Source organism: Pinus tabuliformis, chromosome 4_1 (assembly GCF_031772625.1).
Source record: "Pinus tabuliformis cultivar Carrire ecotype Pingquan chromosome 4_1, CPIR1, whole genome shotgun sequence".
NCBI lineage: Eukaryota > Viridiplantae > Streptophyta > Pinopsida > Pinales > Pinaceae > Pinus > Pinus tabuliformis.
Window position 1 is genome coordinate 66,308,942 of NC_142303.1, and position 144,179 is coordinate 66,453,120.

Consider the following 144,179-nt stretch of genomic DNA (forward strand, 5'->3'; position numbering starts at 1 on the left):
ACATTTCTCTTTACAAATCATATTCGCATGGTGAAGAGATTTTATTTCACCACACTTTACTTTCTGGTCTTATGCAATGGAATGGATTTTTATTGGAACCATGGAAACCCTAATGACCTAATGGGACCTTGAATGACCAGACTCCATGTTGACTTGGCTGACATAAAGACATGATGAAATGATATTTTATGATTGATGTATGTCATGTAGGACATGAAGGTGGGCTAACAAGTATTGATTTTTGAGGGAGAGTGAGGTTTAATTAACTAGGGTTACCATCAGTGAGTAAATGTTTGAATGAGGACCTAGGTGGAATGAAACAAAAAAATCAGAATTTGACCCTAATATGATATGAAAATAGGAGTTTTGATAACTGGTGACAGTATGAAAATACTGACTCTAACAGGCTTGACCCTCTCTATTATTCTCAAAAGTGTCAATACATCAGTTTAGAATGCTCAAACAACTTTGAAACTTATTCCAATGGCTCCAGAAGGGCCAAAAATGCTTGTCTAGCATCTTTCTACTCCTGCTTTGGTCAAAAAATGAAGAATTTATGAGACTCCCTAGCTCTTGCACTATTCGCTCTACAAATTCCCCCAAATCTGGCACTAGCCCTATAAATATATGCTGAATTGTCCTAACTAGGCACTAAATTTAGGAGATTCTAGGTGAATTTGTATGCACATTAATTTGTCCAGTAAATGCTAAATTCTGAAAATTAGGGCCACGTGCCCAGGACTAAGGCCAACGGTCTACCCATGCTCGCCAAGCCCCCATTCCGCTCTACTAGTGGTCATGTTGGGTGGCACGTGCCCAAGGGTTAGCCCTCGTGGCTGGCTTTTTTCTGTGATGGCACCAAACATAATGTTTAAATAAATTCTACATACCATATATAATAAGAACTAATCATATGACATATTGGCAATGGCTTGGACTTGGAGTTTGAAGGTCACGGGTTCAACCCCGTCCACTACTTCTCATACCTTAACCCGATTTTTGGTGGCCCTCGGGCTAACACGTGGCAGCGTGTTGTTGGCCATCAACCAACAGACCAAAAAGTGCCACCTAGGGAGCTGCCACTTGTCATCACACAATTTCCCAAAGGTCAAACAGTCACATGCACAGACATCCTACCACGTATGCATGCCCAGTCAGCATTATGTCAGCAATACAGACTCTTAACTGGGCTACCTGATATATTTTTTTAAAATTCGCTTATTTATAAAAACAAACAATTTTTTTTTTTGGGATCATATGGAGTTTGTTTTGTGCAAAACGAGTTGCACGAGATTAAGGATGATGAGCACTACACGGTCATTCAGGTTCCACACCAATCTGGAAACTTTTGACTTTAAGCAAAGTTTTGAGCATCAGAGCATTCCTCCCCACTAGAAGCTTTTGGACCCCAAAAGATCACTTTCAGTTGTTCAATAGGTGATGGTATAGTTCCCTCACCTTTCCAATCTCGATCCATTTGGCCTTCGAAGGATTTGTTCCTTTGAGACCCACACAAAGGTAATCCACATTCCCTCGTTTTGAAGGCCTTGTTTTTATATTTAGAATGGTGTCTTGTTGTAGTTCATGAAGGTATTTAGGAGGGAAATCTTCAATGGATGGAATTTGAACATTCTCTTCTTGATCTTCAATCAAAGGAGGCTCGTACAAACTTAAGTTCTCAACATTAACAACATCATAAATTTCCATATATGAAGGCAAATCCAACCTGAAGGCATTTTCACCAATCTTTTGCAGAATTCGTAATGGACCATATCAAATTGGTTTCAAATTTTTACCTTCTCCTCGGAGCCTCTCTTTTTTAATGTGAATCCAAACTTCATCACCAACTTGTAACTTGTGATCTACACGATGCTTGTCCTGCCTTGCTTTGTACTTGCCTTGGCTCCTTTCAAGCTGATCTTGAACTGTTTGAGGCACCATTTGGAATTGTTCAATGAACGTCTTGGCTTTATCCATGTCATCATCAATAGCAACATCCTTCTTACCAAGATAGTACAAAGCATTATGATACAAATGGTAATCAAATTCCCCTACTTGGTTCTCTTGACTCAAGCTTAAATGTACATTTTGAAAGTATGCATTTTGCTGATCATAACTTTCATGCAAAACAAAATTATGCTGGATTAAATTAGTTGCACTAACAATAGGAGTAGAAATCATATCATCAACCTTGTTTTATATTCCTTTCTTATACCCGATGACCAAGTGGAATTGTTGTAAGGATCCCATGCATTGAAAATGCCTTGATTGTTGCAACTTTGTCACTGCACCATTCAAAATTTATGAATGACATGAAATGGTCTTACAATATAGCCTGAGGACTCTGCCATGGCATATTCACTTGTAAGTGCATGAGATGAATCGATATTTTCTTTGAAGACATCAAATTCCTTTTGTTGCTTGCCTCCCCACTGGAATACCTCTTCCACACTAATAAATGCATGAAAATAAGCTGTGATAGAGGGAAAGTTAGCAATAAAATTTCTCCCATATTGGAATGCTCCCAAAAAACTTTGTTAGGTCCCTATACTACTAGTGTGAACCCTTATTGTTATTAGTGCAACCTGCTTATTGTATTATTGTGCCCATATAGTCCCCATGTTGTTATTATTATGCCACACAGAAGCCCACTATTGTTATTGTTGTGCCCCTACTATATTATTGTTATGTAGCCTCTGATTGTATTGGGAATCCTTAGACTACTATATATAGAAAGGAGGTATTGGCATTTATATCATCAAAGAATTGTTCATTTGTGTAATGTAAAGGAGTTTTCCCGCTCAAAGAGGTTGATTTTTAAGTCATTGATCAATATTTTCTATCTTTTTGTGAGTTGATTTCATAACATTTGGTATCAGAGCTTTGAATTCTAGGGGTTTATTGCTCCAAACATGTCATCGTGGAATGTTCGGTATAAATTTTACTGTACGAAGTTTCAGAAGCTAAAAAAAACCATTTGAGCCGAAATCGTCTTGAACCTCAGGTCTAAAATTTCAGATCTTGTTTCGCTATATTTGTGGACATATGATCTAAGGAAGTGAGAGTTCTTGCAAGCTCCAAAATTCCATCATAAACAGGTCATTATGGAATTTTCGCTATACTATTTTTCTACAAATGTTCAAACTATGAAATTAAAACCTGTTTGAGCTAAAATCACGATGAAGGGTAGACATAAACTTCATATTTTTTTCACTATATTTTTGGAGATAGTTTCCAAGACATTTAGGGTTTTTGTAGGCTCCCAAATTATATCCCAAACAGGTGACCTCGAGAAAATCGTCATAACTTTCTCTTTGAGCATCAGATTGAAATTTCCTAAAACGTTACAGAAAGAGGACGACCTCTAGTTTTCTATGTATCGATTTCAGGTCCTAACATCTAAACAGTGACAGGTGGCACTTTGTACAAGTTCACTCTACTGAACTAGTCTATAATTAGGTCATCGTGGGAGATTTAGTATAACTCTTTCTTGGAGAATCCAATCCTAATTAGAATTTCAGGATTGGAAATAGGACTTAGAGGGCTAGTGCAAGATGCAATTTTAGACCTTGGAGAGTCAAAATTATAGAGATACAACAGATTCAATATTGAGCTCCTACAAAGTGAAAAAACGTGTGTAGTTTTTTTAATGTTTTGCATAAGTTTGGTTGAAAAATTAGTTTGAAGGAATTCAAAGGGTATGGAAGCTAGGATGGATGGTATAGAAGAAAAAGTTAAAGGCATCATGGAAAATTTAAAGACATATTTGAAAATTTTGCTACAAGAAATGCTTACTAATGGCGAAAGGGTAGTAAAGGAAACCCATGATGAGAATAAAAGAAATGCTAATCGTGATTTCATAGAATCTAACGTTGGATTGAAGACCCGGCATGTTCCACATATTGATATGAGGAAGCTTTATGGCAAGGATCCTGTAGCATGGATACTACAGATGAAGCAATATTTCGATCTCCATAGTGTGCAAAAGACACAAAAGGTACGCATTGAAACTTTATATTTTGAACCAAATCAGTTTGTATGGTATCAATGGCTTTGTTCTCGTAAACAATTTGTCACTTGGGCAATTTTTACGGAAGAAATGATAGTACATTATGAAGATAAAAAAAGCAACACCTATCTTAACCAATTGAAAAATCTCAAACAAAAGGGTTCAATGATGGAGCACATTGAGGACTTCCAAAAATTGAATATAAGGGTAAAACATATTCCATAGGAGCATAGGTTTTATGTGTTCATAGGGAATTTAAAGGATAACATCGAGCATGAGGTTCACCTTTGGGAACCTCATTCATTGGAGAAGGAATTCAGGTTGACAAGAGAAATGGAAAGAAAAATTATGGAAAAAGGAAGCCTACCACTCACAACTATAAATATGGAAGCGTTGTTTCTCCTAACCTTTCACCACCTACAAGGTTGACACCACAACAATTGGAAGAAAAAAGAGAAAAAGGGCTTTGTTACAATTGTGATAGAAAATACAGTATAGGTCATAAGTATGTTGAGAAGAAATTAATTTACACAGAAAGGGAAGACGAGCAAGAAAATGAACAAGAAATACCAAAAGAAGAAGATATACACTAGGAACTAATCCCAGAGAAAGAAGAAATGAACCTGACCATATCTTGTAATGCATTGACAAGAATTACCACCCCTCAAACTCTCAAGATATAAGGGCATATCAAGAAGAAAAATGTAATTTATTGTTGATTGATTCGGGTAGTACCCATAATTTTATTCATTGTAAGATAGACAAGGAATTGAATTGCTTCCTATATCCAACACCAGAGTGTCAAGTAATGGTTGCAAATGGAGGAACCATAAATTGATCTAGAAAGTGAAATAATATCAATCTATCTATGGGAGAATATGTCTTGAATATTCCAATGCTTTCCATCCAATGGGTGGTGCAAATGTTGTACAAGTAGTCCAATGGCTACAATCTTTGGGTACGATAACTTTTAATTTTCAAGAATTTTTCTTGAATTTTTTTTGGGAAGGAAAGGAATTTGAATTAAGGGGTATCAAAGGGAAACTAGGAAAGATAATAATCTCTAACAACATGACAAATCTTCTAAAGAAAGAAAAATAGGGTGTAATTGCACAATTATCTTCACTAGAGGTTGCCACATCGAAATCATCTATTTCTCCAGATCTCCAAAAAAATTTGGGCAATCATTCCAAGGTATTTGATACTCCAAAACGCTTCCCACCTATTCATGATCATGATCACACTATTCAATTGAGTCCAGGAAGTGTCCCCCTAAACATTAGGCCTTACAAATATCCATATGCCCAAAAGAGTAAAATTGAATGTATGGTTGCAAAAATGCTAGAGGTTGGTATAATTCAATGTAGTCAAAGTTCTTTCTCTACTTCGGTGGTATTGGTACATAAGAAGGACAGATCATGGTGCACGTGTCTAGATTATAGGGAGCTCAATAAGCTTACTATTAAAGATAAATTTCCCATTCCTGTCATTGATGAATTATTGGATAAATTGCATGGAGCAATTTACTTCACCAAGTTGGATCTTCCTTCTAGATATCATCAAATATGAATGAGTATTGAAGACATTTCAAAAACAACATTTAGAACTCATGAGGGTCATTATGAATTTTTGGTCATGCCTTTTGGCCTTACCAATGCACCTTCTACATTTGAAGGTTTGATGAATTTCATTTTCAAACCCTTCCTTAGAAAAATTGTGTTAGTATTTTTTGATGATATACTAATCTACAATAAGTCTTGGAAGGATCATGTTCAACATATTGACAGGGTGCTCAAACTATTAGATGAGAAACAATTATATGCAAAAATCTCTGAATGTTTCTTTGGAGTACAAGAGGTGGAACATTTGGGTACTCAGTTAGCTCATAGCTCATCTTATCTTCATTTCTTTGTATCTAATAAACAGATAAAATGGGTCAAGTGGTTGCATCTGGCCGAATGGTGGTATAACACTTCCTTCCATACTACAGAAATAATGATCCCATTTATGGCACTTTATGGATATCATCCACCATCCATCACATCATCATTAAAAGAAAATTATAACGTTCAAGTAGTGGAATTTCACATCAAGCATCAACAATAAGTTCTCAAACTCTTAAAGGATAACCTCACTTTGGCACATAATAGAATGAAACAATAGGTAGATCAACATCACATCGAAAGAAGTTTTGATGTGGGTGATTGGGTATTTATACGACTACAACCATACAGAAAAATTTCCCACAAGCAACATAATAAGGATAATAAATTATCACCAAAGAATTATGGTCCGTACAAGGTGTTACAAGAGATTGGTGCTATGGCATACAAATTGGAGGTTCCTGCATCTTCCTGAGTGCACCAAGTTTTCCATGTTTCATGCTTAAAGAAGGTTATAGGTGAAAAGATCCAAGTTCAGACAATATTTCCAGAACTTGACAAGGAAGGAAAAATCATATTGGAACGAGAAGTAGTCACAAAAACAAGAAATCGACAGCTACGAAATCGATAAAGTTTAGAGTATCTCATCAAGTGGAAGAACTTACCCACGGAAGATTCCACATGTGAGGATGAGAATTTCATACGGAAACATACAGAACTACTCAAGTGTTGAGGACAATAATTTTTGAAGGAGAGGGGAATATTAGGTCCCTATACTAATAGTGTAACCCCTTATTGTTATTCGTGCAACTCCTTATTGTATTATTGTGCCCATATAGTCCCCATGTTGTTATTATTATGCCCCATAGAAGCCCACTACTGTTATTATTGTGCTCCTACAATATTATTTTTATGTAGGCTCTGATTTTATTGGGACCCCTTAGACTCCTATGTATACAAAGGAGATCTTTTCATTTGTATCATCGAATAATTGCTTATTTGTGTAATTTAAAGGAGGTTTCCCCCTTGAAGAGCCTAATTTTTAAGTTGTTGATCTATCTTTTCTATCTTTTTGTGAGTCGGTTTCATAAAAAACTTCCTGCTCTAGTGACTGTCTTGGGCATTGGCCAATTCATTATGGCATCAACCTTGGAGGGTTCTATCTTTAGCTCACCTCCTACAACAATATTCCTCAACCACACCAAAGACGTTTTACTGAATTCACACTTTGACATCTTTAAAAACAATTGTTCTTTCTTCAAGACATCAAGTACTTTTCTCACCTGCATGACATGTTCATTAGGAGATTTACTGAAAATTAATATGTCATCTATGTAGATTATAACAAAATCATCAATAAATGGCCTCAACACATCATTCATCACATGCATGAAGGTAGAAAGAGCATTACATAAAGCAAAATGCATAAATAGCCATTCAAACAAACCTTGTTTTGTCTTAAATGTTGTCTTCCAAATGCTTCTTTAGAAATTATAATTTGATGGTAGCCACTCCTTAATTCCAACTTAGTAAAATACTTTGCATCTTTCAATTAATCAAGTAAATCATCTACTCTAGGTAGTGGGTAATGGTTCTTTAACATAATCTTGTTTTTTGCATGGAAGTCCACACACATGAACCATGTTTCATCCTTATTTGGGACCAAAACAATAGCTGACCCACATGGTAAATAACTTGGCTCGATGATCCCCTTATCCAACAACTCTTGAATTTTCTTTTTAATTTCTGCACTTTCCATCATTGGCATCTCGTACATGCCAATGTTATGAAGAGGACAATATTGCTACAATTTTATTTCATGTTGGATTCCTCTCTTGGGAGGCAATCCTTTTGGTTCTTGAAATATCTCATCATATTGGTTAACAACATCAACCAATTCAGATTTCAAGCTTGAGTCACAACTTTTAAAGGCTTCATTATCAATATCATTTTTGGGTTTGATCATTAGAAGCACAAAATTCTTGCTAGAATTCACAAGTCTTTTCATCTTCCCCGTATTTACAAGTGAAAGATTTAGTTTCTTGCTATGGGTTGTTATAATGTATTCTACTCCATATTTGAACAAATAGTATTTGTTTTCATGTCTATGGAAGATAACTTTTTGGTCATAGAGATACAGGCTGCCCAAAACTATACCACATATGTCTAATGGCAGAACATTAGTTTCCACTTCATCTATCAAAATTTGTAGTAATCACGAATTTCAGTGTACATTTTCTAGTCACTTGCAATTGTGCATTGCCATACACACATACTAATGTACATGGCTTATGATGTGGAATGGTTTCCCAGCTTAAAATTTTGACAATGCTTTTAGAGATGAGATTGGCTTGAGAGGGAAAAAATATGATTTGAAATTCAATAATGTTTTTGGGATTGCAACTTGAGCTAGGGTTGGATTTGGAGCTAGGGTTTTGAATTAGGGTACCAAGGGGGAAGCGCAGGGGGGAGTGCCACTCCCTCCTACAGTCAGGTAGTTACAGAGGGAAACAAGGACGTGGGAAAGAAGCATTTCAAAAAACCTCTGAAGAAGGTATCAGAGGCAAGAAGCAAGGGAACATTAGGAAGAAACGGACTTCAGGATCAAGGAGGGGATCAACAGGAAAAAAGTGAGGAAAAGGAGAATGGAGGCAGCAATGAGAAACCCACTTCCACAAAGCCTAATGGGGTCTGCAAACACAAGTCAAGCATTATTCCATAGGTCATATTGAGAAATCTAGCAATACAAGTGCATAGGGATCATATGAAGGAACATGCAATCATATGTAAATTCATGGGGTTATGGCCAACAGAGAGGGCATTACATGTCTAGATTAGGAGCCATTGGAAACCAAAGGGGGAAATACAACTACATCTGGGTTCTAAGTGCTTCTTTATTGTGGTGTTCACAAGCCTAGAGGACAAATATAGAGTGTTTGAAGGGGGGCCTTATTTCTATGATGCAGCAGGACTCTACATGCGGCCACGGATGATAAACTTTGTTCCAGAACGAGAGACTTTCACATCGGTATTGGTGTGGATCATACTATACTCCCTTCCTCTAGATTATTGCCTACTAGAATCTCTAAAAACAATAGGCAACAAGCTGGGGAATTTTTTAAAGATCTCAGAGGCAACTCTGAAATGAAAATACACATCCTTCGCCCGAATATGTTTAGATATGAACTTATTTGGGGCCCTTCCAGAAGAAATAATTTTAGAAGTGTATGATGAAGAATGGGTGCAGACTATGGACTATGAGCATATCCCATTTAGGTGCCGCAAATGCCATGAACATGGCCATCTATTCAAAGATTGCCCAACAATCAATATGGAAGGTAATGGGAAAACTACTATGGATAGAGATCAAGAGGGTTTCACCAAGGTTGGGGGCAAAGGGAAAGGGGGTAAATGTCCACAAAAGAAGTTAAATGAGGATAGACATGCAAGACACAATAGTTTCAAGATCCTAGAGGAAGAAGAGAGGAACAAGGATATAGTCCAGAACATGGAGAACATAACTGAGGAATAGGAAAAGGTAGCTGACATGGAGGTTATCACAGTAAACAACTAGCAAAAGGATGATCTACTAAGTTGTATGGAAATCAATAGGGACTATGATATGACTCCAAGTGAAGCAGGAACAGAGGACCATAAACTACAAGAGGTTCTAGAGAGGGAAAATCTAGATCTAGAGAAATTTCTAGAACAAGGGAAGAAAATAGGAGTGGACTCTCTACCAAAAGAGGATTATGACAGAGTACAACAGCTCTTTCTATGGAGATCACAATTGAAGGGAGTTGGAGTCAAAAGAAATCATGAAATCCAGGAGCCTAGTGGGTTCAAATTGATGGAGAACATACAGGCACAATCTCCAAATAACTCAGGTAGGAAAAGAGGAAGAAAGAGACCAAATGAGCTACTGAACGAACGTGGAAAACTATTTTTCAACTCAGGTAAGATGAAAGATCTCACCAGCTACTCCTTTACTAATCTTTCTTAATGAAGCACACAACCTGGAATATTAGGGGCATAGGAAATAGAAGGAAACAAAGAAATCTCTGTAGCAGAATGAAAGAATAAAAACCAAATATGATTTTTATTCTGGAGACAAAATGCTCGATGGATAGGATAAGAGAAATTCATACTAAGTGGTTAATCAAGTATGAGTATCTCGAGGTTAAGGCAAATAACTCGGCGGGAGGGATTCTCACGCTGCGGGATCCACAAAAATTTGGAATGCTGGATGCTGAAGCATCCAAGAACTATCTTTCGATGGTATGTCAACGTGTAGATGATAAAGAGATATACATGATTACAAACATTTATGGACCACAAAAGTAAGTAGACAAACTCAAGCTTCTCATCTCCCTAGAGGATCTAAGAGCAAGGCATCACAATATGCCCTAGATTTTTGCAGGAGATTTCAACATGATAAGATCTCTTTTAGAGAAAAAAGGAGGCATTAGACAGCTATGCAGAGACTCCATTGCCTTCAAGAGCTTCCTTATGAACATGGGGCTAGTGGACACTAAAACAATAAATGGGACCTTCACATGGAACAATAAGAGGGGAGGGGCTTCTCAAGTTGCTTCCAAACTTGATAGATTTATTACTTTAGAGGACCTCCTTCTCACAAGCCCTACCATAACAGCTTCCATTCTTCCCTTTGGAGGTTTGGATCATTGGCCTATATAGCTGGAAGCCACCTTTATGGGCACACCAAGAAATAGACCTTTCAGGTTTGAAAATGCTTGGCTCTCTCACCCTAAATTCACCAGCAACATTGATAAATGGTGGAGAGAGGATTTGAACATTCAAATAACTAAAATGTTCATGCTCCAATAGAAACTTAAACATATCAAATCCAGACTTAAAGTTTGGAACAAAAAGGAATTTGGCGATATCTTCAAAGCCAAAAGAGAAGTTGAGCAAAAGCTCTAGGAGATCAATCACATCAACATCACAGATGGCTTCATCGAAGAGCAGCAAAAGTTAAATGACACTTTGCAGGAAGAATGGGAAGATCAATGCTTGCAAGAGGAAATTTTATGAAGGCAGAAATCAAGGATACAATGGATTATAGAGGGAGAAAGAGATACAAATTCTTTCATAAATCTACTATGGGTCACAAGGCACACAATAGAATCACAAAGATCAAATATTCTCAAGGGATTGAGCTTGTCTCTCACAATGATATGGAATCAGTCCTTGTACAATACTTCCTCAATATTGCAAAGGAGCCACTGGAGGATAGATCCAGGTTCATTGACCATTTCACTCAGTATATCCCTCAGTTGGTCACCAGAGAGGACAACCACAATCTTAATAGGCCAATGTCGAAAGAGGAGGTCAGTGAAGTGGTTAATCAAATGAAAAATGGAAAAGCACCAGGCTCGGATGAATTCAATGTAGACTTCTTCAAATCTTGATCGGAAACAGTCAAACAAAATATCCTCGAGGTTGTGGAAGACTCAATAAAATCCAAAAAGGTTCTGAAGGCTCTTAATGCTTCCTTCATAGCTTTGATCCCAAAACAGGAAAATGCCATGACTCCTGATGGTTTTCATCCTATAGCCTTATGTAATGTGGTGTATAAAATTATTTCCAAAGTGATAGCCAATAGACTTAAGCCCCTTCTACCATCTCTAATCTCGGAGGAGCAAACAGGCTATGTGGAAGGAAGACAAATCCTCAACAATATCATCCAAGCTCATGAGGTGGTACATTCTCTCAAAAACAACAAATAGGCTGGTATGATCATTTAGTTGGACCTAGATGAAGCCTATGATAATCTAAGTTGGTCTTACATAAGAGAAATCCTAAGAGCCTATGGCTTTGACCAAAATTAGATAAGATGGGTTATGGCACTAGTCACCACGACTAGTTTTTCCATACTGCTTAATGGAGCTCCATCAAGAACCTTCACACCCTCCAGAGGACTTAGACAGGGAGATTCGCTCTCACCATTCCTCTTCATTCTCATGATGGAAGGCTAGGTAGAGCAATCAAAATGGCAAATGCTGAAGGATGAATTCAGGGCATCAAACTCACCTTGGATGGAGCGGCAAACAAACATCAACGATTTGTGGATGATACAGTGTTGTAGGGCATACCCACAGTCAGGGAATCCAGAGTAATCAAAAATATCTTAAATGACTTTGTTATGGCAGCAGGCACAAAGGTAAGCCTCAACAAGTCCAAAGTCTTTTTCTTTAACACTAATATTTCTATTCAGAGAAACATTACCAAAATTCTAAGGTTTCAAAGGGAACAACTTCCTTCCAAATCTTGGCATACCTCTTACTGACAAACCTCTAAGCAAGAAAGTGTGGGAGCCAATATTAAATAAACTTCAGGACAAGGTCAAAAATGGTCTTGTAGGTCACTAAATTTGGCAAGGCACCTTGTGCTCACACAGGCGGTCTTGCAGGCCATTCCCATCTTCATGTTTTCAGCTCTTCCTACTCCTCAAGGCATTAAGTAGTAGATAAGGATAATACGAAGGGAATTTTTGTGGGGCAGAGGGAAGATAAAAAGAAGTGCACATTAGTAGCCTAGTACAATATTTTCAAGCCCAAAATCCATGGTGGCTTGGGGCTTCATGATCCTGAGACTCTTAGTAGAGTTTTGGGAGAAAACATCTGTTGAAGATTGATCCAGGAGTCGACTACTCCCTGGGCTAAGCTTTGGAAACAAAAATATGCCAAGCATTGGTAGGAGAAGGATCACATTAGAATGTCAAGACAACTCAAGGGCTCCCATATTTGGAACCTTTCTTGGGAAAATAAAAGTATTTTTCAGCAACACTATTTCTGGGAGATCCGAGCAGGGAACTTAGCACAATTTGGGAGGACAATTAGCAACAGGAACCCAACCTTTATAAGGAGGAATTAACAGCTCTCAAGAGTGACACAAATAAAAATGGGCTACTTTTGGTAAAAGACTTCTGGGACAAGGAAAGGAATAATGGAAAATGGAGGAACTGGAAGAATCTAGGATACAATGCTGGGAGTCCTCTGAAGGCCCGGGCAGGTGCTCTCACCCAGGATCTAGAGCATAGAGGGATTTTGGTTTCCTCCTCACCTGGCCAACTAAGATGGGGGAAGAACACTGAAGACAACTTTAACATAAAAGAGTCTAAACAGGAAGTTACAGGATTTAACTATTTGAATCCTGATCAAGTCTGGAAGAAACTATGGTAGACCCCCCACTAGATGAAAATAAAGTTATTCATCTTCCTAGTGCATCAAAGGAAGATTTTAACTTGGGAGACTCTCTTAAAGAAAGGCCTCATTGGTCCTTCTAAATGTTACCTTTGTGGCTCAGATGAGAAGACAATGGAACACTTTCTCAACCTCTGTCCTTTCACATCCAATGAGTGGGACTGGGTGGCCTCGATCTTTATAAAAACTGATAGGGATAGACTCAGTATATCCAACACTTTGAAGAACTGGAGGAAGAACTTCTCAGGGGAATGATATTCTTAACAAAGCCTAGATTCTGGTTCCAAGCTTTTTCATCTAGAATGTTTTGAAAGAGCGCAACAGTCGGATCTTCAAAAGAAAAACAAGAAAGCCCAACAAATTCTAAGGCAGCTCGAAGATACAGTAAGAGTCTTGTTGAGGACACCTCATAAGGATCCTCCTCTGCCCCAAGAGATGAGTATTATACTTTAGTTGGGTCTCTAGTCCATAAGCCCACAGGGAAAAATAAAGAGAGTGAGCCAAATAAATACAAAAGTTAACATGTGGAAGCCTCCTCCTTCTGGTTTCTTAAAGGTTAATATCGATGGAGCATCTAAGGGCAACCTAGGATTAGCTGGGTTTGGGGGTGCCATAAGAGATGATGAGGGGAAAATAAAGAAGATATTCTATGGCCACTTGAGGAAGGCTACTAACAACGTGGCAGAGCTTATAGCATTAAAGAAATGCTTGGAAATGCTAGTGGATTCAAATTCACATAATGTTATCATTAGAGCAGATTTGGAACTGGTCATTAGAGCAGCCAATAAAATATGCAATGGAAATTTTCCAGATAAAGTGGCAAAGCATTGGAAGCCTTTGTAGGTCTTTCACCATATCTACTCCCTCCTACAAACCCTAAAAACTATTAGATTTTTCCATGTGAAAATGAATGCTAACATGTTAGCGGATCGTTTGGCGAACGAAGGAGTCACCAATAGGGAAAGGGATTATCAGCATGCTTGGGAATTATTACCTCCAGGAAAACTGTGGGAGGATTGTCTTTGTTAGGTGAAAATAGATATGGAGCTATGGATTAATAGGTTGGGTTGAAGGGGTTCAGGAGAGAGGCGGGGGGATGAAGATCCCTAAAACTGTATGCCCTTTTTGGTTTTGGCTGCAATCCAAAGCTCTATTTTCTTTCAGTTGGATGTCAAAAGGAATAGCTCGGGAAGTACCATAGATTTGGTCATCCATTTTTGTACTGCTTAGCTAATGTTTTACATAGATTATGGAAGGAAGGCTCAAGAACTACCCGACAGAATGGAATAACGGTCTACGCGTAGCGAAAAGAGCGTGCATGCTTTTCTAGGTGATGAGCAATCAGAAAACCACAAGTAGTATATCAGGCAGGGTCCAAGTGGTTCCTAGTTTTTTGAGGTTGGCCCCCGATTCCACTCTTCATGCGACACATTGTAGCGTGGAGGTGAGAGAAAATGGCTCTCATTAGGTGGTTAACCCTCACGCAACTTATCCACCCGATATCTATGAAGACTGTCAAATCCAAGTCGGATGATCAACGGTGGAAATTTGTTCATGTTAGTTGGTTTGGTGTTTCAGACCCGAAAAAGTTTAAAAAGTTGGGCCTTAAGTTTTCATTGAGTCCATAAGAAAGTTTTAAAAGTGGTTTATTTTTGGCATTCTTGTGGACCCTCAGAGGGTCGTTTGTGGTAATTTTGTGGTGCTCAGTTTTGCAGGCCTCGGTTCTTTTCATGTATGTCAGTATGACTAGAGGGTCGATTGCCAAAGTGTTTGGTCGGATCTCTCCAGTTGTCTTGTTCAAGATTCTCATGGTTTTGGGTGCAGGGTTCGGTTTTGCCTGCCCTGCTGTCTGTTGAACTTTCACAGAGTAGGTGTGGCTACTTGTAAATTATGTACTATTGGTTAGATTAATAGAAGGTCCTTCTCTTACTTGATAAAAAAAAAAAGGAGATTGGCTTGAGAGCAACTATAAAAAAGAGTATCAATTTTGCTATGTTTTGATATTACCCTTATGTGAAAACGTTCTATCCTCTTGTTTGCATTTGGGGTTTCATTGTGTAAATTTGAAGTACTAGTGCTAGCAATGGATTCTTTTCCTTTCATACCCCATGGCTATAATTTTAGTTTCCTCACCCAAATAGGATCCCAAATCATGTTGAGTGGTTGCAGCTCTCTTTTGTTTTCCCTTGTTGTTGAATTTCTTTGGTTTCATCTTAGGATGAAGCTTCCAATAATAAGCTTCATTGTGACCCTCTTTGGAACAATGTTTTCATGTTATTTTCTCTCCTTCCTTCTTAATCAATGCATTTTTCTTTCCTTTCCCTTTGAAACCCTTTTATTTTCCTTTAACATTAAATGGATTTTTACTACCCTCTTCTGGAGTATTCTTCCTCTTGCCTCAAGATGAGTGGCTTGCACAGAAACCTCATCTAAATTATTGGCATTGAACATAAGGATAGTATTCCTAAGGTAACTGTGTAAACCCCCTATATACTTCAGCAACGTGTCTTGCGATTGAAATATATGCCTAACATTAGAGACCTTCTTCTCAATTCTTGGGTGTAATCTTGCACATTTTGACCTTTAAGTTGTTTAAATTTTTTCCAATTCATGATTTCTTTATGCATATATGGTAGAGGGTAAAATTTTCTTTTGATTGTAGCAATGAAATCAGAGCAAGAGATTGTGATCTTACCATGTTCTTTTATCTCTTCTTGCGTCTTGGTTTCCCACCATACTAGTGTTTCACCCTCTAGTCTCAAGGAAGCTAGACGAATCTTTATCTCATCATATTGAAGGTTTTGAATTCTACAATAGACGTCCAGCTGATGAACCCAATTTCCAAGCTTCTCCACATTCACTTCACCATTATACATGGGCAATTCAAATTTAACATCAAGAGTTAACATGGGTGTTTTACCAATTCCTTTTGAGGTATGTTGATGAGTATGATTAAGGGTTGTATTAGTGGAAGACGGTGAAGATCCATGTGAAGATGAAGATGAAGATGATGGTTGATAGGGTGGAGGTTTACCTCCATTTCCATTACCTCCTCCTCTTGAAGAACCTTCTCCTTTTGGAGGCTTGGAACTTTCACCTTGCAGTCTTGTATTCCTCTCTTCATAGAGGACTTTTACCATCTCTATCATGTCAAAGAAATCATTCCTACGAAAATTCTCATCCTCTGTCATATTTGTAGGCTCTCCTTCATGTGGCATGCTTACTAAAGCTTTAACTGCAATTTGAGGTAGAATTGGTGGTGGGGGTTGTGGCAGTCTTACACTCCTTCTCCTTGACCCAACTTCATGACCTTTAACCAGCTTCCCTTCTCTCTTGAAGTTCAACCTTGTAAGCATCACATTCACCTGCAAACAGTTAAATCCTCCTTGCACAAAGAAAACCAATAGCTATAATACCAAACTTGATATGAATGGGAAAATTAGTTTTTTTGTGCTAAATTCCTCCTTAGAATATGTAAAAGTGCTTAAGGATTCATAAGGTTAATTGCAAGTTTTAACAAGAGTTTTTGAGTGTTTTTTTATGTAAATTTCATGTAGAAATTAACATAAATAAATGACTAAAACATTAACATATAACATACATGAACATCACCAAAACAATATCACAATAGCACATGGTGAAGAAGTTCACCCTACCTGGGCTATGTCGCCTTGGTATAATTTTCAATGGCTTGGCCCTCTCTATTATGCTCAAAAGTGTGAATATATTAGTTTACAGTGTTGAAACAACTCTGAATCTTGTTCCAATGGCTCTAGAATTCCCAAAAATGCCTATCTAGCCTCTTTCTGCTCCTAATTTGGTAAAAAAATGAAGAGGTTATGAGCTTCCCTATCTCTTGCACTATTCGGTTTACAAATTCCCCCAAATCTGGCATTGTTCCTACAACTACACCTCGAATTGTGCTACCTGGGCGCCAAACTCATGGGATTCTAGGCGAATTTGTAGCCACGTTAATTCGTCCAGTAAGGCCTTTATTTCCATAAATTAGGGCCACATGGGGGGCCACTTTCCCAGGGGTAAGGCCAACGGCCCACCCCTACTGGCTAGGCCCCCACTCTCCTCTGCTGGTGGTCATGGTTGGTGGAACATGCCTAAGGGATAGCCCCCATGGCCAAAACTTTTCCTGGACAGTGCTAAACTTAACGCTTGAATACATTCAACATAACATATATAATAAGAACTAATCGTATGATGTATTAGCAATGGTTTGGACTTGGAGTTTGGAGTTCGCGGGTTCGACCCCCACCCACTGTTGCTCGAACCTTAACTTCATTTTTGGTGGCCCTCAGGCTACCACATGGTGGATCTTGGTTATGCCGTAGAACAACCTGTGGCTGGCCACCAACCAACCAACCAAAACATGCCACCTAGGCACCTGCCACTTGTCATCACACAATTCGTCGAAGTTCAAACAGTCACATGCACAGTCATCCTATGACATAGGCATGCCCAGTTAGTGCCATATCAGTAGTATAGAATTCTCATTGGGCTGCCTACATATTTGTTTTTTAAATTTGTCTGTTTAGGAAAATGAACAAAACATGTTTTCTGGTAGCATACGGAGTCCGTTTCGCGTGAAATGAGTCGCACCGGCTTCATGATGAGGAGAACTACGTGGTCGTTTAGGTTTTACATCGATCCAAAAACTTTTTATTTTGACCAAATTTTTTAGCACCTGATCAAATAATGTTTCAGAGTTGTGTACAGAGATTGAAGATCAATTTGGATAGTGTATGTGGAGATAATTGGTCTCTCAATTGGAGTGTGAAATTGTGGTTGCATGAGTGTGGTTATTTGTTGTTGATTTTGTTTATGCAACAAATTTTTTATTTTTGAAGCATATTTTCTTGTAGCATGATTGTTTGTACTTGGAGTAGGGGCTTCAAGCTAAATGCATGTTGATTATCTATTGTAGGAGTAGGTTCTCTAAGCTGGTTGTGACTAACATTTCTCATTTAAGTCAAGAGGTGGGTGCTCCATTTCTCGAGGTGGATAGTTGTAATGGGAATGAGAATATTTTGTGGCAATAGATAATAAAGAAGAAGCAAAAAACAGTTTAGTGGTTTTTTTTTCCCTAGAGAGGGATTTTCCAGGGGGGTTTCTCCAGCTAAAATCCAAGTGTCTAGATGTGATGATTGTTTGTGTTTTTCATGTGCATGATCATGTTATATATTTCTAAAGTGTAACTTTGAATAAGTTTTATTTGCATAAATAATGTTTGTATTTACATAATAATTATTCAACCCCCCCCTTCTCAATATTATTTTTTTCGAATAATTTTTATCAAAGTTGACTCCTTTACTTACAACTTGACCATTGAAAGGAAAGTTTAAGAAGGGAAAACGGTTGGCCATGATTTGAAGGTTCCATTTTTTTATGGTGAGAACTATAATCTGTGGAAGATGAGAATGGAAGGGCATCTCATGAGTTCAGGCCTTGATCTTTTTTCTACTATGGTGACTGGATATGTTGTTCAGGATGTTCTTCCTTCAAACCCTAATGGAAAGAAGATTTAAATAATGCCAAATCTAGAAATGTTATTATTGCAACACTTAGTGAGAATGAGCTAAAAAAAGTAATGCATTATAAATCAGGGGGAGAAGTTTGGGACCATCTTGAGAGTAACTATGAAGGTGATAAGAAGGTAAAGAAATCAAAGCTCCAAACCTATAGGATGAGGTTTGAGAGTTTGAAAATGATGGAAGATGAAACTATTGTAGAATATTTCTGAAGGGTTGAAGCAGTAACCAATTTGATCAAGAGAATAAATGAAAAATTTGAAGATGAAGTCATTATTCAGAAAAATATTGAGGTCTTTACCAGCAAGATTTAATCCAATGGTTCTTGCTATTAAAGAGCTGTCCGATTTGAGAAATCTTACTATGGAGAAATTACCTGGAATTATTACAGCTTAAGAGATGCACATTGTAGAAGAGAAATTTGAGTTTAGAGACGCTGCATTCATGGCCTCCAAGAAGGTCAAGGCTATTAGAAAAAAGATAAAGAAAATTCCAAAGAAAATCAAGGAAGAGGAAGAGTATTCTAACAGCGAATCCAATGAAGAATTTGCTCAGTTTGATAATAATTTAAAGAGAGGATTTGGAAATTGTAAAAGAAAACTTCCTTTCTAGTGTTTCGAATGTGGAAAAGTTGGACACTTTGTTGCAAAATTTCCACACAAAATAAGTGAAAAGGAGGAAAGGAGGAAGGAGATGAAGAGAAAGGATAAAACTTAGAAATTTCAAAAAGCTAAAGCTCAAAAGTGAACGAGTTACTACTCCAAAGAACAAAGTTATATTTCACATGAGAGAAGTGAGAAATATTCATCGTAAGAAGAAGAGAACAATGAATTTGTTCTTATGGATTTTGAATCCAAATATGAATCATATCTTGAGGATGGAGAGATTGAGTATGAAGGTGAGCTCATTACTACACTTGATGAGCTAAGAAAAGCTAGAAAGAATAATAAACCTCCTTTGGTTGATAATTCTTTGAAGGCCCAGTCCAATGAGCTTGATAAATTCAAAGAAAATTTGTTACAACAAATTATGGTTCAACAAAATAATATGGCTGAGTTGGAGAAAGAAAATGAATATTTGAATCAGAATATTGTTGGAGCTCCTATTCATGAACCCATGAAGAAGACATCATTTTCTTAAAGAGAGAATTGGAATAAGAAAAAATGAAATAAAATGTGCTCACCAATCAGCTAGAAGAATTGAAAGAAAACGGTCACAAACTTGAGGAAGAAATTGTTGCATTAAGGGCCAATATAACAAAAGCAAAAACTAAAGCATGTCTAAATAAAATAATTTTCAAGGGATCTGAAACCTTATAAAGTATTCTCAACATGAAAAGGTCGTCGGAGGAAAAAAATGGTTTGGGGTTCAAGCCTCCTCTACAAAATGTCAAATATCAACCAAGTGCGAGTTATGCAGATGCTTTGAAAGGAAAAGATAATGAAGAAAATATTGCAACATCTAGCAAGAATATGAAGAAGAATGAAGCTGAAATCAAATCAACAGAAAATCAACAAGTAAAGAAAGAAAGGTCCTCAAATTTCACTCCTCCATCATTGCAACAAAAGTTTAGGTATCCTACACTATTTTATTGTTATTGTTTTGTGTGTAATAATTTTGGACACAAAGCCATAAATTGTAGGTTGAATATGTTTCCTAGAATAAATGTTGATAGATGAAGAGTTTCTCAAGCACCAAATATTTTACATGCTAATGCAAATAATTATTTTTCTCCACTAATGGATGAGATCAAGTGTTTTAGATGCAATAGCTTTGGTCACAAAGCTAGTGAGTGTAGATCTAGCTTTCCAAAATCTTTCATGTAGCGCACTCAAGAGAAATTCAATCAGTAGAAAGTTGAGAAAAAATGGAAGAAAAAGGTTGAAACTTTTGACCTTTCTTTGATAGCTCATAATCAGCATGAGAAATGACTAATTGATAGTGGTTGAAAATTATAGATTTGAGGCTTCTGCGATTTTCATTTTGTGTAGTGTTGTCTTCCAGATTCATCGCATTCATGATTTTATTGTATCGACGTTTCAAACCAACCTCTGTGGTTCATCATCAAGATCAGATTGATGAACCTCAGAGGTTAGTTCGAAACGTCAATACAATAAAATCATGAGTGTGATGAATCTGGAAGACAACACTACACGTAATTGATAATGGTTTCTCCAAGCACATGACCAGTGATAAGAGAAAATTCTTGTAGCTAAAAGAGTATGAAAAATGAAATTTTAGTTTTGGTAATGATGCAACAACTCCCATCAAAGGAAAAGGAACAGTTAGATTGCACAAGAAGAACAAATCTCAAAATGTGCTTTATGTAGATGGATTGAAGCACAATCTCCTCAGTGTGAGGCAGATGTGTGATAATGGGCATGAGGTGACTTTCAGATGTAAAGAGTGTGAGATAAAAAAATTTAAATCAAGAAATTTGGTGGAAAAGGCCATTAGAAGTGACAACAACATGTATATTTGTTATGACACTAAACACAGTGGCTACTTGAGAAAAATAGAAGAATCTTGGGTATGGCATAGAAGATTGGGTCATGTTAATTTTTTTAATCTAGTCAATATTAGCAATATTGGAGCAATTAGAGGGCTGCCAAGGTTGGCTAAATCGCATAGCACAATATGAAAGTCATGCCAATTTGAAAAACAAAAAAGAGTTAACTTCAGATCCAAGGATTTCACTACAAGTAGAACATTGGAGCTAGTGCATGGAAATGAGTGTGGTCCTACAAGGAAGGAAAGTCCAAGAGGTGAGAGATATTTCATATTATTTGTTGATGAATTCAATAGAGCCACATGGATTATGCTCATGAAAAAACATCAGAAACTTAAACCAAATTTAAGTATTTTAACACGCTTGTGGAAAATGAAGTTGAATTAAAGATAAAGTATCTTATATTTGATAGAGGACGTGAGTTCAGATCCAAGGAATTTGATGATTTATGTGAGGAGCATGGGATCAAGAGACAATACTCCATAGATAGAACACCAAAACAAAATGGTGTAGTGGAGAGGGAAAACATGTTGGTCCAAGATATGGCACAAGCTATGCTAGATGAAGTTGGTGTTTTATATTTGGCCAATATAGTCCTTCTTAGGCCTAATAGTGACAAAAATTCATATGAGTTGTGGAAAGGAAAACCAAAAAAAGTTGACCACTTCAAAATATTTGGAAGCAAATGCTACTTCAAGAGGACAGAAGACAAGATTGGCAAGTTCAAACCAAGAGCTAATGAAGGTATATTCCTTCCTTCAAGAGAAAGGGGTACAAGTGCAAAAACATGAGAAAAAAAAAGGTAATTGAAGGTCTTAATATTGTTGTTGATGAACATTTTCCTAAATATAATGATACCAAATATGTTGCAGCTGATCCTGATTTCAAAGAATATGAGGACCAAGAAATTTCTAAAAAGGATGAAGAAGAGGAAGAAGAGAGAAAGACCTTCAATAAAAAGAAGGCTCCAGCAAGTCACATCCAAAAGAAGCACCCAGAAAGTCAAATTATTGGAAGCAAAGCGCTTGGAGTGCAAACAACGAGAAATTTGTTGGATAGCTTCAATCAAGCACATTATGCATTGATGTCTCAAATAGAAACGACAAATTTCAATGAGGCTAGAGAATATCAAAATAGGGTGAAGGAAATGTATGAAGAGTTTGATCATATTGAAAAGAGCAATACATTCGAGCTTGTGCCAAGGCCAAATGACAAAAACATCATTGGAACCAAGTGGGTGCTCAAGAACAAGCTAAATGAAGAAGGAAATGTGTTAAGGAACAAAGCAAGACTTGTGTGCAAATGGTACACTAAAGTAGAAGGTATTGATTTTGATGAAACTTTTGCACCTGTAGCTAGATTAGATGCAATAAGAATGTTTTTTGCCTTTTCATGTTTCAAGAAAATGAAATTTTATAAAATGGATGTTAAATCAGCTTTCTTTAATGGTGATCTAGAAGAGGAAGTTTATGTAGAGCATCCTGAAGGTTTTTTATTGGGTGATGACCAAAATCAAGTGTGCAAGTGGAAAAAATCCCTTTATGGCTAGAAACAAGCTCCAACGGCATGGTATGAAAAGCTAGAAAAACATATACAATAGAAAGGCTTCAAAAAGGGATCCATGGACAATAATTTATATATCAAATTAGTCTCAATTTTGCGGCTGTTTTAAAAATGGCAGTGACTACGAAATTTTCTACGAAATTTTCCTGCAAAATATATCTTCAAAACGAAAGTGTTGATACTGGAATAATGATTTTTTTTTTTAGGGTCAATTTTCATACTTTTTAAACAATGCTAATAAAACCAATTTTTTATGTCTCAAACAAAGTTAAATTTTAAGGAAAAACACATTAATGTTTCTGGTAGAATATCATTTTTCTTTCCTAAGTATAAATTTAACATGTTTTCAACCACAAAACTAAAAAAACATGACATTATGAACAAATTATATCACTGAATGAATTCAAAAGTCTTTATTTGTACACTGAATAAAACAGACATTATATCTCTAATTTGATATTGCATTGTAGATATTTAAACAATAAAATTTATCATACTTAAGACATAATCCAACAACATAAAAATGCTTCATAACTTCTCATTTAACAAAATATGGAAAACATTAATTTTATTTGAAGATATGATGCATACATCAGTTATATAAACTATCTTAAACAATTATTCAAAATCACTCATATTTTCTTGCACACCATCAGAATTCACATCTTCAGATAAGTGACTGGATGCTGATGAAGATGTTCCATATTCTTCTCTGTCATCAACTAGTGCCCCATCTGAGTCCACATGCATGCCCAAGATTCCAGGTTTCAAAAGTCTTCTAGATCTACGACTGGTTTCATCAGAGTCCCATGTCAACACTGTTCCTTCTGGTAACAAACTTTTCAGAATCTTTGTCGTCTTGAAGCGAAGAGTTCCTCTCTTTGTTAAATTGAAGTCATAAACAAGTATGTCAACATCCTTCAATTGTAATATGTCTGTGCGGCGGCGATTTATATTTGTACCCTTTCTTTTTCTTTTTCCACCATTTTTTTTGTCAACTACCATCTCTGGCTTATACACACCATTGAATGGGTGTGTATTTGTGGCATACCAATGTAATTCAACACCTGTAACATCCTCATTTTCTGTAAAGAGCTTTATAACTTTAGCAACCCAAAATGGATAGCCATTGGGATCTCCATCTACTAGCACTGCAATCATGCAACCCTCCTTAATATCCTGTACTGAACCCCTATAAAGGTCTTCCATGGCTTCACGTTGTGCACGAGATCTTCTGGAACCTATATACATCTCTCTTTCCTCTGCCTGTGAAGAATTAATAATACCTTGAGATTGTTGCTATTCAACAATTTTTACTTCCTCATGTTCATTCGACACATTTTGTGGCCAAATAAATGGATTTTTCAAAGGTATATCTTCATTTATTGTTGTCGAAATGAGATCACTTTGATTATTGAAAAACGACTCCCACCAAACTGAATCAGCAATGTCAAAGTACTCATATGTATATCTAATACATTTTTTAATTTCTTCCAGGCAATCAGAATAATTTATAGCCCTGTTCTGTCTACGTGCATTCTGAACTTCACCAACTGAATGTAATAACAATATTTTTGATGCAAATATTGGATGATCTGGAATGAACTTCAAAAATTGCAATCCTGATGACGGTGCCCACTCTGTAGTAGTTGAATACTTCTTGCCCCATATTAGTGTTTTCCCATCATTTTTTTTGATACGAAATTGATGTTGGAAGCTAATGTCATTAAGTTGTTCAATGCATTTCCCCTCACCATATGATCCCAGAATAAACCTTCGCATGTCAACAGTTTCTTCCAACACTTCAAAAGCAGGCTTTGGAATGTATGATTTCTTAATACATTCAATTAGTGATGGCAAGCTCCCAACTTCCTTCCTCCTCAATGTGACTGAAAAACGACTGAACATCTGATCAATATGGTCATGAGTGTGCCCAACAAGAAGGAAACCAACCTTTACCTTTTGAAAATTTCTCAATTCAACAAGCATGTTCAGATACCCAAAAACAACCTGATTTTTGTTTTCACGGCAAGTGTTGTCCAATTGTAGATACAAAACTTCAGGAAGATTACCAGACCAATGAGAAATCACATCATGAATTATGGATATGGTCAGATTTGCATCATTATGAACATTTGGAGCTGTGAAGTACACCCTTGGCAACATTTTCCCATGGAAGACCATACAACCGACCAAGTGAAACTGAATAAAATTTTCCTCTTGTAGATTTTTGGGTGTGCGAACAAAATGTGGTAAAAGTGTTTTCTTCTGGTCCATACCATCAATTATCAAACCCAAATATTTATTTGGATTATCATAACACTTCTTTCGATGCTTGTACAACTTCTTCCTTTCATTTGTTTGTTGTTCGCGATGCTCCTGAAGTTCTTTGACAATTAAATCTACACAACATAAAAGAAATTCATTAAGAAATATGTTTTCATACTTGATGGCTATACAATTTTAAAAGTAAAAGTTATGAACACTTACCTCTTTCTGAGCCTTCACATTTGTCCCTTTTTTATTTAAGAGAAGCACATGTACTGCAAATCCCCATCCTTGTCTTCTTAGGAATACGAACATTATTGAATTTTTTCTTCCATATCTTCACAAAATATTGATATGTAATAAAGTGGCCCTGTCCCTCAGCACTTTCTGCATATTCTTTGTATAAGTTGTAGATTTCTCGTCTTGAAAAATTATCTGGAATATGTATTGTCTCTCTATTTGGCATACACTCTCCATGCTTTGAAAAGAAATCTTTCATCCATGACATTGCAGTATTTGATAATGGTCCAAACTGTCTTTTATAACGTACTTCTGAATAAAATGTCGGATCCTTTTCCAAATTTTCTTGAATTCTCGAGAGACGAAAATTCCCAAGTGAATGAAACATTTTGAAAGCTTTTCTACACAATAAAAAATTCCTAATATGATAATCATAACCTGACAATGTAGATTGCATGCAGCCAACTAAATATGAGTTTTGCATGCTTTTATTCATTGACAAATATCTCTTCCTGCTTTCTAATGCAAATGTGAAATCCATACGTTTCAAGCAATTCTTTTGGCAACATTCACTTGAAATGAGAGCACCGATAGAACTTCTTCTCGTCCGATATTCTGCTCTACCCCTTGTATAACTAGAATAGCTTGCATTGATACGAAAAGGTCTGCTCCTACTCCTCGATACAATATTTCTTGGCAACATCTTCATCATTGGATCATCATTTTTATAAGGATTTTCATCATCATTAAGAGGAATGTTATCCACACTATGATCAGCTCTAATTTTCAAATTTTGACTGAGAGGATACCCTTCATCTTCCCCTTCTTCAGTGCTACTATCATAGTCCTTAGAATTCAGACTAAATGGAAAATCTGACTCGATGTTTAATGGAGATTCTTCCTCATGTACATTGTCAGTGCTACTCTCATAGTCCATAGAATTAGGAATATGTTGAAAATGTGGTTGTTTACTTATTGAAGATGCTACATCCTGTCCTTTGTCACTGCTACCTTTATACTGATTAGAATTATGAATAACTGCATCATCCTGTTCTTCATCACTGCTGCTCTCATAGTCCTTAGAATCAGGACTAAGAGGACATTGTGATACTCCAATGTTTTGAAAATCATCATCCCGCGCTTCATCACCGCTGCTCTCATAGTCCTTAGAATCAGGACTAAGAGGACATTGTGATACTCCAATGTTTTGAAAATCATTATCCCGCGCTTCATCACCGCTGCTCTCATAGTCCTTAGAATCAGGACTAAGAGGACATTGTGATACTCCAGTGTTTTGAAAATCATCATCCCGCGCTTCATCACCGCTGCTCTCATAGTCCTTAGAATTAGGACTAAGAGGACATTGTGATACTCCAATCTTTTGAAAATCATCATCCCGTGCTTCATCACCGTTGCTCTCATAGTCCTTAGAATCAGGACTAACTGGACATTGTGACACTCCATACTTTTGAAATTCATCGTCATGCTCTTCATCACCACTGCTCTCATAGTCCTTAGAATCAAGACTAAGAGGACATTGTGATACTCCAATCTTTTGAAAATCATCATCCCGCGCTTCATCACCACTGCTCTCATAGTCCTTAGAATCAGGACTAACTGGATACTGTGACACTCCATACTTTTGAAATTCATCATCATGCTCTTCATCACTGCTGCTCTCATAGTCCTTAGAATTAGGACTAAGTGGACACTTTGACACTCCATTTTTTTGAAATTCATTATCACATTCATCATCACTGCTGCTCTCATAGTCCTTAGAATTAGGACTAAGTGGACACTTTGACACTCCATTATTTTGAAATTCGCCATAATGCACGTCAAAACTGCTGCTCTCATAGTCTTCAGAATTAGGACTAAGTGGACATCGTGACCCTCCATTCTTTTGAACTTCACCATCACACTCTTCAAAACTACTACTCTCATAGTCCTTAGAATTAGGACTAAGTGGACATTGTGACACCCCATTCTTTTGAACTTCACCATCATGCTCCTCATCACCGCTGCTTTCATAGTCCTTAGAATTTGGACTAAGTGGAATCTGTGACTCTTTATTAATTTGAAATTCTCCATCCCCTCTTTCATCAGTGCTGCTCTCGTAGTCTTTAGAATCGGGACTAAGTGGAAGAATTGACTTTCTATTCATAGTGGAAGAATTCCCGCTATATTCATCAATATGAATAGAGTTGTTACGTGATGAAGATGTTGATGGTGTATAAACCGAAACTTCACCATCAGAGCAATCCATCATTTTCAAATAGAAAATGTTGAATGATACAAATGGAGTCTCCTAAGAATATTATATAGCTTAAAGAATGAAATATTCCCTCCAAAAATTTTCGCGAAAATATTTCCCTCCAAAAGTTTGTTAGATTTATTTACCTTTATTATTTTATTCTACAATTGATTGAAAAACGTAAACTAAATTTTTTTTATGAAATAAATCACTAAAATTCAAATTGTAAATCACAACTTGTACATTAATTATTCTAATAGTTAAAGTATATAATATTTACTTAACAATTTATTTTTTTTTAATTTTTATAATATATTCTCAAACAAATTAATCCCACATTCAATCCGTTGTAAAACAACTCTACAATATTCGCTCTATAATAATGTAAAACAAACTATCCCACATTAATCGTATGGAAAAACATCTTCATAATTTCACTTATATAATAAATTTCACTATCACTACTACTCGCCTCACATCTAGGTTTTCTGAAGTCCCTTGAAAGACTCGTGAATTTGTGGAGCAACGATATTGCTATCAATAATATATACAACGAAGAATTGTCGCAATTGAAAGGTAAGTTCAATTATTTTTTCGAAATTTTCATATTAAATTACTTTAATGAAGAATATTTTTTTTTTAAATTAAAAAATTTTCCAAGCCAAATTTTAATATTGCTATCTACCCCACCCCGCCCGCCACACCTCCCCCCTTCTCCAACCCCTGCCCCCCCCCCCCCATATTTTTTTTTTTTAAATTAAAAAATTTTCGAAGCCCACCCCACCCCGGGCCCACCCGGAACCCGCCCCCACCCCGGCCCCCCTACCCATCCCACCCGCCCCTCCCCCCTTCCCGGCCCAACCCCGCCCGCCCCTCCCCCTCCCCGGCACCCCCGCCCACCCCGCCCCCACCCGGTGCACGGCCCAACCCCGCCCGCCCCTCCCCCTCCCCGGCACCCCCGCCCACCCCTCCCCCACCCGGCACACGACCCACCCGGCGCACCGCCCCACCTCGCCCGCCCCTCCCCCTCCCCTGCCCCCTCCCCGACACCCCCGCCCGCCCCTCCTCCACCTGGCGCACGGCCCACCCTGCGCCCGCCCCCGCCCCGGCCCACCGAGCCGCCCCACCCTCCGCCCCCTCCCCCCCCGGCCGGGCCGCCCCACCGCCCTCCCCCTCCCCCTCCCCCTCCCCCCCCCCCGGGCCGGGCCGGCCACCCCCGCCCGGGCCGCCCCCTCCCCCTCCCTCCCTTGCCCGGCCAACCTCGCCCGGGCCGCCCCACCCCCCTCCCTCCCCCTCCCCCCGCCGGCCCCCCCCGCCCGGGCCGCCCCACCCCCCTCCCCCGCCCGGCCCCCCCGCCCGGGCGGCCCCACCCCTCGGGTGACCCTGTGCGGGTGGAGGGGGCGGGCGATGTGGGCGGCGGGGCCGGGGAGGGGGCGCGGGAGGGGGAGGGGCGGGCGGGGTGGGGCGGGGCCGGGGAGGGGGCGCGGGAGGGGTGGGGCGGCCCGGGTGGGGGGGCCGGGCGGGGGAGGGGGGTGGGGCGGCCCGGGCGGGGGTGGCCGGGCGGGGGAGTGGGGTGGGGCAGCCCGGGCGGGGGAGGGTGGTGGGGAGGCCCGGGCGGGGGTGGCCGGGCGGGGGAGGGAGGGGGAGGGGGAGGGGGGTGGGGCGGCCTGGGCGGGGGGCCGAGGGGTGGAGGGAGGGGGAGCGGGGTGGGGCGGCCCGGGTGGTGGGGGGCGACCCTGGTGGTGGGGGCCGGCCCGGCCGGGGGAGGGAGGGGGAGGGGGAGGGGGGTGTGGCGGCCTGGGCGGGGGTGGCCGGGGGCGAGGGGTGGGGTGGCCCGGTCGGGGTAGGGAGGGGAAGGGAAGGGGGAGGGGGGTGGGGCGGCTGGGGGGGGCTGGCCCGGCCGGGGGAGGGAGGGGGAGGGGGAGGGGGCGGGTGGGGCGGCCCGGCTGGGGGAGGGAGGGGGAAGGGAAGGGGGCGGCCTGGCCGGGGGAGGGAGGGGAAGGGAAGGGGGATGGGGAGGGGGCAGGTGGGGGGGGCCGGCCAGGCCGGGGTAGGGCGGGGCCGAGGGGGGTGGGGCAGCCCGCCGGGGGAGGGAGGGGAAGGGAAGGGGGTGGGGGGTGGGGCGGCCCGGGCGGGGGGCCCGGGGGTGGGCTGGGGGGTGGTTCGGGGGAGGGGAAGGGAAATTTTGATTATACAAATAAAAATTTTATGGTATATTTTTGTTGTTAATTTAAGTTAATATGTTTTTTTATTTACTAATTTATGTGTTTTTTTTTTTAGGAAAATGGCATCAAGGAAAATTTCTGTGAATCTTTCTGGACCAAGGAGTCTTAAAGGTGTATCTTCAAAAAACATTGGTGAACGAACTCCACCGGAGCTCATACCTACAAATATTTCAAGTGCTTTAAGTGATAAGAAGCTAATCTCAGATTGGAAAAGTTCAAAAGAGGTGAAATTTCCATCAAGAGCCTGGTATGTGAAAGAAAGAGAGAGCACAACTATGAATATATATCTATACATTGATACACGCAATAATAATGAAAATTTGGAGGTGATGGGAAAAGTCATAGATATGTGTTCGGTACCAAACACTGAAGTTGTTTACGTACTTACAAAAGCTGCCAAGTCACATGAAAGGATTAAATACTGACTATCATATTCATTATATGACAGGAGAGAGGTATCTACAAAGTTGTGTAAACAAATCGTAAATGATATGACACAAAACATGGTAAGTATTGTTATTTGTATTTTTATTTTGCGTTTTGAAAATGTCTCGCTATATTTTTTAACTTTGTTTATATTAACATATGATATTTTGTTTGGCAGAATTTTGTTGAAAGCTGTTCAATTATGTTGGGAGGCATTCATTTCATAGAGCATGATATCAAGAATGTTGTCAGCCATTTTTACTCAGTGTCAGAAGAAGATATGCAAAACATGGAAAATGTAGTAATTGATGATGCTACAAAACTACATCCAAAGAATCAGAAAAAAAGGCCTCTGGTGGATAAATCTAGCAAGGGTAAACAAGTTACTTTTGAGGACGATGAAGTTGAAATTGACAATGAAGCATATGTTGCCATTATTGAAGATGACATTGAAATTGCGGAAGGTCGTAAAAGACCAAAAGTAACAATGCCCAAGAATAGATCTCTTGAGAATGTTAAGACGAAAAAAGGTAGAGTTGAAGATCTTGAAGTAGTCATTACCAGCAGTCAAGAACCTAGTGAAACTTCAAAATAAAGCAGAGAAATCATTACACCAGGAGATGATTTAGGTGATGGCATTATCAAAACAAAACAAAATGCCATTCGACAGAATTTGACAAAGAGAAACTTAATTGATGGTGGTCGTACATTTCAGTTAAATGTCAGACAAACCTATAAGGCAAGTGAAGGACAATGCCAATATCAAGTCAGAAAGCCACATCATCTGCATGTTCACAACTTGAAGACATTGATGAGGTACAATCCATATGCTCATGTGGTTAGTTATGTGCTTCTTGTTGATCCACTTCAAGTTCCCAACAAAGAAGCATTTGATAAGTCAAAATGTTTTGAATACAATTATTATGTGCTTGGGGGGAACCATTCTGTTGAAGCTCAAAGACAATTGATGGAGGAATATCCTAATAACCCACGTTTTGAAACAATGAAATGTATCATTTATGCTGGTTTAAATGAAACAGAAGCAAAGTTAGTGGAATGGGATCATAATTCAAATAATGAATATAGGATGTCTATGACTTTGATCCAAAAGGCTAGATTTATTCATAGTGAATTCCTAGAAAAATGTGGTGGGGATAAGATCAATATTACTACAGATTTCCGAAAGGAATGTTGTATGGAAATAGGCTATCAAATTGAAGATAAAGGCAATTCAAAAAGTGGAAAAGACAACAGATCTAGCGATTTATTCAGAGGTGTTGATAACATTTTCCAATTGGCATTTAGAACTGGAGATATTTGGAATTTGATTGATGACATTTTTAGCATGTGGGAAGACATTCGCATTAAAAACCAGAGGGTCAGAAAGTCTAAGCCATTGATATGTAGCAACAATAAACCAGCGCCTGAACTGAAGCAACTTCCAAACGATATGACCATCACGCCTTGGAGGGCGATGCAAGGAGTGAAAGATGAAAAAATTGTCAAAACAATATTATCTCGTGTGAAGTCGGGGGAATTATCATTGGAAGAAATGTCTGAAGAATTTCAAAAGTAAGTTTGTTGAATTATTTTTACTTATTTCCAGGATTATAGTTATCTTTTAAATAAAACATGTTGTTATTGGTAGTATTTGTTATACATATCATTATATTAACTTTTTCTTACTTTATCTATGCAGTCACAAAGTTTACATGAAAATTCAGGAACAAATGGTTAAATTGTTGAATGAAGATATTTGGGATGATGTTGTACGCAACTATCCAGATTCAAGTTCTACATCAACATTGAAAGCTTTTTATCTTGCATTTAAAAAGGTAACTTGATTTATACATTCAGTTTTAATCATCTGTGTACTATTTTTAATTTAAAACTTACACATACATTTGTTTGTTTGGTAAAAGATGAAGAAAGAAGATAATGGAGCACCAAACAGTTTCAAGACTTTTATTGAAAAAATAAAGATTGAAAGACTGAGAAAGCAATGTATTAAGAATGTTGAACTTGATCCAACTCTTAATCATTTCATTTGGAATGGGCTAGACACTATTCAATATCAAGTAATACAAGGCGACTGTGAAGACATTGCGAAACTCGTACCAAAAAGGGATTATGCCCTGGTTATTGCAGATATTCCCCATGGTTTCAATATTCCAAACATTTGCTATGATATTGACCCTTATACTTATCAAGCTTTTAATAAAGTGGTGGCGGGATTTAAGGAAGTGACGTCATCACCATTATGGAGATTTGTGACATTTCATTTAGACACACAATTGGCAATGTTATTGTCAAGCTTAAAGGGGAAAACCAATTCAAGGATGCAGCTTACATGGTAAGATGTTTAAAGGTATATTTGATTAATGTTGAAAAATTAATTTATGTACAAGTTAATTGAACTTTTACTATTTTATGTTACAGGCAAAAGTCAAATCTTCTTGACAATGAAGATCAACAATTTATAAATGACTGTGAGTTCATTCATATTGATAGTTGGGCAAAAGATGATAGCCATATGTCTATGAGTTTTAATCGGGTGGAAAAAAAGAGTCATGGCCAAATACTGACTTATGATGTTGTTGTGAGAAAACTAACATATGAAGACAAAGAAATGAAAGGAGAGATAGTTAACATTTATCAGAAACCACAATTATTGATTAACTATCTTATAGACATATGTTCAAATGAAGGAGATTGGGTTCTGGATTTATTTTCTGGCTCAGGTACATTTTGCCACATGGAATTGAATTTCAATATGTTCTTTTTTTTAATTAATATTTCATTGTACTAATTTACTTCATTATTTTTTCGTGCTTGATAATTAGGTACAACACTAGCATGCTGCCTTCAAAAAGGAAGAAATTGCATTGCAATTGAGAAAGATCCATTACAATGCAATTTCATTCAGCAAAGAATTAATGCTCTTCAATTTCTTCCAGATGCAATACAAGAAATTGGGTTGAAGAAAGGGGACTTTAGTGAATCACGTGTGGCAAAAAAGGCAAAGGAACCCCAACCACCATTACATGGAATGTATGGAAACACATATATTGGGGGATTTGCAGACATGAAAGACCCATTAGAAGAGGAAAATGAGCAAAATGAGCAAAATGAAACAGAAAATATTGTGGAAGAGGACAATGATGAAACTCTAGAGGACGAAGAGTTTGGATTACGTGACATTGTTGATTAAATTTAAGTTATGCTTGTAACTCAAGCTTTGCAATGTTTTGACTTTGACATTTTATGAGAAGAATAAACACTCAATTAGGGTTGTTATACGTTCAATATTGGTAATATGTGATTTTTGCATTGATTTTTCAGTTAATCATTATTTTTTGAAAAAAGAGTAGTTATTATTATCTTTTTGACATGAAATTCATAAAAAAAACTATTATTTGACCATTTTTAGTTAATATTTTTGTATAAAAATTGTGATTTTGACATGTTAATTCTAGCAAAAAAATATCAAAACGTTTAGTTTTTTTGTTATATTTATGTTAAAAATGGTTATTTTTTATGTCCATTGTTAAAAAATGATGTTTTTTAGAAACAATTATTTCATGTGGATTGAAAAATTAATTAAGGATGTCTAAATATGTAGATTATCTAAAATTCAAACTATCGACTTTCTAATTTAAAAACGCAAAACAATAAAAACCCCACTAAAAAAAAAAAAAAAAATTAAGATAGAGAACAAGAAAATATGAATACAATGACGACTTCAAAAACTATCAAATTTAGAAAATAATTTTTTACATTTCACACACTAGAAAATTTAAAGTCAAAAAATAGGTCTTTTAAAAAAAGGGTGTGATGCAGAATACTCACTTTTTAAAATCAGGATGAAAATCACTACCATTCACTACCATTCTAAAACTTAATGCACATGAAAAAAATTAAAGTTCCAAAAACCATGTTCTTAAAAAAACATGTGTATTCTGCATCAACACTTTTGAAAATCGGGTCATTTTTTTGCCACCTCTACAAAACGGGTAACAATATCAGTTCCCGTTTCAAAGTTTACATTGTTAATGTTTTAGATTTGTCTGTGGAGATTGAAGATCAATTAAGAGAGTGTGTGTGGATATAATTGTTCTCTCATTTGGAGTGTGTTGGCTTGAGGGGGCCTGACCAAGGTTCAACTTTAATTACCCAAACAAATCCCTACACTACTGACCCTTTTGGCATTAGCCCGCAGAGCGTAGACTAAAGTCTCACCCGAGGCATTATGGGGGGATGTTGAAACCAAGTTTCTGCACCCTGAGATGGTTGTGATGTCGTTTGATTTCTTCTATCCTTTCCTTCGTGCAGGTGGCTTCACTCTAGAGCTTGCAAGACAAACCCTCTATTCTGGCCTTCAATACCTTCACGAAAGTATATGATCGACCTTCCCGCAGCCCTCACCTATGGCTTAGATACTTTCGCATTGTTATGGCAGTGTGCCGTGTAGATTCCTCAATTATTCTAAGTGATTTTCTTATCTCGTCAAATACTTTAAGTTAACACTATGTAAGTAAATATTCGTAACTGCGTTCAATTATTCAATGTAATCAAATTCATTCATGCATCATACAAGCATAGTAAAGGAAATTCATGCATAAAATATCCAAAAACATCAATAGAACAAATACACAGAAATTGCAGAATAACTCCTTTTATTAATATCTTCCAAGTGTTATAGACTCTCTCCACCCTACACACATAGTTGCAGAGGTCCCTGCACTTAGCTGCGGACTTCTATGCTAGGCATCTGCGCACTCAGCTGTAGAGCCTCTATCTATGCTATGACCCAAGACTTAGACATCTTCTTCAGAGCTATCACTCTATTACATGATCTGCCATTCTATTCCTCCCTAAAATACTTAGAGCTTAGCTCCTTTGATACAATCCCCTAGTCCGTGGACCACGCGTAATCTCTTACAACTGACTTTACTTTACAAAACTAAGGGTAGACTACCCTTTTTGACACATACACCTTCCCGTTCTGCGATCAAAAAATGCAGAGTCTTTTAGAATTATATTACTAAAATCGACTTAAACATGGGCTTTTAGCCCCAAAACTACCCTTGGGGGATCCTGCTCCCAATGGGCCCCCAACAAAAACATCAAGACTTGCCCTCGAGTCACTCAATAGGCACAAAGATATTTTCACGAAGCCCATCCAGCTCGAACATGATGACTGCAACTTCGGCTGTGCACTGAGATGCTGCCTACTTCGCATCTTCGACTGTCTTCTTGGTTACTACCCTTGCACTATCAGCCTGAAGTTTTTGTTGTGTCTCTTGTAGAGTCACAAGCTTCCTTTCAATGTTTCCTGTGATTGCATAAGCTTCCTCCAGCCATAGCTTTATTCACACCTTCAACACTGCTTCCTTGTGCAGTGCTCATCCACTTGTTCCGTCGGCTGCTTGGCTTCCTACAACTTGACTAACCTCTATGTCAGTGCGACAGTTTGTGTTGTGCCCTTATCTTCGTCATATCACTATTGGAGTTCATGCACTTCCGTCTCTAGCCTCTGGATGTTTGGGTCCTCCTGCAAGCTCGTTAAGACCTCAAACAATTGCTCGAATAGTTGTGTAGAGTCTGTTACTGCACTCTCCACCACCGCGCCTGCTTCTGTGATAGCGGCTGCTCACTGTTCCTTTAACTTTGGTGGTGTTGAAGGCTGGGCCCTCAACTGGAGCTCTGTAATCTGTAAGTTCAGTTCCAACTGAACTTATGCCATCTTTGTCCAAGTGTTGCACACCCTTGTGGCCAATTTTCAGATGTGGATCTCAATCGGATCCTCCTCTGGGATGGGCAACTCTGGGACCATCCTGCATGCCTCCTCCACGACCTGCATGATCTTCTTGCTATGGTTGGTCACCTTGGCCTTAGCGACGATGGAAGAATTTCTCTATAGGGCTATTTGTTTGTTGTTTATCCTTTGTTCGTTGATCACCTAGAGGGCACAGTGCTCATGGACCCTCAACTCTGAAATTACTCCATCTTGCAAGAGGTGAAGTGCTTCACGTGGAAGCACCTGTAGGCTCAGTCCAACTCCTTTCAAGGCGTTGATAGTGGACTTTTCAACCTCATTTTCCATGGTGAGTGCTCCATCTGGTAGCACTAGTGCACTGGAAGCCTTCGTGCGCAGCATATCAGTAGCCTCTGATGTGCTGAAAGCCAGGCTGGTGGAGAACGTACTAGCATGCAATGCGTGGTTTGACAACTCCTATAGCCTGGTCTACATGGACCTTAAAGCACTTGCTACTACTTCTCAAATTGCTGGAGGGCTTCTGCGGTGACATCTCTCACTGTGTCATCGAGTCATATAAGCCACCCTCCGTCAATGTGATAGGGTCCAGCGAGGTCTTGGTTGCTTTAGATTTCTTTCTGGACCCTCCCTTCTCCATCTCTCTCGGGTAGTTAACATGGGTGGATGTCACCTGAGAGTCCGCGTCATGATTCTCTGTGTCCTCCTCTTCGGTCTCAAGTGAAGGCGACCGCTCACCTTTGTGAGAGCCCCACTCTATGCCACCTGTCTGTTTTCCTGCCTCCTTTCCTACCTGTTCTGCCTAGGCCTTCTCAATGGCCTCCTGCTTCATGTTTTCGACTAGCTGTGCCATCTTTAGCTTGGCATCTTTCTTCTTCTTTTGTGCAGCAAACTTGATTCCACCAACTTCGAAGTCTGTGGTAGTGCGCCACTTCGCCGGCCATTTATCAAGCATCGCATCAATGGCATCATATGTGGCCAAGTACAACAAATCGTACGACTTCTGCATAGGGTCCCTTCGTGCCCTGATTCATATTCGATGGAAATTAGCTTTAAACTTTGCATAGCTCTATAGGTTAGCATATACTGTGGGTGACAATCGCAGCTTGTGATTGATGGCCATCCTGATATTCATTTCCATCAAGATCCAGAATATCTTGCTGTTCCAAACTCGCTTTGCCTACTTGGTCGCCCACTGCGAAGCATACTTCGCTACTTCAGGAAGGTCTGGTGTGTTCGAGGGGAATTGGCTCTCCTCTGGCAGCTCCGATGTTACCAACACGATCAATAGTAAGAGCCACCTCAGTGGAAGGTCTTGCTTTGCTCTTGCGCTTTGCGATAGTTCGTCAGGAACCCTCCGCGAAGGTAGTTTGACTAGTTAAACTGGACTCCTTCCACCCACTATTGTCTGAGTGCGACGACAGGCATCGAAACCTCATTAGCGTGGCACTTCCGCATCTCCTTCCCTACAAGGATCTATGTTTCCACCTTCACAGTAGGGTCGCAGATGCTGGAGATAGCATACCCACCTGGCTTCTTGACCAACTTGAATTTCTCCTTCATTGACTCTATGAGCACCTCCTTGCCACCCTTGCCACCAAATAACATAGCTAGATTTCCGCCTGTATACGGCATGCGTGTTATTCAGTGGAATAACATATATGTGATGGGTATCGGCTCCTCCAGCTACAGACACCCATCATGCACCAATCATAACAGCTTCTTGATGAGCAAACTATCATCGGGGTGTGGTTATAGTGCAGCACCCAGAGCGGGTTCAACAATCCTGCCTTCTCTAACCCATTGAGCCACCTCTGTGGCTCCAACGCAGTCATTCCTTTATTTGTATCTATGATATGGTGCATTAGCTGCTTAGTCGCCAAGTGCAGGAACTTCTCATGGTCTGCCAAGTCCCAGTCTTTAAACTTTAGTATGGGCACTCAGGCCAAGTGTGGACCATCAGAAGTAATTTCATCAGTAGCAGAGGGGTTTTTAGGGTAGTCTTACTCTCATTAATTTCCTTTAGGACCTTAAACTTAGGCTTGCGCGGAGGGACATACTCTGAAAACCGTGTAATGGGGTCCACACACTGGGTTTCAACCTCCTTTACTTCCACTCCCACTTCCTCAACATCCATTAATATGTCTTCGATATCATCCTCCTCTGCTTCTAGGCTTATAGCCTTGCCTTTCTCCTATGCAGTGGGCTTTTGTGGGATTTTCCTTGGCAAGGCGCACATTGCTATGGTAGGTTGTTTAACCTTTTTGTCCTTCACGATTTCCTTAGTCGTGGTTGGCTTTGGTCTTGGCATTCTCTAGGATTTAGGGACCTCTGCCAATACTTCGGCCACTTCCAGGGCCACTATCTCTAAAGCAATTACTTTGGCTCCATATCGATCTCCTGCACATTCTCCGTGGCTGCCACTTCTTCGGTGTTCATAGCTTATGTGCATGGTGATATGACACTATTCACTAGTTCCTATGTCTCCTTTGACAATTGTTCGAATGTCGTACTCGCTACCAAATCTTGAAATAATTCACAGCTCATGTACACTTGAGAGTGCAACAACTCAATTCCGAAAATGCCAAGTGTTTTTCACTGGACAACCACTTGTAATTTATAGCGAATTTTGAATTCAAATCCAACTGTTCCCGCTAAAATTGGTTCAGTAATGCCGTATTGGCGGCATATTTTCAAGGGTATAAGCCATAAATTTCCTCTTAAATTCTAGCCACCTACTCCATTTGGCCTCACTTATGTCGTCGTTTCATGAATAGTGACTGTAACAGTCACTTTCCAGTGGACCTGCACGATTTCTCCCTAGGTAGCTTAGCTCCCTTTGCATTGTCGCGGACCTAGTGACATGTCCTTGCTTCAAACCATCTTCCAATCACACAGCTTCCCCACCCAGGTGCTCTAGTTTATAGCCCTGCACCTCCTTTCAGCTACCTAGAGAACTAAGACTATGCTACCCTTATTTAGTCAAATGGCTGGACCGTCGGTGTATGGCTTCAGGCGACTACCATTCATCTTCCCCGTGAAGGGCTCTCCATTCAATTTTACCAGTTGTACCTCTCCTGTATTGGTAATATCCTTAATAACATAAGGCCCTAACTAGTGCATCCAGAACTTCCCTGGAAATTTATCAAACTAAATATCATATAGCAAAACTAGGTCATTTACCTTAAATGAATGCAGCTTAATGTGTCGATCATGTCATGCCTTTTCCCGTTGCTTCTGGACCTGCTAGTGAAATCCTACTAAAGATCTTTATTCCTTCAATTCATCCAGCTATGTGAGCCTCTCCTTTAGAGCTCGACGATCCGTCATACCTGTGAGCGCGACTATGTGTAGGCTGGGCACAATATACTCCATAGGCATCACCACTTCCACACCATAGACAAGCCTAAAAGGGATTTGTCTAGTCAGCTTCTTGCATGTCATTCGATAAGCCCACAATACTGTAGGTATGCGCAAGTCCCAATCACTTCATTGAGCATTGTAAACCTTGGTCAACATGTTTTTGAGCACTTTGTTGAATGCCTCCACTGTCCCGTTAGCAAGTGGGTGATAAGGTGTGCTCTTCTGGTGATAAACCTAAAATTCCTCCATTAGTGCGCTGATCGTCTTATTCAGGAAGTGCATATCATGATCACTCATCAAGATCATTGGACATCCAAATCATGATAGTACATGCTCAAATAGGAACTTCGTGGCCATCACGCCCGTGCAATCTTTCACTGGCTATGCTTCTGCCCAACGAGTCAAATACTTCGTCGCAGTGATAATGTACCTTGCTCTTTTCTTCCCTTGTGGCTGAATGGGTCCTACAAAATCTATCGCCCACTTCTCAAAGGGTTGCAACATCATTTGTGGATTCAAAGGCATTTCATCCCTCCACGATGTCCTGCCCTTTCTTTGACATACATCACATGCCTTGCAACATGCTTTTGAATCCTGATGAAGGCTTGGCCACCACAACCCTGCACGTAGAATCTTCTACGCGGTTACTTTTCCTGCATAATGTCCTCTTGCAGTGCCCCCATGAGCATCTACGACGATGCTACTTCTCTCAAACTCAGGTACATACCATCGCAATATCTCATCAGTACCCGTTTTGTATAGATGCCTAGCAATGATAGAGAAATTTGCTACATGCACCACTAATTCCTTCTTTTTTTGGACAGTGTATCCTTTCGACATAGTTATTGTTGTTAGGAAGTGTATTATATCCTCAAAATGACCATACACAATGCGCACTACAAATAGTTGTGCATAAGGCAATCCTTCTTCCAAGTTAGTAGGTTCCTCCCCTGTTTCTATGCACAACAAATGGTCTGGTCCCATTTTCAATTGTCCAGGATTCATAACCACTTCAAAATCATACTCTTGGAACAATAAGAGACACCTATATATTCTCCCCCCCAACACAGGCTTATTGACCAAGTACTTCAGCACAGACTGATCCATATGAATCTTAAAATTGCCTCCTAGCAAGTAGTTCCTATACTTCTAGAGTGCATACACCATAGCTAGTCCTTAGTGCTCGGTGGTGGAATAATTCTTCTCTACTTTAGATAATCTTCGGCTTGCGAATGCGATAGGATGATCAAAGACTTCTCTGCTAGCCTGTATCAGTACTACTCCCAGTGCTATACATGACATGTCGACATGTACATGAAACTCTTTCTTCTAGTCCAGGAAGACTAGAAGCAGTGTGGTAATCATCTTTTCTTTCAGTATATCCAAGCTCTTCTTATAGCCATGGTTCTAGCAGAATGTGACATCATTCTTCAACAATTTTTCCATAGGCGTGGTGATCTGGGCATAGCATTGATAAACTTTCTGTAATATCCCTTATGTCACAGAGTAGCATGGAGTTGTTTCACACTCCTCAGTGCTTCCAAGTTCAATATTACCACAATCTTCACGGTGTCTACCATCAGTCCTTGTTTGCAAACCACATGCCCCAATAGGTTCCCAAAAGGAATGCAAAACAGACACTTCTTGAGATTGAGCACAATTTGGTATCTTCGAAGAGTATCCAGCATCAAGCACAAGCCCAAATATAGTCCAGTCATCAAAATATACCTCAAGGAACTTATGAATAAATTCCTTGAATGTCTCAAACAACCACGCACAGAAATATTGTCAGTGCAATCTTCAATCCAAATGGCATTACAGTGTATTGAAAACAACCCCACTAGGTCACGAAGGTTGTCTTGCTCCTATCCTCCGATGCGATTTTGATTTGGTGGTACCCATAAAACCCATCAATGAAGGAATATGCTTCCTAGTCACCTACATTGTCCAACACTTCCTCTGTGAATGGAGTTGGGAAAGGATCATGCACACAAATGTCATTCAGTTTTCTGAGATCCACGCATATCCTTATCTCATCCTTCTACTTCGTCTCTTGCACCACCATTGGGCTTACCCAATCAGATTCTTCCACAGGCACAATGATGCTTGCTGTGAGCATCTTGTCGAGCTCTAAGCAGAACTTCTCCTTATATTTTGGATTTAGATGGTAAGGACTTTGCTTAACTGGCTTTGCGATGGGTTTTAGCATGATCTTCATCATTCCTAGGTCCCGGATTTTTCCTTTCAGATCCGTAAACTTGGTAGGAAATAAGTCCTAGTATTCACGGAGCAATTCAGTGACCTTATCCACCATCGCATGATCCCAGTAGTCTCCAATCTTCATGAATTTGGGTTTTGCCTCCATACCATTGTTCACTTGTTTTGTTTTCAATGGCGCAGTTACATCAAGGTTCTCAATCTGCAGTCCTTGAACCTCGCGGTGGCCTTTTGCTTCTAGAATGTTAATCATCCACGGATCCTCATCCTCTTCTTTAGTAGATATATTATAACATTCTAGCGCGTGACTCAGTAGCCCATTCAGGTTGAATCAGGTTTAAAGGATTCTGCAATATCCTGAAGATTGTTGCTTTTACTTCTTATAGCACTTCATCAATACTATCAAAACCGTCCTCAAAACTGAATTTCATCATGAATCCTTCATGCAGGATATCCCATTCACCTGTCCCATGGCAGAGCTCTATTTCTATATACCAATTCATTGGGATAACATCCAGGGTATGAAACAACATGTGCACCCTCTCAGGTTGGGGCTTTTCTCCATAAGCCTGCGTCCATTTGGCCAGATGTGAGCGTAGATCATTCTGCCCATCATACTTGTCTGTCAGTCACATCTTAGGCTTCCCAAATCATGTATCAACATCCTCCGACATTCACACGAATCATGAAATCTTCCCTTGTGCGTACCCCACCATCTTGTGGGCGTCGCGCGCAGTGCCCAGTCGAAGGCCTAGAAGCGCTAGTTTTCTAGTACCTCCCTTTCAAATGCATCCAAAAGGATATCTATCTCATTTAAACCATCATAAGTAGGGAGATTTCTTACCTCTAATGACACACAGTGCAACGACCCAGTCATCTTGTTGCAATTCAATGTAGTTGCTTCATGTAACCGATTATGCCAACATTTTGTTTCTTCGTCGGAGTCCAAAGCACAGGAACTGTTGTGATTCCACATAATCCATCCATCTGCGATGGGATTTACTGAATATTGGTCTCACGATGTTATCTTATAGATACAGTCTAGGTCATCATCACTCTCATAATCACAGACAAGTTCAGTATAACGTGATCCTTCAGCAAGATCGAGGGGTACTATTACGCGTAGCGATTTCTTCTCAAACATCATATTCTGCTTCTTCAGATTGATTACCCCATTCATATCAGTAGCCCAGTCAATTAACAACAACAAACGATAGGGATTGCTATCATCCACTATATCTATTACTTCAAAATCAGCTAGCATGCTTGCTCCCTCAATATCTACAGTCACCCCCTGCAACTGCCCCATGGGGATGATTTTCTATTGATTCGATATCCTTTGCTGAATCAAAGACCATTGCAATGGAGGTCTCCCCATTTACTGCAAAGTCTGTTTTGGTAGGAAATTCACATCCGACCCTAGGTCTAAGATGACCTGATCCATTTCATATTCTCCTATCTGTGCGGTCAGTCTCATCTCTCGTCTCGTCCTTATTTTATGGTTGCCAATATTTCGTACTACATGCGGCTCACCTAGCACAGTTCCAGCGAATCTATTGATGAGTTCTTATAACCCTTTCATAGCCTTACTGTTGTGTAGTAATGTAATACAAGTTTCGAGGAAAGTCTTGAACATAGAGAGGTCCATCTCCAGCTCAGATCCTTGCTTCCTGAGGTGGAGGCCTCAATGAAGCTCTTATTAGCTTCCATGAAGGCTTCACGAGTGAACTCCAAATTGAACTCAACCTCCTTTGTCGGGGCTTTGCAAACTCATGTACTATCTTCTGGCTATTTCCCCTTAACATCTCTTGTTGCGATTCCACTTCTGAGCAATATATTTACGTTTGGATCTTCCTTGAGCGGCTCAGACCTCATCATCTGCAGGTTCTAAGTCGGCAGAGCTGGTAGCGCCCCTTTTTCACATATCCTAGCTATCACCGTAGGACAGTCTTTCATTTCATGATCAAACAGTGTTTAATACTTTCATGAGGGACGTGTTAGATTAGTGCAATCGTGGGCATAGTGTCCTGGTCCTCCTTAATTTTAGAAAATGAACTATCCTCAACCTCTACTAGGTCATCCTCTGCCTTGGCCTCTTCTGCACCCCTGAAATCCTATCTACGCCATTCTTGTGTTCTAGTCTAGGGGTTGCATTTTGGCCTGAACCCTATAGGCAAGAGTTCTATCCATCATCAGTTCATAGCTTCTGCAAGTATGCTCATCATGCCCTACTGACCCACAAAAGTTGCAGAGCAACTATTGTGGTGCTTGTACATACTTCTATAACAGGTGACAGTTATATGTGGCATGTTTTTTGGCTACTTGACAGATAGCGCACCATAATGCAGGCCCTGCGCTAGGTCCTGCTTGAGCTTCTAGTCTTAAAGGCATCAGTCCTCCTCCTGCAATGTAATTTGCAAGGACTGGGCAGTGGTCTTTTTCATGACCTTGACTCTTACATTTAAAGCACTATATCTCCTCACGTACCTCTAGTCTAACAGTTCTGTCCTGCTTCAGAATTTGCATTTCAAGGCACAGATTCTTGAGCTGTGCATGGATCAGCTGAACTCCTAGATTAGGATCTTGTATCAGAGTTTCATGTAGTCTCATGGAAATCTATAAGGCCTCTACATAAGTTTTTATCTTCTGCTATGACAATGCACTCCATAAGTGTGGTAGTACTAAAGCCACAAACCACTCACAGTGCTGTCCATCTGTCAAATTCATGTTGGCTTCATGGATTGTACATTTCAACCTTTGATCTAGTTCCCAAGGCATCTCACCTGGTTGCATCGCGATCTCTTTGAATTCCATATTCAACTGCACCTTAGATTTAGGCCTACTAAATTCCTTATTTAATGCTGCCTCGATGTCTGCTACTCCATCACTTGGGTTATCATTAGAGTACTTAATATACTATGTTAGCGCACGATATTGCAAAGAACTAACTAGTTTCGCCTTCTTTATATGATCATCTGTAACACCTTGAGCTTCCCATATAGCTCTCACAATGAAGCATAATTGGTCTAGGTCCTCATTTCCCAAGCCTTTGAACAAAGTAAACTTTACTGTATTTTCCATATTGAACCACGGTGGAGGTGGAGGTGGTATGGGTGAAGTTGGAGGTGAGGGTAATGAGGTTGGAGGGGGTGTGGGCAAAGGTAGTATTTGCAGGAATCCTTATCTTATTAACTGAATACCACTTCGCGGAGAAACCTTCACTATCCCTTCTTCATTACTTTGCAGAGGTGAAATCAAAGGGCTATACTCCAAACCCTTTTCTCCTTCGTTTCTATAAGTTTTTCCACTTTGCGTAGTCCTGAACATCAAGGTGGTTGCATAACCCATTTTTTGCACAGCAACATTTTAACCCAAGTATTCAAATATTTTATGTACTTACCTCACGATACTTTGAAAAAATGTCACTTTGCCTCGTTATAGCTTCCTGAGGTGTCGACCTCGAATTCAGTCACAAATCCTCCTATGACATGATCGAGCTAATGATCGATAGTGCAGGTGATCTTATCCTCTGATGCTTCCAACCTTCGCACTAGCTCCGGGGTCCACATAATAGGACCATCAATTTTCCACCTTGCTTGGCTATTTTCTAGCTTCACAATCCACTCGTATAGCTCAATAGGGAAGGAGCAAAAAAAGATCTCGTGGATCTATGTATATAGGTATCTATCCAACCAATGTTCCTTTATCATTAGCAAGTTTCTATTCTCCTGCACCGCGAATTCATTGATCTTCCTATCCAACCAGTCTCTGATCTCCTTCTTAGTTGGATTCCAGTGATACGACATCACACATCTCTTATGGAGATTCTGGTCCCAGCAACGGAACCATTTGTTGGCTCGAGGGGGCCTGACCTAGGTTCAGCTTTAATTAGCCAAACAAATCCCTACACTACTGGCCTTTTTGGCCTTAGCCCACGGAGCATAGACCAAAGTCTCACCTGAGGTAGTATGAGGGGATGTTGGAACCAAGTTTCCATACCCTGAGATGGTTGTGATGTCGTTTGATTTCTTCTATCCTTGCCTTCGCGCATGTGGCTTCAATCTAGGGCTTGCAAGACAAACCCTCTATTCTGGCCTTCAATACCTTTGCGAAAGTATACGATCGACCTTCGTGCAGCCCTCACCTATGGCTCAGGTACTTTTGCACTGTTATGGCAGCATGCCATGTAGATTCCTCAATTATTCTAAGTGATTTTGTTATCACATCAAATACTTAAAGTTAACACCGTGTAAGCAGATATTCGTAATTGCGTTCAATTATTCAATGTAATCGCATTCATATGTGCATCATATAAGAATAATAAAGGAAATTCATACATAAAATATCCAAACACATCAATAGAAAAAAGACACAGAAATTGCAGAATAACTCCTTTTATTAATATCTTCCAAGTGTTATAGACTTTTTCCACCCTGCATACTGCAGTGGTCCACACACTCAGCTGTGGAATTCTACCCTAAGCCTATGCACACTCAGCTATAGAGCCTCTATCTACGCTACGACCCAAGACTTAGAATTCTTCTTCAGAGCTATCACTCTATTACATGATTTGTCATTCTATTCCTCCCTAAAATACTTAGAGCTTAGCTCTTTTTATACAATCCCATGGTCCGCGAACCATGCGTAGATCTCTTACTTTACTTTACCGGCCTAAGGCCAGACTACCCTTTTTGACACATACACCTTCGCACTATATAACCACAAAATGTGGAGTCTTTTAGAATTATATTACAAAACTGACTTAAACATGGGCTTTAGCCCCAAAACTGCCCTAAGGGGATCCCGCTCCCAACACAGTGTGCAACTGTGGTTGCATGAGTTTACTTATTTGTTGTTAATTTTATTCATGTAGTAGTGTTTTCAATTCTTAATCATATTTTTCTTGTAGCAGAATTGTTTATATGTGGAGTGGGGGCTTCAAGCTAAGTGCATGTTGATTCTGTATTGTAGGAGTAGGTGCTAGAAGTTGGTTGTGGCCAACATTTCTCACTTCAGTCAAGGGGTGGGTTCTCCAGTGCTAGTGGTGGCCGACTAATGTAATGTAAATGAGAATATTTCGAAGAACTAGATAATAAATAAGAAACAAAAAATATTTCGGTGGTTTTTTTCCATGAAGGGGGTTTTTTCCACCTAAAATCCAAATGTCTACATGTGATGATTTTTTTTGTTTTTCATGTGCATGATCTTGTTATATCTTTTTGAAGTGTATTTCTAAATTAGTTTTATTAGTAGAAATATTTTTTATATTTTCGTAATATTGATTCACCCCTTCCCCCCTCTTGGTATTACTTTTGTATAATACCGATTTGAATTTTTCTCTAGAGGAATGTATTTCTTTGTCTTCTTTTGGAGAAAACTTGTTATTCATTAGATCCATTTTCATTTCTAGTAGGGATGTACATGGATAGATTCGAATAATGAAGTTTTGTGTCATTTTTAGCTTCTAAATATTTGTTTTATTCATAGTAATTTGAATATCCCTGGCCTTGGCCATCCTAGGAGCCTTAGAGCTCTCTTGTACGATTTATTTATTTCCTTTGAATGTATTTTTCACTTGCATCTCTTATTCCTGCATTGACTATTCATGCTTCTTTTGTTGTAGGTCATACTAGTTAAATGATTGATGTGGGTTGTTTTGTATCTTATTTATAGATTCGTAAGAATCATTCATCCTTATAATAGCTTTGAAAATTCATATTTGTCATTGAGCTACTTGGATTGATTTACTAGTTTACAAATCTAGAATTTATGGAAGTCTCTTGTAGCAAAATAGTACTAATTTTATGCTATTTTTTAGTACATGTTAGCAAGAATATTTTGAGTTGATTCAACTTGTATTGAGTCCTAAAAACATAGAATTCAATAAATAAATTACCCCATAGCATTTTCACTTTGTCAGGTTAGGCATTTGATAGGTTAACTAGCTCACTAATTCTTAAATTTCCGGTTTTTAGAGTAGTAATTTTCTTCTATTTTTTACAACATGTTAACAGGGGTATTTTTGAGTGATTCCACTTGGAATGGAATTGTAGGAAAGCCTACTTAATAAAAAAAATCCATCTCATTTTCATTTGATTTTCTTGGTAATTCGATAAGTTATCTTACTTATGTAGCAATCCTCACATGTAGCAATTTGTTTTTGAGGTTTTCCTTGTCTAGATTCATTCCAAATTCATAGTAGAAGTATATTTATAGCCTATGAAGGCTTTGAGGCCACTTTGTTTGAGTTGAGGCTTGGTTAGTCTACCATTTAGCTCTTATATTTCTTTATTCTTGCATATTGATTTATGCAATTAGTCTAGATTCATTTTTCACAATTTACTTTATGAAAAGAGTGATTTATTTTTTGCAAGAGTACTCTAGGACTTTGCTTTCCTACAAAATAGAATAGGTCTCCTTTAAATTTCATTTCCTTTCTAGCAATATACATTATATTTTATTAGTTGTCATTATGCTTTACATTTTTTGTAAATAGAATAGATTTCCTTCCTGCCATTTACTTTCCAAGTTTTTCTTATTGTGATCTACCTTGTGCAACTTAGTCTTGGCGGCTTACCTAGATCTTTTTTCATTTCCTTATTTCACTTGAATCAAATGAAGTCAGACTAGGAGGAGGAAGGTGTCTCCTGCACATAGAGTGTTGACCCCTCTTAAGTTTTATGCACCCTAAGTTGATAATTTAAGTTGATAGTCTTAAGAGAACTTGCAACATTCTTGTTGCAATACTAGGGCTCATCACAACCTCACTAGCTGAATTAGTCAACTTCACTACAATGAAGTGAGCTACCTTGCTCAACTTGTCAACACCAACCACGATGTTATCATTTTGTCTCATTGTTGTCGATAATCCTGTAAGGAATTCCATGGAAATTACCTCACATTTCCATTTTGACATCGAAATAGGCTGCAAAAATCTAGCTAGATGTTTGAATTCAGCTTTCACCTGCTGAAAGTCCAAGCACCTTGCAACAAACTCAACCATGTCTTTCTTTAAATTCAACCAATAGTAAAACTCTTTGATAGTTGTCAAATTATTTTGGTATCTTGGGTGGCCTTAATATGAATTGAAATGAAACTCTCTTAAGATAAGCTTTTTCAGCGCGTTGTTATGTAACACATAAATCTTTCTCCTAACTATGACCAAACCATATACTTTGAGGTGATACTCCTCATCCTTATCACCTTCACCCTATTTTTGTAAAACCTTATTCAACTGCTGATACCTCTCATCATGCTACCCTACATGTAAGATCCTCTCCCATAAATCTGTCCAATAAGAGCTCACAACTGAAATATGATTCACCTGCACTCTCCTACTGAGTGCATCTGCCTGTCTAATCTCTTTTCTCTTTATGTACATGATCTCAAAGTCAAACTCATGGAGCACATCCAACCATCTAACTTGTGTGGAATTTGGATTGGGTCATTCAAACATATACCTCAATCCACTATGATCTCTCATCAGAACAAACCTCTTTCTAAGGAGATAATGTCTCCACATATTGAATTCATGAATGATAACTTATAATTCAAGATCATGAGTAACATATTTTTGTTCGTTCTCACTCACCTTCCTTGATTCATAGAAAATGACCTATCCTTCCTACACTAGGACTCCACCTATTCCTTCCTTACAAGCATATATGCAAACCATAGTGTCCTTATCAGGATCTAAAATTCTCAGCACTGGAGCATTTGTAAGTAAATGCCTCAACTAGTCAAAACTAGTTTCACACTCCTCAGTCCATTCAAACTTCTTCACTTTCCTCTGTTAATATGTAATAATACAACCAATCTTAGAGAAATTACTAATGAACCACCTGTAATAACCTTCTAGTCCCATGAATGATCTAACCTCATCCAGATCCCTAAGAGTTGTCCACTCCATGATAACTTTAATCTTTTCCAATTCCAATGTTATCCCTTCCTTGGAAACAACATGTCCCAAGTAATGAATCTAAGTTTGAAAGAAAATGCACTTAATGAGCTTGGCATACAACTGATTCTCCCTCAACAACCTCAACACCACTACTAGATGCTATGCATGCTCCTCCTCATTCTTTGAATATAAAAAAAGGTAATCAACAAAGACTATCACAAACTTATCTAGGTAAGGGTAAAACACACTATTCATCAAACACATGAAGGTGGCTCGGGCATTGGTACGACCAAAAGGATCACCACAAACTCATAGTGCCCATACCTTTTACCAAATGTAGTCTTGTATATGTATTTTTCTCTAATTCACACCTGATGATATCTTGATCTTAGATAAATCTTCAAAAGCACTTCAGTTCCCTTCAACTAATCAAACAAGTCATCAATCTCTAACTATGGATACCTTGTTTTGATGGCCACCTTGTTCAAATTTTTGTAATCAATGCACAATTTGAGTGTACAGTCCTTCTTATTTAAAAACAACACTGGTGCACCCCAAGGAAACAAAGTTGGCGTAATATATCCTTTATCAAGTATCTCCTTAAGATCCAACATCAATTCCACCAATTTCAAAGTACTCATCATGTACGGTGCCTTAGATGCGAGTGCTGCTCCTAACATAAAGTCAATATAAAAACACACCTCTCTATGAGGAGGAAACTTTGGAATCTCTGCAGGAAACACATCCTGAAATTGCTAGAAGACAAGATACCTCTTTAGGACTTCATAATCCTAATCCTCTTTCCCTTTGTCACTGGAAATATGAATTGCAAAAAATACACATCGCTTCCCGCAACTGCAATTTTCCTACATATATGTAACCATTGTCACTGATGTAGGTTCATTATTTCCTTACAATATTCTCCTTTCCCCATCATCATCCGAACATTCAATGGCCTTGCCAGAGAAGTCTATCTTAGTCCTGTGAATGAATAGCCAATCCTCCCCAAAACCATGCTATATGAACCCAAAGGAAGAACATTTAGATGTGTTGATGTAGGTGTTTGGTAATTTAACTGATCTTAAATTACTGACATGAATTATCAACCAGGACTAGCAAATTGATGAAGTGTAAGTGCACTGTATGTTCTAGAAGTATTTTCTTATTCACACAAACTCTGATTTAAATTGAGTTATCGAAATATACATTCTAAATTAAATTAAGTTATTGAAATGCACATGAGAAAATTAGTTCTTCCTACAAAATAATATTATATCTACAATGATGATCATACTCTCTCCTTTCAAACAAAAATATTGCTACTTATAAGATTCCATACTTTACTTTAAAATAGAAATCAATCCCACACTTTACATAAATGAAAATCAATCAATACTTTTCTTAAATGAAATTCACACTCTATTGTGCAAATGAAAACTACTCTTACTGAAGAAATCTCATGTCTAAAGAAAATCACACATATACATGAATGAAAATCACACTTGCATGAAAAATGAAATGAAACAAACTTCTTCTTAAAACACACTCACACTTACTTGAATTAAAGATCACACATGCTTGAATTTAACAACTAATTCTGCAAATTAATCTATTGTCTAAGATGAAACTTTATGTGAAACTAGATCTCTACCGCTGACCTTTATCCATGTGAATTCAAAATTTGAATAGTAGGAATGATTAGCATAATAATTTTAACTTAACTCTGAAAGAAAATTGAAAACATGAATAATCGATCAAATAATAAAAAATCTATGAGAATATAAGGCTAATAGCTAACTATTAAAAACAAATCAAGAATCGTTTATGTCTTGAGGGGGTGTTCCATGAGAAGGAGAGAGTCATTATGTTATTTATCAAGCACTTTAACCATGCATTGAGGAAATGAAACGATTCTTTTATAAATAGAATAGTAAAAACAAAGTTTAAATCTCTCTATTGCATCCTTACTTAACAACCTATTCATTTCTGCTGAGAGACATATTTATAGAGCCCATGGCAATAAATTTCTTAGAGCTATACACCTAATCCCTATCAACGGAAACCAAATTTAACTTGGAAAGATAATATTTCATAATTCGTTGATGATTTTCTATTATCAAAGAAAATAATGAGGCACGGATCTCATTTTCGCTCACCTGTTGCCAATTACAGAGGTTGACTTTTCCTTTGACTGCATTTCTAGGACACATTTACATTGATCTAGTTCATGAGAATAGGAGGAAACTATTGATTGCATCAATTTCCACCTATCCATATATTTCACTTCCCAGCTCGCACCTTGGAACTTGTCAAACCATAGACTTGGCTACAAAACCATTGCAATTGGGTAGTTGAAGTAAACATTAAACTAAATAATAAAGAACATTATCAATTTATGAAATACAAGACAATTGTATACCTTCCATGTCATAATCTCTCTAACTTGATGCCCATTGTGTGATTAGGAAGGTAAAAATGAAACAGATAGAGTGAAAAAGAGTATAAAAAAGAAGCAATTGTTAGGCTCAACATTCTCCCACACTGAGGTCATTGCATGTCATCATGCAAAATTTCAAAACTGATTAACCCTTCCTGTTACTGAACTCCCACAAATACTTGAGCTAAAACATTTAGATTTGTCTTCTTTTCCTTCTTCTTAGTCACTTCCATTCATGGTTTCGTCGTCAGAATCTTATACTTAAGACTTATGACTTTTCTCTTAAGGGATTTGTGATTTTATTTTAGCTTCTTATTCTTATTACCATAGAGCAAGATGTAAGAGAATATTGTCATTTTTGGTCCTCTATATTTCATTCTGCACTTTCAATGTTTCATGTTCTTGTTCTTAAGTGCCTGTTTAGTGTCTCCAATTCAAAAACTTCCTATTTGAGAGTATTTATAATTGGAGGTCCTTTTGGAATATTAGAATGAATTTTTTTTCTTGATTTGAAGAGGATGAAATGTCCTTTTATGTATCCATTTTATCTAAAGATTCTATATAGTCATATATCTCATGTTAGACTGGGTCAATTTCAGGTTTTCTTCTTACTGTATTAGCAATTGGTGATAGAACTGGTGATGAAGCTGTAGGCGAAATAATTGGTGATGGAGTATTTAGCCCTTATTCTTATTCCAGATTGACAAACTCTATGGATGGTCGAGACGATTCCTTCATTGTTTTGTTGAGTCTTTCTCCTCCTAATAATGGATGAGGTTTTAGTAAGAGGAATTTGTTTTTGAACATTTCTTTGTTTAGTCCTTGCTTGCTCTATTTCCTCTGTTATTCTTCTAGATACACTTTCTTCCTTATCACTGGTTTTTTCTCTTATAACATTCTTCTTTTTAATATTTTCTAATACATCAACGAGGGGAATTTCATCTTCTGAGGGCTACTCTTGTTGTAGAGGTAGGTCATCTTTAGGGTTTAGAAATAAATTTCTTCTACTTCTCTTTATTTTGTTGTTGCAGGGTTCCTCCTGTTCTACTTCTTTAGAATGGCTTCTGATTAAGAAACTTTCCCAATCATCTCCTATATTTTTAGGCTGGCTTCAATTAAGATTTTTATCAGGTTGTGATGAAACATGGTATTTTCAATACAATGTATTTTTATCTAAGTATTACCTATCATTTTCTTCGGACCATTGAGTAAGAAATAAGGCAAATTAATTTCATTACCCTTAAGTAAATGCATCATCAAGCATATATGAAACAAAAACATATTGTTGAATCTACCTTCACAAGTAATAAATTTTTGAACGACTAATAGTGAATTCCTCCATTTTCTTTTAAGAGTTGTACTTGGGATGCCTTTCTTAAAGACTAAAGTGTCCATACCTGGGGAGAATGTCTTCCATTCACCTCCTTCAATTCATCTGTTTTCAAACTATCTTTCACCAACCCTAGGTATCCCAGTTAGTTTTGCCACGAAATATTTTGTTACTACCATTTTCACATCTCCAATTTCTACCTCAACTCTGTCAAATTCTCGGGAAAAGGACTTTGTTACTTGTTTGTCATAGTCATTATTTTTTTCTAAAAATTCCAACCATTATGCTTGTTGTAACATTTTTTTGACTTGTGGATAACCCTCCATGAATTTCTTCTCATAATTAGCGAAGACTCAACCTACAAAATCTTGTTCTAACAAGGTTATGGAGCGAAAATTGTTTTGTAAAACTAAGTATAGATGAGAGTGAATTGTTAATGGAAATGAGTGAAAAGGCTTTCGGGAAAACATACTATGAAATGAGGGTGGAATTATCAAGGTTTATGGAGTGGAGTATCTACACAATGATGAACGATGAATGGCCTTATGACCAACTTCGTTGATAGGAAATAGTATTTTTAATTAAAATTGAAGTTGAATAGTAATGATTACTTAAAATGGCGGTGGTAACATCTATTTTATTTCATAATCTAATGTTTCTTACCTTTATTACTTAATCTAATATTTACATACCTTTGGATGTATAATTATAATGCTTTTATTGGCCTCTGTAGATTGTCCTTGGATGCCTTCAATTACAAGCTTGATCATTTTCTTACGCCAGATCTTCAATTGTCCCAATTGGTCCCTATCAGTCTCAGCTGTAGAAGTTTGTTAAATTTGTAGATTCTCAACAATTCTGCAGCTAATTATTTTGAAAAGAAAAAGAGGGTTACCAAAAAAATTGTATTAGAGCAGTGTTTGAAAAGAAAATCTAGGGTGCCAAGAGTACTTGGTTTTCTTCCTAATTTTTTTTTATAAACATGCCAACAATGCTGGTTTTCATGTTTATACCAGTTTATTTATTTATTTTATATCTTTTCTAAGAGAAAAAAACCTTTGTGAATCAAGTTGGAGAGGAATGGAAATTCTTCATAACCACCTTCAAATCAATATTGTCTTGTAGATTTTTAACAAATTCTTCCCTTGTTAATGGTTTATGATAAATTCTCAATTAATGACCATTTACAAGGAAGGTCACTTTTTCTTCATCAATGGCTCTAATCCTGACTGCACCATTATCAAAGATAGTTTCAATCTAATAAGGCCCAAGCCAATGAGTTTGCAATTTCCCTTGAAATCCTTTAAATTTTGAGTCAAAAAGTAATTCCCAATCTCCTCGCTAAAATTTCCTTTCTTTTATGAATTTGTCATTCCACTTGGATCCTTGTTGTTGAACTATGTTGGTTCTTTGAATAACATCATGTCTCATCTCATCTAGTTCATTCCGTTTCTCTATTCTTTGTTTCTATGATTCAGATAGATCAAGACCCAATTTAATTATTGTCTTGAAGGTCTTTACCTAAAACTCAATAGGAAATAAGACTTGCTTCCCATAAACAAGTTCATAGGGAGTGTTGGTACTATTTTATTGCCATTCTTTTCTTCTAAAAATCCATCATTCATCTATCATTTTCTCCCATAAACCCCTCATAGTCCATTGAAATTGATCAATTAAGCATTATAATTGTTATTTTATATTAAATTTAATTTGTGTATTTTTATGTTAAAAATTAGAAATTTTCAACAAAATTACGGGATGTCATGACTTCATGTAATTGGTTTATGTTGTGACACGTGGCATGGCAGGAAAATCAAAATCGAGGATAGGGACGTGATCGTAGATGTACATACATGGTGAAAGATCTATTCAGCATCGCATCTGGAGCTCCTGGATACATGGTCAATGATGGTCAAACCTAGCCTTTTTGGTCATAAAAGCAGCAATCCAAAGTTACCTAAACTGATTTCATTTTGTTTTAGAAATCAGTTAAGATTAGAAAAAAACAAAAATCGCCTTTTTGATTGTAAAATTAGAAACATCTGCGTGATAATGTATGTACATTCAGTTGCAAATAGGACTGCGTGATAAGAGACATTAAGCATATCATATTGTTACCAGAACTTTGTTCTTGCATGTAATTGATTTCTAGACTTTAATCACAGGCAGTGTTTCATCATTCCAGTGTTTTATGTGTTAACGATTTCAACATCTGAAGTTTTCTAAGTGTACCATCAATGCGTGGACGGGCCCTACGTGGGGACTGGTATACTTTTATTTCATTTTCATAGCATTTAGACTTTAGATCTGAATAGTATTTGATGCCATTTCTTTGCTTGTGAATTAAGTAATTCGATTAGAAGTTCTTGCGAAGTGTTATTCATGGTGATAGCTTGAAACTTCAATTGCTAAATTATTGAACAAGATCTTGTAAAAGATTTAATGGAGCACTGAATTTCGAAGTATCTCTGTGGACTATGTTTTCATGCATTTAAGTCTTAGCATGCTTAAAAGAGTTTTTGGTTTTCATGAATGCTTAGTGTGTTCGTTGGAAAGAGTTTTTTTGAATGATCTCCTTGTAAGAGGATTGAAGACTCAAACTAGTAGCACGCTATGTTTTTAGAATAGTTAATTAAATTAGATAATCTGAGTGTTTAAAGTGTGAAAGGAAACATATTCCAATCTCTTGTAAAAGAGTGTTGTAGCATGTCACAATAGACACTTATCTAGGTAGATGAGATCCTTTTAGGTCTAAAAATTGTAGACACGTGCCTCTAAGTTTATCTACCTTGGTTGACATTAAATTTAGTCTAATCTAGACCCCTGGATTGGTCACTACATTTTGGCACCGTTGCCAGGGAGGCGCATCTAGAGGATTTCTAAAAACAAAATATAAAAAAAATAAAATAAACAAAAACAAACAAAAACATAGATTTAATTTTAATTCATCATTTTAGAAGTCATGTTTACTTATGTCTAGATCTAGAGATGATAAAGGTAGATTCATAAAAAACCCCCATCCAAAAACTAACCTACCATTAGGAGCAGACCCTTTAGGAAAACTTGAACACACAACACTAGCTGGGAAAGTCACCATACAAACACTAGAGGATAAACAGAAATCAGGGCAAAAACTCACACTCATTGAGAGGTAAATTTTATTAGCACACGAATCACAAAAGAAACATCTCCCTGAATCCTCTATAAAAAGAGAAAGTAGCACAGTAACTCAACAATCTCTCTTTGAACTTCTCTTTGAAACAAGTGACACTGAACAAGAAATTAAATCAACAGAGGAACCTATCAAAATGGTTGAGGAAGGAGATGGATCAGCAAGAGGACCACAAAATCAAGGTCGAAGAGAGGAGGAAGAGTCAACCTTTAAATTTCCTATTCAAGAACCAGAAGAAGATGGGGAAATAAAAATGAAAAATATACCTCCATCTGTGCTGCCAAACATTTATGGCATGGCTTTAGAAGACCCAAATTCATTCTTGTTTGAGTTTGACATAGTATGTCGAACATATGGTTACAAAGATGATGCCCATAGGCTTAGACTCTTCCCAGCGACATTAAAAGCATCAGCATTAAGATGGTTCATGGGACTTGGTGAACATGCAATAATTGATTGGGATGGCATGAGAAGAATATTCCTAAAGAAATACCAACCTTATTGCAGATCGAAAGATTCTAAAGATGATATCTTTAGGATGAATCAACAAGAGGAAGAAAATTTAGAGGAGTATTTGGAACGATTTGTTTACAATTTGCAAAAGTCAAAACATAGGACTATATATCTTGATTTGATTCGAGAAATATTTTTTAAGGGAATTCGAGAAGAATACTTAGATGATCTTAATTTGATGGGCAAAGGTGATATTTCCACTTTACCTTTCGAAGAAATTGCTGATTTATGTGAAAAGTATTCAAGGAGAAAAGCTAGATATGGAAAAAGAGCTCTATCATCTAAAGCCACAAAATCTGCTTCAGCAAGTGTCACAAGGGCTGAAATAGGAAACCTGTTAGAAGAATTCAAAATAGATCTATTAAGTACCTTAGGAACTCAAATTGACACTCTAAAAGCCAAGAAAAGACAAGAAGAGGAAGATCAAATAATGGCTGTCTTTTGTCCAAAGTGCCGGAAGAAACATGCCTTGAAAGACTGCCCATTAGAAAACATTCAAGTTTGTGCCTTTTGTACTGAAAATCATGATATATTTCATTGCTCTAAAGTGAAGATTTTGCAGAATTTTAATGTGGAAGCAGCTAATACAGATATGGAGAATGTGTATTTCATGGGCGCTAAGAGACCGTGGCAACCTAGACCTCCACCTCCAGGTATGTTTCCAAACCAAAATTTGCAATTTCCTGCACAAGATCAGATGTATGCTCAGAATTCTTGGAATGTGCCCATGCCATGGCAACACCAAAATTACCCACAGCAACAATGGGGACAATTTCAGTAGTACTCTCAACAATATCAACCATATCCTCAACCATACCAACAGTATTCTCAGCCATATCGACAGTATCATCAGCCACATTCGCAATATCCTCAAACATATCAGCAATATCCTCAGCACCAAGTTGTTTATCAACCCCAAAAAACTCAACAAGCATTGCCTGCTCCTCCACCAATAAATCCACCCCACTTACAACTCCCATCTAACCAACAACCTCCTAGACCCACTCAGGTTCCTGCTTAGCTTGTACCAAATCCAAATAACAAAGTAGAGAGACCAGCCTATAATGTAGATGAGGGACCATCATATCCCACATTACCTTTACAAAATATCAATCTGAGGTCTGGTAAGGTACTTTGGAAAGAACCTCCAATAGCTGAAAAACAAGAAGAAAACGAAGAAAATGAAAATGAAACTCCAACTCAAAAGAAACAAAATGATGACATCAAAAATAAACAAATGCAACCGTTGCATCCACCACCTTTTCCAGAACGATTGGTCCAAGAAAAACTTCCCATGTATATACCATAGTTTGATGTTTTAGATGAGCTAAAGAATGTCTATATAAAAACTCCACTATTGCAAGCCATAAAAGACATTCCCATATATACTAAAGCAATCAAAGAACTGTGCCTCAAGAAACCTACTAGGAAAAGAATTGATCCACAAACTATTCATGTTATTGGACATTTAGCTAGCCTTATGACAAACACCATTTCAATGGAAAAGTATGTTGATCCTAGTATTCCTAGGGTCACTACAATAATTAACAACATACATATTCCAAACAACTTAATTGATCTTGGGGCCACAATAAATGTGATGAATCTTGAAACAATGAAGACATTACAACTCACAAACTTGCAGTGCACAACAATTTCTAGAACTAGCTGATAGGTCTAAAGTGATTCCTAAAGGGATTTTGGAGGACATAATTGTCTCACTGGACTCCTGGGAGTATCCAGTGGACTTTTTAGTTCTTCAGCCAAAATCTAATTTAGGAGGACACCCTATCATCCTTGGTAGACCATGGTTAGAAACTGTTGATGCATTCATAGGATGTAGATCTGTAATATGATCATTTCACAAGGAACTGAATGAAAACAACTCACTCTTTACCCATCAGCACAATCACCAGTAGTAGCACACAATTTATGGCTTGATGATAAATACAATGACAAGGAAGAAGTTCAATATGTTTTCAGCATCAATCAAATCTATGATTTTCAAGAACATAATAATGATGATTTGGTAGAATTGTTCCTTTCTCAACCTGATATTTCTGAAGAATTAAGAAATGAACAATACCATGTTGCAGATGAACTTTTGGCACAGAATTTTCAGGAAACATGCACCATTCAATCTTTGCAAACAACATTTCAGAACATTTTTCCCATTCAATCTATCACAAACACACAGAGCAAGACCATAGAGATTAGTCCAGGAAAAAATTTCAATATTAGCACTCACCTAGAATCATCTCAGGAGGAAAAATTGATCCAATTATTGAGAAAATACCAGAGAGCATTTGCTTGGGACTACACCGATATGCACAGAATTCACCGTGAAACATGCACTCACCATATTTACACGGATAGTAATAGCAAACCAGTGAGGCAACCGCAAAGAAGAATTAATCCTATGCTTTAGGATATTGTTAGGGATGAATTACAAAAACTATTGAAAGTCAATTTTATTTATCCTATCTCTGACAGTCAATGGGTATCCCCATTGGTAGTAGTGCCCAAGAAAAATGGAAAGTGGAGAATTTGTGTTGATTACAGACAATTGAACAGATCAACCCTCAAAGATTATTTCCCACTACCATTTATTGACCAAGTTCTAGACACATTAGCTGGGAAATCATCATTCTCTTTTCTTGATGGTTTCAGTGGCTATAATCAGATCAGGATAGTCTTAGAGGACCAGGACAAAACCACTTTTACTTGTCCCTGGGGCACTTATGCCTATAATGTTTTACCATTTGGACTTTGAAATGCTCCAGCTACATTTCAGAGCGCTGTATTAGCTATTTTTGTTGATTTAGTTCATTACTGTGTTGAAGTTTACATGGATGATTTTTCAGTGTATGGTAATTCATTTAACCATGCATTAGAGAATCTTGAAAAAGTTTTGAAGAGATGTATTGAAGCTAATCTGTCCCTGAGCAATGAAAAGTGTTTTATGATGTTAAATGAAGGGATAGTATTAGGAAACTATATTTCTTCTCAAGGTATTAAAGTTGATCCATCAAAAATCCAGATCATTGTCAATTTGCCAATTCCGGAGACTCAAAAAGAGGTAAGAAGTTTCCTTGGGTATACAAGCTATTATAGAAGGTTTACTGAACATTTTCTCAAAATAGCTTCACCTCTATTTAACCTTCTAGCAAAAGATACACCTTTCAACTGGAATGAGAATTGTCAGCAAGCTTTTGAAACACCCAAAGAAAAGTTATCAACCACACCAGCCTTAAAAGGACCTAACTGGACCCTACCATTTCACATCTTCACATATGCATCTGATACTCCGGTAGGTGCCTCATTAGGCCAAAAAGAAGAGTCTTTCAATTATGCCATCTATTTCATTAGCAAAAATCTAACACCTGCAGAATTAAACTACACAGTCACTGAAAAAGAAATGCTTGCCATCATACATGCTGTGAATAAATTCCGACATTATATCATTGGTTATGAGCTTTTATACATACTGATCACTCTGCCATTAAGTATTTAATGAATAAACCAATCACTAATGGCAGAGTTACTAGATGGTTGTTACTATTACAGGAATTTAATATTACAGTGTTAGATAGACCAGGTAAGGAGAATTAGGTGGCAGATTTTCTTTCTAGACTGCAAAATTCAGGTGAGGTTGTTCCGGTTGAAGATTCTTTTCCAGATGAAAATTTATTTGCAATTTCAATTGTGAATCCTTTGTATGTTGACTTAGCCAATTATTTATCCACAGGAAGAACACCTCCATATTTTACTCCAAAGGAAAAGAAGAGGGTGATCAAGCAAAGTGCTAGATACTCATGGGTTAATGGTGATTTATTTTACACTGGTTATGATATGATTATTAGACGATGTGTAAGAAATGATGAAATCATTTCTATTTTAAAATCTTTCCATGATGAACAATGTGGTGGGCATTTTGCAGCCAAAAGAACCGCATTCAAGATTCTCAGTCTTGGATACTATTAGCCATCTATTTTTAAGGATTCCAAGAAATATGTGAAAAGTTTTGATAGTTGTCAAAGAATGGGCAGACCAACAGCTACAGATGAAATGCCACTTCAGCTCAAGTACATTTAGAGCCATTTGAAAAATGGGCTCTAGATTTTATAGGACCCATCAATCCAACTTCAAAAGGTAAAAAGTACATCCTAGTATGCACTGATTACGTGACAAAATGGGCTGAAGACAAAGCACTAGTCCAGGAAATTGAACAAAAAGTGGTAAACTTCCTTTTTGAAAATTTTTTTGTAAGGTATGGAGTACCAAGGGAGATGGTGACGGATCAAGGTACTCAGTTTACCTCAAATCTAGTAAAATACACCACAGAAAAATATAAAATTAAGCACAGGAAAAGTACACCTTACCATCCACAGGCCAATGGCCAGGTGGATTCTACCAATAAAACATTGGAAGAAATTATCACTAAGACAGTAGCAATGAACAGAAAGAATTGGAAAGAGAAGCTCAAAGATGCACTCTGGGCTTACAGAATCACGTGGAAAAACACTACAGGATTTACACCATATCAGTTGGTGTATGGAAAAGAGGTAATGATTCCTATTGAATTTCAAATACATACTTATAATATGGTTGCAGATTTAGGAATTGATCTCAATGAAGCACAAAAAGAGAGAATTATGCAATTAAACCAATTAGATGAAATGAGGCAGTAATCCTAATGCAGAAACAAAGGAAGCAGTGGCATGATGCACACATCAAAAAGAAACAGTTCAAAGAAGGAGACTGGGCTTTACTGTTTGACTCTAAATTCAGAGATCATAAAGACAAATTTACCACACATTGGATGGGCCCATATGAAATAGTTCAAGTCTATGAAATGGACCAATCAAGCTTACTACCATTGATGGAGAAGGCAACACCTTTCTTGTCAATGGCCATCGGTAGAAACTCTATCATAAGCCCATCAGTAAGGAGGATTTTATTCACACTGTATCTCAGCAAAGGGAGGTTGAGATATTGCAGCCTTCAGCGGTGATATCTCTACCTTAGTTCATTCAACTTCATTTAAAAAAAAAAAATAGATAAAAAAAAATAAAAATAAAAAAAAAAATAAAAACAATAATGGTTTAGATGTGAAAACCAGACTCTGGCACACTCTAACCCAGAATTCTTACTAGAAAACCATTCATTTGGCTGGTAAGAATTCCTTGTTCTTCTTGTTTACTGTTTTGTTCATCACTTCAATAATGACTTGAGGACAAGTCAGAGCTTCAGTGGGGGAGAAGAATCAGAAGAATCATCATTTTGTTTTCCCTATCTCATCTCCTCATTTGAAAATCTTCAAAGAATTTGTTTCAGTACTTCAGTATTTCAATAAAAGAGTTTTTTTTGTTTTTTGTTCTAATCAGAAGGACCTGTTCAAGCAATATGCAGTGGGACCTATTCAGAATTCCCTATCTCATCTCCTCATTTGTAAATCTTCAAAGAATTTGTTTCAGTACTTCAGTATTTCAATAAAAGAGTTGTTTTTGTTTTTTGTTCTAATCAGAGGGACCTGTTCAAGCAATATGAAGTGGGCCCTGTTCAGAAGACTATGTTACCAGTACCAATATTAGAGAGACCTGTTCAACAAATATCAGAGGGACCTGTTAAAGACTGCATTCAAGATACAACAGGCTAATTCAACAAAGTTTTCAAAGGTTGCTTATCATCAAGGCTACATCAACAACAAGGATAAAAGAAGCTGCACAAACATAGTTCTTCAGAGTTCTTTAGAGTTCTTCAGATTTTAAAGGGACCTGTTATATTCAATCTCATTTTAAAGGGACCTGTTTTGGCCAGTGAAGACCAGTCATATTTGGACAGTGAAGATCAGTCCTACCTGTGCACGCCAAATCAGCCATTGTCAACTAACAAGTGTAATGTATTGGTGAAATTTTTAATTTTAACATTTAAAATTCTTGAATTATTTTAGTGTTAAAAATGATGATTATGATTGCTTGTTATCAATTTCAAAAACCCCTATACCCATTACCCTTGTAACATTCCTAACTACTCAACTCTACTATCATTTCCCATCACACTTTAGCCTATTGCCATATTCCTACTATGATTTTCAAACCTTTTCTTACACCACTCTTCAAACCTTGTCATCAACTCCTCATTTTTAAATCGGCCATCAAACCTTGTCATCGATCCATCATTTTTCAATCGGCCGAGTACCAACACGTAGTAGACAAGTGGTAAACCAATGGAGAGACAAGTGGTAAACCATTGGAAAGACAAGTGTTAAATGATTTCGTTCATTTTGAATGTGGGAGTTATAAAACAGTCCTTTGACCCAAGTCAGCTCATGAAACATATATCCGTTATCATCACTACAGCACTCTTTATATCTATATGGTGTTCTCATGATTGTACCTATGCAAATCAGTACCGCTCCTTTGTCTTTATGATGTGAATGTGCCTTCAGCTCTACATTATCATTATAGCAATTGGGTGAAGGTCGGCTGTTAAGTTTTCACTTTATAACACTCTCAGCTCATAAAAGTGTGTTACCATGTGAGTGTTTAAACTCTGAGTTTTCAAAGAGGCCGAGCATTACCATGTGAGTGTTTAAACTCTGAGTTTTCAAAGAGGCCGAGATAGCAGGCGCTACAAAGGGAGAGCATAGCACAGGCTTACCACAAGTTTCTACCGCCGCCCAAGCAATTAAAGAAGGAAACCCTGAGAATCGAGGGCGTTACCAGGTCGGCTAAGTGGAACGCAAGAAAAGAGGTAACACATTGAAAAACCCTGATTGAATTGCTAAGCATAAACAAAAGGGTTAGAACAGAATTTTTTTTTTTTTAAATGACCAATAGAGCAGAGCCTGAAACATTTGATAGTTCACAATATCATGATGACTGTGTCACGATTTTAAGGGAAAAACACTGGTTACCCTTTCTAGAGAAATTCAATGGAAACAATGAAGAAGTGACAAAGCAGTTTGCATTCACATTCAATGGAGAGAAAGCATTAATAGGAAACTTCTCTTTTAGAATTTCAAAGGATACCATAGCACAAACATTGGGAATCAGTCCAGAAGGGGAAAAGTATTTCAAGACCAAATAGTTTAAGGAAAAATCATGGACTCAGTTTATGTCTAGGTCAAGGGTTTCCTCTGTCAATTGGAAAATGGGTGTTCCCAGAAGTTGCCTAATTCACCCTTGGGACAAAATGGTATACATTATTCAGAAATTTGTTACATGTGAAGGGTGTTATAGTATAGTGTACCTATATCACATCAAAATTTTGTTGCACTTAAAAGGTCAACGCACCATCAGTTTACCTTACTTCCTCTTACATAGTTTGACTAAAATAGCGAAGAACATTTAGAAATGAAATGGTAATGAAGATAAGAGTTTATGTCATTTTGGGTTTATCAAAATTCTAATTGAATTTGAGTTGCAGAGGAGAGGAAAAACATGGAAGGAATTTTTAATTGCCAATCAAATTAAAGAATATGAACAGGAACATCAGAAAGAACACACCGAGTGTATGATTGATATTGATGAGGAAATCCCTGAGCATAAGTCAAGCAATGTTCCTCAACCCAGCCGTGGTGTAAGGACAAGGAAGATGAGGCAAGAAACTGCCAAGAAAATTGAACAAGACAAAATCTTCACTACTTATACAAGAAGATCAAGAAGAATACAAAAGAACCGAACACAAGATGATCAACTGGAGTCAAATGAAAATGCACCAATGGACATTGAAAGCAGTGCTCATTCATAGCCAGAACAGGAAGAAGAAATGGAAATCGAGAGTAGCAAGGGAGAAAGGAAAGAGCCAGTACCTACAAACAAGAAACAGAGAAGGTTAGAGAAACAAATTGAAGAGCTAAAAGAGAAATTGATGGAAGCAAACATGTTGGAGAGGGTCATAAATAAGGAAAATGAAATGCTGAGAGCTCAGAGTAAGAAGATTCAGTAGAAAAATGAGAAACTGAAGAAGCAAATCAAAGAACTTAAGGCTGATCAAACTGAAACGTGCAAATGGGCAACAAAATGGTACACTAAAAAAAAATCTCTCAAAGAAAAATATAAGAAACTGAAACATGAGCTCCAAGTTCAGAAGAATGCCCAAGTTTAGAGGAGTATAGATGTCTTGCTACAAACGGCAGAGGCACAAGCAGGAACAGAATATAAAGGGAGCACATCAGGAGCACATTAGGATTAGCATGAGGACATGCTAAATCATTGAGCTTGGGGGAGATGTTGGTACTATTTTATTGCCATTCTTTTCTTCTAAATATCCATCATTCATCTATCATTTTCTCCCATAAACCTCTCATAGTCCATTGAAATTGATCAATTAAGCATTATAATTGTTATTTTACATTAGATTTAATTTGTGGATTTTTATGTTAAAAATTAGAAATTTTCAACAAAATTACGGGATGTCATGACTTCCTATAATTGGTTTATGTTGTGACATGTGGCATGGCAGGAAAATCAAAACCAAGGATAGGGACGTGATCACAGATGTACATACATGGTGAAATATCTATTCAACATCGCATCTAGAGCTCCTGGATACATGGTCAATGCTGGTCAAACCCAGCCTTTTTGGTCATAAAAGCAGCAAAAAGCCAGAGTTACCTAAACTGATTTCATTTTGTTTTGGAAATCAGTTTGGATTAGAAAAAAAACAAAAATCGCCTTTTTGATTGTAAAAGCAGAAAAATTTGCATGATAATGTATGTACATTCGATTGCAAATAGGGCTGCATGATAAGAGACATTAAGCGTATCATATTGTATTGTATTGTTACCAAAACTCTGTTCTTGCATGTAATTGATTTCCAGACTTTAATCACAGGAAATGTTTCATCATTCCAGTGTTTTATGTGTTAACGATTTCAACATCTGAAGTTTTCTAAGTGTACCATCAACGCGTGGACGGGCCCTACGTGGGGACTAGTATACTTTTATTTCATTTTCATAGCATTTAGACTTCAGATCTGAATAGTGTTTGATGTCATTTCTTTGCTTGTGAATTAATTAATTCGATTAGAAGTTCTTGCGAAGTGTTATTCATGGTGATAGCTTGAAACTTCAATTGCTAAATTATTGAACAAGATCTTGTAAAAGATTTAATGGAGCACTGAATTTCGAAGTATCTCTGTGGACTCTGTTTTCATGCATTTAAGTCCTAGTATGCTTAAAAGAGTTTTTGGTTTTCATGAATGCTTAGTGTGTTCATTGGAAAGAGTTTTTTTGAATGATCTCCTTGTAAGAGGATTGAAAACTCAGACTAGTAACACGCTGCGTTTTTAGAACAGTTAATTAAATTAGATAATCTAAGTGTTTAAAGTGTGAAAGGAAACATATTCCAATCTCTTGTAAAAGAGTATTGTAGCCTGTCACAATAGACACTTATCTAGGTAGATGAGATCCTTTTAGGTCTATGGATTGTAGACACGTGCCTCTAAGTTTACCTACCTTGGTTGACATTAAATTTAGTCTAATCTAGACCCCTGGATTGATCACTAGAGGGAGTATGTCATCTAGTATTTCTCCACGTGGTATGATATACCCATAAAGCTTTTGGAAGATTTTCTGCCCAGTCCCTTCTATGCAGATGCAGGATCTTGGTAAGAATTGCTTCAATTACTTTATTGGTGGATTCCACCTGTCTATTTTCTTGTGGATGATATAGAATGGAATTTCAATGTTTTATTTCATATTCCTCCATTATCTTCTATACAAACTTAGATGTAAATTGAGTACCTTGATCTGTCACAATTTCCCTTAGGACACCAAAACAAGTAAAGATATCCTAAAAAGGAAATGAAACTACAACATTTTCAACAACAAAATAAAGTGCTTTAGATTCCACCCATTTTGTAACATAATTAGTGAAAACAAGAATCTACCTTTTTTGCTTCAATGATGGATTAATTGGACCAACAAAATCCAGAGCCCATTTCTCAAAAGGTTCAATGGGTACCTTAGGTCATAGAGGCATTTCATATGAAGGAACATGTTTCTCCATTCTTTGACAACTATCATATCTCTTAACATATTCTTTGGCATCCTTAAAAATGGAAGTCCAATAATATCCTAAGAGAAGGAATTTGTAGGCAATTATTTTATCAGCGAAGTGTTCTCCACATGGTTAATGATGACAAGAATTTAATATCTCTTGTAATTCATCTTCTCTCACACATCTTCGAATGATCAAATTTGGCCATGTTTTGATAATTCTCCATTTATCCATGAGTAATACGTAGTAATTTGAATTACCTTTCTTTCCTCTCGAGGAGACAAATATAGTGGTAACTTCCCTATAGCCAAATAATTAACAATATCTGCAAACCAACGATATTTGATAGATACTGCAAAAATATATTCGTCAGGAAAATTATATTCTAGAGGTACATCATTATTATCATTTTGAATACTAGATAGAAAGTCAACAACTATATTTTTTTTTCTAGGTCGTTCCAAAGCAGTAATATTGAATTCTTGTAACAACAATAACCATCTTTTAATTCTTCCATTACTGATTTTTTTATTCATTAAATACCTAATTGTAGAATGATTCGTATGTATAAATATTTCATAACCAGTGATGTAATGTCTAAATTTATTAATGGTGTTATCACTTAAGAAAAATTTCAAAATTCTGAGCATCAGTTTGATTTCAAAAGATTGGTGTTAGTCTTGGTCTGGTCTTTCCATGGTTGTTTTAGAGTCTAAGATTTTGAATAGAGTCTTGTTGGTATGGTCAAATAGGGTCAATACTCTATTCTTGCCTATCACTGGTCCCTCATCACACATAAATTCCATATGTCAAACTTGTTTCAAGGTTCTTATGCGCTACAAAACTGTCTAGGAGTTTTCGTAGCGCAAAACCCAGTCTAGGTGTTTTTGTAGCGCAAAACCCAGAATTTGCACTGGCTGCGCTACGAAATCGGGGATTCGTGTAGATCCATGGCAAATCTCATCTAGTTGTCAAATCTATCAGAATCAGTTAATCTTACATCATCAATTGTCAGCCCATACACATTACCTATCACATTCAACCGCTTATTCTCATCATTAGGTTCGTTAGGTGTCTTGGTACGCTCAAGTTACAAGTTTCAAAAAGGAGCCAAGTATTTACAGCTATGATTATGTTTGGGTTCATGCATGAGAAGAAAATTGACAAGCATTCAATTAGAATTCTTTGAAGATCAAGCGAGGAAGCTTTCCTTATCCATTTCAAGCGAGGCAGTGATCGAGATTGAGACAGTGCAAGCTTTTTCAAATCTTCACTTTGCTGGAATTCCATGGAGGGGTCTATAGAAAGAAGAGATCATAGGTTAGGAAGGTGTCTGAGGAATGAACCTTAAGGCTTAGATATCATCCTAAAGAACAATGAAGTTGAACAAGCCTTCAAACAACTTGGTTGTTGGAAATTTTGTGAAAAACTTCAAGGAGGCCGTATGCAAGTCACCAGAGAATTTTCTTTAAATTTCACAGGATTGAATTCCAAAGTTGGGGTGCTTGAATTGCCAACCTCTCCAGAGGTTATATCTATAGTCACTCAAAATTCCAAGGGGATAGAAGAGGTGGTTTAAAAGTTTCAAGTTTGATATGACTCCCTACAAGGAATTCTTGAAGCCAGAGTTCATTGATTCAAACTTAAACAAGTTAGTGCCCAAGAGTTTTGTCAAAGATTCATATGCCAATTTACTCACCTACATACAGAGATACTTCACCTGCGAGGGGAGGTATCATAAGGTGTATTCTTATCACTTCAAGCTTCTGCTTCATTTCACTTGAAAGATATCTCTTGATTTGCCTTTCTATTTGTTTCGTAGCCTAGGAAAAATGTGTGACAAGCTTCAGTTGAAGAAGGAAGCCTGTGAGACCTTGTTGTTTCATCACAGCTTAGTCAAATTGATCGTTTTGCATGAGCTCCAGAAAATACATGAGTGGTCCATGTTCATGTTTATGTCTGGCTTCAAGAACGAATCTGGCCTCAGCCCTTAGGCTACGAAGATTTCTCCACCATCAGTTAGTCATCGTACAGAAACGAGATCAAGGGGATTCATGAAATTGAAAGCTAGGAAACAGTTAAAGGAGCCCACAAGACCACTAGTAATCGAAGACACGCCCCAACAGTCACAAAAAGGGACAATAAGAATATGAAATCGCATAATATAATATATATATTCATCCACATTTATATCTCCATTCAGCATTCTCCGAACACACCGATGAGTCCAGCTACTTGTTCTAGAGGAAAGGACAGACAACTTAGATCAAAGAGGTGGTACAAGTGCAATCTACAGGTGAAACAGTCCAGAGAAGAGTAACCAGGAGCCAGTTAGCTAAAGATAAAGGCAAGACAGTGGTTACTGAGGGAAGCCTGGTTTCAAAAGGAAGTTTGAATGATTTTCTTCAAGCTATTGACATTTAAGAATCTCCTCTGGTTCGAGCAGACTTCATAGAAACAGGTAAATACAAAACCAAAAAGGCCAAAACCTCTAAAAAGCTCAAATTTGATGATCAGGTTTCTAAATTTGTTTTTAAGCCAAGAAGACCTATGACAAGGCGTTCAAAAGAGATACAAGAGGCACTGCCAGAAGCAAGTGAAACAAGGGAGGTAACAAAATATTATGGAGGACCTATGGTTGCATCAGAAACATCATCACAACTGCATAAAAATGACATAGGTAAGGCAATCATCTCTCAACAAGAGGAATGTAGTTTTGAAGAGTTGAAGAGAAAATTGAATTTGGCAAATCTTGAAATTGCCAAACTGAGAAAAACCTCAAGGAAACATGCAATAAAGGAAGCTTATTTCAATAAAATGGAGGCTTTTTGGGAAGATAAAACGATTTCAATACCCGAAGTGGTCAATTGTCATGCTCAATACTACACCTGGATAGTCCTTGCAATAAAAGAAGCAAGATACATCAAAAAGGTCAATGCAAGACTAAGAGCTGGAATCAGAATTATGAAGAGGCAAATCGAAGATCTAAAGACACAACTAAGCCAGCATGAAGGACATTCTTAGCTAAGAGAAATCACACAGCATGTAAGGCTAAGTCCTAAATTTTGATAGATTACCTTTTAAAGTTTACCTTAAATAATGGTGTCTATGTTTTCAGTTTTGAACAACTTCATGGTAGATGGAGAGGCCATTTCAAGGAAAAGAAAGATCAAGAGAGTTAAATTTTGGCCTCAAACTTTGTTTTTGAAATTACACAGCAGTTTCATAGCGCGCTTTGAAACTGTTGTAGTTGCATATTATGATTTGGTGGACCAATTTTGAGATATAAAAGGAAATATTTTTGAAGAGGAGTTTCTGAAAAGGAGCATTTACAAAGTGTAAGCATCCAGCAAAGGAAAATCAAGTGAAGGAAGGACATCTATGAACTCTAAGCTATATGTTATATAAGTGGTCATTATTTCATAGCTAGTATTGTTCATGAGGCTTCAAGCAACATTAAAGAAGTTTTGTTTTACCATGTGTATATGGGCAAAGTCTGTAGTGTATGGAAAACAAGATAATCCAATGCATTTTTATGTAACTAAGAAGAACAACAAGGATAATTGATTTCAGAGATCCTTGTGGATTCTGAAAGCAGAAAAACAAGAGCAACTTCCTAATTTCTAGGAACAGTAAAGGGATGAGGCATCAGGGGCCAGCAAGGAGTGTAAAACCTCCACCAAAGCTAAACTAAAGAAGGCCATTTCTCAGAGAACGATTTTGGATTGTAATAAATGCTACTACCAATATGATGAGGATTTATACTCCTAATTGTTTTAGGTCTCTAGAACTGCCAGTTAGGAGTCAGTTACATTTAATAGTTAGTCTTAAGTGTCAATAGGTGTCATAGTAGGAAGAATTTGAATTTCCCTCATGCTGGAGGAGGAATCTCAGTTATGTAAAGAGCTCTATATATAGGAGAAAATCTAATGTACAAAGGGTTGGAAATTTTTCAAAGAACACTCATATTGTGCTTTTGTGTAAGACTGTGTTTTAATGTAATACAGTGATTTGGCATTGCTCCTCAGGATTTAGAAAGAGTTCAATGTTTAAATTGTCCTATGGTTGTCTTCATTTCATTGCTTGCAGTAGTATGAATGCATGATTACTTAGAACTCATTGGCTATGCTCTAACGTCCTTCATGTATTTGTAGACTGTGTCTTCCTACATATTTCTGATGTATTACTGATATGTTGAACTCTAGATGCCCTGACTTCCATGTAAAGTTAATATTATTGTCATACTGAAGCATTTCTTGACTCCATAAGCCCAATGGATGTTTATTGATCATGTTCAACCATTCATATTTTTCACTTGTTTCATAGAGTTAGCCATCTAATCTTTATCAAAATCTTTAACCTAGTGAGAGAGCCCTCTCAGGTTGAGGAGGCTAAGCCTCAGCCAAAAGATGGTTTGATAGAGTTACAAAAGGTCTTCCTAGTTAATAGCTTATCAGGGTTATGTTTTGTGATAACAAATGGCATGGACAACAACTAAAAGCTCATTTTCTATTACAGTATAATTTAACTCTACAGGGGTCAAATTTTTACTAGTATTGTAAATGGCATAAGGGGTTAAATCATTTTGTCCTAGTACAACTCCTAAAGTTGTATCTAAAGTATCAATTGGAATGCGAAAATGTAGTTTCCAGTTTGGTCCTCTTAGAATGGGTGCTTCAGAAATATTTTATTTCAATGTTTCAAAATATTTTTGACAAATAGAATTCAGAATGAATTCACAATCTTTTGTGAGAAATTTGAAGTGGAGAAGCAATTTTTGTAAAGTTTTCTATGAATTTTCTATAGTAACCAGTAAAACTAAGAAAACTTCTAACATCTCTTTGACAAGTTGGAATTGATAATTTAGAAATAACTTCTACTTTAGATGTATCCACTCTAATTCCATTCCCTGAAATATGGTGTCCTAAAACACTTCCCTCAGTAAACATCATAAAACATTTTTCATGGCTTAATGAGATATTTGCTTCCTTACATCTAATGAGAACCTTTTCCAAAATTTTAAGAGCTTCTTCAAAGGAATTTCTATAGACAGTAAAATAATCCATATAAGCTTCCACACAATCATGAATTAGATCAGAGAAAATACCCAAAACTTCCCTTTGGAATGTTGTAGGTGCATTACATAACCCAAAAGGAAGTACTCGATAGGCATAGGTTCCCCATGGACAAGTAAAAATGGTTTTATCTTGATCTTCCAGAGCTACTTGGATCTAGTTATATCCACTAAAGCCATCCAAGAATGAGAAATATTTATTTCCTGCCAATGTATCTAAAACTTGATCTATGAAAGGAAGTGGAAAATGACCTTTTGAAGTAGCTTTATTAAATTCCCTATAGTCAATGCATACTCTTAGTTTTCCATTGCTTTTAGGAACAATTACCAATGGTGAAACCGACTGGCTATCTAATATTGAATAAATGAAATTCACATTTAACAATTTTTGTAGTTCCTCTTTAACAATTTCCCTTAAGATTGGATTCATTCTCCTCCGAGGTTGTGGAATTGGTTTGGCCTTTTATTCAATGTAAATATGATGCATACAAGTATTGGGATCAATTGCTTTCATGTCATTGTATTCCCATGCATAAGCAGAGGAATGTTCTTGTAACATTTTTATTAAATATTTCTTTTGAAATACTTCCATATTATTATTGATATTCAAGGTTTTTCTACAAAGATTTCTATAGAAGAATTGCCAAATTTTTCCATTGAATGTACAGATAATTGACGAGATAATAAATATTCAGTATTACATTGCTCTTGAAAACTTGGATTACATTCACAATATGAGAAAGACTCATAATTTTCCATTAAATTAAAAATTTGATCTTCTCCATATATTTGTGAAGTAAAAAATATTTGTCATATATCAATATCATCATCTATCCATTCTTCAATTTATACTTCTATTGTTGTTTTTGCAAGAGGATATAATGTGAACTTATTTGTTGAACTTCCATCAGAAATAAACCTATCACCAGATCTAGAACTTATAAAAGCATTAGTTGTAGCTAACCATGATCTTCCTAGAATCAATGGATGTCCTCCCAAATTACTCTTAGGTCTTACAATCATAAAATCAATAGGATACTTACAAGAATCTAAGGATACAAATATATATTCTAATACACCATTAGTTTAATAACAAATCTATCTCCTAATTATAACAATGTATATTCAAGATTAGGAAGTTTCAATTGATTCATAGTTTGTTTACTCATGATGTTTATAGCTACTCCTAAATCAATCAATTTGTTTGGAATTTTGATACCATTGATATGTGTTTTGACAATGGGACTTCCTGGATCAAGATATTTCTGAATTGTTGTTTTTCCCATCATCACATTTGCAATTTTTCCAACTAATTGAATTATTTTGACTTCTTTTCTTTTTCTTCCTGTCCTTTTAATACTTAAATCCCTGATTGTCTTTGTAAATATTGGTATTTATTTGATAGCTTGTAACAAAGGAATTTTTATAAAAACATTATTCAGTTCATCTATCATATCATAATTAGGCAATACAATATGTTTTTCTACCCCTTTATCAATTTTCAATCTCTCAGGAAGAGGTGGTGTTTGGACATATATTGAAGGTTGTTCTATGATGGGAGTTGATTTTATTAAAATATCTCTAGAATGTCAAGGGGTGGTTTGTTTATGAGATTTTTCTTCCTAATTAAGAGATTTCTCTTTTTCAGAGAGATTCTCCTTTTCAGATTCCTGAATAATAACTGATGGGGACTTCTTTTCTAGTACTCTACCAAATCTAAGTTGGAAGTTGTTTAGATCTAATGGAGTTATCATGTAGGTTTGGAAATTTTTTCCTTTCATATTTTAAACAGGTTGTGAATTCTTATTATTATTTGGATTTGGAAGTGGTTGAGCAAGAAATTGATTTGGTCTTTAAGGAAATGGTAATGAAAGTTGTGGATTTGGCTTATGAGGTTGAGTTGGTTGAACATGTTGAGGAAAATATTGTGGTGGAAAAATAGGGTAATGTTTTTGATATTGAGGATATTGAGGATATTATCCATAATGATTTTTCCATCCTTGTGCCAAAGGCTAAGGTCAAGATTTCCAAGGCATCGATGCAGTCCAATTTTTTTGTGATGGTTATGCAAATGCTTGAGTGTTAAAACCCCGATTCATATTTGGTTGTGAATTTTTCCACGGTCTCTTAGCAATAAAACAAAGGTGATCTACTTGATTTGGTATTACTTCCTCTTGGTAAACAACTTAAAGCCCTAGTATTGAAGGACATTCCTTTGTATCATGATTTTCTGCACATATAACACAGGTTTCTACTCTTTTTAAGTCAAGAGGGCATTCTCCCAAAGCATGTTTTTTCTAGATTCGGGACAAAAGATTCATAATGCAACATTTTTAGCTCTTTTCTTATTTTTCACTTTAAGGGTATCTATTTTTTCACTAAGAATTCCCAAAATGCCAGTCTTAAAGTTTTGAAGAAAATTATCTAATTCAACCCTACTTATTGTCCCAACTGCAGATTTATTAATCCTAGACATGAGAAGATCTCTTGGATTTTTCCTAGTTCTTGCCTTACCGCTTGAAATGTGTATGCATAACTCACAAATTTCTGCAAGTGATAACTAATAAATATCTCCCTTATCGATCAAATTGGGAATATCAATCCACTCATCTCCGATGGATTTTAATAAGAGAGATTTCAAAGTTTCTTAATTTAATTCATGCATTTTACCCCTTTTAACATTATAGGAAAATATTTCAATGAAATCTTCAAGATTTCCATATTCTTTTTACATCATTTTAAATACATCATCCTTAAGATTATGGGGCATACAACAGTCCTTATATTTCTCTAAGAATGTAGTTTTCATTTCTTCCCATGTTCTTATAGAATTTGCTCCTAAGCCCATGATCCATTTTAATGTTGCATCCTTAAGAGTTGTTGGAAACAATTCAACTTTTGGCTTTCAAGAAAGTAATCATAGGATCTACACAAGACTTCAAACTCAAAGATAATTGTTTCAAGATCTTCACTTCTTAATCCATGAAAATTTGGAAGGATGGAGGGTGAGATGTTTTTCATTGTAGTTGTTGTATCTTCATCAAGGATGAGAAATTCGAAGGGTTTTATAACTCCTCTACCTCGTCCTATGTCTCTTCCTCCACCTCTTCCTTCTTGCCTATTTCCTCCGCTCCCTCCTCCAATCCTAGGTTTTACATCATTGATATTATGTACCTCTCCTTGCCCTTCTCCATCCATTGTAGATTATCTATAACTATTATAGGGTTCTAAAATTGGGTTTTATAATTCCTCTTCTAGTTATTCTATCAATGGTAAATTAAAATAATTTTCTTCCTCCTCTTCTTCACTAGGGATTTCTAGTTCTTTCCCTAGAATTTTCTCTCGAGTTTAAGATCGAAAAACTACTCCTTCTGTTGGGGATGTAGGATCTTCTTCTTCTATTATTTCTTCAGTTGATGAGGTTGATGAATCTCTAGTTTGGATTTCGGATGAGAGTACCTTAGGAAGTTTATATTTGCCCACAAATGATGGAATATGATTTTGGGTGGGTGGTGTGGCACTACAAGTGCGTGGTGGGGTGCGTTATGATGTTGGAATTAAGATTTTACCTCTAGAATCTCTTTCCCTATGATTTTTTTTTTTTTTTTTTTTTTTTTTTTTTTTTAAGTATAAAAAAAATACTCCTATATACACTTCCCTAGAAACGACACAAAAATGTTTGGTAATTTAATTGATCTTAAATTAATGACATGAATTATCAACTAGGGCTAGTAAACTGATGAAATGTAAGTGCAATGTGCTAGAAGTCTTTGGTTATTCACACAAATTCTAAATTAAATTGAGTTATCAAAATATTAATTCTAAACTAAATTAAGTTATTAAATGCACATGAGAAGATTAGTAATTCCTAGAAACTAAGATTATCTCTACAATGATAATCACACTCTCTACTTTCAAACAAAACTACTTCTACTTATAAGATTCCACACTTTTCTTTAAAATAGAAATCAATTCCACACTTTACATAAATGAAAATTAATCCATACTTTTCTTAAATAAAATTCACACTCTGTTGCATAAATGAAAACTTATCTTACTTAAGAAATCTCATGTCTAAAGAAAATCACATCTACATGAATGGAAATCACACTTGCATGAAAAATGAAATGAAACAAACTTCTGATTGAAGTACACTCACACTTACTTTAATTAAAGATCACACATGCTTGAATTAACAACTAATTTTGTAAATTAATCTACTATCTAAGATGAAACTCTGTGTGAAACTAGATCTTTGCTGTTAAAATTCATCCATGTGCATTCAAAATCTAAACAATAAAAATGATTAGCATAATAATTTTAACTTAATCCTGAAAGAAAATTGAAATCATGAATAATCGATTGAATAAGAAGAGATCTATGAGAATATAAAGCTCATAGCCAACTGTTAAAAACAAAGCAAGAATCCTTACTGTCTCAAGGGGGGCTTCCACGAGAAGCAGACAATCATTATGTTATTGATCAAGCACTTTAACCATGCATTGAGGAAATGAAATGATTCTTTTATAAACAAAGTACTAAAAACAAAGTTTAAATCTCACTGTTGCATCCTTACTTAATAACATGTTCATTTCTTGCGAGAGACATATTTATAGAGCTCATGGAAATAAATTTTTTAGAGCTATACGCCTAATCCCTATCAATAGAAACCAAAGTTTGTACCTAAAAAGACAATATTTCATAATTTGCTCATGATTTTATATTATCAAAGCAAATCATGAGGCATAGATCTCATTCTCTCTCGCTTGTTGCCAATTACGGAGGTTGAATTTTCCTTTCACCACATTGCTAGGACCTATTTCCATCGATCTGGTTCATGAGAATAGGAGGAAATCATTGAGTGCATCAATTTCCACCTATCCATATATTTCACTTCCCAGCTGGCACCTCAGAACCTGTCAAACCACGAACTTGGCTGCATAATCATTTATTAGCTACAGAATCATTGCAATTCAGTATCTTAAGTAAACATTAAACTAAGAAATAAATAATGTTATGTATTTATGAAATACATGAAAATTTTATACCTTACATGTCATAATCTCTGTAACTTGATGCCCAATGTGTGATTATGAAGGTAAAAATGAAATATATAGAGTGAAAAAGAGTATAAAAAAGAAGCAATTGTGAGGCTCAACAATAGGCATACCATTAAGCTAAAATGCATAATATCTCACTCAATGATGAACTCTTCTCTTAGTTCCTGTAGCCAACTATGCCAACCAAGATTCTACATGCACCTCTTTACTCAACCGACATTGATCCATGAGGTCAGGAGTAATATAGCTATAATTTGATCCATGATCAATCAAAATAGAAACAAATTGATCACAAAGCTTACCTTCCATCTCAATAATAAATAATTTATGGTTTGTCTTCCTATTATCCTCTACTGCATAAATCCAGGGAGTACTTTGGCCTACATATCCAACTATATACACCTCCTGAGCACTGTAAATTTGAGGCCTTCCACCTTGATGTGATGGAGAGTACCTCCTATGATGCTCTCCACCACAAGTCCAACACCTCAAAGGTTTCTTACCATTGAATTTACTCTGCTTCTCCTCAGGCTTAGGCCCATGTCCCCTCTTAGCTTCATTCAACTTCCTATAAGGTCTAACATTTTCCTTGTCATCTTCATCCTGAAATATTAGTCACTTCTTATGCCATTTTCCTTTAGTATTCTCATTACCTCTCTAGTCATGCTTGAATTTAGGCTTACACTTAGAATTCTCATAACAATGATTTAACTTCCTAATGAATTCCTCTAATTATTGAGGCTCATCATACTCAATCTAATATTTGAATGCTAAATGTAGTCTATTGATGAACCTTTGGGCCTTCGTCTTCCAATCCTTGAGGTAGGGAACGTAACTAAACAACTCTAGAAACTTGGTGATGTACTCTTCATATGTCATGGAACCCATCTTAAGCTCATAGAATTCCTTGGCCTTCCTGTCATAATATTTCTCAAACAAGTACTTCTTCCTGAAGATTATTTTAAACTCATGCCAAGTCATGTCCTATTCTACAGTGTCTCTAACATTATTAACATATTCCCACTAGATGTCTTATTTTCCCTTGAGACTAAAGGTAGCTATATTAGCTTTCATGTTCTCCGAATAATCATGTAATCTGGAGAACTTCTTCATCCCAAGAAACCATGCTTCTACATATTTTGATTTCTTCACTTCCCCATTAAATGTAGGAGGCCTAGATTTCTCCAACTCATCTAAGAAGTACCCCCTCTCACTCCTCCTATAAGGATGATGGTGGTAATAATAGTGATGCTTCTCAAAACCAGAGCTAGAGTAAAATCCATGAGTGCTAGCTCACATGTCAGGTGTATCCAAATATCTTCAACCTCTAACTGTATCATCTTTGTGTATCATGTGTATTCTATGAGACATGTTATCATATGCCCCATTTGAATTTTCTTCATATCCCTAATTGATCCCCAGCTATCCTTGCCTCTATAAATATGAAAGGATAAAGAAAAACATTGCATCCACCTCTGCTTGCTCTTCCTGAGCCCTTACACATATTTCTTGTTCCTCAATCAACCTATTATTATTTTCCTTGCAAATTTGAATCTCTACCTTTAGACTCCCCAGTGTATCTACTAGATCAGGAGAATACTCTTCTCCTTGTTACTCAACGTAATTTTCCCATTCCGCGGATCACATTAGCCCTATAAGGGGAGTCATCTAAACTATAGTCCACCATTGCGCTCTTCATCTCTGATCTTCTATTTCCTATAGACATAACATAGTATATAAACTTGTTGACACATAATGGGGATTGGGTGAACAACTGTAAATAGTGTAAATAATAAATAATGGAAAAGGAAGATTCATAGGGATATGAAACCCATGTCACCCCCTCATGTATAGAACTATGAGAAATCTAAGTGAATAAATAGATTTCATTTTGAGGAGTTACTCCTAGCTTGACATGGCATCAAATCCAATGCCATTTTGGCTTCCATCTCTACTCTTGTAACTCCGTTTTTCCATTTTTGCAGTCTATCATATTCTTTATCCTGCATTTGTATTATTCCACTCTGTTTTCCTGACATGGTATGCTGCAATTATTTATGTTGAATGTTGCAATACTCTCCATCCCTATTGCATTCTCAACGTTGCTCCCTTACCTACCCAGGCTAGCACCACCTTGCAGTTACCGTTACTCCGCCTATGGGAAGAGCCACACCAAGGTCGCCCACATATCGACCTTCCTTCCTCCTACACACTATGGAAACTCTCAAACATAGTCCTCCGTGTTACACAATCGACAACACTCCACTCATTCGACTGTGTGGTTCAACCTTGGCCCCTTCTCACACTGCGTTCAACTTGGTTCACAGTCTATGCCTAGTTTTTGATCTCGCATTCCTCTATCGTCCAAAACAATAGAGAACTATGCATGGAGTGATGCAGCAGATAGAGCACCAGATAGAGCACTGTGCATGGATTGGTGCAGCGGATAGAGCACTGTTCATGGAGTGGCACACTGTGCGTCAAACTACACTGTTTGTAATATAACATTGTGGTATTACATTATAATGTTGTGGTATTACATTAAACATTGTGGTATTACATATAACGATGTGGTATTACATTAAACATTGGATGTTGTCATACCATAAACTTTGTATTACATTGGACGTTGTACATTAGATGATGTTTGCTATTCTGGTTTTAGTGAAGCGGTTTGTGTGTTTGGTTTACATTTAATAACCTCCACTTTATAACATATTCACCTCACACAACTCCACTCCCTCCTTGCTATTACATTGAATGCATTCACTCTATCATTCTAGCTAATACCTCCACTTATATAACCCCTCCCACATATAATACTTCCCCCAAATATACCTCTACAATATATATCATAATCGTATTCTTAATACCAGAAGTGAAAATATTTTATATATTGGTAGCAAAGTATATTTTACACTATACACAGATTTTAAAATGCATTCGTTGATATCTATTGTGGGAGTGGTTCTCACTGGCACGAAGAACTATCCAAAATGGTCGTGGAAAATAAAACACACTCTCATTTTTAATGAGCTATGGAAAGGAGTGTTTGTTGGAGAAGGAGACAAAGAACCAAAAAAGCCTACCTCATACAAGAAATTTTTCATTTGGGAAAATAAGAACAACAAGGATTATGCCTTGATTGTAGCGTCTGTAAATGAAGAGGTGAGTTGCCATATTTTTCCATTTTCAAATCCTTTCAAAGCCTTAGAAAAGATGAAGGAACTCTATGACTCACAGTCTGTGCTTGAAGCTGTTCAACTCATGATTAAATTGTTCAGCCTTGAATTACAAAATGATGACCCTCTTGCTCTTGCATCAGAAGTAAAATCTATTATGCATGATATCAAAGTCACTAATGTTGAACTGGACATTCCTCTCATAGCTTTTGTCAAGGCACTTTATCCCACTTACTCAAATTATCTTGAGTCATTGCAAGCAAATGGAAACCTTAAAGAAATTACCTTTGATTCCCTTGTGAATAAATTTGCTGAGAGAGAGAAAGATTTTGGGAAGAAGAAAGCACCTCAGTCTTCTGAAGAGGCTGTGTCTTTTGCACATAGAGAGAAGAATCTTGCTCAAGATTCTTCCAGAGGAAGAGGTGGTCAAAGAGGAAGAGGAAGAATAAATTTCAAAGGTAGGGAGGGTAGACACTCTCAAGGAGAAAAGTCAGATTTTCACTGCATACGTTGCAATAGAGATGGATCACATGATGCATCCACATGCAAGTATCCTTGGGACATAATTGAGCAAGAAAGAAATCAACCCAAAGGTAAAAATAATGACAAAGAGAAATGTAAAGCACCTAAATCCACTCACTATGTTGTGGCACATTGTAATATTGGAGTAAATGAAGACTTATCTAATACTTCACTTGCTTCTTGGAAAAATGATTGGTTGCTTGATTCAGGAGAAACTTGCCACATGAATTTTAGAAGAGACTTTTTTGAAGAATTTACTGAGAATGTTGATGGATCAGTATACTTTGTAGACAAATAAAAACTCAAGCCATGAGAGCTTGTCACAATCAAGCTTAAATTGCCTGCTCTTCCGGACTTTCTTCTACATGATGTTTTATATCTCCCACAACTGAGGAGAAACTTGCTATCCTTGGTCCACATCTGCCAGCAAGGACACTCCATTCATATGTTTGATGGCAAGGTTGAGTTGAGAAAAGCATGAGATCACTCACTTGTCATGATGGGGATAGAAGAAGACAGGCTTCTCAAGCTGCAAGGTACCTCTGCTCATGCACGAAATTTTTCATACAATTCTCATTATGATGAAGGTAGATTTCCATCAAGTCTATTATGGCATGATAGATTTGGACACTTGAACTATGACAACCTTCACTTGTCGAAGAAAAATGGTGGTATCATTTTCCTACAATTCCTAGGAAACTTAAGCAATGTGATGCTTCCATTCTAGGAAAACATAGAAAATAATATTTCATGATTCACATTCCATAGCACATAGAAAACTTGAACTCATTCATTCAAATTTATGTGCTCCAATGCTTGTTTCTTATGCAAATGGAAATAAATATATGATTACATTTATTGATGACTACACCAGAATGTGTTGGGTTTATTTATTGAAGAACAAATCTGATGTTTTTCAAACATTCAAGAACTTTCATACATGGATTGAAAATGATGCACAATCTCATATTGGCTCTATTCGCATTGATAATGGAAAAAAATACACTTCAAATGAATTTGAAAACTGTCTTCTCCAACATGGGATGAAACATCAAACAATTGTGCCTTATAATCCCCAATAGAACAGGGTAGCTGGAAGAATGAATAGGACAATATTAAATATGGTGTGCTCCATGATGTTTTTCAAGAATGTAAAATTGATGTTTTGGGCTGATGCAGTTCTATGTGTTGTATATGTAAGTAATAGATGTCCATCTAATGCTATTAGAAGCAATAATCCTTATGAAATATGGTATGGGCACATTCCTTCAGTAAACCATCTCAGGGTGTTTGGTTCCACCTGTTATGCCTTGATACCAAAGGTACATAGAAACAAACTTGGTGCAAGCAGTCGTAAGTGTATCTTCTTGGGGTATTCAAACAACTCCAAAGTATACCACCTCTATGATGAAGTTAATAAAAATTTTATTGTATCTAGAGATGTAATATTTGTTGAATCTTCCAAAGCTAGCAATCTTGTTGAGCAACAACTTGATTGCTTGGATAGATTCACAAATGTAAAATCATTTCAAGAATTTGATAATCAGATTCCACATCTTGAAGGGGGGATTCCTATACTAGATCAACTTGTGGAATATTCTTTTGAAGAACTCTATCCCCCGCATGAAACTCCAACCACTGATGATACTTTGAGCGATGTGATTGACAGAATTGGGAGACTCGATCTTGATTCAGTCCTAATTCAACCAACGGAGCAGCCTGTACCATCTCAGAAAGGTCCCCCAAACTGAATGACAAAGACACTTGAAAGTGTTCATCGTGATAAGGTTGGAAAGACAGGAACAATAAATTCAACCTGGAAAAATGGAGGTGATGTAGATGACTATGATTCACCTGTTGATATGGATGTTTCTTATTATTGTGAATTGAAATTGTCTACAAATTTTGAACAAACCTCCTTCAAAGAAGACACTTCTCATGATGAATGGAAGGAAGCGATGTAAAAGGATTCTATAAGAACAAGTATAAACATGATGCCTCACTTGACAAGCACAAAGCCGGGCTTGTGGCAAAAGGTTTTTCACATAAGGAAGGGGTCAATTATGAGGAGAATTTCGCCCCCACAGCAAAATGGGGTACCCTCTGGACACTCTTTGCCCTAGCAGCTTAGAACGGTTGGAAAGTCCATCGAATGGATGTAAATAAAAGTTGCTTTCTTGAATGGAGATCTAAAAGAGAATGTTTTTATGTCCCATCCTGAAGGATTTGCTATGAAAGGACATGAACATAAAATATGTGAATTTGTGATATCCTTGTATGGCCTCAAGTAGGCACCGTAAGCCTGGTATGAAAAATTAACTTAGCATCTTCTGAAACTCAATTTCAAACATTATGATCTTAATGATACAACTTTTTTTGTAAAGAAAGTTGGAAAAATAGTTGTATATCTTGTGGTATATGTAGATGATGTTTTGATGATAGGGAACAATGAGAGCTACATTGCATCCATAAAGAAGGAATTGAGGAAAGGTTTTGAAATGACTGATTTGGGCTATCTTCATTACTATCTTGGTATTGAAGTAACTCAACATTCGAAGTTTATATTCCTTTCTCAAAAGAATTACATTGGAGATTTGTTGAACAAGTTTGGTATGACTGAATGCAATCCTCTAACTACTCCAATGGAACAAAACTTAAAGCTCACATCAATTGAAGGAAAATAATTTGAGGATGCAACAAAGTATAGATAGATTGTAAGAAGTCTCGACTACCAAACTACTACTAGAAGAGACATTTCGTTTGTTGTTGGAATCCTCTCCAGGTTTATGCAAAAGCCCTGTGAGGGACATTGGTCTCCTACAAAAAGAGTTTTAAAGTACTTGAAGGGAACTCAAGACTTTGAACTCAAGTATAAACAGGTGGGGGACTTCATCTTGATTGGATACTTTGATTCAGACTTCGATGGAGACAAAGAAACTTGGGTATCTACTTCTGGTTATGCTATGAGTCTTGGATCAGGAGTTGTCTCTTGGAGATCACATAAACAATCAGTTCCAGCAGATTCCGCAACAGAGGCAAAATATGTAGCAGTAGCTGAGGCAAAAAAGAAATTGTGTGGCTCGGGAAAATAATGGAAGATTTGTAGGTAAAATAAGTACATTCGACTCCACTCATGATTGACAACACCTCTGCAATAAAGTTGGACAAGAACCCAAATTTCCATGATCGAACAAAGCACATCAATACAAAATACCATGTGATTCGACATCATGTTGAGGCCAAGACAATCCATCTACACCATTGTTCCACTAATGAGAATCTTGTAGACATCTTCACCAAAGCACTTGGAAGAGAAAAGCTTGAAAGATTCAAAATGATGCTTGGACTCACCAACATCCCTTCAAATTAATGGAGGGAATGTTGACAACTAATCATGGGGATTGTGTGAACAATTGTAAATAGTGTAAATAATAAATAATGGAAAAGGAAGAGGCATTGGGAGAAGAAACCCAAGAGTCACCCCCTCATGTATATAACTACGAGAAATCTAAGTGAATAAACATATTTCATTTTGAGTTATTCTTGGACTAACAAAACCAAATAGAAGACATAATCAAAATCATAACTCAGTGTATCTTGGGGTAGTCTATCACATCTGCACGACTCAGTCTAGATTAGCATAGTATATATAATAATAGCAACACATATCGACATCATGATGCTAATACAAAACTATAACAATAAATTCACTCATGATAACCATAACCATCTGCATGTACTCCGATATCCAGTGTTGCAACCTCGCTCTAATACCACCATGTAACTAGGTGCCCGAGGAAGGTTTTGGGGAGAAAACCACTATGATGCCACTATGTAACCACACCATCCCACATTTACTTGATTTTACAAGATCTACATGGTAACCATGAGTTGAGTGTGACTATGACATGACCCGTCCTCCAAGTTTTAGTTATGGCAATGGCTTCTACTAACCAGAAACATACCATCTTCCCTCAGGGAACTAGATTACCGAGGTGACTCACAACGACCATTGGTGATCAATCCTTGAGATGGAACTTTCACTTCTTAGTCTTTACACCCCAATCACATGCTTGGAATATTGTGCATTAGTTGGAAGGGTCCGACCGCACTCATGAGCCTTTGTGCATGCAATTATAATTGAAATTATCTAATTCAAAGGGTGCAGTTATGATATCTATGCTAGTTTTTAGGGTTTCCCTAGAAGCCACTACTGAGTACCACCCAGAACTTTATAGAATAAGGTCTAGGATAATCCTAATTCTAAACAATTAATATTCAAACCACCTAGAATACACCTTTTTTTTGAAAAATATTTTTGACACTTCAAATTTTCTTATGTAACATTTCTTTTTTTAAATGGTAGTGATTTTCGTATTGATTTTGAAAAGTGTTGATGCAGCATCAACCCATTTTTTTTATAGGGCTTATTTTTGACACTTTATATTTTTTTATGTATCAAGTTTGAATATTTGTTTTAAATTGTTAATGATTTTCATGATTGTTACACTAAAAAATGTCACCTTGACTACTTACAGTTAGTATGGCTCAAATCAACAGTCATGCTACCCTCTTAGGCAAGTCTCATGCCTCTGTTATCCATCTCAAACTCAAAGAAGAGAGAAAGTCTTGTAAAAAATCATGTTTATCTCTGGGGTCGCAGGTTCTCTCTAGTCTTACCTGCAGGGACGCGGACCTTGTTCACAAAATCTGCGTCCATGGACGCTCTGTATGTTAAGGGACAGGTGCGTCCCTCTGTAAAAGGCAAAATGCGCGAGTTTTATCTTGAAAAAGTTACTTGTGGTTACTTCTAGAACATTCTAGAGGTCGGTTTGATGAAATGGATGCGCCTCCAGTTGGTTCATGTATCTCTATTAAGGGGGAACTTATCCCATCAATAAGGGAGCTATCCCACCCAAAGAGGGGGATGATCCCATTGATAGTGGACCTGAATAACCTCTTTACAGCACTATAAATAAAGGCATTGAGCCAGAAGGAGAGGAGGTTGGAGCTATACATTTTCTTTGGGTAAATGCTGCAGGATTTAGGTCTTCCATTAGAGCCTTTGTGAGGAGAGATTGTCTTCACTTGATTCTACTTGGGAGAGGGTGAGCTTTGTCAAAGTAGAGGAAAACCCTTGATGGACCCTGGGAGGAACTTGCACAACACCAAGGCCAGGTTGTAAGAGTTTCTTTGTTTCGTTATTAATACAAACTGGTTTATTTTTCTCAATAGCTTGTGTTAATGAGTTATTTCATGTGTTCCTTGGTCTGCATGTTGAATATATGTTTTATTATATGAAATGCAAGTGCTTGGTAATTGTTTGATTGTTTGTGGTTGCAGGAATTGACTTGAAGGAGGAGCTCATCCGGATCGTCAAGAACGGACTTCAACAACAGCGTTTTGGAATAAGGTAAGCCTAAACACTTGTAGTTTTCATGTTGTAAAAGGTGTATTTAGAGAAAGATCACTCCATTTTGTCTTGTTTGTCATTAGAATGTCTTAGACTTCTAGGAAGGTCAGTCGTGTCCGCACCCTTGACAGATTCCGTGTGACAAATTGGCGACTCCGCTGGGGAATCCATTAATGAGAGAGTCTTTTCCTTTATATGAACTTTGCTTTGAGAAAATCATTTTTATTTTCTGGTTTTTGACTGTGAGAATTAGTATTTGGGTGGCTTAGCTTTAGATTTAGTTGGCTTTAGTTTTTCTTCCTTTTTCCAGAAGGACGCAGTCTCTGTGTGCTGCACAGTGCGTCCTTGGACGCGCTGTTGTCGACTGCACAGTGCGGGGCCGCACCTGTGACAACGGGTGGCCTGCGTCTTCCTGTAAAAGTTAAGAAAATTCCATTTTTGCTTTAAATTACTTTTAGATTTTGTTTTTCCTTAGTGTTTTCTGCCCAGATCCTTTAGTACCCTGTCAAGAATTCTCACCTGAACTAGTTTTGTGAGCTTTGAGTGTTTTAGTGGTTTTCAACGAAGTTTAGACCTAGGGTTTGATTTTTGGAAAGGCTTTGTAGTGACTTTGATAGTAGAAAGTTGTCCAGCCTTAGATATCTCTGGTTAGTCAACCTTCTTAGAAGTTGAGCCTGTCGTAAAGTCTCCTTGTTTGAGCAACTTGTCATTTGAGTTGTTTTGGGTCAAATTTCGCTTTGCTTGTTTTTAAAGTATTGATTTCCATTTTACAAAAAGAACAAAAAGATTAGAGTTTTGTTTTGGCTAGTTTTTGATTCTGCAATAAGCTAGTCCTTGATTTGATTGTGATCAAGTAAAACACCTTAGAAATAATCATTGTTAGTTTTGGCCTCGTTAAGATTGCTTAGAGTAAATTTGCCTTTAGTTTGCTTATGAGTGCATTTTCATAGATTTTAAGAGTTGTTAAGATTGATTTTTGGTTATATTAGATTTACTTGCTTTATTAAAAGAAAAATACAAAAACATCTTCTTAAAAAGTCTTGTTTCAAGTAGCTTTTTGTTTTCAAAAGAAGAAAAGAGTTTTTTCGTGCATGTAAAGAGAAGTTATGTTTTTATGCTTGGAAAAGAAAAACGAATTGTTTCTTTGATTGTCTTCAATTAAGAAGTTGCTTTTATAAAGATTGCATTCTCTCAACTTTTTAGTTAAGCAATTCATCGAAAAAGTAAAGTAGTGGATAAATCATTTTAGGTGCATTTTGTAGTGGTTTCGAGTCGAGTCAACACACCACTAGTTTCACTTCCATCACCTTTTGACTTAAGAAACAACCTTAAAAGTAACGCTTAAATTAAAATCAATCTAGTAATCTTTATTTTTCTAGGGCTCTGAAGCACCAACATAGCTTAGGCTAGGGTCTTGGAGTAGGTGAGTACTTAACTCTCCAAGACTACAAAACCAAACAGATAGTCTATCTTGAGTAGAACAAATCCAATTGTTTCAGTTACATTCTGGGAAAGCTCCTCTTAAAGGAGAAACACGAGCTCGTGTCCGAACCAGTGAGGGGATCATTCCTCCCTCGTTGGGAACGACGCCAGGCAGTACGTATTACAAACGGTAAACCTCGGATTAACCATTGTCGAGGAGCCAGGGGTCACTTATCGGTAAACCTTGGATTGTTGTCAAGGAGCCGGTAAGGGGATTGGAGCTTGCTACTCTGCCCTTGCGTGCTGTCGGAGTTTAGACTGTTCCCCCAGGTGTAATTGTTGTGATTGGTAACCTTAGTGGCCATAATATCTAGGATTCTACCCAAGGTGACGGTGGAGGGAAGGTCCCACTGTACCTGGAGCAGACGTCGGTTATACTCACTTGGATTTTCTGGGGGGTTCGCTTCACTTCGAGACGGTTAAAGTGGAGGAACTTGGTCCAGTCTATTCATTAAGCAGGTTGCCGGGGTAACTGTTCCACCCACTATTTCTGTACTGAATCCTGCGAGGTTGGGCCTAATCACCAACTAGCGCTTTTGGTCCGGAAGACTACTGTTTGTGTGTGGTTTGACGCTCTAGATTATTTAGGCGTGTGCTTCAAATTTGATTGGTTCTTTAGAAGACTTTAGGTGGTTTGATTTGAAATTTTTTACTTTGATTTCGTGTGTTGTAGTTAAAATCTTTAATTGTGGCGGAATTACCGAGAAGGTCCCGTCGCATTGCGGGCCAGTCTCCTGAAGTTGTTTCTGTGGCCGAATTGTTGAGAAGATCCCGTGAACTTAGGGGTTCACCTCCTCGAGACGACCCCAGTTATTTAGAGGGTTTAAAGGTCCTTGTAACTCCTCCTAGTGGCAGTAGAGTAGGTTCACCTGAAGAAGGAGAATCTTCCTTGGTAGTCCATCCAGATTACCAAAGATTAGAAACAGGTTACAATCCCGAAGCTGTTACAGTTTCCGAGCTTGCTGGTAGTTTTTCATCTGCCAGTGAAACAGGCGAAGAACCTGAAATTTCAGAACCTGTTACTCCAACTCCTAGTGTTCCTGATTCACCAAGAATAGAAAGAATTATCACCGAAAATCTTCCTGTTGGATTAATTGCTATAGAAGAACTTGTTCCAGAGGAAGAAATAGGCGTTTCTGATTCTGAAGATCTAATTACCCTTGATCTAAGGGAGCGTGAATCCATCTTTTACAGTCCTCCTAGAAGTGAATCTTGGTACCTTGCATTAACCAATTTTTTAGACAACTCAGTAGGTTTTTCTACACCTCGTACTCCGGTTCCACCTAGAGGAATTCATTCTCCTGTAAATATGTCTGGTCAGTCATCTGTGTTTTCACAAAGTCCTGAATCATTTTTACATGGCGGTCCTTCTGTTCCTACTGGGTATCAGTCACTTTCTGGTACCTTTGCGGGAGCATCTCCTCAACCTGTTGATCATGGGTTATTAGTTGGAAACAGTGGTAATGTACCATTGAGTATAGGTGAAGTTTATATGATGTCAGGTTCAACTCCCATTAACCAACCTCAAGGTGGCCAATTACCGCCTGGGGGGCAACCTTCGTTAATGCCTGGGGGGCAACCTCAAGGTACTTCATTTGTGACTGGGGGGCAACCTCAAGGGTATCAACCCCAAGGGTATCAACCCCAGCCTCAATATGTACCCCAAAGTCAACCTCAGTATCAGTATCAACCTCAAGGATGGCAACCTCAAGGTCAAGGTCAACCCCAGTATTCGTATTTACCTCAAGGTTATCAACCTACGGGTCAATACCCTGGTCAAGGTTATCAACCACCTCAAGGGCAATCATATGGGACTACACCTTACAGTTATCAACCCTATCCTCAATACGGCTATGGATCTCAGTATCCTCAACCTGTTACGAGTCAATACCCTGGAATGTTAACATGGGATCCGTCACAGGGTCAACAGATGTCGCAACCAAGTATACAGTCGGTACCTCAAGCAGGACAACCTGCAGTTCCTGGTCCACCCCAGCAACCGCAACCTGTCCAGTCAAGTGTTCAGACCCCTGTAACTTCTGTAGTTACTCAGCCGCCAATTGCACCTAGTACTCCACCTCACACGGCTGCAGCAACTACCGCTTCATCTACCATGCTTACATCTGGAGTATCGGCAGCTCCGGTTTCTACTGTCCCTGTAACCGCTCCTCAGACATCTGTACCGTTGTCTGGACCCACGGTTCAAACCACAGTCCAGATGCCTGCAGGTCAACCTGGTACAAGTACGGTTGTTACTACTCAACCTCAATTTGTTCAACCTCCGTACCAGGGACAGTATCAACCTGGGCAAGCTGCCCAACAACCGGTTTACCAGTATCAACCGTATCCTGGGTACACTTATCAACCACCTCAGCAACCCCAGTACGGTCCGGTTAATCCTGGTTTTCCAGGAGGATATAATATCCCCAATGCGAATCCTGTTCCTAGTTATCCTGGATATCCTCCTCCTGGGGCTGGTATTGTGACTCAGAGTTTCAGAGATCCTAACCGGCAGTTACCGTTTATTGCGACTTTAGATTTACCCGACTTGACGCGCCTAACGAACGATCCAATTCAATATCTTCCGTTCTGGCCGCCAATGCCAAATAAGTTGCCCAGCGATATACCCAAGTTCGAAGGTAAGTCTGGAGAGGATCCGTCTAATCACGTGATGACTTACCACCTCTGGTGTGCATCAAATTCCATCTCAGATGATTCTATCCGCTTACGTCTTTTCCAGCGTACACTCATTGGTCTCGCAGCCAAGTGGTACATTGAGTTGCCACGGGCTTCTTTTTACAACTTTAGCCAGTTAGCTACTTCATTCTTAACTCATTTTCAGTTACCAGTCAGATACGATAATGGTACGGAATTATTAACTTCGCTAAAACAATCGACATCCACGTACATTTCTGATCACATCCATGAGTGGAGACGTCGAAGAAGATTAGTGAAAGTTTTTATCCCGGACCAAATTTTAGCTGAATGGTTTGTAAAATCATTATTACCAAGAATTACTGAAGATGTAGCTAAGGCCGGCGTAGTTACTGAGGAGCAAGTCATTGCTCAGGCACAATACCTTGACTTAGTTTACACTCAGTCGGGTACGTTACACGAGAAAATTCCGGATCTTCCAAAGTCAAACCAAATCGCTGCTGCTCCTTCGGGATCTCATGCCGCTGATGGTATGATCGGTATCGTGACTACGAAGAGTAAGAAGAAGTCTTCCAAGACCTCCAATACTCCAATTATCACTTTGCCTGATTCTCCGACAGGAGAGTCTTCTCCTCCTGAACTTACCGCCGACATTCACGCTGTAGAGTCATCTACGGCCAAATCCAAAAACGGTGGAAAGAAGAAAGGAAAGAAGAAGGCTAAAGCAGACAAGGCTCCAAAGGAGAAAACGGAAAAGTCGGAAACCAATGACGAAAAGCGCAAACCTCGTTATCCTTGTCTCATTTGTGAAGAAGATCATTTTACGAGAGACTGCCCTCATCGGGCCGAGGTAGTGAAAATAGTTAAAGGTTCTCCCACTCCTGCTGTGTTAAAGAATCCATTCCCCGAGCAGGAAAATAAGATGATAGGTTCTTCTTCGAATGCCAGTGAAGAACCCATTTTGATGATGTCTCATGTCAGGATTGCGACTCGATCGCAAGATTATGGTAGTAAGGCTCCTGTTGATGGTAAAGAAGCAGAATCTTCTAACTCTAACCCATCAACCTCAGCTCCTGGTTCCGATCCACTACAGATCGAAAAACCTAACCCAGACTTAGTGATTAAGCCGCCCGCCAAGGGTGTACTTCGAAGGTCTGCTTTCAATCCACATGCGAGAGCAGCCCAGAATTACAACATTGTTGAAGACTTAGCTGTTTCACCTTCAGCAATGTCGGCACTCGAAGTGCTGCAATCATGTCCAGCGCAACGAAAATTGCTTTTGTCGGCTATTGGAGCTGTCGATGTTCAGGACCCGAACCTAATGATCTTTGATCTAGAAAGTAGTACACCGCGTCTCCCCCATCAAATGGCTTTCCAAATTCCAGTGATAGTCAAAAACAGGCCTATTCATCGGACTGTGATTGATGAGGGAGCTTCTACGTGTATTATGTCGATTCAATGTTGGAGATCGCTTGGTTCTCCTTCGTTGAACCAATCCCCCACCATCCTTAAGGCCTTTGATGGCCGTGGGTTCCGTCCGTTTGGTATTCTACAAGAATTGCCTATAGGGGTCGAAGGTAAAACCGTTAGTCTGGATGTGGAAGTGGTTGATGCCCCTCTAGACTACAACCTTCTTTTGGGTCGAAGTTGGTCATATGCTATGACAGCGGTCGTTTCATCGGTCTTCAGAGTCATTAAGTTTCCACATAACGGTAAGATCGTGACTATTGATCAGCTGACATACTTTTCATCCGACCCAACCTCTTTAGAAACTATCCAGCATGTTGGTAAAACGACAATCCCTTATAGGGACATTGGTGTAGGTTTAGTTAAGGATTCCGGTTTACTGGGAACTTTTCCTCTCCCTCCACTCAATGCAGACCCTTCGTTCGCAACAATTCATATGATCACGTCAGAAAACATTATTTATGATGATCCTTGGTATGTTCCCTCTGACTCTGAGCTAGACTCACTCGGTGATGTTATGCCGTTGAGTCCGTATGAGATTGCTTATGAAGCTCTTATGTCTTTTACCGACTTTCATTCAACCGACCAAATGAATGTGGTCAGTGAAGAGTCACTTTTCACCTCACCCTTAGAACGGATAACGTTTCCCGAAGAAGTGTCATCTGACGAACAACTTCGCGAAATCCTAAGTGTAGATGATCTACCATGGGAAGATCTCCATCACAGATCTTCGTTTTTACCTAAGGATGATGCCTTTGAAAATGATTTTTCATCTATCTTTACCGCTGAATATGTCAAAGACGCTCAGGATCCAACGAAACATTCTGATTCAGAGCTGAATTTAGGGAATATTTCTCGTACTATTCCCATTGATATTTCAGTGAAGCCCGGAATCAAGGAGAACATTCATATAGGTGCCGCATGTACTGACGAAGAAATTGAAACTTACAAGGCCCTATTCCAAGAATTCCGCGACGTGTTTGCCTGGTCCTACGAAGAAATGCCAGGAATCGATCCTGCCATTGTTGTTCATGAAATCAAAACCTACCCGGATGCTAAACCCATTCGGCAACGGTTGCGTCAGATTCACCCTCGAAAAGCAGCTGCAATCAAAGCCGAAGTCGAAAAGCTGTTGAAAGCAGGTTTCATTTATCCGATCCCGTTAACGGATTGGGTATCGAATATTGTTCCCGTCAATAAAAAACAAGGAACAATAAGAATCTGTATCGATTATAGGGATATCAATCGAGCTTGTCCAAAAGACAACTATCCTACGCCTTATATCGATCAAATTATTGATGATTGTGCCGGAAGTGAGATGTTTTCCTTCATGGATGGTTTCTCAGGTTATAATCAAATCAATATTCTACCTGCCGATCAACCAAAAACGGCATTCATTTGTCCATGGGGGACATTTGCTTATTGCAAATTACCTTTTGGCCTTAAGAATGCCGGTGCTACTTTTCAACGGGCCATGTCTTATGCATTTCATGACATCAAGCACATTGTGCAACCCTATCTCGATGATTTGCCTGCTCATTCTTTACACCGAGCTGATCACCTTGTCCATTTACGAGCAATCTTTATGAGGTGTAGGCATTATCGAATTCGGTTGAATCCCCACAAGTGTGTTTTCTGTATAGAAACAGGTCGATTGCTGGGATTTGTTGTTTCCAAAACCGGCATTCGCGTCGATCCCTCGAAAGTCGAGGCTATCATCCAATTGCCTCCTCCTTCGAGTTTGCGCCAACTCCAAAGTTTGCAAGGGAAAGCGAACTTTTTACGCCGATTCATCCCTAACTACGCCGAGGTCACTAAAGGTTTTACACGGTTGTTGAAACAGAACGTACAATTCTTTTGGGACGAGATTGCTCAACAATCTTTTGATGCACTGAAACACGCGTTGACCCATGCACCGTTATTGCATCCTCCCAACTACAACCAGGACTACTTCTTATACCTCGCAGCTTCGCATTCCACCATTGGAATGGTGTTAGTTCAAGAAGATGAATTCAAGGCAGAGCATGTGATATATTACCTTAGCAGAACCTTAAATCCAACTGAGTTAAAATATTCACATGTGGAGAAATTGGCCCTGGCAGCCGTTCAAGCTGTCCAGCGTTTTCGTCACTACATTCTTCTCCGCAAAACTACTGTTATTTCGGATTGCAACCCTATGATTTATATCTTGACAAAACAACTGCTAGGGGGCAAGTACTCTAAATGGATCGTCATCCTGCAAGAGTTCGACTTGGAGTTTGAGAAGTCCAAGTCTAAGAAATCTTTAGTCTTCGCGGAATTGATGTGTGATTTCCCGAGTGCTGACACAGAGACTGTGGCAGAGGAGTCCATTGCGGACGAATCTTTGTTTCTTATTAGCACTGTAGATCCGTGGTATGGGGATATAATCATCTATCTCCAAACCCAAACCTTTCGGCCTGAAGCTTCCAAGGAAAACCGTCGAAAAATTCGGTTTCAATCCCAGCAATACAGAATTATTGGAGATACACTTTATCGCCTGGGGGCAGACTTAGTTTTTCGACGTTGTTTAACTCACGATGAGGCTGAGAGAGTTTTGAATGATTGTCACTCTGGAGCATGTGGCGGTCATATGTCTGGGTATGCCACAGCTCAGAAGGTGTTGCGCGCTGGCTATTTCTGGCCGTCTATGTTTAAAGATTGTATCCTTGCCGTCAGAAAATGCCACAACTGTCAAGTGTTTGATCGCAAGATGCGCGCTCCACCTGCTCCTCTCCACCCTATAATTGCCGCTGGTCCATTCGCCAAATGGGGCATTGACTTTATTACTTGTAACCCTCACTCGGCCGGGGGGCATGCGTATATCATCCTTGCGGTTGATTATTTTACTAAGTGGGCCGAGGCGATGCCTACATTCGACGCAAGCGGCAAGACAGCTGCACTTTTCGTATTCAATCATATCATAACTAGGTTTGGTGTCCCACAAGCAATCATTACGGACCATGGAAGCCATTTTCGAAATGTCATGATGACTGAACTTACAAGCCAGCTTGGTTTGCGCCACGATAGCTCTACACCTTATTATCCGCAAGCCAACGGTTTGGTTGAGTCAATCAACAAAGTTCTAGTCGTCATGATTCGACGGATCATTGGTATCCATCGAACGAATTGGCATAACATGTTATTTTCGGCGCTATGGGCATATCGAACTTCAGTGAAAAATTCAACAGGTTTCACCCCTTTTCAGCTAGTTTATGGCTTAGAAGCTGTGTTACCTATTGAGTGCGAAATCCCATCACTTCAAATGGCTGTCGAATTACTTCCAGCTACTTCCGAAGAGGAGAAACGGTTGTTATACTTAGCTAAATTAGATGAGACTCGACGTGACGCTACTTTAGCTATCGAGACTCACGCGAAACGAATGAAAGCTCAGTACGATAAAAATGTAACCCCTCGAAGTTTTTCGGAAGGAGACCTAGTACTATTATATGATCAAGCTAACGATAAGCTAGGTGCCGGAAAATTCGTTCCCATGTGGCATGGGCCCTACATTGTAAAGCGAAAGCTAGCAAAAGGGGCTTATGAGTTAGTTGATTTTGATGGGGACTCTTTGGGCAAACCCAGAAATGGACTTTACCTAAAGAGGTATTATGCTTAAAATGATGGATGGAGAAATTTTTAGATAGGTTAGATTTCCTTTCTAGCTAGCAAGTGTGTTAGTTTAGTCAGTGTGCTTAGCTTAGCAAGTGTGGTTTTTCGTCATTATTTTGGCTCATCTTGGTTTTACTCTTGATATTGTAGATGTCGACGCCTCTCCAAACATACATTGGATTTGCTGATGGTGCTTGTCGTAGTACACGGAATATCTCTTCCGCAGCTTGGGTTATCTATTCACCCTCTGACGAGTTAGTTTCTATGCATGGGGTAAGCCTCGGTCAAACAACGAATAACATTGCAGAATACAGTGCAGTGGTTGAATTATTATCCGAATCTATTTCATTTGGAATTCGACGTTTGATAGTGAGGTTAGATTCTGAACTTGTTGTATTACAGCTTAATAGAGTTTATGCCATTAGAAATCCTGTGTTATTAAGGTTGTTTTTGAGAGTGCGTCTCTTGGAACGTGAATTTGATTACATTGAATATCAACATATTCCAAGGTCTTTGAATACATTAGCAGATGCAATTGCTTCTCGAGTGTTGGACAGACATTTATAATAATCATGCAAGTAAATTTAAAGACATTTCATCATACATGTTAAACAAGATAAGCCGGTAATAGTGATATATAGATATAGATAGAAGTGTGTCCAAAAATATATACATCGTCTTCGATCATAGGTTTAACACACCTTATGATCGGCAAAATGATAGTGCAAAAAGTCAAAAATGTCACATGTGACTACAAAAGTGACTAGTCAATCACTGGTGGTGCTCTCTGTACGACACCACTGCGCGGGCTATCTTGCGCAGAAATCTCCTAAACGGTCCAGGGACCGCGACCACGAAGCGCTGAAGCCTCATTGGAATATCATCCATAGTAGTCTCAGGTATATCTGCCGTGAGACGCTCTAGATCATGCTCCAAATCGGCTAGTACTTCTGCTGTCGCATCCTGTAGGGCCGGTGCCGGTGCAGCTGGATGTCGTCTGTCGTAAGGCCGGAGATTGGCTGGACGCTGTGGTCCAACATCTGCATTTTTAAAATTTTACTGTTACTTTGAGACGATATATATGAAAAATAAAAAATACATAATTAGAAAACTTGTGAAAATGAAAGTACCTCTGTCATCCCATTGTTCTCCCTGTGGAAGAACCATGTCCGGATCACCTCTGAAATCCATTCCGGCATATGGAAAGTCTTGTATCACAAAAAGCTGGCCCTCTAGCCAGTCGAAGTAACTGTCTGAGAATCGAACCACTGCAGCACCCTCGTCAGGATGCCGGGCCATCACCGCAACCCATCGAACAAGCTTTGGCTCCCGAGGACCCAAGTCATCAACAGTGAGTTGCTGAGGGATCAGCATAGGAACTCTCTCCAAGGCAAAGCTCACGACTAGAGGCCCATATCCAAAAGTCTTTAGTCGTCCGTTCTTTGCCTTGGTTAGTTGGCTCTTCATATGAGCCGACACAGCTTCGCACCAGTTGAAGATGGTGCCTTGGTAACAGTCAACTGCCATCCGCATTTGGGATCCGGAGGCAATGTGCAAGGCGGCCGCGCCACAAATCCTAGTGACCGTAAATGCAATAACTCTAAGTTCCGCCAGAGCGATGTGCTTTATCTCCACGCCTTTTTTATGGCGAGTCCCTGGTCTGCACCACTCCTCGCGGAGATCATCAAGGGATTGGCCACCCGGCCTGGTCCCCGCAAGGTTGAGTTGCTCACCTCTGTTTGGCAAGCCAGTGAGAAAGTATACATCCGAGGGCTCTATCTCGAGCTGGTGCCCTCCAATGTAAAAACATTGATCTTGAACGTTCCATCGCTCAACCAGCCATTCCAAAAATCTTACCTGGCCCCTCATGCCCGGTATGGTCCAATATTTGTACAATCCACATGTTCTTAAGGCATCCAGAGAGGGTTGGTGGTTAATCGCAGCTTCATCGTCCTCTACGTGCTCTCTCTCTCTCCAGTCTAACATGTTTTAGGTCCTGCACATCAAAAGAGTCAATTAGAAATTAATTTGAGAAAATTTGGTGGTTTTTTGAGAGAGTTAGGGTTTTGAAATGCGCCCTTTGCGGAAGACGCACCCCGGTTTTGTAGCACAGGGCGTCCGGACGCAGCTCGCCTGAAGGTGGACTGCGTCCCCCGACCTTTTTCCCGTGTGAGAAAAAGTCGGGGGACGCGGGTCACCCGAAGGGCACCTGCGTCCGCCGAGGGGCGCATTTTGAACCCAAAACCCCCCCAAAAAATGAAACAGAGACCGAAAACAAAAAACTAAACGGATAAAAATGAAGAGTGGGATGTGTAAAATACCTCGGTGAAGCGGCGTTCGATTCCGACGGTCAGATTTTCCGCAGCAACCACGGGAAGTTTCTTGTCAAAAGCTCCTTTTTCAACCTCAACAGTGAAACGGTAAAAATGACATGGTAAAAGGTCTTTTTATAGGTTTTTTGGATGAATTAGTTCATTTTTTACCATGAAAAGATGTTTTCAAATGTATTTTTGCCTATTTTAAACAGGTATGAGTAATGTGTCGCTTTTGTGCAGGACGAAGGGATTTCGAGGGAAATTGTAATTTTTCACAAACAAAATTTCAGAGTCATCTTTTAAGCCCTTTTCTGACTCCTAAAACATGAAAAGATCGCCGAGTGTTTCTTTTTCACTCGTTAAAACGGAATTAAAAGACGGTCCCCTTTTAGCTCTTTTCTGACCGCAAAATCAGGAAAAGATTGCCGGGTTTTTGTCGTTTCAAACTCGATAAGGAAATAAAACGACGTGTCTTTGATCGCTTTTTACTTTTCAGGTCAACGACACTATTATGAAAGTACTCCTTGGTCGCAAGATCAAGCGGTTCCCCCAGGTATTATTTTATACTTTTTCGGGCTTGAGGGACACAAATTACGAAAAAGTTCAACGTGGAGTTTCCTTAAGTTTTTCAGACTCTCTAAAAAAGAAAAACGCCGAGTTTCTCCTATACTGGGCTCGTTAAACTTTTACAGTAAAGGACCTGTTCAATTACAAACAGGAACGAACCACTCCTTCCTAGGGTTCGAATTTAAACTAGGTTGGACTCGTCCGAAGGATGAGCTTATAATCAAGCATATGTTATCCTCCTCAAGCTTGTTAAAAATAAAGAGGTACTTGCCAGAAATGGTGGGGGAAAAAAGAGAAGAATGAACCTATTTGTCACCTTTTGCCTCAGAAGAAACTTTATTACCGCTCTTGAACACGACACTTTTCATTCACCTGGGTTGGGAAATCTTTTACCTCACAGTTGACTAAATCACTTTGAAAATCTTTAACCGGGTTCAGGGATCAACTTTGAGTTATTCGTCACCAAACCATCTGTTGTGTCGTTATGTGTTCAAGAGGTCTGCAAGCAAAACTTTCATCTGCAAAATACTTGTCATCCATTTGACCATCCCTGAGTCAGTCCTTACAGCAACATTTCTTCAACTTGAACAATGATTTCGTGTTGCGGGCTTGCCTGCAACGGGTCGCTTTCTATCGACATCGACACATTATCTAGAAAGATGACTTAGGAATCGACAGTACCTTGAAGTCTGCATGCATCAATGGCAGGTTTCTCGCCTTTGACGTCAGTTTACATCATTGACTTTCGATCAGAGGATTCCGTGAAGTGTTCGACATCAAAACATCTATTCACATTTCACGGGTTGTGCTTGGTACTTTGAGGACCATTGACATTACTGGTGGTTTCTCTCACGCTTGTTAACAGTTTACATCATTGACTGGTAATCAAGTGGTTTCTACCATGTTCGACATCGAATCATTTAATCACATGGCTAGAATCGTACCAATTCGGGAAGTAGAAGTGAAGACCCTGGATCTAGTTTCTACCATCCAGGCTGCGAGGAGTTTTGTATTCATTGTCTATGTAGACTTATCATAAACAGATGGCTGCGTCCATACTGTGTCTACAAAAGTCTATAAAAATAATGTACTGCAAGATCATTCCTGTATCAGAATAGTTAGTCCATTAGTTAAAGTTTTGAATCTGAGTATGGGAATGCCTACCTCAGTGATGATATAATCTTATCCATGTATTTTGTGTTGAAAATTGCAGGTTCCAACCAGGCCATCCACAAGGCAATCCTTGAAATGATAAAGCGCTTCACCCTTCCTAGAATTACAAAACCCTATTCTATTCCAGGCTTCGCACTTTAGGGGGCAATCTGTTACACTAAAAAATGTCACCTTGACTACTTACAGTTAGTATGGCTCAAATCAACAGTCATGCTACCCTCTTAGGCAAGTCTCATGCCTCTGTTATCCATCTCAAACTCAAAGAAGAGAGAAAGTCTTGTAAAAAATCATGTTTATCTCTGGGGTCGCAGGTTCTCTCTAGTCTTACCTGCGGGGACGCGGACCTTGTTCACAAAATCTGCGTCCATGGACGCTCTGTATGTTAAGGGACAGGTGCGTCCCTCTGTAAAAGGCAAAATGCGCGAGTTTTATCTTGAAAAAGTTACTTGTGGTTACTTCTAGAACATTCTAGAGGTCGGTTTGATGAAATGGATGCGCCTCCAGTTGGTTCATGTATCTCTATTAAGGGGGAACTTATCCCATCAATAAGGGAGCTATCCCACCCAAAGAGGGGGATGATCCCATTGATAGTGGACCTGAATAACCTCTTTACAGCACTATAAATAAAGGCATTGAGCCAGAAGGAGAGGAGGTTGGAGCTATACATTTTCTTTGGGTAAATGCTGCAGGATTTAGGTCTTCCATTAGAGCCTTTGTGAGGAGAGATTGTCTTCACTTGATTCTACTTGGGAGAGGGTGAGCTTTGTCAAAGTAGAGGAAAACCCTTGATGGACCCTGGGAGGAACTTGCACAACACCAAGGCCAGGTTGTAAGAGTTTCTTTGTTTCGTTATTAATACAAACTGGTTTATTTTTCTCAATAGCTTGTGTTAATGAGTTATTTCATGTGTTCCTTGGTCTGCATGTTGAATATATGTTTTATTATATGAAATGCAAGTGCTTGGTAATTGTTTGATTGTTTGTGGTTGCAGGAATTGACTTGAAGGAGGAGCTCATCCGGATCGTCAAGAACGGACTTCAACAACAGCGTTTTGGAATAAGGTAAGCCTAAACACTTGTAGTTTTCATGTTGTAAAAGGTGTATTTAGAGAAATATCACTCCATTTTGTCTTGTTTGTCATTAGAATGTCTTAGACTTCTAGGAAGGTCAGTCGTGTCCGCACCCTTGACAGATTCCGTGTGACAATGATGATTTTGAAAAGTGTTGATGCAACATCAACCCTTTTTGTTTAGAGGGCTTATTATACCTGCCAGAGGCATGGTATTATGCATTCAATTTTACATTTAACTGCATATTAGTTTGCCTTTGACTATAAGTTTATGTTCTTATCCATAATTTAACATTAGGATTTCAATTTTTGTTGTTTTTTATCATTATTTAAATTTATTTCTTTGTAAGGTGATTGGTTGAGGTATTATTATAGATTGTTTAGTAACTTCCATTTCTATTAGTTACTAATTTTTCATTTTTTATTTTTATTTCATTTTTATTTAACTTTCTTATTTTTATTAATTTTTTTCTATTATTTCCATTTACATGTCTTATAATTTTTTCTCCATACTTTCAATTTAAAGTGACTTATTATTATATTAAAAATATATTTTAATATATTTAATTATATATATACACATATATTAAACATATATATTAAAGTGTATATATGTTAATAAAAAAAATATTAGTTAGTCATATTTCTTAATTTCTCGTGACAAAATTCAAGAATAAAATAGTTTATTAGTTGTTTTATTTTTATTTTATTGTTTTTTAGTTTAATTAAAACCTATATTTAAACTTAGTGGCAGCTACTAGCTACTATGTAGCTTTTGTTTTTCACATTAAATTTTTCTAATGTATTAAGTGTGGATTTTTTTTTAAATGTTGGTGATTTTGATGTTGGTAATAAAACATAAAAAAATAAAAAATAAAAACGTAACCAAAAAGAATACAAAAAAATATTTAAAAGCAAAAAGAAAAAAAAAGACCACTAAAAATGTAAAAATCCAATATTACCTTCTAAAAATAAAAAATTTAAACAAAAAAATAAAACTAAAAATAAAATAAAAAATATCAAAAACTAAATAAGAAAGGTGGGAAAGAATCGAAAAAAAAAACAAATAATTAAAAAAAAAAAGAATTAACCCCCCAAACATAAAACATCACATTTTTTTAAGTTGAAAAAAAAAATAATAATTAAAATAAAAAAAGTAAAGTAATTAAAATTTAAAAATTTAAAATAATAATAATCATAATAATTAAGAAATATACCCTGGATGCGGGTGTTAGCGTTGAGAGTTAACATGATAAGACAGTGGATGGGCGGGGCGAAACGCCACTTGCCCGACCTGCACAGGATACGTGGAAGGGAAATATTACCAAGCACGTGGCACACCTGCATGATCGTCACTCAGGGTATGTTATATCACCGGTTCGGCTGGAACGCTAGGCTCACAGCGAGGGAATTAAGTTTCACATGCATCAACGTGCAGTGGAGGGCTCAAGCCATCAAGGGAGCAGTAATGGGAGGCGACTCCCAAGACAAGGCCTATAACCTTAAAACCGGAGAAGGGTCTAGGGAGATGGTAAATTCGTTGGCTCTGCCGCTCGGCTGGCACTCCTCTGCGCATGATAAGAAACTCAGAGAGAAGGCAAGGAATTGGACCCATGTGCTGATTATCTTGGTCCTCTTTGCGAGGCTGGTCACTCCCCTCCCCGGATATTGCTCAGTTATCGCAAGTCGCCCCTCCTGCTCCTTTCTCTTGGCAACTGATATCTGTGTTTGTTTTTGGTTAGTGCACAAGTGCATGGATTCAGCAAACCCAAAGAACACGTTCATTCTAGGCAAAGGAGGCTCAATTGGGAGGCATCGCCGCATCCAAGCTATCGTCCCACAACAAAATTTCTAGATCTGGGCCACTATCATCCACAGGATGCCTCGATTGAGACCTAGAGTAGGCAGTCACAGACGGTAGCCGAGAAGAGCCCCAACGGATTCATCTTCCAGCGACTTGAACCATCCTCCAAGGAGATGGCTTTCCTCTCGCAGTGGAAGAGGAAGGTCTCGAGCCTCTAACTCTCGACCCGGTCTAATTCCTGCGACAAGCTCCACCATTTTCACCTTTGACAGTGCTCTCAATAGGCCCAGGATCACAGCCTATTTTACAGTGGTGTTTCAGGAGGAAGGTTTAGTTGTTGATTTAAGGACACAAGCTGAAAATTCGAGGGCTATCCAGGACCCCTCTTCATCTTTTCAGCAGGCTACGGAGAACATGCCTAGCGAGAAAAAATGAGCAAAGAAGCAGCGCGCGGGAGCTGATGATGGTAGATCTGGGCACTGATGCTCAAAATGTGACATAGTTAGAGGAACCGCCTGATATGGGCTGGTGTCGAATTACTGAAGAGCCCATTGATGAATAGGAAGGCCATCCATGCCTCTCTTTTTCTAGAATGCCCCTGTCCACAGGGCAAGGTTGTAGGGCGGCTCGGTCATGGGTTTCTGGTATTGTCTTGTGTTTCAGTGATCATTCTCCTCTGGTCTTTTTTGAGTTTTTGTTTTGTCTCATGCTTCAGAGATTACTCCCCTACGTGGGAAACAATATCAGACATTTTTCAAACATGCATGTTTTGGATAGAACTGCCTCCCGCAGGAGCAGGGTACTTGACTACGGTCATGATGTAAATTTACCACCTCTTTGTTAATATAATAGATTTAGCATTACGTAGAAAAAAAAAAATTAAGAAATATAATAAAATAATAAAAAAATCATTAAAAAAAAAATTAAAAACCATTAAAAATAATCAAAATTTAAAAGTAAAAATTAAAAATTAAAATAAAAAAATAACAAAAAAATAAAATGAAATAAATATTAACAATTTTTGGCCTTGGGAGGCCTAGGTCAATTCCCGGAATAGTCCTTGGAAACCTAAGGTTTTCAAGTGATCAGGACGATTCCAAGAATTGACCTAGGCCCACCAAGACCAAATTTTTTAATTTAATTTAATTTAATTTAATTTAATTTATTTTATTTTCATAATGTATTTTTATTTTTTATTTTTTTTCAAATTTAAAATTTTTTGACTTTTTTTGTTTTTTTTTAAATTTAAATTTTTTTCATTTCAATTATTTTTATAATTATTTAAGTTTATTTTTTATTTTTTTTTAGTTATGTAGTTATTTTTTGTATTTTTTTTTTTTAACTTTAAAAGAAAATTGTGTTTTTTTTCCTGATTATTTTTAATTTTTTTGGTTAATTTTTAACTTTCTTCTTTCAATTATGTGTTTTTCTAAAATTATTTCCCCATTTATTTATTTATTTTTTGGATACTTTTTATTTTTTCTTTTTTTGTTTCTTTATTTTATTTTTGTTTAAATTTTTTATTTTTACAAGGTATATATATATATATATATATATATATATATATATATATATATATATATATATATATATATATATTACTAAGATGAAAATCACCTACATTTAAAAAAAATATCCACACTTAATACATTAGAAATTTTTGTCTTATTTTTTGATATTTTTTCTATTTTTGTCTTATTATTATTTTTACCATAATATTGTTTTTGTTTACGTATTTATGTTTTTTTTTTCTGCATTTTCTTTTATTATATATTTTATATATTTCAATTTTTTTGTCATGTTTTTAATTTTGTTTTGATGTTTTATTACTTGTTATTATCTTTTTTTAAATCTGTATTTTCTTTTGTTTTTTGTTTTTTAATGTTTGAATTTTTCTTTTTCTTTTCATTTATTTATATAGTTGATTATTATTTTGTTTTTTATTTTTTATTTTTTATGTTTTTCGACAAAGTTCGTGTCAATGATTGACTAGCAACCTGATCCCATTATGTGCAATTTGATAGTTGATGTTAAAATTTTCGGTATAATGAATCGAATGTGCCCCCACAATGTGTGAATTTCATGGTTGGTCTTTATTTTTTCATTACAATGGGTCGAGTTCTCCTACACTGTGTGTCAATTTGATGGTTGATTTTTAAATTTTTGTTGCAATGTATCAACTTGTCTTATGCTAAGATTTTAAAATCGCTATACATTAAGAATTTAAAAAGTAAATTACTCTTAGTGCAATAACTCTTTCATTCAGGTGCTCATTTAAAAAAAAAAAATTCATAAATTTTTTCCATAATTTCATGCTTGAAATATTTTGAAAACTTAAAGTTTTTTTGTAGTCATAATCTTTGGTTTTAATTCCATAGTTGAAAATTTGTCAAGATTTTAATGCTTTTCTAAGTCACGATATTTTATCTTTAATGGTATTGTTGGAAATGATTATAAGTATTTTTTCTCTAGCAATGTGACTGGAAGTTGTTGGAATCTTAAATTTTTCAAAGATGTGATATTTTATTTAATGTGATGCTTAAAAATCTTTTGAATTTTAAAGCTTTTCAAAGACATGATATTTCATCTTTAATGTCACGCTTGGAAATCATTGGAACGTTAAAGTTTTCTGGAATCATGATATTTTATCTTTTCGTTTTCAGGGTGTCTTTTGCACAAAAAAAATTGGCTTTTACTGTCATGTTTAAAAAATCTAAAAAATTTACCCTTAAAAAAAGACATTATTCCAGCATCAACACTTTCCATTTTCAGGGTGTATTTTGCACAAAGAAATGGCTTTTACTACCATTTTTAAAAAATGTTGAACCCAAAAAAAAAAACAGTTATTCCAGCATCAACACTTTTTGTTTTTAGCCTGTTTTTTCATGTTCTTTTTTGTTTTTTGGCTAGAGTTCTCATTTTAAGGCAATAGTTCTTGTTTGATCGGTAACTTCGTTCTTCATTTTCTCTCTAATTTTCCTTGCTTGCATATTCGTGTCTCTTCATCTTCCTTTTCTCCTATTTTCCTTAATTTTCCTTAATCAAATGCTGATTGTTGCCTCTTTTCCTCTGTCAATGTCATTTCCAAATTCCATATTCATTAATAAACTACAAGTGATGCCAACTACAATGGTTACCACCATTCAATTTCGTATACGTGTCCCATGTCCTTGGTTTCACTTTATTTACATGAAAAATCAACCAGGGGTTGTTATAATTGCTAGGAGATGTGATGCATCTCATTGCTATGCATTTTCATTGAGGCATATATTAGATGAAGCTAAACGACTGATTACATATTTTGAATCATTTGTCTGTCGACACATCTACAGGGAACAAAACTCAGACGCAGATCAACTATCCAAAGAGGCAGCGCACAGACAAGGAAATGACTGGTTGATACAAGAGGAGATAAATGGAACTTTCTACCAGCATTATCATAGACCTTTTGATGATCCTATAGAAAATGGGCTATAAGGCCCACATATAAAAAAGCTCTGTTTTTTGTATATCATGTATATATATCCACTGTTTCAGACATGAGTAACAACTCCTTTTATTTTTGGTAACATACAGTTTTTTTGTTGCTCTCTGCGTAGAGCAAGACTTCAAATTTTGATCATCCTTTAGTTACAACTAGTACAGATGTTGTGGACTCCCTGCGTGGAGACATCCAGACAATCCTTTAGATCTATAGACTGTGAACCCGTCAGGCTCCTTAGCCTCCATATGAATATGCATTTGGCATCTACAAAATGTAATTTCTTTATATTAATAGAAATTACGACTTTTTCCTAGGGGAAAAAAAATTGCTAGGAGATGTTTGGATCAAAACCCCTCATACATTTATTTATTTATTTTTGTTCTCATAAATTTTAATTCTTTTTGTTTTGTCTTTTGTATCCCAAAGTGCCATGGCCCCACGATATGGTCACCTTCAAGACCATCGTGGGCGAAAGTTCGGCACCGGAAAGATCCGTCACAGTGTAAAACAACTACGATTACTACTTCCGGACTACACCTAACTTCAAAACAATTGTTATCTTTTTTACTTAGCCAATTTCCCAAATCTAGTTCAATTATCTCTTACAACAATTATAACTTTGCGATATCGTAAAATAACATAAGCAATAGAAATAAACAGAAGTTCAATGTCAAAAATACAACAATTAACAAGAGTATGTGACAGGAGGGAGAAACTCCCAAACCACTTTTCCCATTTTCTTCTTTTATTAACTTCAAATATAATTTACAACAATTTACAAAGGGTGAGCAATGCCCAAACTCATGTCTTGCCTAAGTACAAGGTTACAAAGGTGGTAGTCATTGGCCTATCCCAATGCACTTGCCCAAAAATGCCAAATTCACAACTTAGGAATGCCCAACCTAAGGCTAGAGCCTTTCTTAGCAGAAATCCCAAAATTGGCAGCCAAAAAATCCCGGAAAAACGACCCTCGGCCCTACCTAGAAACCAACTTTCTTGGGTGAACTCTCCTCCTTCTTGCAATGTGCCTTAGTTGCATTTCAAAATTTTGCGATGTCCACTCTGAAAGATATGCAATATCACACCTCCTATACCTATGCGATATTGTAGGCATCACACTTTCTGTGATATTTTTTACAATCTTGGTTATCTTAAGCGAACCTGCTTACTACCTCCTCCAAGTGTCTATCTCCTCTACTTATATGTGTCCCTGCCCTTTGGTTAAGTGTAGGTCAATGCCCCTTTAAGTATTGAGCTTACCTAATTCTTATGCGCAAGTGCTCCTTCATAGGCAGGGACACAATGGGCTGACCTCACCTTGGTCATGTATACAACCCTTGGTGGGCAAGCGTTCCCCTGGGTCAACCTTTGTTAGGTGATGCAGGCACTCCACCTTTGTTGTGTGCTCCATGCTACATGCCATGTCCCATTTCCTTCATTCTTTTTCCCCTCAACTCACCCTCACACCCTCATTTATCATGTACAACACTACTCTGCCTGTCCCGTCACCAAGGCGCCCCACCTTGGGAGCGAGTGTGCCTCTCAGTGCAGGCTTGCCGAGTTGAGTTGACACCATTGTGACATGCCTATTATGTCTTTTCTGGTGCAAAACCTGGCACCCTGCCACCATGAAGGTGTGCTTGAGGCACGCTCCCCTCTAACTCATGCATGCTACCCCTATGTGAACCTTCTTGCCCCTTCATTATAGGCGCGTAGTGCATATGTGCTCTCATTGTGCCTCCAAGTTAGTTCCATCTTAGTTTTTTGACACCAAGTGGGCATGGACCGTCATGGTCTCCCACTAACCTTGGTGCCATCTCGAGACCCTTACATCCTCCCCCACATCAAAATCATTGTCGTCCTCAACAATTACTCCACTTAGAAACTCCATCGCCAAATCCATTTGTCACAAAGTGCCACCGACTCCAATGTCAATTGTTCCTGCTGTATGAACTCCTTACCTTCATCAAATAGCCCTTCATCAAGGCCCATGTCTCCATGTGGGTAAGACTCCTCAATATCACTGTTATCAACCAAAACGCATTTGAATATTCCACACTACTTCAAATCACGAAAGGTTTCCCCCTCTAACTTGCTTGCATTATTTGATCACATCTCATATTGTGTCAATCCGTTACATTTCATCATGTAAATTTTTGTTGCCATACTCCAACTTGAGTCCATAAAATATCGACAAATTGAGCTTCCCTATGACTTGGATTAGTTGTTTCATTAATCTGAACGTTGTTCCCAACTAATGAGAGTGCACTTCCTCATGTGTTTGCTAGTAGTTTCCCCAGCACTTTGTCACATATATATCTTTGATAAAGAAATATTCCCATCTCTATGAATGAATCCTTCAATGAACGCACATCATGCCATATTCAGGTCCATGAAAAAATTTCCATCTCATCAGCGATATGTTTCCCATCAACATTGTCAAAGGGGAAAGTGTTCACTTCCCTCATTGTCTCGTCCATGTGTTGCCCATAGTTATAAAGCAACAACCTCCATGTCCATCAAAATGGTTAAGTCTCATTAGAATCAACCAATGCCTAAGTGTTCCCACCAAGGTACTGTCATCATTGCAACCACCATCCAACTCCAAGGCATCTCTCTTATCACGTCGATCAAGTTTCTCCCTACAAACATCCATAATTTTCCCAAGGTATGTGCCCCATATCACATCAAAGTCAAGTCTCAAAACTGACCTCAGTTCCTCAATGGGTTAGATAATCCAAGGCCACCATCATATGAAACCTTCATTGACTACAAATTCCTTCAGGTTGTCATAGGCACCTTTGAATGACCTTCATCCAACACTTCAATCAGGCACACTTCTCTTGGTCGCAAGTCCCATCGCAAGTTGTCTCTACCTACTTCATCACTTGAGTTCCCCCATAGGTCACCCATTTCTTCCTCCAAAATGACCATGACCTTGTTGATTGAATGTGCCCAGCATCCCCATTGGTTCATCTACAAAATATCTTCATGTGGCATAGGAAATCCTATTCTACATAACATCCTCACTTTGGCACTTCTGCTTGGTTCCCATATTTGACATCCTTTTCTAGTGCTCTAGCTTGATGCCCCGACATGATGTCTTCCATGCCCTTCTTTTCTACTACTCAATGCACACAACCTTAGTTTCCTAGCTCATCCCCTTTAGCAAGACGAACACAATTTAACTATCGCATCCTTGACTTTGTTCAGGTTAGCACCCTTGGTCGCCCTACCCTCATTTCGTCATCGCATGTTCCTTCCATCATTGTTGAATCGCCGACTAAATGTTCAATAAATAATTCTCCTTTGCCCAAATGAGGCTCCAAATATGAAGTACACCCAAATATATGTTATGTCACCCTTCTCATTTTGGTGTGCCCTTCCTTCATTCTTTCCATGAGTCAAGTTGGGTACTTAGCCAATTCTTCATTTGGCTAATCATCACTCGCTCATCGCATAACATCAACACATTGCACCGTTGTCTTGAGCATTCACACCTTCTTCTCTAAATTCAAATACCACTGAGGCCAGTCTTGAAATAATAAAAACCATCAATTGCATAACTAAATACAAACATACCTCAATCTCCCAAGTGAAAGCCATCCATCGCATGTTCCCCTTGATCAACACAAGGGGAGCCATCTTACGACTTACATCAATAGCTTCATCTTACTTCCAAGGTTGTGATATGCATGAATCTGGTACAACTTCAACAAGATTCATTTCATCAAGTTCCAACACTTTTGCTAGCAAGATCGCAACACTTGCTTCTTCATATTCGTCCCCATAGTCAATTTCTCCCTTCAATGAATGCGACATTCCCAAATCAGGTTTAGCTATGGCAGGCATCATCCTACCAAACTCTTCCCCTTCTGGATACATGTTCACAACACTTACATCCATCAAGTCAATCTCTTCTTCATAGATTGTAACTTCTTCTTCATCATAATTATCAGCTTCAACCTTCCCAACTGACCAACATTGTTGAAGAAGCTCCCTTCTAACCTTATCTTCCAAAACTTCAAGTTCTTCTCGCTATCCTGGCCTTTACTCCTTCATGCGGCCCAACATTTCCATGAGTTACATAAGTTTATTGCAACCCTCTTGCAGACCTACCATCGTGCTAACCAACATTAAACCTATTCACTGTTAGAAAATTATATATTATAGAGCAATGGAACACATAAGATATTGCAGAAATATAAACACAAAAAACGCACAAAAAAAGAGAGACACAAATATACATGGTTCACCTATTTTGGGCTACGTCCACCCCGAACAGCCAGTCCTTCCTTTCTATTATCCAGCAAAATGAAGAGACACAACCTACAACAAATCCGCTGTAATATCCTATGTTTTCTCTCACAGTCTCACCTCTCTGTTTCTCGATCACAGAATACACCTCTATATCTCAGCCTCCAATACAATGCCCTCATACAAAGAGAGGGGTTTCCTTCTAGGGCAAAAAACCCTAAACTAAACATAAGTTCTACCGTCGGCTCATCTGCCTAATGAACGGCCCAGATTGAATAGAAATTACTATACTTTTACAAGGCAATTTTACATTTGTTTTTAGCTTCGGGGGCGCTGTCCCCGAGCCCCCTGACCCCCCAGCCGGGGGGGATCGACCCCCCCAGACCCCCGCGGGGGGGACAAGTCCCCCCCCGCGTGGAGGGGTGTACAAACTTCCTGGGGTATACATCCCGCTGAAACAAAAGACCTCTGAATCATGCTCCACACACAACAATCTCCCACTTGGAGAATGATTGTAGAAACTCCATCGCTGCTTCATTTGCTAGACAATGACTCGTCTTTGGACCTGGCTGTTTCTCATCTTCATCGTCATCCTTTAAGACCAATTGAAACTGAGCATATTCTCAGTTTCTCCCTAGTTACAACTTTTGTTAGCATATTTGCAGGATTCTGGCTAGTGTGTATCTTTTCCAGCTTCAACTCTCCATCTTCCAACATTGATCATATGAAATGGTACTTGAGTTGTATGTGTTCAGTCCTGGAATGAAATGCTGAGTTCTTTGCAAGATGAATGGCACTTTGGCTATCACTGTATAACGTGCCCTTATCATGCTCCTTACCCAATTCACCCATAAACCTTTGTAACCAAATCATTTCTTTACTAGCCTCTCTAGCAGCAACATACTCTGCTTATGTTATTGAAAGTGCAACAACACTTTGGATTTTTGAAACCCAACTGACAGCTATTCCTCCAATAGTAAATACATATCCTGTAGTGCTCCTCCTGTTATCTCTGTCACCTGCCATATCTGCATCAACGTATCCCTGTAGAGAAATGTTTGCACCACCAAAGCATAATGCTTGATTTGTGGTACCTTTCAAATATCTGAGAATCCATTTCACTTCCATCCAATGTTCCTTTCCTGGATTGTTCATGTACCTACTTACAACTCCCATTGCATGTGCAATATCAGGCCTTGTGCAGACCATTGCATACATTAAGCTTCCAACTGCTGATGCATATGGAACTTTAGACATATAATCCATGTCCTCTTGGGTCTTTGGGCACATTTCCTTGCTAAGTTTGAAATGGCTAGCAAAAGGTGTACTAACTGGTTTTGCATTGTGCATGTTAAATCTTTTCAACACCTTTTGTATGTACTCATTTTGAGACAATGTTAATTTACGATTTTTCCTGTCTCTAGTTATTCTCATACCAAGGATTTGTTTTGCAGCTCCCAAATCCTTCATTGCAAATGAATTTGCCAATTTTCTTTTGAGCACATTTATTTCCTGCATGTTAGATCATGCAACAAGCATGTCATCTACATACAATAACAATATAATATAGCTGCCATCATTTTGCTTTTTCAAATAAACATAATGATCAGAGTGACATCTAGTATAACCTTGTTCAGACATAAACTTGTCAAATTTTAGATACCACTGCCTTGGAGCCTGTTTTAAGCCATACAAGCTCTTCTTCAACCTGCACACTAGTTTCTCCTTCCCTTTACCTCATATCCTTGTGGCTGCTGCATATATATCTCTTCCTCAAAATCCCCATGGAGAAAGGTTGTCTTTTACATCTAACTGCTCAAGATGAAAATCTTCAGCTGCTACAAGACTTAAAATAGTTCTGATTGAAGTCATTTAAACAACAAGAGAAAATATTTCATCAAAATAAATACCTTTCTTCTGTGCAAACCCCTTCACCACAAATCTAGATTTGTACCTTTGTTTTCCTCCATCTTCTTCCTTCAGCCTGTAAACCCATTTATTCTTCAATGTAGTTTTTCCTGTAGGCAACCTGACTAAATCCCAAGTCTGGTTATGCATTAAGGAGTCCATCTCTTCTTCCATGGCTACCTCCCACTTCTTCCTGCTTTCAACCTGCATTGCTTCTTCATAACATTCGGGTTCACCAGAATCAGTCAACAATAAATAATATAATGAAGGAGAGTATCGTTCAGGGGGTCTACTTATCCTGGTAGATCTTCTAACACCACTTTCAGGTGTTTGGGGTGCCTGTTGCTGTTGTGGTGGTTGTTGTTGTTGATTATTATTATTTTCAGGCACCTTTACCTTTTCAGTGATTTCATCAAGAACTGCGTATTCCTTGTTTTCTTTTTCCTGTTTCTTTTCCTGCAACTGATTCTTATACAAGACCTTTTCATTGAATATTACATCTCTGCTCCTAATAATTTTGTGATTTTCGTAATCATATAAGCGATAACCAAAATCATTAACACCATATCCAATAAAGGTACATTTCTTTGACTTTGCCTCAAGCTTTGTTATATTTTCTTTATCAATATGGACAAAGGCCTCACAACCAAAAGGCTTTAAAATAGAGTAGTTTACCTTTTTACCTATCCATGCTTCCTCTGGAACACCACCATCCAAGGAACTTGAAGGCCCTCTGTTTATTAGATAAACAGCAATATCCACAACATCTGCCCAAAACTGTAAAGGCAATCTTGCATGCAATCTCATGCACCTTGCACGCTCCATGATTGTTCTGTTCATCCTTTCTGACACACCATTTTCTTGTGGTGTTCTTGGAACTGTCTTCTCTCTGCAAATTCCATGCTCTGAACAGTACCTATCAAACTCTTTGCTGCAATATTCACCTCCATTGTCTGATCTAAGACACTTCAATTTCTTTCCTGTCTCGATCTCAACCAAAGCTTTCCATTTCTTGAAAGTATCAAATACATCAGATTTATTCTTAATACAATAAATCCAAGTTTTTCTAGTTGCATCATCAATAAAAGTAACATAATAATGAGAGCCACCGAGAGATGATACCTAAGCAGGTCCCCATACATCTGTATGCACAAGCTCTAATTTTTCATTCTTCTTTTCTTTCCCAACTCTGAGAAATCTAACTCTCTTCTGTTTTCCATAAATGCAATTCTCACAGAAGTCCAAATCAACATTCTTGAAACCTAGCAACAAATTCCTTGAGTCAAGAACCTTCATCCCCTTTTCACTCATGTGTCCGAACCTATGATGCCCTAATGCTGCATCTGCTCCTTTGGAAGTTAAAGCATTAACAGAGTTAGAAATACCATTGCATAAATACAATGTACCAACCTTTTCACCTTTTGCTATTACCAGGGCTCCTTTGGTGACCTTCCAAGCTTTATCTGTGAAAGCTGTCACACAACCTTCACCGCCTAACTGCCCTGTTGAAATCAGATTTTTCTTTAGATCTGGAACATGCCTTACCTCCTTTAATATCCATTCATTTCCATTCAGCTGTTTTACAACAACCTTACCCATTCCAACGATTTTACAGGGTTTATCATCACCCAAACGAACTTGTCCAAAATCTCCTTGAACATAGTCATGAAAGTATTTCTTATCAGGTGTGACATGGAATGAAGCCCCTAAATCTACCACCCAGGAATCAGTAATAATTTCGAAAGAAAGAATCAAAGCATCTTGTAACACCTCACCTATCACATTTGCTTCATGATTGTTTTCTTGCTGTGCATCTCCTTCTTTTCCCTTCCGAGATCTACAGTCTTTCTTTAGGTGTCCTTTCTTTCCACATTTCCAGCACACTATCCCCGATCTAGACTTGGATCTGCCTTTCCTTGATTTACTGCGATATCCTGAGCTCTTTCCTCTTTCCATTTTTCTTCCTCTAGACTCTGCACTCAAAGCATTTCCCGATGTCTCACCGGAGCTTTTCCATTGCATTTCCTCGCTAAGAATAGCACCGACAACATCATCAAACTTTAAAGTACTAGATCCAGAAACGGAGTTACTAATGGCCATTACCAAACCATTCCAACTTTCTGGTAATGAGCACAAGAATAACAGAGCTCTAACTTCATCATCAAAGTTTACCCCTACAGAACTTAACTGACTTGTAACTGTATTAAAATCATTTAAATGGTTTGCAACAGATCCACCTTCCGACATATTCATATTAAATAACCGTTTCATAAGAAATACCTTGTTTGAGGCCGAGGGTTTTTCATATAGTTTCGACAACGTCTGCATCAAACCCTCTGTCGTGGTTTCCTTCGAAATGCTGAAGGCGACTGACGCAGCAAGGCACAACCGTATTGTTCCAAGTGCCTTTCTATCGAGAAGGTTCCATTCTTCGTCTTTCATACCCGTCGGCATCTTTGTTTTTCTGCCCAATGGTAGGTATAGATCTTTCTGATACAGATAATCTTCCATCTGCATCTTCCACAGCAAGAAGTTTTGGCCGTTAAATTTCTCGACCCTAAACTTACCATCTTCCGCCATTGTTCCCACTCGAACCAGGAACCCTTCTTTCCTGCGAGTTTATCAGCCAAATAGACCTTCCGCTCTGATACCAGTTGTTAGAAAATTATATATTACGAAGCAATGGAACACATAAGGTATTGCAGAAATATAAACACAGAAAACGCAGAAAACAAGAGAGACACAGATATACGTGGTTCACCCAGTTTGGGCTACGTCCACCCTAAACAGCCAGTCCTTCCTTTCTATTATCCAGCAAAATGAAGAGACACAACCTACAGAAAATCCGCTGTAATTTCCTCTGTTTTCTCTCACAGTCTCACCTCTCTGTTTCTCGCTCACAGAATACACCTCTATATCTCAGCCTCCAATACAATGCCCTCGTACAAAGAGAGGGGTTGCCTTCTAGGGCAAAAAACCCTAAACTAAACATAAGTTCTACCATCAGATCATCTGCCTAATGAACGGCCCAGATTGACTAGAAATTACTATACTTTTACAAGGCAATTTTACATTTGTTTTTAGCTTCGGGGGCGCTGCCCCCGAGCCCCCAGACCCCCCAACCGGGGGGGATCGGCCCCCCCGGACCCCCGCGAGGGGGACAAGTCCCCCCCGCACCCCCCCGCGTGGAGGGGTGTACAAACTTCCTGGGGTATACATCCGGCTGAAACAAAAGACCTCTGAACAATCATGCTCCACACACAACATTCACAATCTTGATCACAACTCTTCTTTCTCCAAAATTTTCCAAGTGCCCACCTTCACAAAGTAGGCTCTGATACCATTTACTCGTGAAATGGATAGATTTATCTCTACCTCTAATCTTCACAAACTAGGCTCTGATACCATTTGTCATGGCCCGACGCTATGGTCACCTTGAACACTATTGTGGGTGCCCATGCAACACTGGGAAGATTCATCACACTGTAAAACAACTAACAATTACTACTTCTAGACTACAACTAACTTCAAAACAATTGTTGTTTTAGCCAAATTCCCAAATCATGTTCAATTATCTCTTACAACAATTATAACTCTACAATATCATAGAACAACACAAGCAAGGGAAATAAACATAAGTGTTATATTTCAAATACATCAATGAACACGACTATGCGATGCGAGGGGGAAACTCCCAAATCACCTTTCCTGTTTTCTTATTTTATTAACTTCAAATATACTTTACAACAACTTTTAAAGAGTCAACCATGCCCAAACTCATGTCTTGCCCAAGTACCATTAGAGAAATTCTGAGGTCTAAAATGGGCCTCCTAAGGAATATTATAAAATAATAGTGTAAATAATAAAATAATATTAGATTACATCATCAAATATTTGAGGGGGAAAAATTACTTTTTCAACTCATATTTTCAACTTATCTCCCTACGATTATGCTCAAATTTTGAGGAGGATGTAATCATGTTTTTCATGTATTTCTCATGTTTCATGTAGCAGGGTCCATAGAAAGTATGCAACATGTGTACTCCTTGGATGAGGAATTAAATTATACATCCAACAAGTGCTCTTTCTTGAAATTTGAGTAAAACCAGAGGGAGATAAGTTGAAATTATGAGTTGAAAAAATACTTTTTTTTATTTTGTTATTTTTTAATATTTTTACTTTCTTACTCCAAAAATGGTGAATCATCCCCAATGGTTGACATCACCATCTTGAATCCTATTGATTCTTACAAAGTTGATTTTGGTTGTACTTTCTTGTTTTGAGGCCCATTTTAGACCTCAAAATTTCTCTAATGAAGGTTACAATGGTGGTAGTTGTTGGCCTAGCCCAATACACTTGACCAAAAATTCCAAGTTCACAACTTATGGCATGCCCAACCTAAGGCTAGATCCTTTCACAACAAGAACCCCAGAAATGGTGACCCAAAACATCCTAGAAAACCAACTCTTCACCCTACCAAAAAACCAACTCACCTGCGTGAGCTCTCCTCCCTGTGATGTACCTTAACTATGTTTCCAAATTCTGTGATGTGGAGCCTACAAATATGTGATATCACACCTCTTACATTTCTACGATATTATAGACTTCACCCTTTCTGTGATATGTTTTGTGATCTTTGTTATATTCGTCCCTACTCTTTGGTTAGGTATGGTTCAATGCCCCTCTAAGGGTTGAGCTGATCTACTCCTCGTGCGTGGGTGCCCCTTCATGGACGAATGTGCCCCTTTATGGGAGAACGCACTTCTTGGGAAACCTCAGCTTGTTCGTGCAGGCACCCCTTTCCAAGCGAGCACACCCCGGGGCTGACCTATCCTTGCTTGTGCAGGTGCTTCGTCTTTACTGTGTGCTCCACACTACATGCTTTGTCACACTTCCCTCATCAAACTTCCCCTCAACTCGCCCTCACACCTTCGTTTGCCATGTATTCCACTACTTTATCCATCACAATGCTCGAGCACCCCACATTGGGTGCCGGCACACTAATGGGTGCATGTTTATTGAGTTGAGTCATCATCATGTTATGTGAGAGAGAATTCCCATCATGACACGCCTGGTATGTCTTTCCCAACACATCACCCAACACCTTCCATCATGTTACCATTCCGAGGGTGAGAACCCCTCCAACTTGTGCATGTTTCCCTTATGTGGACCTGAGCATCCCTCCTCTGTGTGGGCATGTCCGTCGCATAGGTACACTCATCATGCCTCCAAGTCGGTTCCATCTTGGTTTTTCAACACCAAGTGAGAATGGCGCATCATAGGTTCCCGTTGGCCTTAGTGCCAACTCAGGGCCCTAACATCCTCCTCCACTTCGAAATGGTTTTCGTACTAAACAATAACTCCACTTAGCAACTCCATCTCTGAGTCCATTTGTCCCAAACCTCCACTAGCTCCAATGGTTGCATGAACTAGTTGCCTTCATCACATAGACCTTCATCAAGGCCCATGAATCCATGTGGGTAAGACTCCTCAATATCATGGTTATTAGCCACAACTCATCACAATCTTCCACATTTCTCCAACTCATAGAAGGTTTCCCCCTCCAACTTGCCTACATGCTTTGGTTGCAACTCATAGTGTGCCAATCCACTACATATCGTCATGTGAACTATTTTTCCATACTTCAACTTAACTCCAATGTATCCCAACACATTGAGATCCCCCATGACTTGGACTAGTTTAGTAGTTACTCTAACCATCACACCCAACTCATGAGAATGCCCTTCCTCATGCCTTTGTTGGTCATTTCTCCAACACTTTGTCACATCTTTATCTTCAATCAAGAATTATTCCCATCTCTACACATCGATACTTCAACCAATGCTCATCATGCCATATCTAGGTCCATGAATGAAACTCCATCTCATCTATGATATGCTACCCATCAACATTATCAAAGGTGTTTGTCTTCACTTACCTCACCGTCTCATCCATGTGCTGCCCATGGTCATAGACCAACACCATCCATGTCTATCAACACGGTTAAGTCTCATCAGACTCAACCAATGCCTAAGTCCTCCCACCAAGGTACTCTTATTGATGTAGCCATCATCCAACTCCAACATATATCACTCTTATTACATCCATCAAGTCACTCCCTCCAAGCACGTCCCATACTATGCCAAAGGTATGTGCCCCATATTGCATCAAAGTCAAGTCTAAAAGTTGAACTCAGCTCCTCAATGAACCATATACTCCAATACCACCATCACATGGAATCTTCATCGTCTACAACTTCCTTCAAACCATCATAAGGTCTTTTGAACCATCTTCATCCAACAATCCTGGCAGGCACACTTTTCTCGGTCATAATTCTCATTGGAAGTTGCCTCTACCTGCTTCATCACATGAGTGACCCCATAGGTCACCCATGTCTTCCTCCAAAATGATCATGGCCTTGCTATTCGATTACGCCCAACATTCCCGTCAGTTCATTTGCAAAATATCTTCAGTTAGGATAGGCAAGCCCATCCTACATAACATCCTCACTTTGGAACTTCTACTTGATGCTCATATGTGACATCCTTTACTAGTACTCTCACTTAATTCCCCTACATAAAGTCTGCCATGTCATTCTCTTATACTAATTGATGCACAAAACCTCAGTTTCCCATCTAGTCCCTTTTACTAGGACCAGTGCCACCTCATCTATCATGTTGCCTTTGATCATTTTAGCGCACTTACTCACCCTACCCTCATACCACCATCATGGTTCCCTTACATCATCATTCTCTCCCGCAAAAAAAGGTTTGCCAAAGACTTCTCCTTAGGCTAAATGAGAATCTAGTGATGAAGTCCACCAAAATATATGTTATGTCGCCTTTCTCACTTTGGTCTTCCCTCGCTTCCTTATTTCCACGAGTCATGTCAGGCACTTAGCCAAGTCTTAATCTAGATAAGAAGGATTCACTCATCACATAAGATCAACACATTCCACCCTTATCTCAATTGTTTACACCTTCTTCTCTAAGGTCAAATACCACCCATACAAGTCATACAATAATCAAAACCATCCATGAAATAAGTAAACACAAAGATACCTCAATCTACCAAGTCAAATTCATCCATCTTATGTTCCTCCCGATAAGCACAAGGGGAACCATCATACGACTTCCATAAACAACTTCATCTCTCTTACAAGGCTATAATATGCACGAATATAGTCCAAATTTGGTAAGCTTCATTTCACCAAGTTCCTCCTCTTTTGCTGGCAAGCTCGCAACACTCGCTTCTTCATATTTGTCCCCAAGGTCAATTGTGTCCTTCAATGACTGCGACATGCTCAAATCAGGGTCAACTATGGTATGCATCGTCCCACCAAACTCTTCCTCTTTGGCTACATGTTCACAACTCTTACCTCCATGAGGTCAATCTCTTCTTCATACACCACAACTTCTTCTTCATCGCAATTAGAAGCTTCAACCTGCCCAACTAACCAATCAAGTCAAACAATCTACCTTCTAACCTTATCTTCCAAAAATTCAAGTCCTTCTCACAATCATTTGCCTCTCTTCCGTCATGCAACCTAACTTGTCCATGAGCAACATAATTTTATCATGGCCCTCTTGTAGACTTTCCATCATGCTTCCCAACCTTCAACGTATTCATGGCCTTGATCATAGTTTTTTGTTTTCCAAACTTCTCCAAGTTCCCAAGTTTTCAAAGTAGGCTTTGATACCATCCCCTCACGAAGTGGGAAGATGTATCTATACCTCCAATCTTCACAAATGGGGCTCTGATACCATCTATCATGGCCCCAGGATGTGGTCACCTTAAAGACCACAATGGGCACCCATGTGGCATCGACAAGACTCACCGCAGTGTAAAACAACTAATGATTACTACTTTGAGACTACGCCTAAAATAAATACACTTGTTATCCTTTTTACTTCCCACTTTTCTAAATATAGTTCAATTATCTCTTACAACAATTATAAATTTGCGATATTGTAAAACAACATAATTATCAGAAATAAAGACGTGTGATATCACAAATACAACAATGAACAAGTGTATGTGATGGGAGGGGGCAACTCCAAAATAAATTCCCCTTTTTATTCTTTTATTAACTTCAAATATACTTTACACCAGTTTAAAAAGGGTCAGCCATGGCCAAACTCATGTGTTTCCCAGGTACAAGGTTACAACGGTGGCAATACCTTCCCTAGCCCAACATAATTGGCAAAAAATCCCAAGTTCATAACTTAGGGCGTGCCCAACCTAAGGCTAGAAACTTGCCCAGCAGGAACACCATAATTTCTTCCTCAAAACAACCCAAAAAACCAACCATAATCCTACCCAGAAACTAGCTATCTTGGGTAAGCTCTCCTCCTTCCTACAACATTCCTTAGCTAAATTTCCAAATTTTTCAACGTGCGCCCTATGTATTTGTGATATCACACATCTTACATTTATGCGATATCACAGAATTTACCCTTTCTATGATATTTTCTGTGATCTTGGTTACCTTGTGTGAACCCACTTTCTACCTCCTCCAAGTATCGAGATCCTCTACTTACATGCGTCCTTACCCTTTCGTTAAGTGTGGGTTGATGCCCCTCTAAGTGTTGATGTGACCTTCTCCTTGTGTACGAGTGCCCCTTCATGGGCAAGCATGCCCCAAGTCGACCTCACCTCGGTCATGCAAGTGCCCCTTCATGGGCAAGCATGCCCCAAGTCGACCTCACCTCGGTCATGCAAGTGCCCCTTCTTAGGCGGGTGTGCCCCTAGGCCAACTTGTCCTAGGTCATGCAAGCACTTTGCTTTTTCCGTGTGATCCATGATAATTCCTACACCGAATTTCCCCTAAAATCGCCCTTGTGACCTGACTTGTCATGTATGTCACTACTTTCAATTTAACAACGCATGGGCGCCCTACCATGGGTGTGGGCGCGCCCTTGGGAGTAGGTCTACCGAGTTGAGTCGTCGCCATGTTGTGTGCTCTAGTACATGCATCGTGACTTGCCTGCTACATTTTTCCTAGCACAGCGTTGAGTGCCCTGCCATTGTATAGGTGTGCCCTTCTAACTCGTGCAGGTTGACCCCATGTGAACCTGGGCACCCCTCCTCCATGTGGGCATGCTTGTCACATAGGCACACTTGCAAAACCTCCAATTCAATGTTTAGGTCCTATAATACTAGTGTAACCCCCTTATGATTGTTGTAGCCACTTTATTATGCCCAAGTAGCCTCCATATTGTTATTTTTGTGCCCCTTATAAGCCCACTATTTTTATTATTGTGCCCTTACATTATTATTGTTATGTACACTCTCATTATATTGTGACCCCTTAGATTCATATATATATATATATATATATATATATATATATATAGGAGTTCTTTTCGTTTGTATCATACAGGAATTGTTCATTTATTTAATGTAAAGGAGGTTTCCCCCTCGAAGAGGCTAATTTTTAGGTCGTTGATCTATCTATTTGTCATTTGGTTGCATAACAGTTGGTATGAGAGCTTTGGATTCTAGGTTTGTCTTCTTCAAACAGGTCATCAAGGAATTTTGGATATAAATTATTTTCTACAAAGATTCGGAAGTTGAAATTGCAACCACTGGGAGAAGAAATCTTAATGAACATCATGTATGAATTTATGATCTTTTCTAGCTATATTTTCAAAGATATGATTCGAGGAAGTTACAATTTTTGCAGCCTCTAGAATTCCATCTCAAACCTATGACCTAGGGAAAATCATAATACCTTTTTATTTCAGCAATGTATTTGCATTTTATAAAAAGTGATGGAAAGAGGATGGACTATAGTGTTTTTGGTATAATTTTTAGTGTTGAAGGTTAAAACAGTGATATGTGGCATGTCATACAAATTCACTCTACTAAACCAGTCTGTAATCAGGTAATCTTCAGAGATTGGGAATAACTCTTTCTTGAAGAATCCAATCTTGGTCTCACTTGTTGGGTCAAAAAGAAGACTCAGACGGATATTACAACATGGAATTTCATACCTTGGCAATCTGAAATTACAAAGTTACAATCATTTAAATATTGATCTCCTAAAAGCAAGAAAAAGGTGTGTATTTGTTTTTAAAATTGAATAACTTTTATTTAAAAAAATAGTTTGAAGTAATTCAAGGGGCATAGTGAAGCATAGATGTCATTGTTTGATTCCAAAATTGTTCCTTGAAACAAAAAAATGTACACACCTAGTAAGCAACCAGAAATTTCTTCTATGACACATGAAGAAGAGGAAGAAGTGTAGCATGATATATCCAATTTACAAAACCAAGTCCAACAAATTTTGCTCTCACAAAAAGTAACAAAAGATGAATTGGAAGCCATGATGAATGTTAAGACAGATGGTATAAAATTTGACATGGGATTTTTGAATGATGGTTTTAAACCAGACATGGAAATAATTATGAATGTAAAGATAGAGGGGTTGAATGAAGGTTTGGAAAAGTTGCTAGAAGAAAGACTCCCAAGTGGTGACAAGGTAATCCATGAAAATCATGATGAGGACAAAACGAATATGAATTATAGTTTTAGAGACTCTAATGTGGGCTTTAAGGACCACCACATTCCAAAGGTAGATATGAAGAAATTTGATGGAAAGATCTGGTAAAATTGATACTATAGATGGAGAAATATTTCTATCTATAGGATGTGCAACCCTTGCAAAAGGTACATATTACATCTTTATATTTATAACCCAACTAGTTTGTATGGTATAGATCATGGCTTTCCTCTTGTAAACCACTTGTCACCTCGTCAAATTTTAGAGAGGAAATGATAGCGAATTATGAAGATACAAAGAGAAACACCTTCTTTAGCGAACTGATAAATCTTAAACAAAAGGGTTCAATGGTGGAGCAGATTGAAGACTTCCAAAAATTTAATATTAGGGTAATCAATATTCCACACGAGCATAGGGTTCATGTATTCATAGGGACTTTAAAATATAACATCCAACATGAGGTTCACCTTTGGGAAGTTGATTCATTGGAGAATGCATTGAGTGTGGCAAGAAAATTTGAAAGAAAAATTATGGCAACAAGGAAGTGTACCACTCACAACTATAAAAATGGAAGTGTTGTCGCTCCTAGTCTTCCACAACCTACAAGGTTGACACCACAACAATTGGAGGAAAAAAGAGAAAAATGGATTTCTTATAGTTATTATAGAAGATAAACTAAAGGTCACAAGTGTGGTGAGAAGAAATTATTCTACATAGATTGGGAAGAGGAGGAAGAAAAGGAACAAGAAACATCAAAAGAGGAGGATATATACCATGAACCAACCCCAAAGAAAGAAGAAATGAATCTGACCATATCCTGTAATGCATTGGCAGAAATTACCACTCCTCAAACTCTCAAGATAGTGTTGGAAATAATACTGAGAGGGGGGGTGAATCAGTATTATCAAATTCTTTTAATAAATCTTCCTTATTTGTTCTTTGAATTATTTTTGCATGTCAGTACCATAAAATAATGAGCATGAGTAAAGAAAAAAGATAGTCACACCAAAGAACACAAGATGTAAGGTGGAAACCCAATGTGGGTGAAAACCACCTGCTGCAATATCTCTCTATCTTCTTTCAAATTAGAAACTCCTTTTACAATGGTTTTGTACTGGTGCAGTCCTTTACCAGTACGCAGGCTGCAACCTGTAGAGAGCTACAACTCTCTCTCGTTTTCCAGTCTCTCCTGGAAGGGAGCTACAACCCCCTATTTCTTTTCTTACAAGGACCACTTTTCATAAATTTTCAAACTGGATCCATAAACATCAAATGATCATCAAGTATAAGAAAATCACCCAGTCAGCTGTAGTAACCAGATCAACAATAATAGAACTAAACCCAGAACACCTTATCGACAGAAAAATACAGCCAAACAAAATGTCTTAAGACAGATACGCAGTTTTTCTTTCTCTGGTCTACGTGCGTACGCACTTCACCTTCTGCTCTCCTCCGTATACCCGCAAAGACCCTTCTGCTGCACTGCGTGTCCACGCACTGTTTCTTCAACCACACTGCATACTGTTACTGCAGGTACGCACCCAGAGACACTATCGCGCCGTGTACTTTTACTGTGCGTACGCACCTGAACCTTTGTCGCTCTGCGTACCCACGCAGTTCTCCTTCTTCTGCTCTGCGTACCCACGTAGCTCTCCTGTTTCTGCTCTGCATACCCACGCAGATCTCCTGTTTGTGCTCTGCGTACCCATGCAGCTCTCCTATTAAACACCTGCGTACTTCTGATTAGGGCCGAATTGGCAGTCCACCAGAGTGGCACAGTTGCTCAGATCTGATCATGCGCTCGAGAGATCACCCTTCACAGATTCGCTTTCAACTTCCCTTACATATAGATCAAGCTTTTAAGACCATAACCCAATATTTCAGATCTTAAGATATTCAATTGCAAAAGATACATAGCCAAGTGATCTCCTTTGCTTTATATAGGCAAGCTCCTCCTAAAATCATGGAACAATACCACGAGCCAAAATCATAATAACACAAATACCGTTAGCTAAATACCACGGGTTAAACATAAGAAACCCCACGTGTGCTTTTCTCTGCCTTGAAAAGAGTGCACTGAGGGTACGCACCTCCTGAACGGCTGACCTGCGTATCTGGCCACGGTCCCTTCACGGTGTACCTGCGGGTACGCACTTTCTGAACTAATCTCCTGCGTACTTCTTAATTTTCAACATATTGAGAGCCTTGCCACAGGTGCTGCCATCAAGTACAACATCTGTAACATATAGCCATACCAGAAACATAATGCCAACAAATAGGAGGATATATCAAGAAGAAAAAGGTAATAGTGTTTATTTATTTAGGTAGTACCCATAATTTTATTCATTGTAAGATAGACAAGGAATTGAATTGATTCCTATGTCGAGCACTAGAGTGTCAAGTGATGGTTCCAAATGTAGGAACTATAAATTACAGTGGAAAGTGTCATAATATAAAGATCACTATGGGGGAATATGTATTGAATAGTCCAAGGAAAATTTTAAGGATGGAAAATTTTCTTGAAGTTTAAAACATTGGCGAATCTCACTAATCCCTAATATGCAAATTATAAATGTTTATTGATATATTTGTAAAATTAATCAAATTTATAATTATTTTATATATAGTCTCTCTATAATGTTGGCGATTTTTAAGGTAAAATAATTTTATATTCTAAAATTTGGGCGAATCATCTTTTATAAAATTGGAAATTGGCGAATCTTTTTTGTGGAAAAATCATGGAAAATTAGCCCACTGGGCGAACATTAGCCCCTAAAATTTTCCATGGAATAGTCCAATTCTTTCCATTCCAATGTGTGGTGTTGATGTTGTACTCGGAGTCCAATGTTTACGTTCTTTGGGGACAATAGCTTTCAATTTTTAAGAACTTTTCTTGAAATTATGTAGGAAGGAAAGAAAGTTGAATTAAGAGGTATCACAGGGAAACCACGAAAGATAATCAACTCTAATGGTATAAAAAAGCTTATGTAGAAATAACAATGCGACGTAATCGGACAAATATTCTCACTAGAGGTTCAAGCATCGAAATCATCCATTTCTCCATAAATTCAAAAAGTCTTGGACAATCATTCCAAGTTGTTTGAGACTAGCATCTCACCTATTCATGATCATGATCATGCTATTAATTTAATTCCATGATGTGTTTCCTCCAAACCTCAGGCATTACATATATCCTTATGCCCAAAAGAGTGAAATTGAATGTATGGTTGCAGAAATGCTAGAGGCTAGTATAATTCAACCTAGTGAAAGTTATTTCTCTACTCCAGCAGTATTGGCGCACAAGAAGGATGGATCATGGCGTATGTGTCTCAATTATAGGGAGATCAACAAGATCACTATTAAAGATAAATTTCTCATTCCTATCATTGATGAATTGTTGGACAAATTGCATGGAGCAATTTACTTCACCAAGTTGCATATTCATTCAGGATATTATCAAATTAGGAGCTTCATGTTGGGATTCTCTCAAATCACTTGACCTTTGAGTCAGATTAACAAGGGCGGAGAGAAAGAAAATTTATTTTGGTCTAAGTCCCAACACAAGGTGTTCGTTTAGCTTACCCTCTCTCGACATTGTAAACTGGCCGAGAACCTTTTTGCGCACTATAAACAAAAATTGTGGTTTGCTAGAAATTATGGTTTTAGGATAAACAAGGTAAATTAGGGTTTTATTTTAAACGTCTCTCTTGCGCTTCAAAATGATACTAGATGTCACATCATGGATGAAAATGGATAGGGATTTGTGAAAAAACATTTGGGCACTTGAAATAATGGAGTTGGGAGCTTGAAAACCTATTTTTTAAGTTTTTGGGTGAGCGCTACAAAAGTATTTTGTAGTAGATGTCACATCATGGATGAAAATGGATAGGGATTTGTTGAAAAACATTTGGGCACTTGAAATAATGGAGTTGGGAGCTTGAAAACCTATTTTTTAAGTTTTTGGGTGAGCGCTACAAAAGTATTTTGTAGTGCCAACTCTAGGCTTGTGATAGGTTAATTGCACTCCGAAAAAATTTAGGATAAGCTTAGGTTTGGGTGAAAATAATTGATTAGACATGTCCCTAGGCTTAGATATAAATTTACACAAAAAATTAATAAGGTCTTTTACATAACCATGACTTTGCAAAGTGAACTTATAAATATTATCTTTGGACCTTTAGGGAAAGGTGGAAACCTTATGCTAACAATAGAGGAGTTAGGCATATAGCTAAATAGCTTAGTAGCTAAACCTTTTTATGCTTGACAATGAAATTACTTCCCTAAAGCTAGTCCCTTATTTTACACCCAAAGAAATATATCTAATGTTATATATAATGTTTAACACACACACACACTCTCTCTCTATATATATATATAGAGAGAGAGACAATAATTGACAATATGGGAAGGAATCGGAGTGTAATTTTTAACTATATATATATATATATATATATATATATATATATATATATATATATATATATATATATATATGGACAAGAATTGACAATATGGGAAGGAATTGTAGTGTTGGGATGGCTAACAGATCTAGGATGGAGGGGCCTCTCGTTCCTCAACATTCTTTTCACCTTCTCCTACAAACTTCTTGAGCTTATTCTATTTGAAATCATACCTTTCCTCTCCACACAAGAAATCCAGATTTGGAAAGCCCAAACCTCCGGTGGCATGAGTCCATCAAGGTCAATTTTTCCAATGCTAACTTTGTGTACAAAAGTTTAGCAACCTTCTTGACTCTAAAAGAGGGTTTAAAGGTGTCATAAATGTTGGAGGATGGAGCATGGTTGTCCGATGGACTATTTGAACTCGCGAGCATTCGTCTGAGGGGTGTGGAAATAAATTTACAGCTTGCTGGAAAGGAAATTTACAATTACAAGAAATGGTAAGTGCCCGACTTCATATTTTTGTTTAAAAAGCAAGAAGTGGAAGTGGTATATGTTGAGTGTGTTTTGTGACCGTTATTTTCTTGGAAATCTATGGAATTTGAATGATTATTTAGTAGTTTTAATGACATATTTTCTCCTCAGAATTTCACTTCACCATTTTTTTAGCAATTTTTTATGATTCGAAAAGGAAATATGAAAATATTATTTATTTGTGAATGCATCAAGACTGTGCTACAGGAAATTGCAATGAAGATTTATTTCTTTGACGAATTTTAGGACCTTCAGAAATCAATATCCCATGTTTTGTAACTCTTCGATTCTTAGTAAAGCTACAAAAGTAAAGGAAAACATCAAACTCTATATATTAGAGCATCTTTTAGGCCAAGAGCCCTTGGACTTGTTTTCAAACAAAAATTCGGTCAAAGTCCTCATAGAATTTAGTTTTGTATCTTCTTTAGTTGAAAATTGGGCAAACATGATGTTTTCTTTGGTGAATGTTGTGGGGGAACGACAAAATGAATGGCTCTATATATGAATCATATTTGAAGTAAAGTAGGCTGGAAACATCAATGGAAACACAATATCAAGTACCTCTAGAAATTGAGAAGAGGAATTTATATAGGTCAATATGTTGACCTTTTATTGTATCTCATTTTAAGTCAAGATTCCATAAATCCAAAGAAGAAGATTCAAAACAGTTGGGTCAATTTGATTCCAAATGGTAGTATCATTTCCCAAGTCCCTCTTGTACCTCTACGGATTTTGAATATTTCCAGTGGAAACAACAAAAGAATGTTTACTTTCTTCCATTGGATGCTTTGGTCATTTTGTTCTCTCTGTCATACTGGTTCACTATGCAATGGAGGGCATGTGTCTCACATTTGCAATACATTTGATGTTGACTGATGGTCTCTCTTTTTTGCTTTTGTTTCACCTTATCATATGTTATGAGATTATTCGAACTGTGATGTATTTCATCTATGTTTTTCTTCCCCACTTCACTTTCATGGGTTTTTGATAATTCCTTTGATAAAGCTTGTGCTCCATGGCACAATTCATTTCCACAAGATCTACAGTATATTGATTTTCTCATGGTCAATAGCCTTCCATGTTTCCTATCTCATGCCCTATTTTTATCTTGGAAGAACTGTTGTGCCATTTTTTGCAATGTTGTCATTTGGTTTGTTACTACTAGAAATTCACTTTTGTATGGCACTAGATATTATTTTTGTACAAGCTTTGTATACCTCAAGGATAGCCTTGTTTATTATCTTCGCTATTGTCTCATTGGATATTGTGGGATATGTTTAGATAAGCAATTGTACTTGACCATCAAGGCACTTGCAAAAGTCCTTTGTGAAAGTAGAGTAAAGAAGGGAACTATTTGCACTCTAGAACAAATTTCAAAATAAGTCTAAATACATAGAAAAAATAAACCAGATGTGAAGTTCATCATCCTCATTTTCCATGAAATAAGGGGTGATAATTGTGGATGTGGTTGCTTTTAAACCTATTTTGATGGACATTGACATTGTAATTGGATGTGTCAATCGTATCTTTTGTTGCTAATATGGTTGTTTCATTCCAAAGTAAATATCTCCTTTTTCTAGTGAAGCAGAGGATGCTTAAGATTCTTTGCATTTTGTGCAATCCCCTTCAATGTTGTTGTCCTCGGTATTAGGCATATGCTAGCAAGGAACCTCTCAGACGAACAAGAAGAAATTCTCAAAACGGTGGCTGCATCGTCTTCTTCAATGATCTGCATATTAAATGGTGTTCTTGACATGGGTTGGTTTTTTTTTTCTAACACTCTATGTCATGTTTAAAAGCTTTCCAGAATGTCATTAAATAAATTGTTTTATTAAAATCCAAATAAACTAGTTGAAATATTTAAGTACTAGATTCTTTACTTTGGAAGGTTTGAATACTAGCATCTGCTATAGTTTCTAAATTTTTAACTGATTCGTACTTATTTTGCAAAGGTTCCTCTTAGTTACACATTTTAGACATCATTTTCTCGACTGTTAATTTTTTTGAGTTAAAAAACAAGCATGTTTATGTTGAATTCTTCTTTTTAATTAAACATACTAAAGTGTACATGACCTAAACCTTGGCTGTAAAAGTTAAGCTCGGAGGCTCCAACTTGAAAAGAAACCTTTTAACATGGGAAAACTTGTTCGTTATTTAATATGGAATTTTATGGATACTCTTGAATTGAAATGGATTTCATTGTCGTTATGTGGTGATGAGGTAACACGAAAGATATTTTCTCATCATTACCTACTTGGAGATAAGCTCCGTGTACGCCAAATATGATGATGTTGAATGATGAATATTCAATTTAATTAATTGGCCATGATCTTTATCTCGATGCATTGTGTGATTGTTTGCATTGATAAAAGCTACTCAGGATTTAGGTTGCTGCCGATTTTTTCCTGTACTTTCCAATTACAAAATGAATTTGGGAGAGAATTCGAAGAAATCTTCTCTTGACTCTGATTCAGTGAGTTTGTGTATTGTTTGGAAACCAACAGAATCCTTGTTTAGAAGAATAGATTTTTGAGTGGGATTATTGTGAATGTGGTGTAAATTCCAAAGTTGTTAAATCTAACAATAACATTCATATGAAAATATAAACAAAACCAATGAACAAAAAATAAGAGAGACTAATTCTCAATCCATGAACTAAACTTTCATTGGAATCTCATATCTTCATAGAATCAATCAATACATTATTATATAGCCCACATATTTCTAATTTCATTATGGAGTAATCTACTGTATGAATGATCACTGACTGTATCTATAAATTTGTTGAACTAATTCTGATAACTCAGAACACAAAATTTGCTGGTTAGTCAACAATTACATAGCTTTATTTTAAGCATTATCCTCAACACCCCCCCTTAATGCTTAATGAGGTGATTCCAAGCATATCCCTTAAGTATTCGAACTTCCTTTTATGTAGTGCTTTGGTAAATATATGTGGAAGTTGTTCATTTGTTGTCCAAAACTTTATTTGAATTTCTCCTTTTGCCACATAGTCTCTTATGAAATGATATTTGATATCAATGTGTTTGGTGCGATTATGAAATACTGGATTTTTAGTTATGGCAATGGTAGACAAGTTATCACAGTGAATAGTTGTGGCATATTTTGGTTCTTGTTTTAGATCTATCAATACTTTCCTCAACCAAATTGCTTCACATGTTGCTGTTGCTGCTGCAATATACTCTACCTCTGTAGAAGACAATGAAATAGTTGCTTACTTCTTTGAACATGATAATACTACACCTAATCCAAGGATTAATACATAACCTAAAGTGTTTTTTCTATGGTCAAAAGATCCAGCTCAGTCACTATCTGTATAACCAACCAACCTAAAATCATTTGATGAAGTATACCAAATCCCATAATTTCTTGTTCCACACACATACCTCAAAATTCTTTTTGTTGCTCCAAAATGGATCTTACTTGGACTTTGCATGAATCTAGAAATCAAGGCTACTGCATGCATAATATCAGGCCTAGTGGTAGTAAGATACAAAAGATTTCCTACCATACTCCTATAGGATTGAGCATCTACCTTTTCAGCACCATCTTCTATAGAAAAAATTTCATTTGTATTCATGGGTGTCCTCATGGGTTTACAATTTACCATTTTCCATTTTTAAAGAAGATTTGAAACATATTTTTCTTGTGAAATAAAAATTCCATCATTCATCTATGTCAATTCTATGCCAAGAAAATGATGGAGCAAACCCAAATCAGTCATTTCAAATTCAGTCATCATAGCCTCCATGAACTCTTCCACTAACAAATTACTTGAAGATGTGTATATCAAGTCATCCACATATAAACACACAATTATTATATCATTACCATTTGACTTGATATATAATGTGTCTTCATTTTCACTTCTATTAAATCCCTTTTTCAAAAAATAAGTGTCAATTTTGTTGTACCATGTTCTTGGAGATTGTTTAAGCTCATACAGAGCCTTTTTTAGTTTGTAGACTTTGTGTTCATTTTCTGCTTCTTCATATCCTTGGGGCTGGTGAACATATACATCTTCTTTCAACTCACCATTTAGAAAGGCTGATTTAACATCAAATTGATAAACTAACCATTTATATTGTGCTGCCAATGCCAAAACAATTATGATTGTATCAAATCTTGCAAGAGGAGCATATGTTTCATTGTAGCCAATACCTGGTTGTTGAGCATATCCCTTTGCTACTAACCTTGCTTTGTGCCTTTGTATTGATCCATCAGCTGCATACTTGGTTTTATACAACCATTTCACCCCAATGACTTCTTTTTCAGTAGGAGGATCCACAAGCTCCCATGTTGCATTCTTTTTAATTGTTGCCATCTCTTCATCCATTGCTTTGCACCAAACTAACTCTTTTACTGCATCTTCAAAACATCTTGGTTATGCTTCAATCTGAGACATCAAAGCAAAATTAGTATAACCATAAATTTCATTTAAAGATTTTGTCCTTTTTGGAAGAGGACTTGGACTTGAAATGGGACTTGAAGTAGTAGAAGATGATGGAGTGGATGTGGCCTCTAAAGTATTTTGATTACTAGATGGATTTGCAGAAATAAAAGATTCATCTTCTTGTACAACAATACTTGGAGTTTGTTGCTGCACATCAAGATTCCATTGCCATTCTTCTTTCTCATCAAATAACACATCAACACTAATCATTAATTTTTCTGTTTGTAGGTTGTACAATCCATAACCTTTGGTTTCCTTACAATATCCAATAAAAATGCATTTCACACTTTTATCATCAAGCTTTCTTCTCTTTTCTATAGGAACATGAGCATAGGCAATGAAACCAAAGACTCTTAAATGAGAAATATTGGGGTTTCTTCCACATCATGCTTCAGAAGGGGTAATATTTTGCACACTTCTTGTTGGGCATCTATTAAGCAAATAAACACATGTAGCTACAGCTTCAGCCCAAAAAATGTTTGGAAGGTTTTTGCCTTTCATCATGCTCCTAGCCATCTCAACAATTGTTCCATTCTTACGTTCAGCAATGTCATTCTCTTGGGGAGTATAACTAGCCGTAAATTGCCTTTGAATTCCATTAATTTTACAATAAGAATCAAACTTATTAGAAGTGAATTCTCCCCCTCTATCTGTGCATAATGTTTTTAGAGAATAACCACTTTTCTTTACCACAAGAGCTTTAAATTGTTGAAATATGAAAAATGCATCAGATTTTTCTTTAATGAAATATACCCATGTTCTTCTACTAAAATCATCCACAAAAATATTAAATACTTATTTTTGTTGACAGATAAGGTTTGCATAGGACCACATATATCTACATGCACTAGTTCCAGTGGTTTACTTTCTCTCCATGATTTTCCTACTAGAAATGAATCTCTATGTTGCTTACCAAGAATGCACCCTTCACAGACTTTATCAGTGGAACCAATAAGTGGTAACCCTTTGACCATTTGCTTGTTATATAACAATTTCAAGCCTTTCATATTAAAATGTCCATACCTTATGCGCCATAGCCAGGAACTATCATCATAAGAAACATTTAATGTTGTACTTATTTCACAAGGGAGACTAAAAGCAAAAATTATGTTTTGCAGCATATTAGTCTTAGAAATAATTTTACTATGATCATTTTTATCGTAGATTATGCATTGCTTATCCTTGAAAACAATTAAATATCTCTTTTCAAGGAGCTGCCCCACACTTAAAAAATTATGTGCTAGACCAGGAACATATAAAACATCATTAATGTGCTTTGATTTTCCTTCTTTTGTCTTCACAACAATTGTTCCCTTACCTTTAGCTTCAACTGGCTCTTCATCTCCCAATAGTACATCAGATTTTGTAGATTCATCTATCTCTACAAAGCCATCTTTGTTTCCTGTCATGTGATTGCTGCAACCACTATCCATAAGCCACACCTCTTTGGAAACATTATTAGTTGAATTAGAAGCTAAGAATAAAGTGCCAACCACTTCTTTTTCTTTAGAAAAATTAGCTTGTTGTGTTTTTTTTTTCCAACAATTTCTTTTATAATGGCCAAATTTTTTACAATAAAAACATTGAACTTGGGATTTATTAAATCTTTTACCTCCATCACTTTCATCATTACCTCTTCTCTTGTTAGATGCAGAAAAAATCTTCCTCGACCTCTGCCTCCTCTGTATGTTTGTCCTCTTCCTCTTCCTCTTCCAAAAATGTTTTTGCTTTCGTCATGAGAGGAACCACTTTTGTCTTTGAAAATATTTCCTCTTGCTTGAAAAGCTTTCTCAATAGATTTTGCAGAAGATCTATTGATTCTTTGCTCATCAGATTGAAGAGACCCCATTAGCTTATTCATAGACAACTGAGTTAGATCCTTAGATTCCTTAATAGAAACAACAACCTCATCTTCTCAACAATTTTTGATCTTTTAAATCTTCTCCATAAGACTTAATTTCTTTCAATATACCCGTAACTCTAGTGACAAAATCTTGAATAAATTCCGAGTTTTGCATGCACAAGGTTTCAAGTTCTCTTCTTAATGACTGCAACTTAACAATATTTACCTTATCACTTCCTTGATATGCTTGTTGCAAAGCATCCAATGCCTCCTTTGATTTTGTTACTCCAACTAGTCTTGGAAAAATAGAATCATGCACTGCTTGCTGGATTAGGAAGAGAGCCTTTGAATCTTTCTTACGATTTTCCTTTAGCTGGTTTCTCTGGTATTGAGTCCAGCGTGCAAGTGTGTGAGCATCTGGTTCTGTATATCCATTCTCTACGAAATCCCACAAATGTTGTGAAACAAACAATGATTTCATCTTAATGCTCCAAAAACCAAAGTTCTCACCTTTAAACATTGGTATTTGTGCCTGAGAAATATTCATATTGTTGGCCATTGCAGCTAACTGCTGAGCACTCCTACCAATAACATGAATTTGCATAGGCTTCAAAAAATTATGAAAACTCTTGCAAATGGCTTTCACAAACTTTTGAAACCTCTTGCCAACAACACACACCTTACATATAAATAAACTCTTTTAAACTAGCTCTGATACCATGTTAAATCTAACAATAACATGCATATGAAAACATAAACAAAACCAATGAACAAAAAATAAGAGAGGCTGATTCTCAATCCATGAGCTGAACTCTCATTGGAATCTCATATCTTCATAGAATTAATCAATACATTATTATATAGCCCACATATTTCTAATTTCGTTATGGAGTATCTTACTAATCTATTGTATGAATTGTTGGGAATAATGCTTAATTAGTTATGTAAATTGCTATTTTGTGTTCTCTGCAAAATTAAAGCAGCAAATTGTTAGGGTGGTCACTGGAAGGTGCTGGAAATTAGCTGTAATGTCAGTAGATATGTTTCAGAGTTGATTTTAGTAATAGTTTTACTATATAAGAACGTAGTTAATAGTTCAATTAATATATGAGATTTGCAGCATTTTTTAGCTCAGTTTTTATTTGTTTTATTTGTTTTATCTTTTTTATATGTATTTTTCTTCATAGTACTATTGGCTTCTTAGTTGGCTGGAAATAAGTCATTTCATATTCTACATGTGGTATCAGAGCAGGTAAAATTGTTTTGGGATAAAGTTGTATTGTTCGAATTTCGCCAAATTTAATCATGTCGAATTCTAACCAGATACTAGTTCCAAAATTTGATGTGAACGATTATGATTATTGGTGCATTAAGATGCTAACCTTTTTGATTGGAAAATATTTGTGGGAGATTGTTGAATCAGGATATGAGGAGCCAGCTGATTGGAATGCTCTTACAGCCAATGAAAGAACAACAAGAAAGGAAGCAAGGAAGAAGAATGCTCAATGTTTGTTTCACATTCACATAGCTCTTGATAAGAGCTTATTTCCAAGAATATCAGGAGCAAAAACTACCAAAGCTGCTTGGGAGACTCTACAAGAAGCTTACCAAGGTAGTGATCAAGTTGAGTGGTCAAGCTTCAGACATTGAAGCGAGAGTTCGAGAATTTGAAGATGCAAGAAGATGAAAGTGTCAGTGACTATTGTGTGAGAGTCAAAGATGTGGTCAATAAAATGGCTACACTTGGAGAAACTGTAAGTAATGAAGTTTTAATTAAAAAGGTATTGAGATCTTTAACACATAGATGGAATCATGTTGCAATAATCATGGAAGAAAGTAAGGATTTGATAAAACTATAGTTTGATGAATTGGTCGAATCTTTGATGTCTCATGAAGAAAGATTGAAGGAAACTTTTGAAGGTGTAGAGAAAGCTTTTTCCTCTAAATTACAAATTACAAAGAATGAAGATGCAAGTAGCAGCAGTACCAAAAGCCATCAAGGTCAAGGTAAATGGCAAAGCCAAAATTATTCAAGAGGTAGAGGAAGAGGTGGCTCAAGTGGAAGAGGTAGTTTCAGAGGAAGAGGTAGAGGTAGATTTGATAAGAGAAATGTTCAATGTTACTATTGTAACAGGTATGGTCACTTTGAAAGAGAATACAGATTGAAAGAAGGTAAAAATGATAATTATGCTCAAGAAAGTGGTGAGTATCCTGCAGATCACTTATTTTATCTTATGCCAAAGGTGAAAATACTAGTAAAGATGTTTGGTACCTAGATTTTGGATGCTCTAACCATATGACAGGGAATGAGAAGTTGTTTTCAGCAAAGGATGGAAGTTCCAAATCCAAGATCCAACTTGGTGATGATAAATCATTGGAGGTTGCTACCAAAGGAGCTATGGAGGTCCAAACAAAAGAAGGTATAAAGAGTATTCATGACATTTATTATACTCCACAATTGAAGCATAATTTGTTGAGCGTTGGGAAGCTATGTGAGAAAAATTATAAAGTAGTCTTTGAAAATAAGACATGTACTATCTATGATAAGAATAAGGGAAATAGGGTGATCACTGTTGTGCCTATGACAAGAAATATGATGTTTCCCTTGAGGTTTGATGAACATAATAGCAATCTTGCAAATATGGCTTATGAGGATTCAAGTTGGTTATGGCATCTCAGGTACGGGCATTTAAATTTTCACAGTTTGAAGTTTCTAACCTCACATGCATTAGTTTCTAGTTTGCCCAAGGTAGAAGAGCATAAGGAGGTTTGTGAAGGATGTGCTAAAGGAAGGCATGCAAGGGAAAGGCTTCCAAAGGGTAGTGCATGGAGGGCTCATCACCCACTACATCTGTGGTCCTATGCAGACTAAGAGTTTGGGTAAGTCATCATATTTCATCACTTTTATTGATGATTACTCACGAAATTGTTGGGTATATTTTTTGAAGGCCAAAAGTGAAGCCTTGGATACATTCAATAAGTTCAAAGCCCTTGTAGATAATGAGAGAGGTGCAAGATCAAATGTTTGCGGACTGACTGTGGAGGAGAATTCTGCTCAAAAGCTTTCCAAAGTTATTGTGATATGAATGGCATTAGGAGGCAGCATACTACAGCATACACACACCAATAGAATGGCATAGCTGAAAGAAAAAATCGTACTATGATTGAAATGGCAAGATGCATGCTACAAACTAAGGGATTGAGCAACTCTTATTGGGGAGATGCAGTTGCTACAGTAGTGTACATCCTCAACCGTAGCCCCACAAGTTCACTGGAAAAGATGACTCCTTATGAAGCTTGGTATGGAAAAAGCCCTAATGTTAATCATTTCAAAGTTTTTGGTTGTTTGGCTTATGTGCATGTACTTGATCAGAATAGAAAAAAGTTAGATGCAAAGAGTGAGTTATGTATTTTTATTGGGTATAGTGAGACAAGCAAGGCTTATGAATTGTATAATCCTCTAACTAAAAAGCTTATTGTCTCAAGAGATGTAATTTTTTATGAAGGGGGAGTTTATGGTCATCAAAAAGGCCATGTTGAGAAGACAAAATCTATTTTGAATGATGATATAATTGTTGATAATGATCATGAGCAGCCAACTAATGTTTCTGTAACTAGTGGCTTAACTCCACCAAGCAGCCCTTCATCAATTTCTTCAACATCAAGTTCAAGTTAAACTTCTTCTCCAAGTTCTACAAGGAAGGTAAGAATATTGAGTGATATTTATGAGAGGAGTGCAAATCAAGCACATGAAGAAATCCCAATAGGTGAGATAGTCAATTTTTCTTTATTAGCCAAGGCTGAATTTGAACCATCATGTTTTGAAGATGCATGTACTAATGAGGTTTGGATGCAAGAAATGCAAGAAGAGATGGATTCCATTCAAAGGAATGACAATTGGAAGTTGACAGAGCTTCCACATGATAAGAACAAGATTGCCACCAAATGGGTCTATAAGACTAAATTTAACAGTGATGGGAGTGTTGAAAGACACAAAGCAAGATTAGTTTCTAAAGGATTCACACAAAAGTATGGAATTGATTATGAAGAGAAATTTGCACCAGTAGAAAGATAGGAGACCATTAGAATGTTGATTTCATTAGTAGCTCATAAAAAGTGGAGCATACATCATATGGATGTGAAAAGTGCCTTCTTGAATGGGTACTTAGAAGGGGAAGTATATGTGGAGCAGCCACAAGGTTTTGAAGTGGAAGGAAAGTAGAATAATGTCTACAAGTTGAAGAAGGCTTTGTATGGCCTTAAGCAAGCACCAAGAGCGTGGTATGCAAGGATTGATGGATACTTTCAAGAAAATGGCTTCGAGAGAAGTAAGAATGATCCTACCCTTTACTACAAACAAGAAGGTATTGATATTTTAATCATAAGTTTGTATGTTGATGATCTATTGTATATGGCTAGTAGCTCTAAGATGAATGATAAATTCAAAGTTGCCATGATGAATGAATTTGAGATGAAAGATCTAGGCATCATGAAATATTTTCTAGGAATGGAGGTTTATCAAAGTAAGGATGAGATTTTCATTTTTTAGACAAAGTATGCACAGGATATGCTAAATAAATTTGATATGCTTGATTGTAATCCAACCCCTACTCCAAGTGCTCATGGAGAGGTGTTATCTAGAGATGATGGTGCTGATTTAGTTGATGAGAAAACTTACAGAAGTATTGTGGGGAGCTTGATATTTCTAACCCACACAAGGCCTGATATTACATATTCAGTTTCACTTGTTTCAAGATATATGACAAATCCATCTGAAATACATATGAAGGCAACCAAGAGAATTTTAAGGTATGTGAAAGGCACTCTAAATTTTGGTATTCATTACTACTCTTTTGAAACGTTCAATCTTGTTGGATTTAGTGATTCAGATTGGGGAGGTTGTCTTGATGACCATAAGTCCACATCTGGAAATTGTTTCTCTTTTGGTTTTGGTTTGATTACATGGAGCTAAAAAAAATGAAGCATTGTTGCCCTCTCATCCACAGAGGCAGAGTATGTTGCAGTTACCTCAGCAGGTACACAAGCTCTTTAGCTTAGAAAATTTTTGGAAGAAATTGGAGAAAAACAAATTGAGCCTAGAGTGATATATTGTGATAATGTAAGTGCCATCAAGTTAGCAAAGAATCCACTTCATCATAGTAGGACAAAGAATTTTGACCTGAAATATCACTTCATTAGAGATTTGGTGCAGAAGGACATTGAATTGAAGCATATAAATACTCAGCATCAACTAGCAGATATCTTCACCAAAGGAGTTGCAAAAGATCAGTTTTTGGCACTACGAGATAAGATAGTAAATCCTCATTAATCATTAAGGGGGAGTGTTGGGAATAATGCTTAATTAGTTATGTAAATTGCTATTTTGTGTTCTCTCCAAAATTAAAGCAGCAAATTGTTAGGGTGGTCACTGCTGGAAGGTGCTGGAAATTAGCTGTAATGTCATTAGATATGTTTCAGAGTTGATTTTAGTAATAGTTTTACTATATAAGAATGTAGTTAATAGTTCAATTAATATATGAGATTTGCAGCATTTTTTAGCTCACACACAGTAACTGTGTTTTTATTTGTTTTATCTTTTTTATATGTATTTTTCTTCATAGTACTGTTGGCTTCTCAGTTGGCTGGAAATAAGTCATTTCATATTCTACATGAATGATCACTAACTATATCTATAAATTTTCTGAACTAATTCTGATAACTCAAAACACAAAATTTGCTAGTTAGTCAACGATTACATAGCTTTATCTTAAGCATTATCCTCAACAAAAGTTTCCATAGTTTATTATTAAATTTTAATGAAAGTGAGGAATTGGTGGATCAGGCTAGAGATCTTCACCACCTGCAATTGTAATGTTTGCTGGCTAAGGAGATTATGGAACATGTAGGTTCGAAATGAATGGAGTGTCTATGTATAAGTATAGCTATTTAATTATTCATGCTCAACAAATGGATATTTATTCCCCTATCTCATGAATGAATCAATTCCCTTCCTAAATTCTAAGAGAGCTTCCGAGGTGATTTACACCTTCCGCTTAAAAGCTTTCCTAAAAGGATAGATTATGTGTACTACGAGTGAGTAAAAGGTCCACCCCCTTAACTCACTGTGTAAGGATTTTATGTTAGATATTCTTTTGAGCATCCATAACCATTGCATTGTTTATAATCAACTGTATGTCACTACACTTGAAACTGGCATCTTAAAAACATTTCGGGTAATAAGTGCTTAATCCCTTGGTTCATCTCTTTATATATATATATATATATATATATATATATATATATATATATATATATATATATATTCGTTCCATTTCATAAATGAATAAAGGTTTTTTTTGTTTATATTTCATAATTTAATCTAAAGTTTATTAGGAGAAGGAAACTCTTTTCATGAGCCTATGAAAATAGTAAGATTGTGTCATTCTTATCATTGAAAACATAAAAGAAAATAAGGTGTGAGTGTTTGCGGGAAGTTTTCTATATTTTAATCATTTCCATTGTGTTTTTAGCTTTAGGGAGAGTGGTATGGTTAGCCCTCACATGGTTGGACCTTAGTGCATTTGTTTGCTATTTTTCATTTTTCTAGATCTCTGCACTAAATTTTGAAAATATTCTAGAATTTGAGAGATAGAAGATTAATTAATTATTTTCAAATCTTATTGAAAAAAACTAGGTCAATAAACCTTAACTCTTGTCTATTAAATTTTAGAATATTTTTAAAATTTATAATCTAGATAAAATATCTCAATGATAGTTTGCTTATATTATATTTTATGAAAGCAACAAGATGAAATTTATAATTTGAAGAAAGAGAAAAAAATTTACAAATTAATCAATAGACCAACCATGTCACATCACTTATTTAAAAACAACCATGTAACCATTCAAGTTAAAAAAAAAAAGTAAAAATATTATTTGGTAACATTATTTTTAGACAACACATAAACAAGACATAAATGAGCCAATCTTTTTTATCCAACATAAAATTTCCATAAAACAAATCTCATATTTTCTGTAAATATTATAATCACATAAATTTATAAAAAAATAAATAATTAAATAATATTAAAATAGATATACTTTTATGTAAATTATAAAAGTGAAAAATAAAAATGTAAAAAAAATTACAAAAGCTTTCTAAATTTCCTATTTCTCAAGCGTTCTTTGCACATCTCCGCGTGTGTATATACATATATTCTCTTCATTATTTTCTGAACTATTTCGTTTTAACTTTCCATATTTGATAATAATATAAAAATAAAATCCAATAATCTCGTTGCTTTCCTTGGTAATTCACTTTTTTTTAACTAATAACCACGGTAAGGAGTTGACAATAATAATGTACCATGTCAAAGTGCCAACCCACCATATATGCAATGCCTTTATTCTTTCAACTCAATGATCACAGCAGAGGATATCAGTCGATTATTTGCTTATTTGCTTTATTCTTTATATTTACTGTGATATGAAAATAACGGCTACTATATAAGAGGGGTTCTATGGGTGACACGTTGCCAATGTAAAGGTCTGGAGTTGTGGTGGTAGGTCAAGACTTAACATGGCCGACCTCCGCTCTGCAAACCGACAAGCTGTCGCGTGATTGATTTATGATAACTGTGTTATACATAAGGGCAGACCCACATATTTTGTGGTATCTATTTATTAATCAGGTTATATGTATTTAATATGGGATCTATTAGGTATCTAAGAATTTTTCTTTAAATTTTACATATTAAAAAGAAAGTTTGTATTCAGTAAGATTTGATTCCTCTCTACACATGATAGATCTAATAAATATGATAGATCTAATAAATTTAAGTTAGTTTTATTCCATTTTTCTCTGGTCACTCTTTTGTTCTTACCTCCATATATATATATATATACATATATATATTATAATATAACAAATTGAATATCATATTAAATTTAATATTACATTAACCTAAAGTTCTAAAATTTAATAATATTAATATCGGATTTAATAATGTTACATGATAACAAAAATTATAATATGTCTAAGTCAAATTAATATTTTCAAATATTAGAATTTTGATGTGGAAATATTTATGTCAAGGAATTTCATAAAATATAAGATATGGTTTCTCACTTTAAAGATTGATTTTACAAATATTCAATGAAAAGAAATATTAAAAGATAAAGGAGCTTCAATTTTGATTCTTTTTGTTGAATTAATATTTATCTTTTGATTTAAGAGATGCTATTAGCTTTAGTAAATCGAAGTAAAGATGTTTAATAATTTACCTAATTTGGAATTTTAGTGTGGTATTTTTTTTGTTAAAAATAAATTTATGATCCATTCAAATTAATCTATATGATAAAGGAATTACTAAACACAGGAGATAATTTACTATTCATTCAAATTATATAAAATAATAAATAGCTATATTTTAATAATTAATTTTAATACATTAATAAGATTAAAAAGTTATATATAATTTAAGATTATGATAAAGTAACTATTAAATCCATGAGATAATTTATTATTTATTTAAATTATATAAAATAATACATAACTATATTTTAATAATTAGTTTATTAATAACAATACAAAGATATATATAATTTAAAATCCAATAGTTCATTAATAAGATTAAAAAGTTATATCTAATTTAAGATTCAAAATAATTTTTCCAGTTGCATTAAAAAAAATATTTTATTATTTTTTGAGGAAGTTACACATGGAGTGATGATGGTGGTGGTGGTGGTGGTTAATGTCAACTGAGACCAAATAATGGTCTATGGGACCTAAAGAAACAAATTATCTATTTTGATTTAAGATTTTATAATATATGCAACTTCTTGGATTTTGTATTTATTTAAATCTAACTAGTGACATATATTGCCTCGTAAATAAATAATACAAAATCTATTAATAACTATAAAATTTTGACTATGCAATTTTATGAAAAAATAAAAAACCTAACCTACCCTCGCTATTCGAACACTCAGTTAAAATCTTAAGAAAAATGAAAAACATAACCTAAACCTAACCTATGCTCGAGATTCCAACACTCAGTTAAAATCTTCTGAATATCTTCTTTAACAATCATCATTGCGGCCATATAGAACTCAAATTCTATTGCAGGCAAAGGTTCAGAAAAAATATATAATAACATTGCCCTTGACTTTGGTTACCTCTTATCGTGAAAAAAATAAGTATTGAATAGAACTAAACAATGGGTCATGAAACATCAAGAAGAGTTTTTAACAAACAAATTAAAAATAAAATTTTATATATTTACAAAGAGATCAAAATCATGTTTAAAAGAATAGATTTAGAAAACATAAAAATAAAATTAAGATTTCAATTATTTTATATAAAGTTCATACCATTAGTGGTGAAGGAAGTGTTCTTGTTATACAAGCTGCAATAGGACTTTAAAATTTTGTAATTGTTCCATTCATGATAACATAATTAAAATGGAAGATAAATGCAATGATTACATATAATGTGAAATATGTAAGTCAAATAATTAGATATAGATCAATTCTATGCTTCTGTCAAATGATCTTGGGAGGCTTTATTGATATTTACTGTCAAACGAAAATAATGGCTAATATTTAAGAGAGTACGATGGATAACGCGCTGCCAATGGACAGGTCTGGAATTGTCATGCTACATCAAGACTTTACATGGCCGACCTGCGCTCTCCAAACCGACAACCTGTTCCCTGATTGATTTGTGATAACTTTGTCATACACCACCGGTAGGACCATACATATGAGAACCATCATAATTCTCCAAATATTAGGTATAACGTATGGGGCTACAGGTGTCAACACTGGACTCACTGAAATTCGCCCCAAGCAATTCTATGAAAAATTAAAAAGCTAACCTAGGCTACAGATTCCATCACTCGGTAAAAAATTTCTAAATATCTCTTTTGTAGTTCTCATGTAACACTCGTGAACTGGTGATTGCGACCTATAAAACTGGATTTCGATTGCAAGGAAAGGTCCCGAGGAAATATATAATAAAATTCCACTTGACTTCGGCTACCTATTATCATTAAAAAAAGGGTTCTCAATAAAAATATGTTTGGTTTCTCCATGGTATCTTGGGTGAAATGGTGTTGAATAAAAGCATGTGTTGTATTTCGTGGGATGGTTTTAGTTATTGCAGTGAAGTTTTGCTTATCACAATTTATTTTAAACTTGAATTTTTCATCGACTCATCAGCAGACTTTTTAGTCATATGTTTTTTCGAGACCATGTAAGATTGAATCATATTTTTTTTCAATATTTTGAGTTTTAGTAGTTTGTTTACGGATATTGATGCAATTTGGTAATGATTATGGATATTGGTGGCCACTCATCTATTCCACTTGACCTCCATTATTGTTTACTTGAATTTCCTTAATTCTAACACAATTCACTATTTTCAAAAAAAAATCATGTTATGAAATTTAGGAGCCACTTTTTTTTAGTAAAACATACAAATCCATAGCCTATATCAAGAATT